This window comes from Taudactylus pleione, unplaced genomic scaffold, assembly GCF_031769625.1.
Source record: "Taudactylus pleione unplaced genomic scaffold, aTauple2 ptg001303l, whole genome shotgun sequence".
Classification (NCBI taxonomy): Eukaryota; Metazoa; Chordata; class Amphibia; order Anura; family Myobatrachidae; genus Taudactylus; species Taudactylus pleione.
Genome location: NW_028285703.1, coordinates 1,301,054 through 1,429,040, shown reverse-complemented (window position 1 = coordinate 1,429,040; position 127,987 = coordinate 1,301,054). Strand labels below are relative to the sequence as shown.

Sequence of the window (127,987 nt, the reverse complement as noted above, 5' to 3'; positions counted from 1 at the left end):
GGTGCTTGAAAATGGGGAGTGGAGATCCGAACGCAGGCGTGCTTAAAGGTCAAAACGGGCGTTTTATGGGTGTGTATATTTAAAACAGCAGCGTCATTGACCACGTCACTGGGTTATTTTAGAGCCAGAACTGCTCGCAAATTTGTGGTAGCAAACACCAACCACAAGAATAGCGAGCAGTTCATACGCTGGTCGATGTACTCGATTAATCTAATAAATAGCGGACATGACGTAGGATGCGAGCGGCCAGGGGGCGTTTTTAACAAATAAACGAGCGTATGTTTTGCTCGCTCGTTCAGACTTAGAGGTGTGAACAGACTACAATGTGCGTACGGATCATTTGAATAGCCACCCCTTGTTTTTAAACGAACGACCGCAAATAGCGAACGGCTCTGAATGAGGGCCAAAGACAGACGTCTTGACGAAATTCCCACAGTCCCAATACAAGCAGAGTACATCTGCTGTGTCAGCTACTTGGCATAAAAATAGTTGAGGGAGGACATTGTTGGATGAGGAGAGTTCTCCACTGCCTCCATTTATGTTAGGCCGAGCCGGCGGTCTCCAGGACCTGCCACAGCTACGTCAGGGGGTCTAACTTCCATTATGCATTACTGCGCATGTACGGCCTCTCTGTGTGTCTTTCTCCTCAGCATCCATGTTAGGAAGCGTCCTGAGACTTACCCCAGTGTTTTAGCCATACAGGCTCCTATTAGTGTCCCAGACACCCTGTACCACCACCACTTACTTAGTGCAACACAGGGCTACACACCACTAGGGTGTATGCTCTGTTTTCCCGGAACAGCCAGGTTGGCAAAGTAGGGGGCGTGGAGTGGCAATGGCATAGGTGGGTGGTGCGATGGTACAATCGTGTCATCGCGCCCCTGCCCTCACTATATAATGCCACACTTACCAGCATTCTAAAGCTGGGGGGCGGAACTAAAATTATGCAAATCGCGTCATTGGCCACTCGGACTGCCCACTTCACTCGGGGAGTGGCATTACTGGGCGGTCAGCTCTGGGCGGCTGGGATCGTCACCCAAGATTCAGGAGCCTCCCTGCCATTCCGGGAGAGTAGGCAAGCCTGGCATTCAAGTATACAAATTAAATCTGAAAGTCTGTAGTTAAATCACATCTTGTTTGTTTCATTTCAAGGCCATTGTGGTGGTGAATAGAGGACAAAATATGAAAATTCTGTCAATGTCCCAATATTTATGCACCTGACTGTATATATACCAAATGGACAGCACTCCTAAAACTCCAGCCAATATCGCCCGGCGCCGTCCTAGGTATATATACTTTCAAAGAGTAAGTGTGTTGTGTTCATTTGTAAAAGATTGTAAAAGTTTTCTGCAAAGTATGTCTAGTATAAGAAATATACTGTGTTTCCATGCAATTTAAAGACAAAACAAAAACAATGGCCCTCATTCAGAGCCACTCGCTAGCGGCAGTACGCTCGTTCCGAGCGATGTTCGCACATCTGCGCATGCGTACGGATTGTTATACGCATGCGCGAACCAGTCAGTGCGGCCGAAATTCATGTGCTCGCAATATAGCGAATGCCTGCTATTTTGAGTGACAGAATGAGGCGTATGTGGGTGGTAACAGGGGAAGGTGCTTGAAAATGGGGAGTGGAGATCCGAACGCAGGCGTGCTTAAAGGTCAAAACGGGCGTTTTATGGGTGTGCATAATTAATACAGCAGCGTCATTGACCACGTCACTGGGTTATTTTATAGCCAGAACTGCTCGCAAGATTGTGGTAGCAAAAACCAACCACAAGAATAGCGAGCAGTTCATACGCTGGTCGATGTACTCGATTAATCTAATAAATAGCGGACATGACGTATGGTGCGAGCGGCCAGGGGGCGTTTTTAACAAATAAACGAGCGTATGTTTTGCTCGCTCGTTCAGACTTAGAGGTGTGAACAGACTGCAATTTGCGAACGGATCATTTGAATAGCCACCCCTTGTTTTTGAACGAACGACCGCAAATAGCGAACGGCTCTGAATCAGGCCCAATGTTCAGCTACAAAGTGGTTCTCCAGAAAACCATTTTAAAGTTGCGAAAATAGAATATGCGCTCATTAATGCGGCTGTTGAATACTTTTTATCTCCCAATGTTGCAGTGCTCAGCAATACACTGAAAACTGTGCTGAGTTGGAGATTTGCACCACAAATGCAGAATGTGGCCAAAAGAAGAAGCATTTAGCATAGGATGCAGAGCAGGACAGGTCGTGCATGTGATTGGTTACGCCAGAAGATGTGACCTGACAGTGGTAGCAATAAAAGATCAGTTCCAGTACACAATTAATCTCTATATATACTGTATAAAATAAAGTTCCCGGATTAGGGGTCTGTCTGTTTGTTTGGGCTAATCTCTTGAACCACTGGATGGATTTTGATGGGGGTTTTCACTATTCTATACAGCATAGGTAGAGGAAGGGATAGGTGTGTCAACCATTCATCTGTGACCAAAGGGAGCTGAGCAGTCACAATATTAGTGAAGAAAGTCAGAGAAAAAAATCTTGAACTAAGCTGCTGTATTGGAGCTGGCCGTGGTGCTGAAACAGCAAGAGAGCATCTGAAACTGAGCCTTTCAGAGATTGCAATGTGCCCTGTTGCTTAGCAGCATCCTATAGAGGGGTGAGGGAGTCTGGGACTGAGCAGGGTCACGTCTGAGGCAGATAGAGAGTGAGAGACAGCCTCCAACAAACCCATAAAGATGCCCTGATGCAAACAGAAAAGCCAGGAAGGAGCCAGGAGAGGCATTGCTATCAGGAATTTAATAAAAACAACCATCAAAACAGCATCAAATGATTTCCATTCACTGGTGGCAAACATCGGGCAGATGGACTCCGGTCACCACTCCTACACTGTGACAAGCTCCCTCTCCAGTGTGATGTTCCCACTTAGCCACATGCCATCAGTGAACAGGAGGCACCACCCATGGAAGTCAGCGCTGTTCTCGGACAGGGGCACCACAGCCAGAAAGCCCAGGAAATATAAGGTACTTTGTGCAAAGAGGACATTGCTCATCGCCATGTTCGGCAGCTTGTGAGGGGTGCGCATGGAGGCTGCGAAAGTATGTACAGGTGCTCCAGCCCCGGGGAAATGCTGCCGGTCTTGTGAAATGTGTAATATTCTCTGGTAGTTAAAAACCTAATGAGATGTGGAAGTGAGAGAGAACATTGCACCTTGTGAGCTACAGTCACATGGTCATAAAATGCAATAGCTAAAATGTAATGCAGACATCAGCACTTTTGCAGGGGAGAATTTGTGCTTATACTGTACAATGTGTTTACACACTGGTTATAGAATCCCTATAACGTTACACATACCCTAAAATGCATGACAAGCAACCTGAATAAATGTCTAGAGATTCAAGTGTAGAATTCCCTATTACTATGTCACATCACTCCCTCTTTCCACTGGTGTTTCTGGACCTGATTCAGCGATGGACACTAATGCGATCGCAGCTGCGATTTCGCACACACTGCAGCTCCAAAAATATGCTAATAGTTTCAAAGCTTACCTTGGCATAGCGACGCCCAATACTGCCTTCTCATCTGCGCCCTACGTCATCGACCAGTGTAAATATTGGTAACATCGCAAAGGCTAATTTCTGCACGCCCATGTAACGGCATTTAAACAGTAAGACACGATCACAGCCCAATCACAATTCACATCAATTCCTTATTCCACTGAATACCTCATTTTGGACTAGTACCTCATTTTGGACTAGTCCTTCATTTCATTGTTGACCCCAGTGTTGAGTTGAGCCAGGACCGGCAGTCGCACAGTGGCACCACCCGTAGAGGGCGCACCCCTCCCCAACATCCCGATTTCAGCGGGACAGCACTGTCCTGCTGTTCCACCCGTGGGCTGAAGTGGCCCGCGGGTGGTCAAATCAGGAGGTTGGGGAACCCCACCGCCGCAGTTGAGCAGTGGTGCTGGACCCCCGGAGACTCTGAATGGATGCTGCGCGCATGCACGCGACATCCATTCCGTGACAGGAGAGGGGCTGGGGGAAGCCCAGCTAGTGAGGCTCCCCCCAGCCTGAAGTTATTTGGAGCTGGGCACGCCTCCTAGTAACGTCACTTAGGGGCGTGGCCTGTAGCAATTAGGCCACACCCCCATTTTCGGGGCAGGGCGCAGTGAAGACGGGTGGCACAGGGTGCTCCAACCCCTTGAGCCGGCCCTGAGTTGAGCCCAGTTCATAACAGACCCTCATTGCACTGGTGATCCCGTATCAGACTCCAGTGATCCCGTCTGTAACTGTACAGAGTCGCAGTTGCAATTAAGACGCCTAGTCTCAGAAATGTCTTGAAAATTACGTTCCTGGGCGGTGACGGGGAGGTGGCTAATTGGATGCACAGAGATGGTCTGTCTTATGGGTGTGTTATGGGACTGTTGTAGGCGTGTCGCTGTAGTGGTTACAAACTCAGACACACAATCGCTCACATTGGACGCCATACTTTGACGGAAAATCTTCACCGAGCATGTGGCTGTAGCAAGTTTCCATGGTGCGACTGATGGTGGTGTCTAAAGATGCCTCAAGCGGTATGTGAGTGTCTAGAGAAACTGAAAGTGCGCAGTTCAACAGGAAAGGGCTCATAGCGGCATTGCACGTGCAACCGGCAAGTATCTTGACAGAGCCTGACATCACCTGCCATATCATTGTGTTCAGTCAGCCTGGTGAGTGCTCCAGCCTGGAGTTTCCCTGATCCTGGTGGATTTCCTAGTTTTGTCTCTTTCCTTTTGGACTTCTTAAATTGCAATCTGTCTCATGACTTCTGGCAATCTTCGGATATTCTGCATTTTATTTTTGTGAGATTCTATTTCCTCCTGCATTTCGCAGCAAGTTCTGTCATTTGCATCTATGCTTTGCGCTCTCACCCCTACATTGTGTTTAGCTCATGGTATTTTGTTTCTGGCATTTGGACATACTTTCTGATATGTTTAACAGACATCTTAAATCACATTTTTGTTTAATCAGACCATACACCACAGTTGGCACCAGTTCCTCATTTTGCCAGTGACCCAAGTCCCTCTTCCTGCTGGTGACCCGTTTGCACCAGTCACTCATTCTACTATTGACACCCACAGTTCGAAGCAGTCCCTCAATCCGCTGGTGACCCCAGTTGGCAGCAGTCCCTCATTCCACTGGTGACCCCAGTTGGCACCAGTCCCTCATATCGCTAGTGACCCCAGTTTCTCATTCCGCTGGTGATCCCAGTTGGCACTAGTCCCTTGTTCCACTTTTGACCCCAGTTGGCACCAGTGCTTTATTCCATTGGAAACCCCAGTTTGCACCAGTCCCTCATTCTGCTGATGACCCAGTTGACACCAGTCCCTCATTCTGCTGGTGATGCTGTCGGCACCAGTCCCTTATTCTGCTGGTGATGCAGTTGGCCCCAGTCCCTTATTCTGCTGGTGACGCAGTTAGCACCAGTCCCTCATTCTGCTGGTGACGCAGTTAGCACCAGTCCCTCATTCTGCTTGTGATGCCGCTGGCACCAGTCCCTTATTTCGCTGGTGAAACCATCATGCAATAATGAATTAGATCATCATTACATTAGTAGCCACAGCATACACCATTCCCACATTTCACTACTAGTAACCCCAACTCTTCCCATCCCCTCTCTGTAATAGTGATCAAGGCCAGAATGCGTTAAAAACTCAGAAAACTGCAGTTTTCTGAGGTTTGTCCACAATCCCCGCATCTATGCATCAAGCCCCGGAAAGCAAAACTTCCCTGAGCTTGTACCCCTTCTCCTCACTGCATTCCTAGTGAACCCCAATAGTCCTCACACCGCAAAAGACAGCTTTTACAGGAAGATATGATTTTAATTTAAGCACAATTGTGCGTGCATACGGCATTCCTGAATGTCACTATGCATTTGATCTGTGGCGAGATTTATGACATGCTTTATGCATTCCACCCCAGGTCCTTAATTGATGGGCGATCATGTTCTATACATCAATCCTTTATTGCCCTATTGACCCCACAGCCGCCCGTCAACTTAATCTAGGGGTGGACAATAAACGCCCCCCCCCCAGCTGTTGCAGAACTACACATCCCAGCATGCCTTGCCAGTTTTACTACTTGGCCATGCTAAATCTGTTGCAAAGCATGCTGGGAATTGTAGTTCAACAACAGCTGTGGGGCGCTTATTGCCCACCCTTGCGGGCACGGTAGAATATAGTAATTGATGACGTCAAGGTACATCTATGGAAGGGTATCTATCCACTACCCTAATTTCACACTGGTAATCAGAGCGGACACACAGGGGTTTATGTGGCTGATAATAACCCAGCTGCTTCTTACAGTAATCTGGCCGCCCGTCACTTGCACACACACAGCACACTCACACACTGCACACACACACACAGCACAACACACACACAGCACAACACACACTGAACACAGCACAACACACACACACAGCACAACACACACTGAACACACACACAGCACAACACACACTACACACAGCACAACACACACTGCACACACACACACAGCACACACTGAACACACACACAGCACAACACACACTGAACACACACACAGCACAACACACACTGAACACACACACACAGCACAACACACACTGCACACACTGAACACACACACACAGCACAACACACACTACACACACACACACTGAACACACACAGCACAACACACACTGAACACAGCACAACACACACACACTGAACACACACACAGCACAACACACTGAACACAGCACAACACACACTGAACACACACACAGCACAACACACACTACACACACACAGCACAACACACACTACACACACACTGCACACAGCACAACACACACTACACACACACACAGCACAACACACACTGAACACACACACAACACACACTACACACACACAGCACAACACACACTACACACACACAGCACAACACACACAGCACAACACACACTGAACACACACACAGCACAACACACACTGAACACACACACAGCACAACACACACTACACACACACAGCACAACACACACTACACACACACACACTGAACACACACACACACTGCACACAGCACAACACACACTACACACACACACACTGAACACACACACAGCACAACACACACTACACACACACAGCACAACACACACTACACACACACTGCACACAGCACAACACACACTACACACACACACACTGAACACACACTGAACACACACACAGCACAACACACACTACACACACACAGCACAACACACACTACACACACTGAACACACACACACACTGCACACAGCACAACACACACTACACACACACACACTGAACACACACTGAACACACACACAGCACAACACACACTACACACACACAGCACAACACACACTACACACACACTGCACACAGCACAACACACACACACACTGAACACACACAGCACAACACACACTGAACACACACACAGCACAACACACACTACACACACACTACACACACACACACTGAACACACACACACACTGCACACAGCACAACACACACTACACACACACACACTGAACACACACTGAACACACACACAGCACAACACACACTACACACACACAGCACAACACACACTACACACACACTGCACACAGCACAACACACACTACACACACACACACTGAACACACACTGAACACACACACAGCACAACACACACTACACACACACAGCACAACACACACTACACACACACACACTGAACACACACACACACTGCACACAGCACAACACACACTACACACACACACACTGAACACACACTGAACACACACACAGCACAACACACACTACACACACACAGCACAACACACACTACACACACACTGCACACAGCACAACACACACTACACACACACACACTGAACACACACTGAACACACACACAGCACAACACACACTACACACACACAGCACAACACACACTACACACACACACACTGAACACACACACACACTGCACACAGCACAACACACACTACACACACACACACTGAACACACACTGAACACACACAGCACAACACACACTACACACACACAGCACAACACACACTACACACACACTGCACACAGCACAACACACACTACACACACACACACTGAACACACACAGCACAACACACACTACACACACTGAACACAGCAAATAGCGCTGATGAGTCACAGTCACGGGACACTAGCGGCACATGACTACCAAGGATGGTCCGGTCTGTGATTGGCTATCCCTGCCGCCAGCCATACACAGTCCCGCCTCCTACTCTAGTAGCGGTGATTGGCGCCCTGAGCCGCCAGTCACTGGGTAGGCCCGTCCCCTCCGCTGTGTGTGTATAGAAATAGAATAGATCTCAGAGACAGACAGGGCAGCTCATCCGCAGCCGCAGCCGCAGCCGCAGCCGCAGCAGCGATCTGAGGCCGGACTTCCTGCGCTGCTTATCAGTGTGGTCACATCCCAGAGACCGCAGACCGCAGAGTGCCTACTGCTCAGGTATGTGACCAATGCAGGGGGGATCCTAGTGACAGCTCAGAGATACATGTCTACCATTATCTATCTGCTGATCCGTCATCTGTCACTCTCTCATGTTGCTGTGTGTATATATATATATATATGATCAGATGGTCTGTCACTCATGTTGCTGTGTATATATGATAATATATAGGAGATCAGATGGTCTGTCACTCTAGTGATCAGTGCCTGACAGTCTGTATATAGCTCTGCTAGGTTAGGTGGTAGTGTACTGTATGTATATAGTTCTGCCAGGTTAGGTGGTAATGTCTGTATATAGCTCTGCCAGGTTAGGTGGTAATGTCTGTATATAGCTCTGCCAGGTTAGGTGGTAATGTCTGTATATAGCTCTGCCAGGTTAGGTGGTAATGTCTGTATATAGCTCTGCCATGTTAGAGTTAGTGTCTGTATATAGCTCTGCCAGGTTTGGTGTTAGTGTCTGGATATAGCTCTGCCAGGTTTGGTGTTAGTGTATGTATATAGCTCTGCCAGGTTTGGTGTTAGTGTATGTATATAGCTCTGCTAGGTTAGGTGGTAGTGTATGTATATAGCTCTGCTAGGTTAGGTGGTAATGTATGTATATAGCTCTGCCAGGTTAGGTGGTAGTGTACTGTATGTATATAGCTCTGCCATGTTAGGTGGTAGTGTATGTATATAGCACTGCTAGGTTAGGTGGTAGTGTATGTATATAGCTCTGCTAGGTTAGGTGGTAGTGTACTGTATGTATATAGCTCTGCTAGGTTAGGTGGTAGTGTACTGTATGTATATAGTTCTGCCAGGTTAGGTGGTAATGTCTGTATATAGCTCTGCTAGGTTAGGTGGTAATGTCTGTATATAGCTCTGCCATGTTAGAGTTAGTGTCTGTATATAGCTCTGCCAGGTTTGGTGTTAGTGTCTGGATATAGCTCTGCCAGGTTTGGTGTTAGTGTATGGATATAGCTCTGCCAGGTTTGGTGTTAGTGTATGGATATAGCTCTGCCAGGTTTGGTGTTAGTGTACTGTATGTATATAGCTCTGCCAGGTTTGGTGTTAGTGTACTGTATGTATATAGCTCTGCCAGGTTTGGTGTTAGTGTATGTAAATAGCTCTGCCAGGTTTGGTGTTAGTGTCTGGATATAGCTCTGCCAGGTTTGGTGTTAGTGTACTGTATGTTTCTACTTCAGGGTCCATAGGGTATCCACAGGATACCTTGGGGTATAGGTGTGACGTCAGTCGCAGGGCACCAAAGAGTTAAGCTTTCAGCCTCCCAGGATGCACTAGGTCCCCCTCCTATACCCCGCCCCCGGGCCAAGGCACCTCAGTTTAGTTTGGTGCCCGGCCGGAGTCGGGTGCACCTGTTGGAGTGGGGGCTAGAAGAGCCCCTGAAGCTTTTTCTTCATGCAGCTGTGGCTGCACATCTGGATGAACAGCATGGACAGTCAGTCCTGACGTCCATGCTGTCTTCCCTACACCCCGCCGGTACCAGAACGCCGGTACTGATCCGGGGATGCTGGTGGGCGTCTGGGGTCACAGCTAGCGGTGACCCCAGATGTTCCGGACCATGGCCGGATTCAAGGGGGACAGAGGTAAGCAGCGGGGTTCCGAGGTGGGTCCCCGCTGATCACATGGTCCTAAGTCCCCAGGCAGGGGGCTCCCTGGGGACTGGCTGCAGCGTGGAGCCAGGCGACCAACCTGCGCTTCCACTACCCCCTGGGACAGCGGACCGCAGCAGAGCGGTAGCGCTGCGGCGTCCCAGGGGTTAAATGCATGCCAGGGGAGCGCGCCTTCCCTGTCTCACAGCCGGCGCCTCCCCCGCTGCACACAGCCCTCTCTGCATGCTGCCGACTGGTCCTGTGGCAGCGCTCCTCCCCCAGGCCAGCCTCCTCTCTGCTCCTCGGCGGCCATCTTCTCCAGAACGCATGGTGACGCTGCTGGAAGCGCTGGACGGAAGCATCGTGGTCTGGGTCCCCCCGCATACCTCTCCTCCGCTGTGGCTCAGGTCTGTGTATGCAGCGCTGTGTCCTACCAGGCCCTGTGTCTGTGTAGTTGAGTGATCAGCGCTGTTAGTGCAGGAATTGTTATTTCTCTGCATTGTATGTGACTGTGCTAGCGCTGCTGCCTGTAACTTTTCTTCTCTAAACTGTCAGCTTTATTACTGTCCCTGTTCTTTCTGCTAAAGCCCTTGCGGTGCGGTGCTGCAGGGTGGTCTCTCGCCTATTTAATACTTAATTGGTGAGAGAGGTCACATACGTGGTGCCATCATGTCTGAAAGTGATTTTCCCCTCCGGCTACAGTGTACCACGTGCAAAGTACCGTTAGCGGAGGGGGAGGGTAGCGCGGAGGGCCTTTGCCGGCAGTGTTTGTCCATGGCGCGGCCTATTACGGTTACAGCACCGGTACAGGAGCCGCCCTGGGCTTGTTTCGCTCAGGCGTTAACAGCTTTAGTGGGCCAGTTAGCTCCGCAGCCCGCGTTTACTCCGATGGGTTTGTCCCAGCAGTCTGTGGTGTCGTCACCCATGCAGGGGTTCCCACGACAATTGGTGGTACCCCACAGTCTCCCTATTTCCCCGCTCCCGGGTTCTCAGGAGCCAGCGTGGGTTAACTCCCTGACGAGTTCTGTACAGCACTTGTCGGATGTGTTGCAAGGGGAGTCTGTGATGCGGCCTCATAAAAGGCCGGTGGCGTCTCTGTCCGCTCCTTATGAGGATGACGAAGGGACGTCTGATGATGGGGAGATTCTGGATCCTTACGATCAGGAACCTTTCCATACTAAGGACGCTGATGCTAAGTCCAAAGTATATATTCCTGGACTTATTCGGGCGGTCCGCACAGCCTTGGTGATTGAGGACGAAGTTCCCCCAGCGGCTAAATCTAAGTATGCCTTTTTCAAAGATGTGAAGGGCGATGCCACAGTCTTTCCTCTTTCGGGTCAGTTGGTGGACCATTTAGAGGAGGCGTGGAAACAACCTGGCAAAAGATACCAGCCGCAGAGACGCCTGGCGGTGGCTTATCCGTTCGCGGATAATTATTTTGCTAAGTGTGAATCCCCTCCACAGGTGGATTCTCACGTGACCCGTCTTGTCCGTAGTGCCACATTGCCGATGCCATCCATGTCCTCCCTTAAGGATGCTACGGACCGCAAGGTAGAAATCTGCCTGAAGTCTGCTTATTCCCTTGCAGGGGGGGCAGCACGGCCGGCTATGGCCATTTGCTGGGTTGCCAGAGCGATGGAGCGCTGGGCGGATTCATTAGAGGCTTCTTTTGAATCCGACTGTCCGGCCGAACAGGCGGAGTTGATTGGCAATCTCCGTGATTCGGCCACCTACATCAACGAGGCGGCTCTAGACATTAGTACTCTGGTGTCTAGAATTTCTTCAGCAGCGGTAGCTGCTCGTCGCACCTTGTGGCTGCGATCCTGGAAGGCGGACGCAGATCCAAGAAAGGTCTGGAAGCGTTGCCGTTTACCGGAGAAGTTCTCTTCGGTCCGGATCTGGATAAGATTGTGGCCACGCTGGCGGCAGCCAAATCTGCTTGTCTCCCGTCGGCCGCTGCTCCTTCTGGTTCTGGACCATCGTCCTTTCGGTCATCTAGGGCCCAGGGCAGGCCCAAACCACAGTCGTTTCCTCGACAGGCTGGCCCTAAGAAATCGGTCAAGCCCCGGAAACAGGCATGGAGTACCAGACGTCCGGCCCCCAAGCCAGATGACAAGCCTGCGGCCTGACGGTCCGGGTCTCCCCTTGAGGCCGCCTGCTGCAGTTCTCCCGGTGTTGGTCGTTCACTACGACAGACACTTGGGTTCTGGAGGTGGTCTCTCACGGGTACGCCCTCTCCTTCCGGCACAGACCCCCGGCTCGATTCTTCACCACGGGTCTACCATCAGACCGGAACAAGGCTACGGAGCTGCGGAAGGTATTGCACACTATGCTCCAGGCTGGAGTTATAGTGCCTGTTCCATTCTCCCAGAGGGGCCAGGGTTTCTATTCAAATCTTTTTTTGGTACAGAAACCCAATGGGTCATATCGTCCGATTCTCAACCTCAAAGCACTCAACAAGTCTTTGCGGGTCCCGAAGTTTCGGATGGAGACCCTACGGTCCATCATTCTGGCGCTGGAACCTGGGGACTACATGGTGTCATTGAACTTACAGGACGCTATGGCGGTCATGGCGGCTTCTCTGCGGCTGCAAGGAGTCCGCATGTTGCCGTACTTGGACGACCTGTTATTGGTGGCAGGATCTCCAGAGCTCCTGTTACACCACTTGGACCTGACCATTGCACTGCTGCAATGGCACGGCTGGCTAATCAACTGGCAGAAGTCCACTCTAATCCCGTCTCGGAGGATTCTGCATCTTGGAGCCTTATTGGACTCGGGACAGCAAAGGATCTTCGTGACGGAGGACAAGATCTCTGCTTTACAGTCAAGGGTGCGCAGTTGTCTGCACAGCCGCCGGGTGTCCTTACACTCGGCGATGAGGTTACTGGGCTCCATGGTGTCGGTGTTCGACATGGTGGAATACGCCCAGTTTCACTCCAGACCTCTGCAGCACCTGATCCTGTCCAAGTGGAACGGGCTGCCTCAGTCTCTGAAGTTCCAGACGATTGTGCTCACCCCGGAGGTACGCCTGTCCCTTGCGTGGTGGTTAAAGACGACCCACCTCAACAAGGGACGTCTGTTCTGGGTTCCAAATTGGGTCCTGTTGACAACGGACGCCAGTCTTCGGGGCTGGGGAGCAGTTTCGGGTCCACACTTGTTCCAGGGCAGGTGGACACCGACAGAAGCGGAGCTTCCAATAAATATCTTGGAACTCCGTGCGGTCTTCAATGCTCTCCTGCAGGCACAGCGGTTTCTCCAGGGTCACCCGGTGCAGGTCCAGTCGGACAATGCTACCACCGTGGCCTACATAAACAGCGAAGGAGGAACTCGCAGTCGGGCGGCTCTCGTAGAGGTCTCTCGGATCCTGGTTTGGGCGGAGCGCAATCTTCCGGCCATATCAGCGGTCTTCATCCCGGGAGTGCTAAATTGGGAGGCAGACTTTCTAAGTCGCCAGGACGTTTATCCAGGGGAATGGTCCCTGCACCCGGACGTTTTTCAACTACTGGTGGACAGGTGGGGTCTTCCAGAAATCGACCTCATGGCGTCCCGGCACAACAACAAGTTGCCGGTGTACGGGTCTCGCACAAGAGACGAAGGGGCGTCTCTGGTGGATGCTCTGTCCGTCCGGTGGACGTTCAGGTTCGCATACCTGTTCCCTCCGGTCTCCCTTCTTCCACGGGTAATCCGGAAATTCAAACAGGAAGGAGGGACGCTCCTGTTGATAGCTCCCGCGTGGCCCAGACGGCACTGGTTCTCAGACCTTCAGGGTCTGTCCGTGGACAGTCCTCTGCGGTTGCCGATACGACCGGACCTTCTGTCTCAGGGTCCTTGTCTTCACCCGGACCTGACTCGGCTGTCTTTGGCGGCGTGGCTGTTGAGACGGCCATGCTGAGGTCCTGGGGGTTTTCCAGCTCTGTGGTGCGTACCATGTTACGAGCTCGGAAACCGTCTTCCGCGAGGATATACCATCGCGTGTGGCATATGTTCTTCCAGTGGTGTCGACCGAGAGGTTATGCACCGCGGGAGTTTCGTCTGTCTCGGATTCTCGCCTTCCTGCAAGCGGGACTAGATCATGGGCTTCGCCTTGCTTCTTTGAAGGTACAGGTTTCGGCCCTATCTGTCTGGTTTCACCGTAGGATTGCTACAATCCCGGATGTGCGCACCTTTATGCAAGGTGTTCTCCGTATTCAGCCGCCCTTTGTTCCACCTGTGGCGCCTTGGGATTTGGCTGTGGTCCTGAGGGCTCTCCAAGGACCGCCGTTTGAACCACTGGGCTCAGTGGATATTAAATGGCTAACAGCTAAGACTGTTTTCCTTCTGGCCGTTGCTTCAGCCAGACGTGTTTCTGAGTTAGGGGCTCTTTCTTGTAGACCCCCTTTCTTGGTTTTTCATGGGAACAGGGCAGTGCTCCGCACTCGGCCCAAGTTTCTTCCCAAAGTTGTTTCCCAGTTTCATGTTAACGAGGAAATAGTTGTTCCGGCCTTTAACTCACCGGGTCTTTCCGTGGGTGAGGCCTCTTTGGATGTTGTGCGGGCCTTAAGGACTTATGTTGACCGCACTTCTTTGTTTAGGAAGTCGGACGCTTTGTTGTCCTCTATGGCTTCTGTAAAAAGGGTTGGCCTGCTTCAAAGCAAACTTTGGCAGCCTGGATCCGTATGGCTATTTCTGAAGCTTATCTTCATGAAGGCCTACCGGTCCCTCCTTCTCTGAAGGCTCATTCCACTAGGTCTGTGGGTCCTTCGTGGGCAGCTCGACGTGGTGCCTCGGCAGTTCAGATCTGCAAGGCTGCTACGTGGTCTTCTGTCCATACCTTCGTGAGGTATTACTGGTTTGACACCTTCGCCTCTCAGGATGCTTCCTTCGGGCGGCGGATTCTCCTTTCTGCACAGGAGCGTCCCCACCCTTAAAGGATACTGCTTTGGGACATCCCCAAGGTATCCTGTGGATACCCTATGGACCCTGAAGTAGAAAATATGAGATATGGTAAGAACTTACCCTTGTTATCTCTATTTCTACGAAGTCCATAGGGTTCCACAGGACTCCCGCCCTGTCGCACCTGTGCTGCAGATGGGCTTTGCTCTGGTCACCGGTTTTCCGTCTCCCTCTGGTGAGAATGTGATTCTTGTATGTGTCCAGATCTTTGTTCTCTCTCTTCCTTCTCCTCCTCCGGCCTATGGCTTGGTAACTAACTGAGGTGCCTTGGCCCGGGGGCGGGGTATAGGAGGGGGACCTAGTGCATCCTGGGAGGCTGAAAGCTTAACTCTTTGGTGCCCTGCGACTGACGTCACACCTATACCCCAAGGTATCCTGTGGAACCCTATGGACTTCGTAGAAATAGAGATAACAAGGGTAAGTTCTTACCATATCTCATATTATATAGCTCTGCCAGGTTTGGTGTTAGTGTATGTATATAGCTCTGCCAGGTTTGGTGTTAGTATATGTAATGAGAGCTGAGAATCACCCTCCAGAAAAAAGGTAACCTGTACTGTAGGTAACGGGTAGCAGCTCTCAGCAGCTAAACTTTCCACAGCTTGGTAAATTGGACATGTCTGCAGTTCCTATAGAAGGTTATGGGGACTGTGTATGCAAGCAAAAATAGGGGGAGCGCTGCAGATACCTGACTGCACCCCAATGTTAAGTGGACCTGATAGTAAATAATGCAGCAATACCTTGCTATGAAGAGGTTTATCTCTCTTGATTCTGAGCCAATGTTGGACGCAGTGGAACAATTTTTCTTCTTCGCATGCATCCACACGGAGTAGCGGGTGAGGCGCACCAGAGACACAAGGTCTCGGAAATGTGTTGCAGATGTATTGGGTGTTTCTGGGTGGGCACAGGGAGATGGTCCATCTTATGGGCGTTTTATGGGCGTGTCGCTGAAAGTGGCTGCGTACACAGACACCGAACCGGTCACATAGAAGGCCATACTTGTACGGAGAGACTACACCTGCCATAGGGATGGTTGAAGTTTTGATGGTGCATCTAAAGACACACCAGTCGGTATAATAGCATCTATGGATGCTGAAAGTGGGCATCTCACATTCAGAAGCACGAATGCTCACTAGAGAAGGACTTTGTAGCAGCGTTTGCAAAAAGTAGCAGACGTGCGACCTCCAAAAGCTGCAATGACTCAGAATCAGGCCCATTGTCACCTTTAAGAACTTCTCCTAAATTTAACTCCCTACCCCCCCCCCCCCCCCACATGTGATCTGAGGACCAAATCACTGCGACTTCCAGCAGTGGAGGACTTCGTCCATGTGCGGCTCTAGGGATTTTAATAGTTGTGATGGGATGTAGTCGGCATCCCGGCAGTCAGATTACCGGCGCCGGAATCCCATCAGCAGTCGAAATCCAGACTCCAGAATAACCACCTCTGACATCCTGACGGTAAAACTGCATACACACACAACTATTTTGTTACCAACGATTTTATGAACGATTTTCTGTCAGATTATCTGTCAGATTTTTTAAAGTGTAATGAACGATTTTTTTGAACTACAAACGATTTTTGCATATTCCCTTACTGAAAATCGTTCAGTTGGTCATTCTGACTGAACTACAAACGTGAACGCGCATGAACGATAATCATTCATCGTTTTAACTCAGAAAGGGAACGATTTTTTCGTTTAACGATAATCGTTCAAAAAATCGTTGTGTGTATGCACCTTTAGTATTAGGCAGACTAAAGCTGGGCATCCACTATACAATTTTCTGTCAGATATCTGTCCAATCTGGCTGGTTGGAATGAAAACCTGGTAATATATGGGAGTAAATGACAGTCGATCATATGGTTTTAAACACTGAAAAAGGACAAAAAAAAATTAGTTCAAATTGGTTAAATTTGTGCGTTTTAACCAATTTGTCTGAACAACCAGTTTTGGCTACTTTCCAGTGTTTGTGAGGAAATGGACGACTGTCATTTGCTCCCATACATTGGGATCCCGTACCCAACCCGTTGAGACTGCTTTATGTAGTGAAGAATTAATCTGAATCCCAGGTTCACGTTACAGGGATGGGCTGACGGTTATTGGTGCTTATTTTCCCCCCAACAGTTTCCTAGTCACAGGTATAAACGTATATATAAAAATAGTGAGTTAAATGTGGTTGGTCCTGTAATATACAATCTAAGGGTCTGATGCTTTAACACAGCCGCTGCGTCTTTGTATGCAGCGACTGTGCTTAAAATATGCAAAAGCCGCAGGAGGGTAAAAACACGCCTCCTGCCGGCTTCTCTGACCCGCTGCTGCCTCCGAAAACGCAGCATCGTGTCAACTGCGTGACCATCGGACATCTGAGCAACTCACTGAAATAACGCCGCCATGGCCAGTGAAGCTGTGTCTGAGGATGCAGCCACTGGCTTCAGCATGCCCAGAAAACATGGCTGACGCCACCATTTTCTGGAACGCTGCTCGTCGCCGCACCCAACCGCCAGCAGCATGTCAGTCATGCTGGGAATTTTGGTGCACTGTGAGTGACATCACAGAAACAGACCCGCACATGCTCAGTGCGGCTCCTGCCCATGTGCAGATCTACAAACATTGGAGATGTATGTAAGTATCCAGATTCCGTACATCTCTGAATTGGGCTCTAAGCATAGATGGAGTAAAATATACATAGCCCATTAAGAGGGGTATTCAATATGAAACGTTAACTTCACTGTCGAAGTTAACGTTTCATATCGGAGTTTTTTTCTGCGTTAAGGCATGGTGCGCGCTCCCGCTTATCCCCGTATTCAAAATAAAATTAACGAAAACTGGAAACTCCGAAGTTGGATTTGCGTAAAGTTACGAATTTTTCCTTAAAATAATTGTAAGACCCCCCTAAAGTTGTAAAAACATGGGGGAACACTATGGGTACCCCCGTTTTAGCCTTTAATTGAAAGTCGGGGATTTAAATAGCCGCAGCAGGTGTTTTTTTCCCAACATTGAAGAAGTGATGCAGAAGAGCACTTAGGTTATTTTTTTCGTTTTTTTAAGTGGTCCCATCAAATTTGGGGTACATGAAAATGGATACTAGCATATTTTTAAGTCCCTAAAGTAAGTTTTTAAAAATTCTGCATTTGTGCACCTGCCGCTATAATTCTATTCTAGAATACACCCGCCGCTATAAATCTATTCTATAATACACCTGCCGCATACTTGCAGAATAGCCCTGAACCTATTTCCCTATTGTTATACAATTTTTGCCATTTTTTTTTTTTTTCACCCCAATTTTTAAATTCATTTTTTGGGGTGTCCCTAATTTTTTTTTATTTTTTTTTTTTACTTTTTTTGACACAGTTCTTTTTTAAATGACATTCCCAGGGGTGCAGGCTATTTTTTTTAAGCCTGCACCCTTAAACCCCAATTCTGCACTTTTTTTCGACACCTATTCAATGGTGAAAAGTTATCCCCGTTTTTTATCAAAGACTTTTCAAAACTGCGATAAGTCTTTGAAATTGAATACGGTGTAAAAGTAAAACCTGCGATAGTTACGTCATACCTCCGATATTAACGCAAAAACGATGTTATCGCACCCATATTGAATACCCCTGTTAGCGATCTATTTATCAAGCAGTGAATAGCATGAAGAAGTGAACCCATAGCAACCAATCAGATTTGAAGTAGCATTTATCAAGTACAGTTTATAAAATAATAGGTAGGAGCTGATTGGTTGCTATGGGCAACTTCTCCACGCTTTTCACTGCTTGATAAATAGACCCCTATGTTGCAGCACCTGTGGCCTGGCTTGTCCCACCTCACCTATAACCACATCCGTCATACAGGATCTCCGTGGCACACCGTGCGACCCAGCGCTTCCTCTTCATAGCAAGGGGTAGATCTACTATGCTTCGGTTTTTCAATGCCACCGATGATCGGGGAGGGCAAGTTGACCTTACAACAGCGTTTCCACACCACTGCCGGAACCACCGCTCGCGCCCCTCACATCCTGGAATATCACTTTTTTTTTTACTTAATGCCCTATGAGGCTGCAAACAAAAATCTGCGGGCCCGGAGGTACCATGCCGCACTTACTCGCAGCCGCGAAGTTGACTCCATACTATTCATATAATTGAAGTTGCCAAAAAAAAAAAGTGTTATTGCAGATTTTATTATAAACACCTATTTATGGGAGGGCCTGATTCAGAGATGGACGCAAACCCGATATTTTCGCGGTTAAGCGAATATCTGTGGTCTGCGCATGAGTCGGGCTGTGCATGTGCCAAGTTACATTACCTTCGGGGGTTGCAGCGAGGATTTGGCCACAGTGTGATTGATAGGGAGGGTTTGGTGGAGGTAATGGGAGAGAGGCGGCTCAAACGCAGATTTGTCCAGACCGTTTTGGGGGGAGGTTCGTAGACTGCGATCCCGGGCACAGTCACAGCGGCTCCGGCGTCTCAGTTTCGGTGACCATTCTCAGTAAGTTTAGTGTTTCTCAGAACTTCAATAGTCGACTGATGTAAGACCTATGGTGCGTCTTTGTACGCAGATGATTGGATTGGCGAAGCAGCCGCCGGGTGTCTCAATACAAATCCAGGCTGAGACATTTGCATATTTTCACATTTTGCTACTTTGGAAAGGTGGATTAATGCCAAAGCAAAAATATGTGGAATTATGCAAATGTCTCAGCCCCTGGGATTTTTATTGAGGTGCCCAATAGCGCAAATCCAAGCGACTGCGTGCCAAGACTCAGCTTGGTCGCAGATCAGTCAATTATCGGATATTCTGGTGGCTTCTGCACATTTTAGTAAAGGGACCTGGCATATGTCGGGTCACCTCAGTGTCTGCCTGCTGCTCAGCCCCATCCCCTCTATCCACTGCTCTGTCTGCCTGCTGCTCAGCCCCTCCCCCTCTATCCACTGCTCTGTCTGCCTGCTGCTCAGCCCCTCCCCCTCTATCCACTGCTCTGTCTGCCTGCTGCTCAGCCCCTCCCCCTCTATCCACTGCTCTGTCTGCCTGCTGCTCAGCCCCACCCCCTCTATCCACTGTTCTGCCTGCTGCTCAGCCCCTCCCCCTCTATCCACTGCTCTGTCTGCCTGCTGCTCAGCCCCACCCCCTCTATCCACTGTTCTGTCTGCCTGCTGCTCAGCCCCACCCCCTCTATCCACTGTTCTGTCTGCCTGCTGCTCAGCCCCACCCCCTCTATCCACTGTTCTGTCTGCCTGCTGCTCAGCCCCACCCCCTCTATCCACTGTTCTGTCTGCCTGCTGCTCAGCCCCTCCCCCTCTATCCACTGCTGTCTCACTGCTGCTCAGCCCCTCCCCCTCTATCCACTGCTCTGTCTGCTGCTCAGCCCCTCCCCCTCTATCCACTGCTCTGTCTGCTGCTCAGCCCCTCCCCCTCTATCCACTGCTCTGTCTGCCTGCTGCTCAGCCCCTCCCCCTCTATCCACTGCTCTGTCTGCCTGCTGCTCAGCCCCTCCCCCTCTATCCACTGCTCTGTCTGCCTGCTGCTCAGCCCCACCCCCTCTATCCACTGCTGTCTCACTGCTGATTAGCCCCGCCCCCTCTATCCACTCCTCCTACCTTGCTCTGTCTGCAGCTTTGTCACGCCCCCTGTCTGACTGCTGCTGTCCCTGTCCCGCCCCCTCACTGCCTCCTTCTTTGTCCATCACGCCCCCATTCTTACCGTGGGCCTGGTCCTCTTCCTCTCCTGCCAGGGTCTATCCTGCCTCACTGCATGTTGGAGATGACAATTATATAGAGAAAATAAGATATATATATATATATATTACACTAACTATACTTTTTTTTTTAATATTTCAAAATTGATCCTGACCTGATTAATTCTTTCTGCCATGTGACATATCCTAAGCTCTTGTTGCAGCAATGGCTGCATCTGGTTAGGCCAGTATTATCATTATGCTAATAATCAGGAAGACTGTCCCTGGCATGGGATGATTACAGTCATTTCCTTGCAGTGATGCACTTGATGGGTGTGGTGAATATGTTTAGCAGTGGATGTTAACCGACAGTCTGATTCTCCCATCCAGTCCTGGGACGCTGTCTTCAGTCAGATGTAGTCTGCTTCTCTGGACTCCCCCAGCTCCATAAATACTGCAATGCTGTCAGTGGTTTCCACCAGCTATAAGTATCTATTTAGGGGCAAATACTTCAATTTGGATTTTTGGGTAAAACATGTTGGATGATGTTTGGGATTATTTTCCTAGCAATTTATCACCAACTAAATTTAGGTTAGGGTTAGTGTGCGGGGGGGGGGGGGGGGGGGATTCTAACTGTCGGGATGCCATTGACAGTATTCCGAGTCCCGGGATCCTGTATCCAACCCATACAACAAACATATAATTCTACCTCTAGTGACACTAGTCCAGTTGCTGTGAAACTACAAATCCCAGCATGCCCAAATGATCAGCTGGTAAAGCGTGTTGGGACTTGTAGCTGAGAGCCTCAGGTTCAGGCCTGAACTAGTGTAACACTAACCTTAACCTGTTATTTCAGGAACTTGACGTTGTCTGGATGACTTGTGTTGCATTTGATTTTCTGAACACGTAAGGATAGTGGGTCTAATTCAGACTCTCTCGCAAGCGGCCACTCGCTCGGAACGAGCAATGTTTTTCAATCTGCGCATGCGTACGCTTCTAATTGCGTGTGTGCGAACTGGTGCGATCGATGGGGAAACTCTCGCTCGCCAAGCATAGACAGCCCAGCTGAATGAGTGACAGGTCAAGCCGTGTGTGGGTGGTAACAGGGGCAGTCCACTGGAAACGGGAGTATGGAGGTGCGAACGCAGGCGTGCCTGAAAAATTCAACGCCGTTTCAGAGGCCTGCATAATTAACAGGCAGCGTCATAGGACACGTCACTTGCTTGAAATCTACACTGAAGTGCTTGCGGCAGGGTATAGTCAACCGCAAGCGCTGCAAATGCTTCGGATGGTGCTCGACGTACCAATGGTTTCTTGCTCTTCCGGGAGATGACGTGCGCAAGTGGGCGTCTTAAGACAGGCTGGTGGGCATCTACAAACAAAAAGTGATAGCTCGCCAATACACAGATGGGCGTGCTTATGACTTGCCCTGCAAGCGGCTGCCTTGACGTTACTTAGCTGAATTTCCATACGCTGGGAGCGAGCGATCGCATCTAGAGAGCGGGTCAGAGTCAGGCCCCGTGTCTAAAGTAATCTCACCTGATTAAAGATATAAGTAGTTATGACTGCCACTAATCTAGAGGCTAGTATCGTAGTCCAGTGATACTGTACATAACATAAATGAAAGCACTCAAATTGGAAATGTAACAGCCTGCTCGATTCGGGCATCGGCGAGATTCAGGCGGGTCTGCTCGTTGTTTTGAAGCGGCAATTATTTAAAAGGCAAAACCAAACTGTGTTTTTACTTATAAACGATTGCCACTGGCATCCCGCCAATGTCTTCATCGCACAGTCTGTTACGTTTCCCCTAAAATGCCTAATCTTGGCATTGTGAAAATGTGACATTGAAAAACACCGCACAAACCTAGCGGCAGTGAGAATATATACCAGCTGTTGGCCGTGGTTTCACCCACAGTAAAATAGTTTCTGCCAACACCTTTCCCCCCCACCCCTTACCGGCCGAGGCATGGTGCCACACCTATCTCTGGCATTGATGATATCCATAAATGTTGTTTTTCTTATAGTTCAGCTTTAACGTGACTGTTCTAGAAATAACCTGCTCTTTATTTCCTCTCAAAGTTTTCACTACACAATGATGCAGATCTCATTGAAATCGGTTCTGAAGTCATTTTTGCGCCAACTTGGGACAAACAGACACAACATGAGAGAGAGAGATATATTTGGGGATAGAGAGAGATATATATTATATACACAAACCCAAATGAACAGGGAACCTGCTGCAAAATCATTGAATCCTGTGACAAAAAAATTGAACCAACTTCCTGTTCATGTAATAAAAACAACCTTTGTCTGAAATGGAAAAAATGGTGATTGTGCAATGTTGTTACAGCTTCTGTGAAGTGATGATTAAATAGAGGTTGTTTCCTTATGTGTGCGACGCACAGCCTGACCTGCTGTAGATAATAATCCCTGACATCACCACTAATATGTACATTTGTCAGGCACAGTTTTTGCTACAAAGGGGTTTGCCCAATATAAGGGGCATATTTACGCTGGCATCTCCTCCTAGAGTTACTAAGCCGCACTTTTCATAGCTGCTGCATCTTTGGCAGATTCAGCCACTGCATTGAAAAGGGTGATAATAATATAAAACAAGGCTGGTTGTGTATTTAATATTATTGTCTCTTTAAATCCAGCGGCGGAAGTTACGGTAGCTCTCAAAAGCACTGCTTAGTAAATTTACCTCTTAGACCTGTATACAATTAGAGGCGAAACGTCGGATGAGTTTCGCCTTCCCGACTTTCCGTCTCCTTCCCCTGTTTCAGAGGCGAAAACATTTTGTGCGTGTCCCTAAACACGTGAAAACGGAAAGCGGCGAATGCGGAACAGGCGGAAAGTACTGTCAGTAGTGAGGAAATCAGTCTGTACCCCCCCAAAAATGCACTAACATAGGGAATGAATGTAGATGTGTACTAATAGCCCTAATAACATAGGGAATCACTATAGATTTGTACTAATAGCCCTAATAACATAGGGAATGAATGTAGATGTGTACTAATAGCCCTAATAACATAGGGAATGAATGTAGATGTGTACTAGTAGCCCTAATAAAAGTGTTTGGGGTACTTAAGTAGTTTAAATTGCTTCATATTAGCGTCTGCAAAAGTGGTGAAGAATGGCAAAAATCAGTATTATTTGGTGAATATAAGTAGTCCTGTCAAATTTGGGGTACTTGAAAATGGGTGCCAGCATATTTTAATGTTTCTAAAGTAAACTTTTAAAACATGTCCAAAACGCACCTGCTACATGCACCCTCAATCCCAAAAACACCTGACCCATCCTTGCAGACCCCCAAGAAGTCTATTTCGCTTAGGCGAATCCCGTCTGGAATTGAATTTGGAGGTAAGTTCCGAACAGGCGAAAAGCGTCAATAGGCGAAACGTTTTCGCCAATTATGGATTTTCGCCTCTAATTGAATACGGCCCACAGTCTGTGTCCTTTGCTGCTAAATTACTAAGTAACAGGTCAGCTTTTGTGTATGGTCGTCTGTCCAGTCTCGCATGGAAGAAGAGTTCTCATTTTCTAGGTTTTCAAGTCCATTCTGTGCCCATCGAACAGGAAAGCGCACACAGCTGATAAAGAAGGCAGTATAAGGAAGATTTCATATAGTGCTCCAATATAACATCAGTAGATACAGCCAAAAATACCTGAAATTCTGTTATTCTGTTGAAACTTGTCCATCAAGTTTTATATATACAACTATATTAGATGTAGACAACATATAGGGAACAACAGTAGAGTTTATATTACACAGCGGTGTTTATATATTTTTATACGTACTGCAGTTTTTCGGAGGAAACTTTTTTTTTTATTTTTTTTTTATTTGATGAATATTTTTCTGGTTTTATTACTTTCTTGTGGCATGTGCTTATTGTTTGGTGTGTCCACTGCTGGCATTTAGAACATTGTTACCTCACTGCTATGTCACTCTTGAGAGCAGCAGCGTTCAAAGTTCCCTTCTGACCCCCACCTTAAAGGACAAGCCCTCATCTTCCTACCTGCCCCACTCTGCCCTATTTGTCATGCGGGTGGGGCAGAAATGCTGCTTTTGGGTGAGGAGATACTGTATGTGCGAGGCAAATAGATTTGTTACAGTCAGCAGAGGTCAGACTGGCACGGTCATTAAAACTCATGGTTGCAATTTATTCTTTATTACTTTTTTTTTTTTATGAGATTTTAACAGCCAATTTCAGGCATATTTATTCAAGTATCAATAGTTACAGATGTACGTGATAATAGTAATAGCATAAAGTAATAGTATGACGAGTTTAGATAGCCGAAACAGGTTTTGAGTGAAATTCTATTTAAATTGCCTTCTACAGAAAGCAGAAAATTATCCTACATTATTCCCTGCAGGTTCCTGTAAATTCCAGCAAGATGTTGTTTCCCGTTGCTGCTCTGCTCGGACTCGCAGCGCTGTCCGTGGCGATGCCTATTGAAGAGCCAGAAGAAGCAGGCAAACACTGGGTAGTCCTTGTGGCAGGGTCCAATGGCTGGTACAACTACAGACATCAGGTAACAGTTTGTGAGTTTAGTAAATGATCTGGGTTATATTTAGTGTTTACAGTTATCGATGTTTATTTTTGTGGATTTAAGAAAAAAACTCTGTACATGTAAAAAAAAAAAAAAAAAACAGTGTTAATGAGTAATTACACAATACAAACTTATAATCTTTTTATTTGAAACCGGGAAGAGTGGATTGTTTCAGGGTGTTGCTAGGGTGGGTAGTACTGGGAAAGTGCGGATGCCAGGCACAGGGTCCCGGATGAAGGCTTTCAAAGAGAGAGTGTGTTGATTATTGGGGGGAGATTATACCTAAGGGAAAGGGGAGAGCATTTCCGGATACCGAATCCAAGGGATTGGGAACACCAACACTCACACCATTTTTGATAGTTCCTTATATTTGTGTTAGTGCATATTTCAGTGTAAGTACACCAAAGATCCCTACTTTCTTTTCAGGGGCAAATGCAGGATTTTTATGGGGGGAGTTTCTTTGAAGGTCAATCAGGAGGGGGCGGGGCCAAATCACATGATTCTAATGGCATTGCATCATATTGGCGCCGCCTCCTTCCCATTGGCTCGCGAATCAATTTTGCTACAAGGTTACAGGCATTAATAACATGGTGCCCACTCTGGCGTCTGTCAGGAAGGATTTCAGGGTGCTCAGAAACCCCCCCCTGCATGTGCTACTGCTGATTTGTTTTTTAACCATTATTATCTGATATATAGTACTTTTTTCAGTCCCCTCCCTCCCCACTCCCAAGTCGTTGCCTTGATAACACCTAATTTTTCAATAAAGTGACTCATGTTATTGGCACTTCCTGTAGGCTGCATCTTGCACAGGTATTTCCGCTGCCATGTTGGGTGCATGAGAGGAAGGGCTGTGCTCAGTCTCTGCCCTTACCAGTGGCTCCACAGGTGGGGCTGCAGCACAGTCCCTCATTCAAATAGGAGAATCGCACCAACTGTTATGCCAAACGCTACCAAACATTGCCGGCCGGGACTCGCTGGCAGTTGTTGTGGACCCACCACTGGAGTCGCCACTGGCCCCCTACAGAAGGTAATAAGTTGTGGGGACAGTGGCCCTGATTCAGACCCACTCACAAGCGGCTGTCCGCTCGCAAGTGGGTCGATGGTCTGCACTGCGCATGCGCACGACGGAGGGATCTCCGTCGTGCGCATGCGCGAGACGCGACGAGCGAAGGACTTTCCTTCGCTCGTAGTGTCTGATCAAAGGGGGCGTGCTGTCGATGTTGATTGACAGCACGCCCCCTTTGGTAGGCGTGCCGGGGGCGTGCCTGCCAGACGGAGGCGTTCCCAAAGGAACGCCTACCGTCAGAAGCCGGCCCCACTGACATCACTAGTGATGTCAGTGGGAGTGATTTTGGCTCTGATAGAGCCAAAATCACTCCTGGCCTTGCGGTTGAGAAACCCAACCGCAGGCTTCTGCTCGCAGTGGCGATGGTCAAGACCATCGCGACCATCATCCTGCACGCTCGTATATGCTGTGGGTGGTGACCCACAGCTATACGAGCGTCCAGGAGGACGCTCCATATTTATGGAGGTGGGCCCTGATTCAGAGCGAGCGCTCTGGTCAGAGCGTCCGACTCTGAATCAGGGCCAGTGTCTGCTTTATGTAGCTTTGTTTTATATGCTGACTTTTGTGCTGTAATGGGTAATGTACCCCCAACATTGTACAGGTCAGAGAGACTTTGAGTCTTATGATTACAGAATTGCTTATTCAATAATTAAAGAGGTGAGTGGATGAAGGTGTTATGTAACCATTTTCGGAAAAATTACCTTTTTTTTTTTTTTTTTTTAATGGATGAAGGTGTTCTACCCTAACATAGTAACAATGGGCCTGATTCAGACCCGCTCGCAAGCAGGTCAATGGCCGGGCACTGCGCACGCATGCGCAAGCCCCGTAGCGAGTAGCATGCGGCTGTCGACGTTGATCGACAGCTCGCCCCGTTTTGTAGGCAGGGTGGCTGGTCAAACTGAGGCGTTCCTGAAGTGTCTGCTCTATTAGCTGGGGCTTGCGGGAACGAGACCCTACCACAAGTGTCTTGTCGCAAGCCCGATGGTCGCGACCATCACCTGGCCTCTCCCACAGCTTAGCGAGCGGCCAGGAGGCCGGTTAAAAAAAAAAAAAGCGGCCGCCCTGATTCAGAGCAAGTTGTCGCTTTTTGCGAGCGCCTCTAAATCAGGCCCATTGTTTGTAGTCTATTTACTGATACACTTTGGTGCTATGTCCAATTCTTAAGTCCGTTCTTAGGCCCTCATTCAGAGCCACTCGCTAGCGGCAATACGCTCGTTCCGAGCGATGTTCGCACATCTGCACATGCGTACGGATCGTTATACGCATGCGCGAACCAGTCAGTGCGGCCGAAATTCATGTGCTCGCAAAATAGCGAATGCCTGCTATTTTGAGTGACAGAATGAGGCGTATGTGGGTGGTAACAGGGGAAGGTGCTTGAAAATGGGGAGTGGAGATCAGAACGCAGGCGTGCTTAAAGGTCAAAACGGGCGTTTTATGGGTGTGCATAATTAATACAGCAGCGTCATTGACCAAGTCACTGGGTTCTTTTATAGCCAGAACTGCTCGCAAGATTGTGGTAGCAAAAACCAACCACAAGAATAGCGAGCAGTTCATACGCTGGTCGATGTACTCGATTAATCTAATAAATAGCGGACATGACGTATGGTGCGAGCGGCCAGGGGGCGTTTTTAACAAATAAACGAGCGTATGTTTTGCTCGCTCGTTCAGACTTAGAGGTGTGAACAGACTGCAATTTGCGAACGGATCATTTGAATAGCCACCCCTTGTTTTTGAACGAACGACCGCAAATAGCGAACGGCTCTGAATCAGGCCCTTAGTCTAATAATTTATCTTTAACTCTAAATATCTGTTTCTTCTAAACATAATATAACACTTTCATCCACTCGCCGCTTTAATTACTACTGTCTGTGGTGTCATCATTTGCCCTCATTGCTCTTCTGACTGCGCTCATGCTACACTTCAATTAAATAGAGAAAAAGAAACCGAGAACTGTGAGTTTCTGTAGCATTTTTTTTCTTCCTTCGTATTTTTACTTAAAGGGTTTTCCGGTAGTGGATAACCCCTTGTTACCCTGACCGCCCCCCCTGCTGGTAACCTCCAGTGTAATCTATACATGTAAGGAAAATGACCGTATTGCACTCTGGGCCTGATTCAGCAAGCAACGCAAGTGAGAGAACGGACGGTGCGAGCCGATGTTTGCGATCTGCGTATGCATCGAACTGCGCGTGTGCGAAAAGGTTGCTAAGTACGGTAAGGGCTCTCTCAAAGTACGCAGGGAGCCCGCAGAGACCTTCAATGTTGATTGGCAGGAAGTGCCGTTTGTGGGTGGTGAGGGGTGGTCGCCCGAACGCAGGCGTGCCTGTACGTTCGCACGACGTTACAGGGGCGTGCATGAAGTAATGTCAGTGGTGCCACACGCAGCCGGGTACCTCTCTGCGTGCAGGAATCTGTCATGTCCTGTGGCAGGGTCAGGTCTACCCTTAGCTTACACACAACTTCGATGGCACTCTATGTTCCTGATGTTTACGCTGTCAATTACGGCATAGGTGGGCGGTTTTATTTTTTGCTGGGTGTCTGCTTCTTGTGCTGCTGTCTCCGTGCGTGTGCATTGATTAGCATATCCTCGCAGCGGCTGGGTGTGTGCGTCTGCTATTGTGCGTTCCTTGCTGAATCAGGCCCTCTGTCCATAACCATGCAGTACATCTGTCTATGGGCAAGATGTCCCAAGCATCGCATTTTGAAGGCGATACATCCCGCACTTACCGCATGCAAAGTGGCGTTTATTAACGCTGTATGCATGTACAATTGCGATTACAACCGCAAAGGATTTCAAGCACTGATCTGTCCTTTGCGGTGTGAGGACTCCGGGGTTATGACCCGGGAGTCCTTCTGCACATGCGTAGCCGTCTGCCAGTGTATGCGCGATCCCTGGGTGGGATCCTATTGGATCCCTCTTGGGGAATTATCCAAAAAGAAGCCACAGGGCCTTGGTGCGCACTGGCCGACCATCGACCCACTCGTGAGCGCATAGCGCTCACAAGCGGGTCGATGGTCGGCCAGTGCGCATGTGCGAGACCCGGAGAGAGTGAGAACTTCACTCGCTCCGGGGCTCGCTACAAAACGGGGCGGCTGTCTATGTTGATCTACTGCTTGCCCCGTTTTGTAGACGGGTAGGGGGGGGTGGCTGGACAAACGGAGGCGTTCCCGAAGGAACGCCTGCCGTTTGTTGGCGGTCCTACTGACATCATTCGTGATGTCAGTAGTGAACTTCCTGCTCTATTAGAGCAGGAAGTTCACTCAGGCTTGCGGGAACCGAGACCCTACCACAAGGGTCTCGTCGCAAGCCCGATGGTCGTGATAATCGCGACCATCGCCAGGCCGCTCGCAAAAGCTGTGGGTGGTCACCCACAGCTATGCCAGTGGCCTGGAGGCGGATTTAAAAAAAAAAAAAATCCACCCTGATTCAGAGCGAGCTCTCGCAAATAGCGAGCGCCTCTGAATCAGGCCCATAGTCCATTAGGCAGCGTGTTGCCTTTCGAGTACAAGCTCCAGAAAGTTTTGCTTTCTGGAGTTTGATACATAAGGTGAATGCAATCAAACTTTAGAATGTGGCATTTTAGTGTTAGTACATGGACAGACATTGTTGGTGCCATGAGCTGCAGTGCCAATCGGCTAGTTACTTCAGGTAATGGAGTCGGGTCTCGGAAGGGTCGTGGTTTGATTTAAGATGGTGTTGTCAATAAAAGGACACCCACTTTTGACTAAATTGACAAAATAGACACTTCAGAAACTGTGTTCCCAGTTCCCAAGGGGAGAGTTTCTCGGAGAGATTGACCCTTTATTTGACGTATGGAGGAGTTTTGCAGAAAGTGGGAACCTCCTTTTAATTTGACCTTCTTTTTGTTTCAATTTCAATAATGAATTGGGTCACAATCTTGTATATCCTGATTTTATCCACAAATCTTGTATTCCCTTGTATTATCTCTAAAGGTGCCCACACACATAGCGACATTTTAAACGATTTGGCCGATTTCGACGAATCGTGACGACAAATCGGGTAAAAAAAGTACAAATCGTGAGTTTATACTCACGAGCACGATGCCGACATCGCATCTTCTGATCTGCCGTGCTGTTGGGCAGATTAGCCAATCTGGGATACAATGCATTGGCTGCAAGATAGATCTTTAGTCAGATTGGACATTTTTAACTCCAAATCGTGATCACGACGGCAAGGGAGCTCCCGTGAAAGTTCATGAGGAAATTGGCCATAAAATCGTATCGTGAGGACATGGGTATGTGTGTGGGCACCTTTACATTCCCTGGTATTATGCAAACTCTGCTTTCATAATACGTACACTGACAAGGGAACATTAAAGCTCCCTATAGCTAGTTACATTTCTGCTCTTTTTTTCTTACCCTGCCCATTTGCAGAGGATGCTTTTGTTGTAGCCCACCCATTTATTGATGATTATCTGGTGTTTAAATGTGGAACTAATACCACAGTACACAAGGAGCATGAGTTATCTAGTGTCCTGTCATTTCCAGTATCCCTACTGATTTAGCAACCCCTCTCTGTGGGAGCCGGTCAGACCTTATTTATTCCACTTCTGCTCAGGCTGAAAACTCCTTGAAATATCTTCTTCTGTTGAGTGGTGCTTCAGTGGTTTGCTGCCGGACTACATGACTCAGGATGCCCTGATAGCCATAGTATTTATTTTTAAGGTTCAGGTGAAGTTTAGGAAACTTTGCTATTATGTGTAACAAACATTTCATGTGGCTGTTTTCCTGCAAAAAGAAACTTGTCTTCTTACGTCGGCTCTGGAGAATGCGATTAGAATGCGTCGGCTTATCAGGAATATGCAGTACTCCTTCAGCTGCCGGTTCACGTTTAAAAAGATAATATTATACCAGTCAAAATAACAGAGATCATTAAGGAGAAATTTCCAACTTGTGGTGTCAATTTTATTAAACATTGCTCTGCATTAAACATAGGGCCTGATTCAGAGGTGCTCGCTCTGAATCAGGGCGGGCGCTTTTTTGTTGTTGTTGTTGCGGCCTCCTGGCCGCTCGCATAGCTGTGGGTGACCACCCACAGCTATTGCGAGCGGCCAGGATGATGGTCGCGATGGTCAAGACCATCAGGATTGCGACGAGACCCTTGTGGTAGGGTCTCGTTCCCGCAAGCCCCAATGAGCTTTCGGCTCTAATAGAGTTGGAAGCTCACCCACTGACATCACTGGTGATGTCAGTGGGGCCGCCCACAAACGGCGGGCATTCGCTTGGGAACGCCTCCGTTTGTGAAGCCACCCCCCGGCCACGCCTACAAAATGGGGCGAGCTGTCGATCAATATCGACAGCCGCCCCTTTTGTAGTGAGTCCCGGAGCGAGTGCTTTTTGCGCTCGCTCCCGGGCTCGCGTGCGCACTGGGCCACCATCGACCCGCTTGCGAGCGGGTCTGACTCAGACCCAGAGATCATTCCATATATTACATTACACATAAAGCTGGGCGGTACTTATCAACGGTTTTGTCATCTGGCCAGCCTACACTCAACATCAGAATCTTCTCACTATTATTGCTATGCTTTTTACAGAAGCCTTACCTGCAGAGTGTCTAAAGAGTGTTCAGCACAATAACACACCTTGATGAATTGCTCCAGGTATACACACTTGATGGCTCTTAATGCTGAGGGCCACTCGGCCTGGTAACCTGCTTGTCACACTGTTCAAATAACCTTCTCCTTGACATTTAAATGGTAATCGCTTTGCAGATCAGATAAAACACTTCACGCATTCTCAAAGAACCCGAATGACTCACTTGTCTGGACTAATATAGAACCACTGACCATTTTTTCATGCAGAAGTGTTATATTTGGAGAAATGTTCCCAGGAACAGAGAAAAGGAATGTGGTTTGATTATTAATTCCACATTCTATTGACGCATATAACAGTATGATTGCTTTTCACTGAGTACTATGATTGTCTTGTCTAGTTAATTAAATAACACTCCCTATCTCCCCAATGATATTTCCTATTTAAAGAATAACTAGACATTTGTAAGTAAACATTGATCATTATTTATTAAATTATTACTTTTCTGTTTTATTGTACCACATATTTTGCATTGAGAATGCAGCCTATCCATTCACTAGGAACCAGTGACATCACTGAGAATGCAGCCTGCCCATTCACTAGGAACCAGTGACATCACTGAGAATGCAGCCTGCCCATTCACTAGGAACCAGTGACATCACTGAGAATGCAGCCTGCCCATTCACTAGGAACCAGTGACATCACTGAGAATGCAGCCTGCCCATGCACTAGGAACCAGTGACATCAATCAGAATGCAGCCTGTCCATTCACTAGGAACCATTGACATCACTGAGAATGCAGCCTGCCCATTCACTAGGAACCAGTGACATCACTGAGAATGCAGCCTGCCCATTCACTAGGAACCAGTGACATCACTGAGAATGCAGCCTGCCCATGCACTAGGAACCAGTGACATCAATCAGAATGCAGCCTGTCCATTCACTAGGAACCATTGACATCACTGAGAATGCAGCCTGTCCATTCACTAGGAACCAGTGACATCACTGAGAATGCAGCCTATCCATTCACTAGGAACCAGTGACATCACTGAGAATGCAGCCTGCCCATGCACTAGGAACCAGTGACATCAATCAGAATGCAGCCTGGCCATTCACTAGGAACCATTGACATCACTGAGAATGCAGCCTGTCCATTCACTAGGAACCAGTGACATCACTGAGAATGCAGCCTATCCATTCACTAGGAGCCAGTGACATCACTGAGAATGCAGCCTATCCATTCACTAGGAACCAGTGACATCACTGAGAATGCAGCCTATCCATTCACTAGGAGCCAGTGACATCACTGAGAATGCAGCCTATCCATTCACTAGGAACCAGTGACATCACTGAGAATGCAGCCTATCCAGTCACTAGGAGCCAGTGACATCACTGAGAATGTAGCCTATCCATTCACTAGGAGCCAGTGACATCACTGAGAATGCAGCCTATCCAGTCACTAGGAGCCAGTGACATCACTGAGAATGCAGCCTATCCAGTCACTAGGAGCCAGTTATGTCAGTTGGAACTAGTGACATAGGGGCAGATGTATGAAGCTCTGGAAAGTGATAAAGTGGAGAGTGATAAGCGACCAACCAATCAGTTCTTAACTATCATGTTACAGGCTCTGTTTGAAAAATGACAGGAGCTGAGTGGCTGATTATTTATCACTCTCCACTTATCACTTTCAAGAGCTTAATACATCTGCCCCATAATGAGAATGCATATGCAGTAGACTGGACTCTCTTTTGGAGCTATAGGGGTACAGACTCCAATCACCAATTAGGACTATATGAATGCAATGAAAAGAATGGCTTAAGCTGGATGCACACTGACAGATACATTGGCCGAACAATTGATCGGCCAATGTATCTGCTGCCCGTCGGGCAGTGTGTACCTGCGATATGTCGGTAAACGTCGGCGTTCACCGACATATCGCATTTGCTGTGCTGCACAGCCAATGGACAGATATGTCTGCAGACCACCCGTACACACACAGCGGCAGCCATGAGGGGGGGGGCAGGACACGCCCCCCGCCCGCCGGGACACGCATCCTGGTCGCTGGGACCCTATCTGTATAGTGTGCATCCACCTTTAGATGCCTCTTTTGTCGTCAAAACCGCCCTTACAGAAAAAACAAACAGATTAACAGTCTCCTCACACAATGGACCCAGGGACATAAATTACCTAAACTATAAGCACAGATGAATGGTGCATAAATAATTTATTATAGAACAATATAGACAAATATAATACCTTTTATCAAGGACATCACAAACTTGAAAAGTGAAAAATATTTTACCCCTGTAAAAAGGGGTAAATGTCAATAATATATATATCATATATATTAGTTTTAAAGAAGTTGTTCATACCCATATGGAGTGGGCTGGGAACCCTTGACCACCGGGCCCTCCAGAAATCTTTTAAGTGGATGGAGGAGTGGGTCCCCAATGCTTGTACCTTTTTTGGTATGCTGCTCCAATGGTGTCAATCACTCACTGCCAACTTGCTCCGCGTGCTGTTAGGCCAGTCGACCCAACGGCACGCTAAATTAAATAGATGCGGGAACTACTTCCCGGCGCTATTAACAGCGCACTGAATTGAATCACCCACCCCCCCTCCCCAAGAACCAGTGACATCACTGAGATGAGCATCCTTTAATTGTAAACCATTGTTAGCACTTAGGGGTAAATTTACTAAAGTGAGAGTTTTTAGAAGTGAGTTTTAGAAGAGATGTTGCCCATAGCAACCAATCAGATTCTACTTAACATTTAACTAGCACCTTCTAGAATATAATAGCTAGAATCTGATTGGTAGTTATGGGCAACATCTCTTCTAAAACTCACTTCTAAAAACTCTCACTATAGTAAATTTACCCCTTAGAGTCGATGTCAGATTTTTTTATTCTGTGTTTTGATCGGAATGAAAATAATATTTCATTTTGTTTACCAGGCTGACCTGTGCCATGCTTACCAAATAGTCAAGAAAAATGGCATCCCCGATGAGCAGATTGTTATGATGATGTATGACGACATTGCCAACAATTCAGAGTGAGTATAATATCATCTTAGGTGCGACACAACTATAGTTTATCATACTCCAGTGATTTGTCTAAATCAGAGGTTTGGAGCAGGTTTAAATCAGTGTTTCTTTGAAGGCAAATCCCACATTGGTTTTCCATTTACTTTGCCACTTTAAATGCTGTATTAGAAATCGCATAAAATCTGTGATTTCGACAAATCGCTGTTCGTTACATGTCCCCATCTGTCGCCAATAAAGTCCACATACAGTATGAATATGCATCATTCACCAATATGTATTCATGTATATAGCGCCACCAGTATACGCAGCACCATGGAAGACTGCCGCAAGAGGAGATGTGCTTAATGTATAGTCATTTGTCCAACAGAACAGTGGTCACCATCCAAAGGGTGGGTAGGAAAACCTAGGCACTTTCGGGTAAATTATAAGTGCAATTTCAAAAACAAGTTATCATTCACCAGGGCCAATTTGCTTTGGGTGACCTATAGCTGGGATTTGGAAGGTGTGGTGGAACTAGCCCGACAAAACCTCGGCGTGAGAGCACTCCGGAGGCAAGGAGCAGTGAGTGCGAAAAGCTTCAGGCCGGATACAGTTGGGGGTGTTGGTAGTTGCAGAGAGGAGGCTCTTCTGGGAGCAGAGACGTTCCCAAGGTTTATATGTAGGAAAGAGCAGGAGTATGTAAGACTTTTTATGCAGAGAACATTGGACGTCATCCTAAAATTGACAGGGAGCCGATAGAGCGCAAGGCAACTGCATACACCGAGCATAAAGCACAGAAGGTCAGTATTTTGCATGGCTTGTTGGGTGGCAGGATGGGGGAAGCAGGCAGAACCTGGAAGCAGATTACAGTAGTCAGTGCAAATAACCTGGTTCATATACAGTATTAGAGTTGTAATAGTTGATTGATTGAGAAAGAAAATTGCAATGATTTGGTCTAATTTTTTAACTGTTGGAATGTGGGATGTAAAGGACAGTGATGACTCAAGTATGACACAGAAGACAATGAGCCACAGTGGACTCGCTCATTATTGTAACTTCAGGATTAGGCTTATTGGGAAAGAGCAAAACCCCCTTCCTTTGGTCTTTGACTGGGGCTGTGAGAACCGGAAGAGACCCCGGAACTAAAGCAGTCCCAGGGGGACCACCTATGGGCAAGGACCATCTTAAGAAAATAGTTGGTAATGCAGCTTTAAGCTTCAGATGCCAGAGAGCCGTCTGCTTGGTGATTGTTGTTGGACCTCTAGGTGTCATTTTTGCTACTGTTACATAGAACTGTGCATCATCAGCATAGATCATAGCTAAATCCAAGGGGATTGATGATGAAACCAAGAGACCGAGTATAAGGGGAATAGATCAGAGGTCTCAGCACTGACCACCAACAGCTAGATCCATGACTGTTGACATTGACTTTTCAGCGACAATACAGGAGCGATTAGAGAAATATGATAAGAACGAGAACCTTAGTGGTACCACCGACTTCACAGGAGTGGAGAACCTGAGAGAGAGAGAGGTGCGCTGTGCTGAAAGATCCATGAGTGATAGAGGACATTTCTGCCTCACAGTGCTTGGGCTTTGGGTTTAATTCCGGCCAGTGCATTATTTCTGTAGACTTTTACTTTCTCCCTGTTTGGATTTCCTCAAGGTGTTCTGGTTTCCCTCCATAGTCCAAAACATACTTGTAGGCTCATTGGCTGCTGACAAAATGGACGCCAGTGTGTTTGTGTGGTGGTAATTTAAACTGAGAGCTACAATGGGACAGGGACTGATGTGAGTGTCTCCATATACTCTTCCAATCACTGCGTAATATGGCGGCGCTATACAAATAATAACTATGTTTTAAAGGTTCAAAAAAATGATATTGACAAATACTTATCTGTTGTTGTGTCCACTTAATGCAGGGGTCTGGAACCGATTTTCCGCCGTGGGCCATTTTGATATATATAACATTATTCGCGGGCCCTGTGCAGGCCACGACCCCTCTGTGTGATCACACGGGGCGGGGCTGCAATCGCCGGTGATTACAGTAATGCCTGGAGCAACCTGAGGATGCTCCAGGAGCTGTAAGGGCAGCGGTGTGACCATCTGAAGCGTCCTAAGGATGCTCCAGGCAGCACCGCTGCATAGACTCTGGCTGCAGGCTGCCATTCTAGGCACCCTGCTAGCCAGATGAGGCAAACAGAAAAAAGCTCAGAGGGCCAGACCAAATGATTCCAGGGGCCTTATATGGCCCCTGGGCCTGAGGTTCCCCATCCCTGACTTAATGTAGGATTATTTTATATGGATAATATACTGAAACTTACATTATTTTCTGATAACATATCAGCAAAAATGATAGATAACTTATTTCATTATAGAATGTATATGTTATCTATCATTTTTGCTGATATGTTATCAGAAAATAATGTAAGTTTCAGTATATTATCCATATAAAATAATTCTACATTAAATTTAAACAGGAGTGTAAGCTGCCATGTTACATTCTATAATGAAATAAGTTATCTAACATGGCAGCTTGCACTCCTGTTTAAATTTAATGTAGGATTATTTTATATGGATAATATACAGAAACTTATAATTTCTACTTCAGGGTCCATAGGGTATCCACAGGATACCTTGGGGGTATAGGTGTGACGTCAGTCGCAGGGCACCAAAGAGTTAAGCTTTCAGCCTCCCAGGATGCACTAGGTCCCCCTCCTATACCCCGCCCCCGGGCCAAGGCACCTCAGTTTAGTTTGGTGCCCGGCCGGAGTCGGGTGCACCTGTTGGAGTGGGGGCTAGAAGAGCCCCTGAAGCTTTTTCTTCATGCAGCTGTGGCTGCACATCTGGATGAACAGCATGGACAGTCAGTCCTGACGTCCATGCTGTCTTCCCTACACCCCGCCGGTACCAGAACGCCGGTACTGATCCGGGGATGCTGGTGGGCGTCTGGGGTCACAGCTAGCGGTGACCCCAGATGCTCCGGACCATGGCCGGATTCAAGGGGGACAGAGGTAAGCAGCGGGGTCCCGCGGTGGGTCCCCGCTGATCACATGGTCCTAAGTCCCCAGGCAGGGGGCTCCCTGGGGACTGGCTGCAGCGTGGAGCCAGGCGACCAACCTGCGCTTCCACTACCCCCTGGGACAGCGGACCGCAGCAGAGCGGTAGCGCTGCGGCGTCCCAGGGGTTAAATGCATGCCAGGGGAGCGCGCCTTCCCTGTCTCACAGCCGGCGCCTCCCCCGCTGCACACAGCCCTCTCTGCACTGTGCTGACTGGTCCTGTGTCAGCGCTCCTCCCCCAGGCCAGCTTCTCTCTGCTCCTCGGCGGCCATCTTCTCTGCAACGCATGGTGAACGCTGCTGGAAGTCTGGAAGGAAGCATCGTGGTCTGGGTCCCCCCGCATACCTCTCCTCCGCTGTGGCTCAGGTCTGTGTATGCAGCGCTGTGTCCTACCAGGCCCTGTGTCTGTGTAGTTGAGTGATCAGCGCTGTTAGTGCAGGAATTGTTATTTCTCTGCATTGTATGTGACTGTGCTAGCGCTGCCTGTAACTTTTCTTCTCTAAACTGTCAGCTTTATTACTGTCCCTGTTCTTTCTGCTAAAGCCCTTGCGGTGCGGTGCTGCAGGGTGGTCTCTCGCCTATTTAATACTTAATTGGTGAGAGAGGTCACATACGTGGTGCCATCATGTCTGAAAGTGATTTTCCCCTCCGGCTACAGTGTACCACGTGCAAAGTACCGTTAGCGGAGGGGGAGGGTAGCGCGGAGGGCCTTTGCCGGCAGTGTTTGTCCATGGCGCGGCCTATTACGGTTACAGCACCGGTACAGGAGCCGCCCTGGGCTTGTTTCGCTCAGGCGTTAACAGCTTTAGTGGGCCAGTTAGCTCCGCAGCCCGCGTTTACTCCGATGGGTTTGTCCCAGCAGTCTGTGGTGTCGTCACCCATGCAGGGGTTCCCACGACAATTGGTGGTACCCCACAGTCTCCCTATTTCCCCGCTCCCGGGTTCTCAGGAGCCAGCGTGGGTTAACTCCCTGACGAGTTCTGTACAGCACTTGTCGGATGTGTTGCAAGGGGAGTCTGTGATGCGGCCTCATAAAAGGCCGGTGGCGTCTCTGTCCGCTCCTTATGAGGATGACGAAGGGACGTCTGATGATGGGGAGATTCTGGATCCTTACGATCAGGAACCTCTCCATACTAAGGACGCTGATGCTAAGTCCAAAGTATATATTCCTGGACTTATTCGGGCGGTCCGCACAGCCTTGGGGATTGAGGACGAAGTTCCCCCAGCGGCTAAATCTAAGTATGCCTTTTTCAAAGATGTGAAGGGCGATGCCACAGTCTTTCCTCTTTCGGGTCAGTTGGTGGACCATTTAGAGGAGGCGTGGAAACAACCTGGCAAAAGATACCAGCCGCAGAGACGCCTGGCGGTGGCTTATCCGTTCGCGGATAATTATTTTGCTAAGTGTGAATCCCCTCCACAGGTGGATTCTCACGTGACCCGTCTTGTCCGTAGTGCCACATTGCCGATGCCATCCATGTCCTCCCTTAAGGATGCTACGGACCGCAAGGTAGAAATCTGCCTGAAGTCCGCTTATTCCCTTGCAGGGGGGGCAGCACGGCCGGCTATGGCCATTTGCTGGGTTGCCAGAGCGATGGAGCGCTGGGCGGATTCATTAGAGGCTTCTTTTGAATCCGACTGTCCGGCCAAACAGGCGGAGTTGATTGGCAATCTCCGTGATTCGGCCACCTACATCAACGAGGCGGCTCTAGACATTAGTACTCTGGTGTCTAGAATTTCTTCAGCAGCGGTAGCTGCTCGTCGCACCTTGTGGCTGCGATCCTGGAAGGCGGACGCAGATCCAAGAAAGGTCTGGAAGCGTTGCCGTTTACCGGAGAAGTTCTCTTCGGTCCGGATCTGGATAAGATTGTGGCCACGCTGGCGGCAGCCAAATCTGCTTGTCTCCCATCGGCCGCTGCTCCTTCTGGTTCTGGACCATCGTCCTTTCGGTCATCTAGGGCCCAGGGCAGGCCCAAACCACAGTCGTTTCCTCGACAGGCTGGCCCTAAGAAATCGGTCAAGCCCCGGAAACAGGCATGGAGTACCAGACGTCCGGCCCCCAAGCCAGATGACAAGCCTGCGGCCTGACGGTCCGGGTCTCCCCTTGGGGGATCCCAGGGTGGGAGGCCGCCTGCTGCAGTTCTCCCGGTGTTGGTCGTTCACTACGACAGACACTTGGGTTCTGGAGGTGGTCTCTCACGGGTACGCCCTCTCCTTCCGGCACAGACCCCCGGCTCGATTCTTCACCACGGGTCTACCATCAGACCGGAACAAGGCTACGGAGCTGCGGAAGGTATTGCACACTATGCTCCAGGCTGGAGTTATAGTGCCTGTTCCATTCTCCCAGAGGGGCCAGGGTTTCTATTCAAATCTATTTTTGGTACAGAAACCCAATGGGTCATATCGTCCGATTCTCAACCTCAAAGCACTCAACAAGTCTTTGCGGCTCCCGAAGTTTCGGATGGAGACCCTACGGTCCATCATTCTGGCGCTGGAACCTGGGGACTACAGGGTGTCATTGGACATACAGGACGCTATGGCGGTCATGGCGGCTTCTCTGCGGCTGCAAGGAGTCCGCATGTTGCCGTACTTGGACGACCTGTTATTGGTGGCAGGATCTCCAGAGCTCCTGTTACACCACTTGGACCTGACCATTGCACTGCTGCAACGGCACGGCTGGCTAATCAACTGGCAGAAGTCCACTCTAATCCCGTCTCGGAGGATTCTGCATCTTGGAGCCTTATTGGACTCGGGACAGCAAAGGATCTTCGTGACGGAGGACAAGATCTCTGCTTTACAGTCAAGGGTGCGCAGTTGTCTGCACAGCCGCCGGGTGTCCTTACACTCGGCGATGAGGTTACTGGGCTCCATGGTGTCGGTGTTCGACATGGTGGAATACGCCCAGTTTCACTCCAGACCTCTGCAGCACCTGATCCTGTCCAAGTGGAACGGGCTGCCTCAGTCTCTGAAGTTCCAGACGATTGTGCTCACCCCGGAGGTTCGCCTGTCCCTTGCGTGGTGGTTAAAGACGACCCACCTCAACAAGGGACGTCCGTTCTGGGTTCCAAATTGGGTCCTGTTGACAACGGACGCCAGTCTTCGGGGCTGGGGAGCAGTTTCGGGTCCACACTTGTTCCAGGGCAGGTGGACGCCGACAGAAGCGGAGCTTCCAATAAATATCTTGGAACTCCGTGCGGTCTTCAATGCTCTCCTGCAGGCACAGCGGTTTCTCCAGGGTCACCCGGTGCAGGTCCAGTCGGACAATGCTACCACCGTGGCCTACATAAACAGGCAAGGAGGAACTCGCAGTCGGGCAGCTCTCGTAGAGGTCTCTCGGATCCTGGTTTGGACGGAGCGCAATCTTCCGGCCATATCAGCGGTCTTCATCCCGGGAGTGCTAAATTGGGAGGCGGACTTTCTAAGTCGCCAGGACGTTCATCCAGGGGAATGGTCCCTGCACCCGGACGTTTTTCAACTACTGGTGGACAGGTGGGGTCTTCCAGAAATCGACCTCATGGCGTCCCGGCACAACAACAAGTTGCCGGTGTACGGGTCTCGCACAAGAGACGAAGGGGCGTCTCTGGTGGATGCTCTGTCCGTCCGGTGGACGTTCAGATTCGCATACCTGTTCCCTCCGGTCTCCCTTCTTCCACGGGTAATCCGGAAATTCAAACAGGAAGGAGGGACGCTCCTGTTGATAGCTCCCGCGTGGCCCAGACGGCACTGGTTCTCAGACCTTCAGGGTCTGTCCGTGGACAGTCCTCTGCGGTTGCCGCTACGACCGGACCTTCTGTCTCAGGGTCCTTGTCTTCACCCGGACCTGACTCGGCTGTCTTTGGCGGCGTGGCTGTTGAGACGGCCATGCTGAGGTCCTGGGGGTTTTCCAGCTCTGTGGTGCGTACCATGTAACGAGCTCGGAAACCGTCTTCCGCGAGGATATACCATCGCGTGTGGCATACGTTCTTCCAGTGGTGTCGACCGAGAGGTTATGCACCGCGGGAGTTTCGTCTGTCTCGGATTCTCGCCTTCCTGCAAGCGGGACTAGATCATGGGCTTCGCCTTGCTTCTTTGAAGGTACAGGTTTCGGCCCTATCTGTCTGGTTTCACCGTAGGATTGCTACAATCCCGGATGTGCGCACCTTTATGCAAGGTGTTCTCCGTATTCAGCCGCCCTTTGTTCCACCTGTGGCGCCTTGGGATTTGGCTGTGGTCCTGAGGGCTCTCCAAGGACCGCCGTTTGAACCACTGGGCTCAGTGGATATTAAATGGCTAACAGCTAAGACTGTTTTCCTTCTGGCCGTTGCTTCAGCCAGACGTGTTTCTGAGTTAGGGGCTCTTTCTTGTAGACCCCCTTTCTTGGTTTTTCATGGGAACAGGGCAGTGCTCCGCACTCGGCCCGAGTTTCTTCCCAAAGTTGTTTCCCAGTTTCATGTTAATGAGGAAATAGTTGTTCCGGCCTTTAACTCACCGGGTCTTTCCGTGGGTGAGGCCTCTTTGGATGTTGTGCGGGCCTTAAGGACTTATGTTGACCGCACTTCTTTGTTTAGGAAGTCGGACGCTTTGTTGTCCTCTATGGCTTCTGTAAAAAGGGTTGGCCTGCTTCAAAGCAAACTTTGGCAGCCTGGATCCGTATGGCTATTTCTGAAGCTTATCTTCATGAAGGCCTACCGGTCCCTCCTTCTCTGAAGGCTCATTCCACTAGGTCTGTGGGTCCTTCGTGGGCAGCTCGACGTGGTGCCTCGGCAGTTCAGATCTGCAAGGCTGCTACGTGGTCTTCTGTCCATACCTTCGTGAGGTATTACAGGTTTGACACCTTCGCCTCTCAGGATGCTTCCTTCGGGCGGCGGATTCTCCTTTCTGCACAGGAGCGTCCCCACCCTTAAAGGATACTGCTTTGGGACATCCCCAAGGTATCCTGTGGATACCCTATGGACCCTGAAGTAGAAAATATGAGATATGGTAAGAACTTACCCTTGTTATCTCTATTTCTACGAAGTCCATAGGGTTCCACAGGACTCCCGCCCTGTCGCACCTGTGCTGCAGATGGGCTTTGCTCTGGTCACCGGTTTTCCGTCTCCCTCTGGTGAGAATGTGATTCTTGTATGTGTCCAGATCTTTGTTCTCTCTCTTCCTTCTCCTCCTCCGGCCTATGGCTTGGTAACTAACTGAGGTGCCTTGGCCCGGGGGCGGGGTATAGGAGGGGGACCTAGTGCATCCTGGGAGGCTGAAAGCTTAACTCTTTGGTGCCCTGCGACTGACGTCACACCTATACCCCCAAGGTATCCTGTGGAACCCTATGGACTTCGTAGAAATAGAGATAACAAGGGTAAGTTCTTACCATATCTCATATTATTTTCTGATAAGTTATCTATCATTTTTGCTGATATGTTATTTCATTATAGAATGTAACATAGCAGCTTACACTCCTGCTTAAATTAAACGATGTCAAGAAATTATGTTCTCCATACAGACTAATGGAGCGTACACACGGTCAGATTTGTCAGACTTGTCAGATGAACGACTGAACGATTAAACGATTTGAACGATTAAACGATTTGAACGATTAAACGATTTGAACGATTTGAACGATTTGAACGATTGAACGATTTTTGACTGCATTAAAATGAATGGAATCGTCCAAGTCTGACTGCAAACCCATCAGATGTCAGATATCGTTATCTGACAAACGGGAACGCGCATCGTTGATCGTCCATCGTTCAGGCATGTCAGATATGAACGATTTTCCTTCAGAAATGAACGACTGAACGATTTTTAAATCGTTATCGTCCATATCTGAAGAAAAAATCTGATCGTGTGTATGCACCATTAGGGATAAATTTACTAGAGGTCGATTTTAATTGAGTTTGGTCGATTCTAAATTGATCTAAATCGATGTTATGTTTCTGGGGCTAAATCTCATTTATTAATATAAAAAGAGGATCTGTTCGTAAATGTGAGATTTAGCCCCTAAAAGACCATATCGATTTAGACCGATTTAAAATCGGATTAAAATCGACCTTTAGTAATTTAACCGCTAACTCTGTTTCCTGTAGCAGAAGACCTATACAGAAATAATGCATAGTGTTAGTGCATGGTTCCCTTTAAATGCTGGCCTGGAATGAGCAGCATTTTTTAAATAAAACATAGATGGTAAACAGCTATCTTAGGTGTCTCTTGGCCACGCAGGGAACTTGTGTGATCAGACGTGTGCTTTGTGTGATCAGACATGTGCTTTCATGTACTAAACTATACTAAACTATAGAAATAAGATGAGGCTTATGTCACTTTATCCATTTTCACCAGTATTCAGAAATATTCCTTAGATCATTTTGACCTTCTAGCATTCAGGTGAATCTGATCCATTTTATTATAATGTCTCTTTGTAAACCGACTTTCCACATGACTTCACTTGTAAATAATTTGCAAATTGTCTGCATTTTTATGTTTTCAGCAATCCAACCAAAGGAATAATTATTAACAGACCCAATGGGACAGATGTTTATGACGGAGTACTGAAGGATTATACAGGGGAGGTAGGATTCAAATTAACATTTTCTAGGGAAACGGCCTTTATTGCGAAAAAAGAGAGCGGCCTTTATGGCGCCCTCTAGTGGACAGGGTTCTGCATAAAAAAAATAGATTCTTCCTTTAACTTGCAACAAACCTGTCCCCTGCTCCTGATTAGTGTTTTTTTATTCAGCTCTTCATAGAAGGGAGAACGGGCAGTGTAGCATTTGGCGTCCTCCTGTCCTGCTCGCTGCAGTGTTGTGGAAAGGGGGCGCTGAAATGTGAGCACAATTTTCCATTAGTCACACTCACCCGGATATCTGGAAATTATTAGGGATGCCAGCGTTTGCCCAGGGCAGAGAGGTGGGGGTATGGTGAGTGAATGCACTGCAGTGAGTCCCATTTGAGTTGTAGAGCAACGTAGGCCATGTGAGCTTTCCAAGATGGCGGCTGTCATGGTACAAATGGTGGCATCTTCGGATGTCTTGCACATAGAGTAATAGGCAGCAAATTAAAGCTCACTGTAGGCATTTCTGAGATCCAGATGCAGACTGCCACATCAGCGATCTTGCATATAGTGTATGGACCTCATCTTCCACCACTCAATCCTTGAGTAGTGGAAGGAGATATTACGGCATGGGCACAGTACACACCTGCCCTGGAACCTGCAACTAGACAATATGCCAGGATTTGAACTCCTGAAAACGCCCTTCGCGCCCCCCCCCCCCCCCCATTTAAACTCTGCATTTCTAAGGAGTCAGTGGTGGGTCCTCCTTCGGCAAAGAAGAGGGCGAATGACCCAGATGGGGCAGATGATGAAATACTCCACAACATTAGAATCCTTGCTGGAAGACACTTGCTGTATCATTGTGGGGCACAGCGTCTCATAACAGTGGGGGCACCTGGGAGAGCGCATAGTACAAGGGGCATGATTCAGGTGTGGGCACAAATGCCATCGCAGCTGCAAACTCTAACGGATCGCAATTGCTATAATATGCTAATGACTCCCAGTGCTTTGGGAGGCCCACTGAAAGCCTCCGCCACTCACGCACAAAACTGGAAACCTCAAATGCAGATCAGGCGGCCATCGGCCTTCTGAGTAAGTCTAAGGTGCCGCAGACACAACGGACCCTTAGACGTGGGTTTATTTATATTGTATATAAATAAAAGTGTAATGCCGTACATGTCCTCTAACACACACTCATCAGAGGTTCCCAAACTCGATCCTCAAGGCACCCTAACATTCCAGGTTTTAAGGCTATCCATGCTTGACCATAGGTGACTTAATTAGTCCCTCAGTCAATTTAGTTTAACCACCAGTGCTCATCCATAGATATCTCTAAAACCCGTACTGTTGGGTTGCTTTGAGGACCGTGTTCAGGGGTATGCAGTCGAAACCGGCGGACCTAATCCCGACAGCCGGCTTCCTGACTGTCATTTCCCAGCAAGTGTCTAAAGACAGGCGTCGATATGCCGACACCTGTCATTAGACCACCCTCGCCCGGCATCCCGATCGAAGGGACGCCGGGCACTGAGTGCGGATAGCCGCGCGGGGGGGAGGGTTAGATTTAGGGTTCCCGGGGGGGGGGGGGGGGGGGGACTTGGGGTAAGGCACCCCCCCCTGGGAGGTTAGGTTTAGGCTAGGGGAAGGGGGGATTAGGGTTAGGCACTGGGGGGAAGGTTAGGGTTAGGCACCCCTAAGGGAGGGTTAGGGGAGGGAATTGGGTAAGTCAATACTTACCTTAGGGACGATTGGAATTTTCACTTATGTTGGGCAGCCGCTGTCGGGATTCCAATCATACCGATTTCGTGTTCGGGAACCTCTGCACTACATAAATATGCTTGAATTAATTGTTAATTGGGGCAATTAATGTGACTTATTTTTGGGTAATGGTGTTCTTGTTTCTTTGGGTTCTAGGATGTTACACCTGCTAACTTTTTGGCTGTTCTGAAAGGCGACGCGGAAGCTGTGAAGGGTAAAGGATCCGGGAAAGTTATTCAGAGGTTTGTCATTTTTGTCTTCACTTGTCTTGTCTTGTAAGCGCATCCTAGGAGATTTGGCGTGAACATAACAGGGTCCGTGTGTGTAATAGTGCCAGGTACAATAAACAAATATTGAAAATACAAATCCAGTGAAGTCGCTGTTTGAAATGTATAACATTGGGTATATTAATACCGCAGCAGTGATTTGTTGTAAAATCATATTAATTTTGTCCTTTAAAATACAAAAACCCTCTGTTACTTTAACTCCTGCGATGAAATCATCGATAAATCTGCAATTTTATAAACGCCGACCCTACCGCATTCCCCACTTCATCCCAACTGCTGAATGATATAAAGATTTGGATGAAAAGCATGTAATGAAGTGAGAAAGAGAAAGCCATGCAGTTTGTAAAATGTACAGGTGTGCCTTTCTCCCCAGTATCACTGTACCATTTACAGCTTTCTGTTCCTTGATTCCTTGTACTGCATGCTTTTCATCCATGTGTTTATATCAAGTAGAGTTGGTTTATGGATAGAATTCCATTCAGCTCAGGGAGAACTGAGCAAGAAAAAGCAACTTGATGTGTAAACGTTACAGGAGGGTAAAACAGAACCCTTCCCTTTAGCACTCTGAAATAGCGTCACAGGAACCTATGTAAATAATAAGAGAGGAGCATTTTGTAGCCCTCTATTCCCATCCGCGCTCCACCAGAGCATTTTGCAGCTTTAGTAATACAGTAGTGGAGCGGGAAAGACAGAAGTCCTAATATGCTGCAAAATACTAGCATTTAGTAGCCCTGTGTTGCATTAGTCTAAAGCTGGACACACACATTATAAATCCAGTCTTTCAGTCTGATCATTTCTATAACTCACAGGTTCTCAAACTCTGTCCTCAGGACCCCAAACAGTGCATGTTTTCCAGTTCTCCACACAGAATCACAAGTGAGATATTAGCTCCACCTGTGAATCTTTTAAAACGTGTCTGTGAGTAATGAATACACCTGTGTACCTGCTGGGTGACCTGGAAAACATTTACTGTGTGGGGTCCTCAGGACCGAGTTAGAGAACCACTGCTATAACTAATCAACATTTGTGCGGGTAACCATGGTAAAGAAACCTAGGTGGCCAGATTGTTCTATAATGTGTTTAAATAGATATAAAACCTTCCTCTGACAGGAACAGACTGATGGGTGCGTTCTGCAATCATACAATTACAGTATAATGGTCCTACATGGTACATGTGCTGAGAATTCCTTTCTGATCAGACTCGGAATGTGTAGGAAGCAATCCCTCCATTTGTTGATCTGATTGACAAAGATCAGATTTGAAACCATTGGATTGTAGCAAGTGTATCTCGGTTGTACGTTGATGTGACTGTACAGATTGGCCAGATACATGTGGAATCTATTTACTAAGCAGTGTTAGGAGACAGAGTAAAAAGTGATAAGGTGCCAGCCAATCAGCTCCCAACTGTCATTTTTCAAACACAGCCTGTGAGATGACAGTTAGGAGCTGATTGGCTGGCACCTTATCACTTTTCACTCTGTCTCCTAACACTGCTTAGTAAATAGACCCCCAAGACAGGATGGATCGAGTACTGCTGCATTGGGAACTGCAACTGCGGCACCTAATCCTGCTCCTGCTGCAAGTAATGCACAGGGCCCCCCACCCTGCTGCTACAGGAACATACCTATGGACAAGCAAATGTCAGTCACTGGCATGTAACATTCAATGAACATGAAAAACTTGTTCTTTATTAAGGGGGAGATGTACTAAGCTTTGGTAAGAGAGAAAGTGGAGAGGGATAAAGGGCCTGATTCAGAGCCGGACGCAATTAGCGCTCGCTCGTCCAGAAAATAGGGGTGGCTATTCAAATGAACCGTTTTCTCTTTGCGGTCTGTTCACGCCTCTAGGTCTGAACAAGCGAACAAAACTTGCGGTCGTTTTTTGGAAAAATACGCCCCCTGGCCGCTCGCATCCTACGTCATGTCCGCTATTTATTAGATTAATCGAGTACATCGACCAGCGTATGAACTGCTCGCTATTCTTGTGGTTGGTTTTTGCTACCACAATCTTGCGAGCAGTTATGGCTATAAAATAACCCAGTGACGTGGTCAATGACGCTGCTGTATTAATTATGCACACCCATAAAACGCCCGTTTTGACCTTTAAGCACACCTGCGTTCTGATCTCCACTCCCCGTTTTCAAGCACCTTCCCGTTACCACCCACAAACGCCTCATTCTGTCACTCAAAATAGCAGGCATTCGCTATTTTGCGAGCACATGAATTTTTACTGCACTGACTGGTTCGTGCATGCGTATAATGATCCGTACGCATGCGCAGTTGGGCAAACATCGCTCGGAGCGAATGAGAGGCCGCTTACGAGCGGCTCTGAATCAGGCCCAAAGTACCAATTTGCTTCTGTCATTTTTCAAACACAGCCTGTAAAGTGACAGTTAGGAGCTAATCGGTTGGTACTTACTCTCCCTCCAAGGCTTTGTATATCTCCCCCAAAACATTTTTGATTGATGCATTTCTGATGAATCGTATGACAAAGTACAGAGAATATTAATGAAACTTAGTGGGGCCCTTGTATCGCGAACATGACTTTCAGGTGTGCTGTTGCATTTAAAGTTAGATTTATGAGGTAAATAACGACTTGTGCGTTACTCTTTCCCCTTACAGTGGGCCTAATGACCATGTCTTTGTATACTTCACTGATCACGGAGCTCCGGGTATCCTGGCCTTCCCCAGTGATGATGTAAGTGCCTCTTTGAGCCCCCACCTCTTTATTGTTACACCATCCCAACAGATTGCTTAACCGGGGGCCGGCAATCCGGTGTGCCTTCCGAAGCCTGGTGTATGCCCTGCTACCACTCTCCTCACGTGCAGCAGCTATCTGGGGACTGCCCACGTGTCTCCTGACATGACCTGATTTAGCGGTGCACGGAAGCGCAACGGCGTGATGCTAAGTTGTGTCATACTCTGCCTGTGTGTGACTTCTTCTGTATGTTGCACAGATTTTGCCTTTGCTATGGCTTGGAAATTTGGATCAGGGGTGTTAATGTGCAATATAGTGAGCGTACTCAGGCACAAGTATAGCACGGCCCTTTCAGCTGTGTCTTACTTTGAGTCACATGGATGTTGAATTCCGTTAGTTATGAGTAGAGATGTGCGGTTCGGTTCTCCAGAATTCCGAATCCACCTGAATTTCGTGAATCCGGGTAAATCCGAGTCGTGGTTCTAATCTCCTGAGGAGATCCCGGTCGCGGTTCTAATCTTTTTTTTGCTGTTCGGAATTCGGATTTTAAATCCGAATTTCGGGTTTTGGATTGCATAAATTACATGATTTTAGCTGTTTTTAAAACTTTTTATTTAAAAAAATCCAAAACCAAAACACTTGAGGGTGGTTTGCAAAACCAAATCCAGATCCAAAACCTTGAAGGAGATACAGATCCAAAACCAAAACACGGGGGTCGGCGCACATCCCTAGTTATGAGACACAAATAATCCACATCGATAAACCGGCGCCACTATGGAGTACATGATGATTGCTGCATCTTTGCTCTGGATACATCTATAGGCTTGATTTAAGGTAACCTGTATCTTAAGATATGTGCAATTCAAAATACGGACGTTGAAACGCAAGCGTGTAAGCACCTAATTGCTCCTACGCACACTTCGCCTCTAATGTACAGATGTTTTTCAGTCAGTCTACACTAGGGATAAGCAGGCTCGGATAGGTTTGAATTTGCATGCCGAGTTCGGATTTTTCCCTCCAAAAATCGGGTCTCTAGAGAGAGGCAAAATGTCATCTTTCATGGACAAACATCATCATTCCTAGATAAAAGTCCATGAAAGATGATGTTTGTCCATGAAAGATGACGTTTTGCCTCTTTCTGAGACCTGATTTTTGGAGGGAAAAGTCCGAACTCGGCATGCAAATTCAAACCTATCCGAGCCTGCACATCCCTAGTCTACACATTGTACACTGACAACTGAGCTTATGCTGTAAGTAATCTTCTGGGATGGGGTTTCACTTGCTCTTCCCGAATTTGTAATTTCAGGTGAAGTTATGAGTGAGGGGACTACTGTATATGTATCGGGTTCCTTAAAGCAATAACGCTGTGTACAGTGCATTACAATTGCAGGGTAGTAGGATCCAGATTCAATTTGCCTAATCTGAATTATTTGTCCAAGTCCTAAACCAACTAAATTCTCTTAGGATTCCAAACCTACTCTTGGATTCACACATGTATTCACGTGTACATGTCAGACTTCCTACACAATGGCAGAACTAAAGACTTGTCCAAAAAAAGCCATTTGGAAGTGGATAATTTCTGTACCACTCCCATAATTTCTACGGTGTTTTAAAGGACTCCTTGGTCTGCAATACTTGGGGTTTATTTGCATAGTCAATAACAAATGATATTCTTGTTCTCACTCGTTACTAATCTTAAATGGTGTTCCAACCAATCGGCTCCTAACTGCAGTGGCGTCACTAGGGCAGGGCGAGCGGGGTTCGTGCCCTGGGCACCGTTGGACCGGCGGCGGGGGGGGCGCCGCCGGCCACGGTACCGGCCCGCCCGCCCTAGATAGCCAGTGTAGCGCCGACCGCAATGAGTGCGGTCAGCGCTACACATTTGCTCAGGACCGGCGCTAGGCTTCCAGCGCCGGTCCTGTGCTGCACGCCTGAGCCCGTTCCCTCCCCCTGAGCACTTGCCCAATAGCGCTAAGAGGCGGGCTCAGGCTGTGCATAACACATGCATCGCCGCCAGCGCTGGCGGCGATGCGTGTGTTAAACAGCAGCCAATGAGAGTCAGATAGACTCTCATTGACTGCTGCAGCACCCACTGCAAGAGCCGGACTTCCGTCCGGCTCCTGCAGTGGGTAATGGGACTGACGTCATTTCCATAGTCATTCCCATAATGCTGAGCGCGCCAGCCCGGGCGGACTGGCGGGCGGGAGCGGTATCGCGCGGACAGGAGCAGGAGCAGCGTGGAATCAGGTAAGTATATTTTTATATATATTTATTTATTTTTAAACCTACCTGCACAACGGGGGAGGGGTTGGCTACTACTGGGGGGACCTCTACTGGGGGAGGTGTGGCTACTACTGGGGGTGCCATTGGGAGGACCTCTACTGGGGGGGGGGCTACTCTACTGGGGACTACTACTTGGGGGGGGGGGACTACCACTGGGGGCATTCTAAAAGGGGCCTATTACTAGAGGCACAGCACTCGGGGGACCACTACTGGGGGCAATAATAGGAAGGGTCACTACATGGACCACTGGATAGGGGTGGGTCACTACTGGGAGCCTGCATCAGGGGGACCACTACTGGGGGCACTGCATGGGAGCGGGGGACACTACTGCTGGGGGCACTATATAAGGGGCTTACTGCTAGGGGCACTGCGGGGACCACTACAGAGGGCACTAGATAGGGTGGATCACTACAGGGTGCCTGCATAAGGGGACCACTACTGGGAAACTGCATGGGGGGGACTACTGCTGGGGGCACTATATAAAAGGGCACTGCATAGGAGGGGGACTACTACTGGGGGCACCATATAAAGGGCACTGCATAAGGGGATACCGCTACTGGGCGCACTGCATTGTGGGGACTGCTACTGGGGGCACTGCATAAGGGGGAACACTACGTGGGGCACTGCATTTGGGGGGCCCACTACTGGGGGTACTGAGTAAGGGGAACTAATTGGGGGCTGTATAAGAGGGACCACTACTGGGGATACTGTATAAGGGGCACTACTATGGGCCTGCATAAGAGGGACCACAACTGCATACTGGGGGTACTGTGTAAGGGGTACTACTGGGGTTAAGGTGCATATGGATAGGAATGTTCAGTTTGAAAATAAAGGGGTGTGTCATGTTGACACGCCCCATTTTTAAGTGACCACGCCCATTTTTTTTGCCGCACGCGCCACATGGGGGGGGGGGGGGGGGGGGGGGCTGGGCTCCAAATACCCTAGTTACACCACTGCCTAACTGTCATGTGTTTGAAAATGACAGGAGCAGATTGGTTCTAGCACCATTTAAGATTAGTAACGAGTGAGAACAAGAATATCACCCCTAGTGTGAAAAGGTGAATTCCTCCCCCACAAAATGTACTTGGGAGTACAACACTTTCCTGAAATAATTCATTTTAAGTGTACGAGAAGAAGACACAATTATTTACAGTCCTCTAGTGTAAGAACCCTCTTCTCCTACAATTCATTTGAACCAATCATTCCAAGTTTCAGCCCGTCAGTATAATTCCGGACATGTGTTCTCTTACAGCTGAGCGTGAAAGACCTGAATGAGACCATTCAATACATGTATGACAACAAGAAGTACAAAAAGGTAAGATCGACTCTGTCACAGCGTCTTGGTCTATAATGCAGCGGTAACCGTTAAATATAGATGTATCCGCATACACCTATCCTGTTTGCGCAATTACGACGCGATTCCCGTGCTGTGTACTTTTTCCTCAATTTAGCGTCTTACTTTGTTTATAGTTTACAATGTACTTAGGACTCGCAGTAGGATTGCTATGAAGTCGTAGATTAGGCACAACGGTGCATGGTTCAGGTCACATCTATTGTAACTGTCTTTCGCATTTTTATCCTAGTTTGTGTACTTTTTTCATCAATTTTGTTACTTTTTCCTCTACTGTGCTATTTTATTTTATTTTTGTTTCAATTTTATGTCGTAAGTCGCGTACACACTAGACGATGTGTCTACGGGGCGATGTAGTCTGCGGGGGTGCCGGCATCTGTAAGTGCATCCAAACTTTCCAATGCTGGCATGGCAAACGACTGCGGGGGGGGCATGCTGCATTCGACAGCATGGCATTGTTAACGATATCCCCAGATTGAGCTGCATGTACAGCCAACTGGGAATATCGTTATCGTCCCGCAGGAGAGCGCATCGTTCGTCGATGAGTGCATACACACTGGACGATATATCGGTGAACAATATCGTTATCGTTCATGGCTATCGTCCAGTGTGCACGTGGCATTAGTTTGTTTACAGTGTACTAGGTACATAGGGTTAGTGTTTTGGCGCAGCTAAGTTGCAAAGCCCTGGGCGTGATAAACGGGGCTATTTGCCGTGATTTGAGGATATGCAGGTGTATGTGGACACATCTGTAACTGCATATGTACTCTGATTTATCTCATGATTTCTAGTTGTTTGCAATAAGTTTATTCATGTATTGGACTTTGTGGCGGAGATAGCACTGACAAATGTTTTTGTTATTCTCCTACAGATGGTTCTGTATATTGAGGCCTGTGAGTCTGGTTCCATGATGAACCATCTGCCCAACAACATTAACGGTCAGTGCTGAGGTGACTTGTGTCTGCTCTTTATCCATTCAGTAAGCAGGAAGTGGCGTTGTGAATAGCATTGTGTGCTCGGCCTTTGTGAGGTGATCCATACTGCCTTTGTTCTTTCACTTCCCCATGTAAACACGCTCACAAAACCACACGTCTGTACTCTTTATAATGTGTTTATCACCTGCTTCTACAATAATAGACAGATTACGGAACTGAAACGGGTGTAGGCTCCTCGTGACTGTTTAATACTAAGAGGGTACTGCTCTGACAAGGCCCGTGGCCAGCTGTGTTTCATCGTCACACGATTGACCAGTTCATGATTCAGCTGGGACCCCGATACTCTTTTATACTACATCGTGTTACAGACTCAGGCCCTGATTCAGAGCCGGTCGCTCTGAATCAGGGCCGGTGTCACCCGCAGCTATGCAAGCGGCCAGGAGGCCGTTAAAAAAAGAAAAAAAAAAAAAGCCCGGCCCTGATTCAGAGCGAGCGCTCTGTCAGAGCGACCGGCTCTGATTCAGGGCCTGAATCAGGTCCTCTGTTCTGCAATCTCTCAGTAAAAAGTTCTGACGTTTTAAATCTGTTGAATGGAGGCGAACAATGGTAATCTAGGAACCGGGGACAACACTGAGGCATTCAGCACAGCGGAGGCAGCCATTTTCTGTTCTGTAAACTGTTTTCATAGCAATTTAGCCTATCCTTTTATTAGGAACCCATGACCTTACTGAACAAAGTGGAGGCTGACAATTTGTGGGTTAAATTCATGTTTTGTTCACTATATATCAGTGCTGTCTCAATACTTTCACAGTCCAAGTGCATTAATGTGTATTTTTTTAAATTGTGCAAAAATTGGACGTTGCTTATACAGGATAAACATTTCATTCCGCGCATTGGGCAGCGCAATGAGGAACCTGAGTTTTTCCACATGTCCTGGTAGGGCTTTCAGTACATGCTAATCCACAATAAAATACATGAATAATTAAAGTGATATGCACATTAATTATGTTTTTATCCACTCATAATTATAAACCCAGAATTCAGAGCTACGTAATTCCCATTGATTGCTGACCGTGTGAAAGGGCTCATAGTTTTATACATTTGTATACATTAGACATTTTGCTGCTAAACTGTACATATGAGCCCGTCTCCAGCGATACTCTAATGGTGGAACTTGGAGCACAAAAAATCCCATCATGATTCCTGACTTTGATTATGAAATACATGTTGTTTTATTTTATTTTTTTTAAATAAAGCACTTCAATAAATATTAGAATATAAAACCAAGGGAATAAATTAGATGGTAAGAATTGCATCTGATGTGCGGAAAATGAGTAATTTTTTTGACAGGAACGTTTCCGGAATACGAAATTTCTGTGTAAATCTTTAAAACATTAAGGCCCTCATTCAGACCCACTCGCGAGCGGCTGTCCGCTCGCAAGTGGGTCGATGGTCCCCACTGCGCATGCGCACGACGGAGGGAGCACCGTCGTGCGCATGCGCGAGACCCGACGAGCGAAGGACTTTCCTTCGCTCGGAGTGTCTCATCAAAGGGGGCGTACTGTCGATGGTGACTGACAGCATGCCCCCTTTGGTGGGCGTGCCTGCCAGACGGAGGCGTTCCCAAGGGAACGCCTACCGTCTGAAGCCGGCACCACTGACATCACTAGTGATGTCAGTTGGAGTGATTTTGGCTCTCATAGAGCCAAAATCACTCCTGGCCTAGCGGTTGAAAAACTCAACCGCAGGCTCCGACTCGCAGTTTCGATGGTCGCGATGGTCAAGACCATCACGACCATCTTGTTGCACGCTCGTATATGCTGTGGGTGGTGACCCACAGCTATACGAGCGTCCAGGAGGACGCTCCATATTAATGGAGGTGGGCCCTGATTCAGAGCGAGCACTCTGGTCAGAGCGTCCGGCTCTGAATCAGGGCCTAAATTTTCACTTGAAATTAGGGAGTTTGCCATACGGTACATTAGGCATTGAGTACTTCAGTGAAGTGCACTAATTATCACTTTGGATTTGCAATAGTGCTCCTCTTATCTGCCCAGCATACAGCAAGCTCTCAGCGGGGCGAAAGTAAATGTCACATTGAAGTGCATACAGAGTAAAGGCAAATATTTTAGATGACTATGGGGCTGATTCATTACGGATCGCAACTGCAAAAGCCGGTGGTGCGTACTGCGCATGCCTATGTACTGCAGTGCGTGAGTTAGGATTGCGATCACTTATGCAGACACAAAGCCATCGCAGACCGAGGGAAGGGACGTCAGTGTTTGGGGGTGATGATGAGGGAGTGGTCGGAGAAACGCAGGCGTGCCTGTCCATTTGAACGCCGTGGCAAGGGCGTGCATAAATTAGCCACTGCGACAGCATACGCAGCTTGTGTACTCACTGCGTGCAACGAGGTTAGCAATTTCTGAGTAAGGTAATTGTGTGAGAGGGGCCGATGTTACTCGATGTTCCCGATGTATACGCAGGACTGCAAGGTATTATGGATGTGAGATAGAGGTAGTAGGCGTCTCTATGCTGGCTGTGCGACGGCTTTGTGATTGCATTCATTAGCAAATTTTTGCAGCAGACCTGCGTGCGTATTCGCAGCCACGATCGCAATAGCAATCTGTGATGAATCAGGCCCTATATTTCTAATTGCATGTTTTTGCAACATGTCAAGTCACTAAGAACCAGTGATACCACAGAGGTGGCAGGGTGGAGGTAGCAATCTTATGTTTTGAAACTGAGGTACATTTTGTATTCTGGATCTTTGGTACATGTATAGCAATCTTGTACTTTAAATCTGAGGTTCATATTGTGTTCTGGATCTTGGGTACATGTAGTCAGTCATTTTGAGTTCTAAATGTCAGGTACAGGGTGGAAACCATTTTGTGTTTTGAATCTATTGTACAGAGGAGACAGCCATTTTGTGTTCTGAGTTTGAGTTATAGTGAAGGCAACCATTTTGTGGGCTGACATTTTTTTATTCCACTTAGAGAAATCTTAGCCAGTCTGTGGTATTTTATTGTCTCTCAATCCAAAAGTGGCTCTGGTTAATGTGCATAATACACATTTATGTATTTCCAGTCTATGCAACCACAGCCGCCAACCCTCACGAGTCCTCCTATGCCTGTTACTATGATGCAGAGAGAGACACTTACTTAGGAGATCTGTACAGTGTCAGCTGGATGGAGGACTCTGATATGGTGAGTTCTGGTGCACAATTTTTAGTGTCCCAATCACAAAATTCATCTTGCCGTGATTGTACGCGTTTCACACTTCGTGGCATGGGACTTTTTTTTTACGCCCTACATGAAGAGGGATTGTTACACAATGCAAATATTCTCATTCATCTTTCTAGGAGGACTTGACGAAGGAGACATTACACAAACAATTCATACTAGTCAAGAAACACACAAATTCGAGTCATGTGATGCAGTATGGAAACCGGGTGAGTTAACAAAACCATTTTTTTCATTACAGACCAGTTTTGTTTGCAAACATTTTCCTAGGTATGATATTCATAATTTTATCAGAGAACTGGCAGGGCATGCTGAGAATTGTAGTTCCTCAACAGACGGAGACATTGGTGGCTTAAACTCAGTTTCTAAATAATCCTTATTTCAATAAAAAAAATGTTGTTTCATCACGTGGACTTTGACAAAACAAAATCTAATAAAAGTAGCCTTTGTACCACAAAATACTATGATGTATTGTCTGCATTTCTACGCTATTGATTAATGTACTGGCAGTAAATAATTAAGAATCTAGAAATCTACCAGGCCCATCTTGTCTGCAGAGCTGGCAATCTACAGGAATGCTGAAATGTTAACCTTCATTGATTTTTGCCTCCCCAGACCATTTCACAGATGAAGGTGAGACAGTTCCAAGGCAGTGGTAAAAAAGTGGCCCCTCCCTTGTACTTGGAGCCCGTGAAGCAGCTGGACCTGACTCCAAGCCCAGATGTTCCTTTGGCCATCCTGAAGAGAAGATTCATGACTACTAATGACCTAGAGGCAAGAGATATTTTGAAAAGGATAGAGTCGCTCCAAGAGGTGAGGTCAACTGGCCACTGAAGGAGTCGTTAATTAAAGTGGTGCATGAGAAAAAGTTGTTGTAAATGGTAGATTCTAATTCTTTTTTTTTTCCCAGTAGAAGTAGACATTAAAAGCAAAGATTGTGTTCATAATGCATCATAGAAGCAGGGCATACAACAAAATAAATATTGCTGTAATTAAAATCCTAAGGGCTCTCTCTCACTGGCCTTTAAACGTTGCATTTTGAGTGCAAAACATGCAGCCACATATGATAATAAAGTCCATTAAAAAAATAAATAAATAAATAATTATATATATATATATATATATATATATATATATATATATATATATATATATAATTTTTTTTTATTATTATTATTTTTTTATATATATATATATATATATATATATATATATATATATGTACACACAAAAAAATGTTGGGAGCACTCACCAGGGCTTCTGCTTAGTAGTAAATTTATTCACATTACAGGCACAAAAAAAGTCTGGTGAGTGCTCTCAACATTTTTTTGTTATTATTGCGCTGGTCCTTAAATATCTTTTTCGGTGAGTTCTGGGATCTGCACCCCAGGTGGTGTATCTATTGACGTGCGTGTGCTGTCCTCCTTTTGGAATATGTATATATATATATAATATAGCGATGGTAAGTAGCCTATGTAAATAATTGACAAGACAAACAATAGCGTGACCGCGACCTCTGGTGTCCTAAGCCTGTAAAATTATGAAAATCAGGCAGAAAATATATTCCATAAAATATCACTGTAAAAGTAGGCTAGGAATAGGTAGAATAATAAAACGGCACTAAAATCGGACAGGTAGTCAAATAAAACGGCACTTTAAGAAAGAGGGAATTTTTTTTAAAAAAAAGATAAATATAAAAAGTAAAAGATGGGAGTAAGATGCTTATCTATCAGGAGAGGTGCAGTCTGGGAAGGCCCAATGCGTTTCGTCAGAGACTTTCTCAAGGGTGTGCTATACATAAAACCTATAAAAACATCCCCCCCCCCCTTCCACGATCGTATCATGTGAACGAATGAGTTTAGCTATTGCATCAATGCGTTGAGTGACCAGTCTTCCTTAAAAAAAAAAAAAATGGAAGGAGCAATCTTTTCCAAATATATTTTCAAAGTGAAAAACAAAAAGAGAGAACATACAGAATACAAGAAACGTGGGAGAATATTCACCATCACCTAGCAGGAAATAACCCCATCTGGTCTGTTGTATCTATGCTGGCAATGTGAACGAGACAATTGCTCTTATTATTGTGCTGGTAAAAGAGAGTAAAATGGATTTTAAAGAGAATAACCTCCTAGGAGTGTTGTGCTTTGGCTTGCAATTACAATTTCAATTTATAGTCACAGTGGTTAATCCTAAAAACGAAAATAATAATATGTGAAGTTTCACAAAGCGCACCTCATCTCATATAAGAGTGCCGCTAAGAAAAACTATTCATATAAAGTGGACCACCATATATACAGAACAATTTTAACAGTGAAATTCCCAAGTGCCAACAAGGTGAACTATTCATAAACACAAAGTGAGAGTGAATAATACGTATTTCAGATGGAAAAGCAACTTATCTTCAATTGAAAGTCTTCGGTCATATTTCATGCATAAAAAACAAAGAGAAACAAAAACATGGGGCCTGATTCAGAGCCGGTCGCTATTTGCACTCGCTCGTCCAGAAAATAGGGGTGGCTATTCAAATGAACCGTTTGCGGTCTGTTCACGCCACTAGGTCTGAACGAGCGAACAAAACTTGCGGTTGTTTTTTGGGAAACTACGCCCCCTGGCCGCTCGCATCCTACGTCATGTCCGCTATTTATTAGATTAATCGAGTACATCGACCAGTGTATGAACTGCTCGCTATTCTTGTGGTTGGTTTTTGCTACCACAATTTTGCGAGCAGTTCTGACTATAAAATAACCCAGTGACGTGGTCAATGACGCTGCTGTATTAATTATGCACACCCATAAAACGCCCGTTTTGACCTTTAAGCACGCCTGCGTTCTGATCTCCACTCCCCGTTTTCAAGCACCTTCCCCTGTTACCACCCACATACGCCTCATCCTGTCACTCAAATTAGCAGGCATTTGCTATTTTGCGAGCACGTGAATTTCGGCCGCACTGACTGGTTCGCGCATGCGTATAACGATCCGTACGCATGCGCAGTTGGGCAAACATCGCTCGGAGCGAACGAGCTGCCGCTTACGAGTGGCTCTGAATCAGGCCCATTGTGTGTACCGTCTTAACACTGCATTGATCAATCATAACTGTGCAAACTAGGAGTTACATGGAACACACACGCACACACGGCAGGACAGGTGGTCCTGTGTGTATGTTGTCTGTCAGCTCTTGTTGGCATACATGGGCTCCATGTTTATTTCTTTACTCCTTACAGGCCAAAGCTGTGATTAAAGATTCAGTTAAGAAGATTGTTTCCACGGTGACGGAATCGGACGAGATGACAGAAGAGATCTTCAGCGACCGAGTCATTATCAACGATCTATCCTGTTACCTCCCAGCTGTCGAGTACTTCAAGACCAAGTGCTTCAACTGGCACAACCCTCGGGCAAGTCGCTGTAGCCCGCAATGCATACAAATAGCGCTGCGTCCCACTCACCACAGTTCTACATGGCATACATGTATTTGTGACTCTTTAGTCATGCCACATCGGGCATTACATTGCTTGTTTGTTCTGATCTTTTTGTTGTGTGCCTTGAGCTTTCTGTTGAGCAATTCCAAGGTTGGCATAATTAGAAATGCACAAATTCACATCATTGCACCAACTACTTCCCCTTTTTAGTTGCAGCGCATATTGGATTTCACTGAATGTATTGCTTGTTTCACCTTCATAAAGGTATTAAAAGTCTTTATGAATGTGGAGACAACGGTGCTGCCTTTAAATGGATTGCCCACTTGGACCAACCCTCCTTAATGCCCTCAGGGACACGCCAGTTAATAGAGCTCTACAGATATGTTATGAATGGCTGCGCTCATATTCCCCGCAGTATATGCAAAACAAGTGCGTTAACCTGCGCTTCAAAAACTCTATTTGATAGGGTACACGAGTATTCACACAGTGATTTCCTGCTTTAAGTGACATATTTATTGTATTTATTTTATGGACTTTTGTTTTTGCTTACGTTGGACCTGACGATTTATTAGTGACTGTTCTGTGAGGATGTGTTGGGGGAACCCATTCCCTGTTTCCCGATGCATAACCTCTGTCATTGAATGTTTCCCAGGTTGTTCTCTCCACTCCCTACAGTCCACATATATTACTAGTGACCATAATGAAATCACGTTTCTGTTCTTTTACACAATGTAGGTCACAAAAGTGCAACTTAAAGATTCTCTGAAGTACCCGCATTGGCAGAATGAATTACTGTGGAGAAGCGTTAAACCAGACACATAGGGGTTAATCCAGTTAGGTGCGAATTGCGAGTAGAGAGTTTGTTTCTTGAAACTCAGACTTCGCACTAATGCGCACTCCCGAGAACTCTCTCCAATCCAATTAAAAATGCCTATTCGCGGTACTCGCAGCAGGGGGTGCAAATTGACTGCCAAATGAGATTTGAGAGAAGTACATAAAGTGGGGAGACCCCCCCCCCAAAAAAAAATTGATAATTTTGTTAGCAGGACCGTATAGAAGGCAGTTTGTGGGCATTAGGAAGGTACTGCAGGTTTTTAAATGGTGTTAAATGGCTGATGTGTACTTTTAAAAAAAAAATGGCAAAAAAAATATAAAAAGCAATCTGTTTTCCTCTAATCTCAAACTAATTAAACGAAAAATGCAAAAGACCCCAGGAAAAAAATAAGTGATTTTTGGAGAACTTTGAGGACACCTTCAAAAAATAAATAAAAAAAATATCAATTAAAAATATTGTAATTAGATTTGGGGTGTCTAAACTAACGAAAAAGTTGAGTTTGGGGTAATTTGAGGGCTTTTTTATTCTCCCCCCCCCCCCCCCCCAAAAAAAAGACATGTAATTATTGAACTAATTACGCTAATTGGAAGCTTCCATATCTCTAATTAGTCATTAGGGGGGGGGTGTCCAAGGGGTTTAGCAAAGTGTCCTGACATTTTAACCTTAAAATAAGGATTTTGCTTTTCATCTCTCACCCTCAGGGAGGTGCGAATGGAAAAATGCAAATTCAGTCTGACTGGTTCAGTGCGAGTTGCTAATTGGATTGCAAAATTAATTAACTGTGCGAATTCAAAGAGAAAATAGCTACTCCCAACCTTGCAATTCTTACCTAATTGTATTGACCCCATAGTATTCTATGAAAGTGCAGGACAAGTGGCAAATAAATAATCCAACTAGTACTTTGAAGCTTGAGGCCACTGCGTTGCCACTTAATAGTAATTGATGGCACAATCAGATTGATTGCGTTGAAAGCGGCACATCTGTGAAGACATCATCTGTTAGCGAACTAATGATATCATTGTCATTGCAGTATGAATATGCCATGAGGGAGCTGTACACGCTGGTGAATCTATGTGAGTCGGGTTACACACTTGAAAGGTAAACGTCTGAGACTTTACATCATATCTTGTGTACATGCAACACGTTAGTGATCAGATATGTCGCCGACTGTAGCCGGGTTGGGTGTGGGTTGTCGGCAGTCAGGATCTCGGCGGTCGGGATCCCGACAGGATTAACATATAGACACTTGTTGGTTGATTTGCTACCCCTCCCCCTTTCCCTACCCTAACCTTTACCCTCTCTCCCTGGTGCCTAACCCTAACATCCCCCACTAGTGCCTGAACCTAAGGCACCTTAAACCTAACCCTCCTCCTTTAGTGTCGAACCCTAATCCCGCACGCTAGCCCTCCCCCTAACTCCCTATACTTACTTTTGGGATGCCGACGGTCGGTTTCGATCCCGACTGCTGTCTGGATTCCGGCGCCAGTATTTAGACCGTCTGCATCCCGTTCAGCCGGGATGCTCACTACAGCCCACTTCAGCCATTCAACCTGGATCAAAATTCTGCAAGCTGCAGCCATGTTTGATCCAGCTTTTGAAACTTCCGTGTTGGTGCTGTCCTAGTTGTGAACCACTGAGCCCTAATTAGAGATTTATTCACTGGGCCTCTCGCCACAGGACGCTCCGGGAACAAGGGACGATCCATACCACGTCTTAGTATTTCCATACAGGTGGTTCATCGCTTGATGTTCATGTTAAATCCAATAAAACCCCTTTCAGACAGTCGTGTCAACTCGGGTTCTCTTTCTGTGTGAAAGGGTCTACACGGGTCCAAATTGCCGGGACTTCCACCCTGGTCACTACCAGGGTTATTCCTGGATCGAACCTGGGTAGCCTGAATAACCCGGGTCACGCTACCAACCCGCTAATTGGTGGATCTGTATGACTCTGGAGTGCTGGGAGATGACTTCAGCCGGTAAGCCTAAATATATTTGGCGTCAAGGCCAAAGTAAAGGAGTCTATAAAACCTTCTCGCAGCTGGAAAACAGAAGCCGTCTTAGTCTCCTTATGCAGAGTGGTCTAGTCTAGCCAATCCGTATGGAAAGCAAAAAATAGTTTAGCCCGGAATAAAGAAACAGATGGGTGATGTGCATGGGTCCACATCTGCAGTATACATTTACGAGCCACCGCTGATATAACCAATAATACATTTTTACTATCTCCCCCGATAGCGGAAGATAATTTACTAGACACCTGGATGCAAATCTGTTGACCGATGACCAAAATCTACGTATAAGGGGGCAATCCCACATACAATGTATATAAAGGTTGCATCAGAAGCCCCACACTGAGCACAAACACTAGTATCTGACAATCCCATTAGGAACCCGCGGTGGGGGGAAAAATACCCATTTTGATATTATAGAACATTTCTGTATAGATACTAGATGAGAGCACTGACTGAGAATAGAGGACTATGGTGATAATGGGAAAATACAGTACACCAGGTAGATAACCCTGTAGATATATTAGAATCGTCTAAGGGAATCTGAAGAATTTTATGATGGAGAGAAATTGCTTTTTTTATGTCTTGCAATTCTATATATAATTTATATAAATATTCTGTATAAACATGCGATGATTATGAAAGATTCTGTGAGCTTTTACATAAGCACGGACCCTTGTTCACTCATCCTTTCCCTTTTACAGAATCCTGCGGGCTATGGATAATGTCTGCCAAGGTTTGAACTGACACTGCTAGCAAAACTGACTATTCCTGCAGAGGGCGGTAGAGAGGGAGTTGCTGATGATTAATGCTCCCTCAGTTTTACCCACCTGCAGCTGCTGCCCCCACTTTAATTTTGCCTTCAGCATGGTCGCTCTTCAATTTGAGGCGATCATCCATTTCCAAAGACTGTCGGATTTCGCTCTGCGAAGGCTGGTCACGTTAAATACTGGAACATCAAGATGAGTTATGTAATTGTCGGGGATGACAAACCACCAAAGCAAGGAGTGCGCTTATATACGTAGCAAAGGGTCAAACACTACCCAAAAAATAATACAACTACTGTGACTGAATTCCCCGACATGATGTGATTGGTTGCCTAGAGAGTGATTGTTATACTTGACTAAATAGCTTTGATTATGACACTAGGGGTTTGAATCTGAGTCGCATGCAAAACTGAGACGCCCAATGAAATCCACACTCCCTGGTTCCAAATTCATTCTGCGTCTCCGTGCGGTAACCATCGGGACACATTCGCAGCACTTAAAACATTGGCCAACTGCGTGCATATCTTCACTGCATGCGCTAAGAGGATGACTGAATCAGCCCGTAGATGTAATGAACATCTGGGACAGTTTAATCAAACTCCCCTAGTCGTCTTTTAATGAGAATAACTTTTCCCAGAAATTAAGACTTCTTGTAATGTCAACTGTTAGTTTGACATTTGCAAGGTTGTTGTTTTCTGTTATGACAATTTGTAAAATTGTGAACTTTTAAGGGTTGATTACCACTTAATAGAAGGACGTGAACCACTTATTCTTCAAATGCGGATAACTATTTCTAAGTTGCCCCCCTGCATATAGTGGAGTTAGCCATTTTGTAGGCACAACCAATATTTATCATCTCATATGAGTATAGACTTATAGGCCAGAGTTTCATTGATTCATTTATTGGTTGGCTAACAAAATGGCTGCCATCACTTCTCAGGCAAGGTTTCTCTTTAATATTTCTTCTGCTTTATGGTTGAAGTATTTTACTTATGATTACTGTTTTAATTTTTTACCTTGATGGAAGCAAAATCCAAGCACCTTTTTTTTATCAAGTTGATTTTAAAATAAACTACTTAGGATTCTATAGCCTGAATGCTGCTTGATGTAAGTAATTTATTACACAATACATTAATGCTGCCAAGAGGCTTAAACGCTATATTTCAGCCATAAGGCATACACAAAATATGATTAGCACACCAGGGGCCTGATTCAGACCCGTTTGCAAGTGGCCCGATGTTTAGGCACTGCGCTGCGTCCGGCGTACGCGAGCCCCGCCAAACGACTGAAGTTCAGTCGCTACGGGGCTCGCAACAAGACGGGGCGGCTGTGGATGGTGAGTGACAGCTCGGCCCATTTTGTTTTTGGACAAAAGCAGGCGTTTCCTTAGGAACGCCTGACGTTTGTAGGGAGGTCTTCCCGACATCACTACTGATGTCAGTAGTGGACTTCCTGCTCTATTAGAGCAGGTAGTCCACGCAGCCTTGTGGCAGCCTAGACTCTACCGTAGGGTCTCGTCGCAAGGTCGATGGTCGCGATTATCGCGATGGTCTCCTGGCCGCTCGCACGAGCTGTGGGTGGTCTTCCACAGCCTTGCGAGCGGCCGGAGAACAAAAAAACAAACGCCCACAATCCCAGCGTGCGGGCAGCGGCAACGAGCGGGTCTGAATCAGGCCACATGTTCGTATCGGCTGGAAAATAAGATTTAAAAAAAAAAGGGATGGAGTTTTTACTTCAATTTACAAAACCTACTACTCTGTGTTTACCTTATTAAAATACTGATCATTCACAATATCTTTGACATTTGCTGGATTATGGGGTTTTAATTAAACATTTTATGTTGTATAAAAGATTTTCGCACTGTTTTATTGTGTACGGATGGCGTTGAGGCTGCTTTTATGAAGATTAAAGTTTAGCATTGTAGAAAATACTGTTTTACAAAGTTCAGATACATCTATTTCCTCTCAGACAAAAGTTTTGAGGAAAATGTACCGTTTGTAATGTTTAGTTTTACCCCTTACCCTACACACATACACTAGCTGCAGCCATAAAGTAGGTTGATCCAATAAGTATCAATGAAAAGCTGTCCATCAATTCACTAGGAACTAGTGACACCACTGAGGCGTGAGGCACTTTGGACCTGATTCAGAAAAAGGGGTTGGCTATTCAAATGAACCGTTCGCTCTTTGCGGTCTGTTGCCGCCTCTATGTCTGAACGAGCGAACAAAACATGCGGTTGTTTTTTGATAAAAACGCCCCCTGGCCGCTCGCATCATACGTCATGTCCGCTATTTATTAGATTAATCGAGTACATCGACCAGCGTATGAACTGCTCGCTATTCTTGTGGTTGGTTTTTCCTACCACAAATTTGCGAGCAGTTCTGACTATAAAATAACCAAGTGATGTGGTCAATGACGCTGCTGTATTAATTATGCACACCCATAAAACGCCCGTTTTGACCTTTAAGCACGCCTGCGTTCTGATCTCCACTCCCCGTTTTCAAGCACCTTCCCCTGTTACCACCCACATACACCTCCTCCTGTCACTCATATTAGCAGGCATTCGCTATTTAGCGAACAAACGATTTTCGGCCGCACTGACTGGTTCGCGCATGCGTATTTGCGTATTACGATCCGTACGCATGTGCAGTTGGGCAAACATCGCTCGGAACGAACGAGCGGCCGCTTACGAGCGGCTCTGAATCAGGCCCTTTGTGTTTTGTGCCTTAGTGATGCTGCTCGTTCCCTGATAACTTCCTCCGCACCCCAGGCGCTCTGTAACGACTGCCACCTGCTCAGTCCTGCGTCTCCCACCAATGCCAGTCCTTCCCATGCCTAGTCCCGCTGACCCATTAATTCTGCCCTATACTGATGGCACATTTCTCATCCTCAGACCCCCAGCTTCTGCTTGCCTAATGCTGGGCGCACACTGGCGTTAAATTGAATGGCTCATATATCGTGGCCGCGTTGGGTGTGTACCAGCTATATGTCTGTTTACGACCTCGTTCACGACATATATCACGTCAGCTGTGCAGCACAGCCGATGGCCAATATATCTGCATATATAAGCACATCGTACTGTGTTTATGAGCAGGCACCCACCTGTACACTCACTGCAGAGGCTGTCTGTGACTGACATCACAAATGGGCAGGCACATGTAAATGCCCGCCCAGTCAAGGCGGCACATCGGGCAGACGATTGGTAAGTGTGTATGCACTTGCCAATCGTCAGATTGGTTGGCCAAACAACTGACCCGTCATTTTAGTGTGTACCGGGTTTAAGGTAATTACATGAGATACCATGGTGTTATTACCGAAGCCTAATCTGCCCGACACACTGGCTGTCACATCTCTCTGCTGACTGTTAACATGTTAAAAAAAGGAAAGAAACTGTTGAGAGAGGTGGAGCTATCCTGGATCCCTATGGAATGAGGAAGGGGAGAAGTTTCAGCGCATAGAAGCCTAAATTGTCATTAATTTAAAGCAAGGGCACATACTTTTCTGACCATTTGTCGCCTGGTAAGTCAGGTTGTATGTCTCTGCCTTCCACTATTCCCTCACACACATGGCATTAATTACTACTGCAGCTATTGCTTAGCCATCTTCATTGCTAGCAGTTTTAAGAGTCTGTGTGAGTAACATGCGCAGGGTCCTGCCGGAATGGACTAAGGCACTCTATCACCATAATGTAAAAGAGAGAAACCGCTGGCAGCCGATTTCAAAGCTATGTCCCGAATATGTGAGGCATGGATTCTACGGAGGATGCTCAAAACCTATTGCACAAGGGTTTATGTAGGCTGCATTCTTAGTGATGTCACTGGCTCCTAGTGAATGGATAGGCTGCATTCTTAGTGATGTCACTGGCTCCTAGTGAATGGATAGGCTGCATTCTTAGTGATGTCACTGGCTCCTAGTGAATGGATAGGCTGCATTCTTAGTGATGTCACTGGCTCCTAGTGAATGGATAGGCTGCATTCTCAGTGATATCACCTGTCCTAGTGAATGGAAAGACTGCATTCTAAGTGATATCACCTGTCCTAGTGAATGTATAGGCTGCATTCTAAGTGATATCACCTGTCCTAGTGAATGGATAGGCTGCATGCTTAGTGATGTCACTTGTCCTAGTGAATGGAAAGACTGCATTCTAAGTGATATCACCTGTCCTAGTGAATGTATAGGCTGCATTCTAAGTGATATCACCTGTCCTAGTGAATGGATAGGCTGCATGCTTAGTGATGTCACTGGCTCCTAGTGAATGGATAGGCTGCATTCTAAGTGATATCACCTGTCCTAGTGAATGTATAGGCTGCATTCTAAGTGATATCACCTGTCCTAGTGAATGTATAGGCTGCATTCTAAGTGATATCACCTGTCCTAGTGAATGGATAGGCTGCATGCTTAGTGATGTCACTGGTTCCTAGTGAATGGATAGGCTGCATTCTCAGTGATATCACTGGTTGCTAGTGAATGGACAGGCTGCATTCTAAGTGATATCACTTGTCCTAGTGAATGGATAGGCTGCATTCTCAGTGATGTCACTTGTCCTAGTGAATGGAAAGACTGCATTCTAAGTGATATCACCTGTCCTAGTGAATGTATAGGCTGCATTCTAAGTGATATCACCTGTCCTAGTGAATGTATAGGCTGCATTCTAAGTGATATCACCTGTCCTAGTGAATGGAAAGACTGCATTCTAAGTGATATCACCTGTCCTAGTGAATGTATAGGCTGCATTCTAAGTGATATCACCTGTCCTAGTGAATGGATAGGCTGCATGCTTAGTGATGTCACTGGTTCCTAGTGACTGGATAGGCTGCATTCTAAGTGATATCACTTGTCCTAGTGTATGGATAGGCTGCATTCTCAGTGATATCACTTGTCCTAGTGAATGGATAGGTTTTTATGTCTTTTTAGAATACTTATTATGTCATCATGTTGGAATGTAATGACAGGTGGTGAGAACTCTGTCCCCCTTCCACCAGTGACAAAGTTTGGATGGAGAACGAAAACTTAGGAAAAAGACAAATATGTCTAACTGGGCGCACTCTTATAACAGTATATACAAAGAGAAATAGAAAAATAGGAATTAATTAAAACTTAACTTTTAATGTCTCTTAGATGGTTCATGGCAGCACACACTGCCCAGTTGTTGGTGATTTGGGGTGACAGGGCGTATCCACAGTGTGGGGAGTAGGGTCAACCCTTTCAGGGGGCTCCTTGACATGCGGTCCTGACTTCTGCATGCTTCCCTGCTGGACCTATGGTCGACAGACTTCTGAACTGGGATGCCCTGTTGGAGGTGATCAGGGGTGCTCCCACTTTGCGGCGTCCCGCACTGGTGAGGAGAATGGGAGCTGACCTACCGGTAGGTGCCCAGGTCCGTTGGTGTGGGATCAGTTCTTCTCAAAGTCCAGTGCAGGTGAAACCTGTGCTGCGTGCGGTGGTGTGATGAGCAGGTGTCTGGGGCTCACCAATGCGTTTCGGCACAGGTGCCTTCTTCACACCTCCTTGAAGAAGGCACCTGTGCCGAAATGCGTTGGAGAGCCCCAGACACCTACCCATCTTGAACCCACCTGCATCTACATCCGCCCCAATACGGGCACTTGAACGGCAGCAGCGGCGCTTAACCGGACGCTGGTCCCCACTCACACCAGCCCCAGTCTCTGCCAAATGCCAGCGCTGCACGCGCTCATCACACCACCGCACGCAGCACAGGTTTCACCTGCACTACATCCACGGACGTGAGCCACTGAAACAGGGCACGTCCCCCACCGCGGCATCATACTGGACTTTTGAGAAGAACTGATCCCACACCAACGGACCTGGACACCTACCGGTAGGTCAGCACCCATTCTCCTCACCAGTGCGGGACGCCGCAAAGTGGGAGCACCCCTGATCACCTCCAACAGGGCATCCCAGTTCAGAAGTCTGTCGACCAGAGATCCAGCAGGGAAGCATGCAGAAGTCAGGACCGCATGTCAAGGAGCCCCCTGAAAGTGTTGACCCTACTCCCCACACTGTGGATACGCCCTGTCACCCCAAATCACCAACAACTGGGCAGTGTGTGCTGCCATGAACCATCTAAGAGACATTTATCCTCCAGGAGCACTGTGCCTCCTACTAAGCAAATACCAACCCCTATGTGCACACACAGATACAAATAAACGTATTTGTTTCTTCCACCTCCCATCCAGCCTCCAGTATTTCTGTTCTACAACAACACATCCACCACAACACACAGCCATCTGCTCCCCCCAACCTCCCCCCGTTTTTTTCCCTCCTCCCTCTCCCCACCAATACACACACACAACCAAGGAGCTCACGTACCCTCCAATTTGACCATATCTATCCAATAGTAGGATCAGGTACCCCTACTGTACGGTGCAGCATCATCCACACCTGGACCCCCCCTCCCTCCCTTTTATTGTCCTCACACCTTCCCCCCTCCATCATCCAACCCCCTATATCCCACAACACCACCACCACCCCGAAGCGCATCCCAAACCCAGTATTACCGACTATGTCATTTGATTGACAGAATGTTCCGTTTATGGGTGGTAACGGGGTGGAGATGAGAAAACGCAGGCGTGGCAAGCCGTTTTTTGGGTGTACATGTATTATCTTGTGCGAACGTCCAATTTGGACGCTATTTTAGATATGTCACTGTGTGATCCAGTTTCCATTATGACTGCTCGTTCAGCTTGTGGTAGGGTATTGGATCTCGCAAAGCTCCCTTAGCGAATCGATGTTTTGCTATTCTCCTTTACAAGGCACAAGACCAATCACCTAATAATTGGATCACTTGCGAGAAGGTGATTTTCAATGGCCGTGATTTATTAGCTAAATTTGGAACGCATGTTGTGTTCCTATTTGTTTGTGTTTTGTAATCACAGCAATCACAAAATAAATGTTTAAATAAAGGTAAAAATGCTTGATTTTTTTGCTATATTCCGTACGCATGTTGTTGTCAGATTTATTTTATTTTTAAAAAGCCCAACACATTTTTTTTGTCTGTAAAATTTTTTGTTACATTTTGGTTACAATACAGAAAGACAATCCGCTACTAATTGTTTTGCGTGTGTTATTGTTTACCTACCTGTTACCTTATGTTTTTTGGATTTAAACATTTTTTTAAGTATATGACCTTTGTTATGTATTTAAGTATGTTTGTTCCAGTCCCTTTTAGCCATTTGCTAATGAATTTGACACACATTTTTTTTTTAAGGGATTTTTTTTTTTGCATCCCTAAAATAAATTAATGTAAAAAAAAAAACAATTCACAAGAAAGAAGAGGGAGGTTTGGTGTAGCAAAAATATGGGGCAAATACAGAGATGGAATTTGGGAAAATTAGCCAGTGCTGTCAACGCCTTCTCCCCCGCTTGGCTTGATGTTGGCGGGAGCATGACTTTGTCTGGTTGTACGGCGTGCCTGGGCAGAGGTAGCTGGTGTTTCCTCTGGCCTAGGCATAGGGCTAGGCACATTTGGAGGGATGGCCGATGTTGCGCCAGAGGTGGAGGGCCCTGATGTTCCAGCAGGAAGGGAGGCCGGCTCCAACATGTGCAGGCGGATGAGCTGCTCCAGGGCATTAGCTATTCTGACATTGGCCGCAGCGTTTGTCTCCAGGGCGTCCGCCACCCGTAGCAGATTGGCGTCCATCCTCATCAGAATCTCGGTGTTTTTATCAGTTTTATCATTGAGATCTGTGAGATGGGCCACTGCCTGCGAGGGTGAAGGCCCTGGACTGTCCGCCACAGGGTCCCCAGCCGGAAATACTGCTTCTTCCCCTGTGGAGCCAGCAGATCTACTGTGGCCAAACCTCAGTTCTGGAGCAGACTCGTCCTCTTCTGTGCCTGTGTGAAAAAGAGAGATCATAAAAATATTAGTACATTTGTCTTTGTATTTAAACAAGTTGTTCAAACATTTATAACTAAATTACCTGCAGCAACATGTGGAGCCGCAAAGTCTGGCATGTTGGACACCAAAGCCTCCATCTCCTTTCTTGTGAATTGTGGCTGCCTTTTTCGTTTGGCCCTGGCCTAGGTACTAGGCCCTGCAGCCTCCTCATTGTCAGTCTCAACACCTTACAAAAAAAAATATATATATATATATATATATATATATATATATATATGTGTGTGTATATATATATATATATATATATATTTTTTTTTTTTATTTGTGTGGTAACTTTAAATTTGGAGCTACTTACTGTGCTGTCCTGGATTTTGGCTTTGCTGCTGTTCAGTGGACATGATTAAACCCTTGAATTCAGCAGACCCATTGTGGCCTCTCGTGATGTTTTTATAGATGCGTGTGCATTATACGGGCGCATCTATTGTGCGTCATTGATTTGAGCAGGAAAGTTAGGTCTATTTAAGGCTTTTTTGTGACCTTGTTTTGGGGTGGGTTGATTGAAGTGGTTGGAGGTTGTGATAGGTGCGGAGTAGTGGTTTGTGAAGTAGTTGTTTGGATTTGGTGCGAGTTGTCGATTTTTATTTATTTTTTTTTCGCATTTTTGCGTTTTTTTCCTAAGCCTTTTTTTTTTTTGTGTTGAGGTAAGTTTGGTGGGTCGCTTTTTGGCTCGATTTAAACTTGTTTGTTTTTAAAAAATTTTAATGTTAATATTTTTTTTTTTAGTTTTTTTTTTTCTCTCCTTTCGTCTTGTATACTGCGTTTATATTTTGGGGATCGTCTTTGTGCGGTAAGTGTTTCTTGACATACATTAGACCCTGTTTATTTTAAAAATGTATCATGTTTTTTTAAGGGGTCACACTATGCATTTTTTTTTTTTTGGGCCAAATGATTATTTGGCAATCAAAAATGCGAAATGTATTGCGTATATTTTGTACATCTCCTGTCTGTGGCGTTAGCATACCATTTAGCGGTATTTTGTATCCTCTATTGTGTATATTTTGCACATCTCCTGTCTGTGGCATTAGCATACCATTTAGCGGTATATTGTATCCTCTATTGCGTATATTTTGCACATCTCCTGTCTGTGGCGTTAGCATACCATTTAGCGGTATTTTGTATCCTCTATTGTGTATATTTTGCACATCTCCTGTCTGTGGCATTAGCATACCATTTAGCGGTATTTTGTATCCTCTATTGCGTATATTTTGCACATCTCCTGTCTGTGGCGTTAGCGTACATTGGAATTTTTGAATAAAAACATACAATAACAACATCATCTGTAGTGCATGCATTCTTTATATTTTTGCCTTAGCCTTTCTTTAGTTTGTGTTAATTTTAACATTCTTTTTATGGTAAATCTAATTTGTAGGTTTACTTCAAGATGTCACTGCCTAACCCTGTAAGATTCTTCTTAATGTGTAAAAAAGATAAGTATATTTTCTCATTTTTAAATGTTGTAAAAATAACTACATTGTCTAACATTTCAGATTGATGTTGGGTGAATTATAGTGGCGATGGTCCACGACCCCGACCAACCTAAACATCCTCCTAGGCGTAGGTATCGTAGGCGTGCAAGGCTCCAGATATTTAGAACACGTGTCACCCTTTTTGGAATGCCTGATGATGTGGTTTTACGGCGTTATCGCCTACCACCCCAAATCATCCTAGACACTCTTTCATTAATAGAGAGTGATCTTGAAAGGCAAATTAACAATCCAACAGCAATACCACCACTTACGCAGTTAATGTCGGTGTTACATTTTTGTGCCTCAGGATCCTTCCAGACCAGAGTTGGGAACGTTGCTGGCTTTTCCCAATCCTCCTTTTCAAGGATCGTGAGGGCGGTAATGGATACACTCTTTAAGCACCTCCATCATTTTATTAATATGCCATTGGATATGGGTTCCCTTAATGTGGTGAAGCAGAAATTTTTCGAAATTGCAGGCTTACCACACATCATAGGGATTGTGGACGGCACTCACATACCACTTTAGCCTCCAGTAGCGCTGGAGGCAATATTTAGGAACCGCAAACATTTCCCTGAATGCCAAAATTCAAGTGCACGATTCATTTGTCATCCGGCAATCAGGGCTTTGTCACAAATTAAACAATCTACAAGCTGGTGATGCGTGGCTTCTGGGTAAGTGGTACCCTAATTTTTAAAGCAAACACTGCTGACTTAGAAATGGTTCCTACACCAGGGCCACAAAGTCAATATAATTCCGCACTTACTGCCACCAGGCAGGTGGTGGAGCGTTGTATTGGCCTTTTAAAAGGCCGATTTTGATGCCTCCACCTCTCTGGTGGCGACCTCATGCATTTGTCGGCTATGGTTTCCAAAATTGTGGTCCTGTGTGGGATTTTTCACAGCATCACCATAAGGCGTGGTGTCCCAATGCAGCCAGAGGATGCCTTGCCTGAGGATGGCCCCCCCAAGGTTGGTCGGAGGAGAATGTCAGGGGGCCATACGTGATGAGGTTGTTACACGATTTTTCAGGTATTTGAATCTCCTTTGTTTTACATTTGTTGACATTGTGAAGAATGAAAATTATGTGTGTTTACTATCCTATGTTTCGAATTTTAACCTTTTTTTTTTTTTGCAAAATCCAAACCACAACCTTCTTACTTCCTGAAATTGATCGCCTGTGACATTAATGACTCACAAATGACCTTTACACCTGGACAAATGTGTTTCTTACCTAATTTTGGACAACATGTTGGCATGCACCATCTTCAACCAGTTCTTGGTTTTTTTGTTCAAATATTTGTGTGTATTTGTTTTTTATTGTGAGATATTGTGTAATAAACAAATTTTATATTTATTCATTTTTTTTTACATGAAAAACCAGCAAATGGACAGTACCTTTTAACTTAAAAAAAAAAAAAAACACACTTGGAAATTAACTTTTATTTTTTATAAATTTTTAAAACAAAATAACAATTAACAACATGTTTGCATAGTTTGCCCTACCTTTTTTCCTCTTTATTTTCCTATTTTGGGAGTTGCATGGATAATTTTGAATAAATTAAATAATTACATAAGGGTATTTTAGCAAAACATTATGGAGTTAATGTCAATTGTCCCAATTAGTTGAATGTCAAAATATGTCTTTAAAGTCTTGAAAACCACTCTGTTTTTTAAAGTAAAATTTTTAAAGAATACTTACTCCAAAAATTTAGTCTGCCACATTGTTTGGATTTTCATATGCAAATTCCATAAACCCAAATGTTTTAAAAAAATAAGAAACACATTGATTGACCTTGTGAGCTAATGTTTGAGTCAACAAATGAGATTTGTTTAAATAAACAGCTTTTATTAACAAAATAAAATAACATAAAAAATTAATTGCGCAAAAAAACAATTAAATGGTCCATTGAGACCAGCAGCTGGACCAAATGGCCCCTCATCGCCTTTATATGGCCCAAAATCGCCTGATCCCACCTCCTTGGGTCTATTGAAAGACAAATATGCGTTTTAATTAAATGTGAATTTTTAAAATAAAACAAAAAAGAAAAACAGTATGATTTACACTTAAAAAAAGTTTACATACCATGGTAATTTTTGTGCTAAAATATAGTGGTAACATGAATTTGCCTAAATTACCAATTGGCACAAAAAAAAACTTAACAAAACATGAACATGAGAATAGTGGTTGAACAATCACTTTGGGATCTTAAATAATCCTTTCCCAATTTGTATAATGATTTTAGTGTAGAAATTTACAAAAAGCACAATGAAACTTGTATTTGGCCCTGGCATATGTGGTTATTGTAAAGTTTATTTTGTTATGAAATATGAATAAATTTGGCCAAAATTTAGGAAAACAAACTCCAAAAAACTTTAAAAAAAAAAAAAACGATTTAAAAAAAAAAAAATAAAGATTAAATTTTGGCCCAAATTTTTCAAAAATTAGCACCCAATAAAAAAAAAAAAACTTTAACCCAAAATAAAAAAAAAAACAATGGACTGCCCTTAGATTGTAAACAGGGATACCACAGTGTATGCATATAGGGCACATTTTAACACAATAATTGCAAACATGAAAGACCGAAATACCTGAAGGTTCAGGGCCAGGTTGGCCCAGATCCTCTTCCTCCGAAGAAGTGGGCCAGTGGATGGGTGAAGAAGGTGGGGAAATGTCCGGGGGGGATAAAGGGGAGGGGTTGGAATCAGGTGTGGGTGCATCAGGGGAGGGTGTGGGAATGTGGATGGGTAGGACAGGGGAGGGAGGGGTTATTTGGATTTGGGGAGCAGGAGAGGGAGGGGAAATAGGGATGTTCAGGTCAGGGGAGGGTGGAGAAATTTGGGAGGAGTGGGCAGGGGAGGAGATGGTGGGAGTTGGGGAGAGGGGTCGGGCAGGCCTCCGTCTCCGTCCATGGATCCGCTCCTGACCTAAATGATGTATAGTTTGTAATATTAGCAAATATGTATATCAAAAAACATTTAAAATGTAAAACATTAACCCAAAAGAAATTATTAATTAAAAAAAAACAACATTAACAAGGTCTCATTTAGCCCGAAAAAAACGCATACTGCACACATGCACACGCATTAATGCAAATTTACATTAGCAAAGACAAAAAGTAACAACAATTTGTCATAGATATATAAACATTCAAATATCCACTTACGCCGACGGATCCTCATCCGAAGATGCGCAAGCAGGTGTGGGGACTGGCGGCGTAAATCCAACCACCGGCGCTCTAATTGGCCGATGGTCCTCCGAAATCCCAAGGCCCGCAGCCTGCACCGCACCTCCGCGTACGCCCGGCGCTTGCGTTGGTTGGTGACGGGGGGTGGCATGTAAGTAATTCGGCGATCCAGCACTTCAGTGAGCACCAGCAGCTCACGCTGTGTAAAAGCACTGGCTCTCATGATGGCAATGTTTTTTTTTGTTACACAAATCAGTTTTATTACAGGGACCCCAAAATTTTGATTGGCTAATGTACTTTCATACATAACATGAAGAATTCTATTGGTTAATGTGTGAGTCATGTGAACAACCCCTAAAAATATATTGTGACTTATGATTGGCTTGCTGCATTTGGATGAGTTAGCAACAAGCCGGAAGTAAAACAATTTCTAAATTATAAACCAAAATAAAAGCTATTAAAAAAATCAAACAAACAGCCTTTGGATTGAAAAAAAACAAGTTTGCCGTTAAAAGCGGACGGATTCTATGGACCACAATGAACACGAAACAAACAATAAAGTTTATTGACATTCCAAAAAGAAACAAGATTGAAAACTTTCGACCAACAATTAAGTAAATTAAGGTAATGATTGGCACCAATCGATTCACGGATGTTTGACGAAGGAGAAACAAGGCAATCGACAAATGACAGGCCTACTTCCGGTCGTACTTGTGCGAGCGAACACTTCACCCAAAAACGAGCAGAGCGCTCGCTATTTCGGACGCTTGTTAGCTAGAGGAGGGGTTGTGGAAATATGGGGCGGAAGACTCGCTACGAGCGACCACACGTGCGAGCACTTGGTTTGACATTTGGACGGTCGTACCTACTGCGGGAGAACGGCTGATTGCGTCCGGCTCTGAATCAGGCCCTCGGTACAGTAGGATTGCTCAGGGTGACACAGCAGAATCTCTTTCCAGTCAGTGAAACACACTGAGTAGTGAGTCACAATTTGCCGAGTCTGACAGATCAGCAATTCTCCCCCATGTGATGGTATTTGTGTGGTGGGAGCATGTGAGTAACTTCTGTAAATATTTCACAACTTTCCCAGCAGGAACTCTAATGAACTTGTCACTGAATAATACTTTTCACTTATTAACAAATCAAGTGGCTGTTTTAAAATCCAAATGAATCTACCAACTGGATACCTGATGGACAGGACTTTACTTGTTTCAAGACCAATATAATGAAATATGATATTTACTAAGAACACGATGCCATACAGGTTTTGCTATACATACAGTAACAGGTGGAAAGTTCAATAAAGATTCTACCATTTGTAATGATAATATTGGTCACTATTCGGGTGGGGGTGCCGGGGTATGTGCCCCGCCCTCACCACGCACTCACATAACCCCGCTGTCTATACAGAAATCTGACCAGTGGCTGCTGGCACCATGATTCTGCAGATTTATCCGGAAATATGACACCAGCCCCATATTTCCGAAGAAATCACTGGAAATATAGGGCATGGGCAGACGATAGCAAGGCCCCTGGCACAGCTGTCATCTGCGCAGGCGCCAAATTAGTGCCCCTCCTGTCATTTCTAGTTCCACCTCTGTCACCACTGTATTGTATGCTGTATAAGATATTCCATCGTGAAGTGGGGGGCGGAGCCACAATAACTCAAATCACGGGAGTTGCGTCATCTACCGTCTGTGCCACTCACTTCGCTGGGGAACTTGGCGGCCGCAGATGGGTGGACCCAGCTTCTGGGAGACTTGTACATCTTTCCAGGCGGCCGGGAGCACCAAGCGACTTTCGGGAGCCTCTTGGCTGTTCCAGAAGGGTGGAAATTCCTATGTTTCTTTGGGAAGTCTTGTATTTTTCTTTGTATTTGGAAAAAGGGAAGTGTCATATTATTATTATTGGACTGGGGGCATGGTCTGTGGTGGATAAGCTGATGTAATCAAATATGTCCTGGTTTATAACTAGGCGATTTGTGTAACATTTCCAAGTTAATGGTCACAGCATGCTTACCTCTGAACATGGACCTTATACCTTAACCTTCTTTGCGCGCGATCCATCACCTCAGGATACTCGTCTCTGAGCTCAGCTGGATGGCACTGTTGCACTCAGAGCTAATGTACCAGGTTTCATAATAAAATCTATCCAATGTGCTTTTTTAACCCATTTTTTTAGAACACTCATTATATAAGTGGGCCTGATTCAGCACGGATTGCAACTGCGATGGCAATAGCGATTACGCACGCAATCTCACTGCAAAGATATGCTAATCCTCTGTGATCACTATGCCATCGCAGCACAACATAAGGACACCCACCTTACCTTACACATATCCGTAATACTTAGCAAGACTGCGAAACCATCGGTAACATCGAGTACCATCGCAGCCTCACTTGCACAAGCTCTGACCTTACTCAGGAATGGCTAACCTCATCACACGCAGTGAAAGCCCAAGCTGCGTGGGACATCGCAGCGGCTAATTAATGCGTGCCCTTGCAACGGCGTTCAAACGCACTGGTACGCATGCGTTTCGCCGCCTCCCGACACCACCCCCAGTCAATCACCCTGCGATGGGTCTGCGTAGTCACTACGATCACAGTCCCAATCACAGTGGCTGGTTTGCGCACTGCGATGCATGCGCAGAAGCAAAAATCATCCAATTGCGTGCGTAATCGCATTTGCTATCCTTGCTGAATCAGGTCCTATGTACTAAGCCTTGGAGAGAGAGAGATTGTAGATGGAGATAAAGAGGTCTATTTACTAAGCCTTTGACGAAGATAATGTGAACGGAAGTAAAGTACATACCAACCAGCTCCTCTCATTTTTCAAACAAAGTCTGTGACCTGGCACTTAGGAGCTGATTGGCTGGTACTTTGTACTTAAGCTGGGTACACACTAGATGATTTTTTGAGCAATTTTTCCCGATTCCAACAGATCGGATCGACAAATCCTCAAAATCATCTAGTGTGCTGTGTACCCACTTTGTCGTACGGTGCGCGCTCCCGTGGGCTTGTCAGCTGCATCACCAGCTCAGTCCTACCTGCAGGCCAACCTGACAATATGGCTGACGACCCCATGCAGCGGGTTGTGACAGGGGCCGACATGTCGGTCCGTCATGCGGGGGGCAGGATCGCCTGTCGAATCGCTGGGTACACAAGTTGTTTAGTGTGTACCCAGTTTAAGCCTTGGAGAGAGATAAATTGGATGGAGATAAAGTACCAACCAATCAGCTCCTAACTCACTTTACAGGCTAGGTTTGAAAAATGACAGGAGCTGACTGGTTGGTACTTTATCTCCGTTCACTTTATCTCCATCCAAGGCTTAGTACATAGACCACTGTTGTGTTTGAAAAGGGGCAGGTAGGAGCTGGTTGATTGGTACTTTATCTCAGTCCATTTTATCTTACTCCATGGCATCTGCTAATGTTAGTATCAGCCCTTCCTCTGGCTTACAGCTGCTCACCTGAATGGGCAAGGGCTGTGATGCTCACTTTGTACACCTGCAGTCGCAACAGTCAGAAGCACCATCGGCACAGGCCCCATGCTAGGTGCGCAATCTCCGTCTGACTATGGCCTCCAATGTGCATGGTTAAGCGTCTGAGCCTGACGGCACTACAGCGACAGGCCCGCCAGACTGTGATAACATGCCCATAAGTATGTATATCTCCCTGCAACTGCATAGCCACCTCCCAGTCACCGCCCGATACATTCCAGAGGCCGCGCAGCTTCATTGGTCCCGTGCGCTCACACCGTGGGACTCGTGTGCTGTGCAACTTTTTAGGGATTTAGACGCATGCACACTTGCAAAAAAAAGTCACCAACTATGTGAGCTTCGGCATTGCGCCTCGACTCTTGCGATCTACAAAAGGTGCTTAGTATAGTTCTACAAATATGGGATGTCAGCCACCATTGTGTGATCACACTGTGGGCCTGATTCATGCGCGAGACCCGGCTAGCGACGGGTGCTCCGTCACTCTGGGTCTCGCACCAAAGGGGACGAGCCGTCGATGGTGATTGACAGCTCGCCCCGTTTAGTAGGCGGGCGCGGGAGTTGGTTGGCCAAACGGAGGCATTCCCAAAAGAATGCCTGCCGTTTGGGGGCGGCCCCACTGACATCACCAGTGATGTCAGTGGGAGAGCTTCCAGATCTATTAGAGCCAGAAGCTCTCTGGGGCTTGCGGCCATGAGACCCTAACACAAGGGTCTCGTCGCAAGCCCGATGGTCGCGATGGTCTTGACCATCGTGACCATCAACCTGGCCGCTCGCAATAGCTGTGGGTGGTCACCCACAGCTATGCGAACGGCCAGGAGACCGAACAAAAAAAAATAAACGCCCTGATTAAGAGACGGATGCTCTGAACGAGCGCTCGCTCTGAATCAGGCCCTGAGATCCTGACAGAAAAGAAAACAAGGACTCCCCCTAGTGCAATACATCAGCATAAACAGTAGTTTCATAATAAATATAAACAGTATAGTGCCGTAATAAATATAAAGTGTGCCAGGTGGGCACGTGATCACGGAGCATGCGATCACATAGCACAGAATGCCAGCGGTCGGAATCCCGATGGTTAAAATACCAACGCTTGCAGGTAAGTAATTTAACCCTCACCCTACCCCTAACTCATCTGTCCCGCAGCCTAATCCTAACACTACACCTAGGTTTAAATTTTACTAAAGGTCGATTTGCAGCACGATTTGAGGAGTGATTTAGCACTTCTCAGATCGACTCAAATCGCATGCAGTGAAAAACGTTTTTTCACTGCATTTACTATGAGTCGATTTGTTTTACGATTTGCAAAACAAATTCGATTTGAGTTGGTTTTGAAGACTGATTTGCTGTTCGATTTGGCAAGTTCATGTCCAAATCGAACAGCAAATCACCCTTCAAAACGAACTGCTTCATGCTTTCACTTTCAGCATGAGCAGTTCGTTGTCACACAGATACATGCAGACATCAGTGAGATGCCTGCATGTATCTGGCTATAAAAAGTGTTGTAAAGAGTTAAAAAAAAAAAAAAAAAAAAAGTGAGGTCACCCCCCAAAACACAACCAGCCCCGGACTTTGCTAACCCAGTTCTGGTTGACTAAGTACAGGGGAAAAATTACGTAGGGCCTCCCTGTACTTAGTACAACCAGCACTGGGCTATGGGAAGCAGGGCTGGTTCTGGATTTACAGGGACAATTTGCATAGGGTCTCCCTGTAAGATCCAGAACCAGCCCTGGACCCTTTCTAACGAGGGACTGATGCCACAGCCAGGGCAGGGCCGCAACTAGGGGGGTGCTAGAGGTGCACGTGCACCGGGTGCCAGATTGCAGGGGGTGAAAAAAGCTGACTCAAGGTGGCTTGGGGGCTGTAGACTCAGAAAACGGCCATCCAAAAATGGCCGCCACCAAAGAGGAGACAAATGCTAGAGGTCCTTACTGGCCAGGGGGGTTTATGCTCATTGCCAGGGGGTTTATGCCAGCCGTCCGCATGGACGAGCAAGGACAAACTTCAGGTACAGGAAGGGAGGGGGCGCAAAATTGCTGCCTTGCACAGGGTGACAGGTATCCTAGTTTCGGCCCTGGCCAGGGGAGCCCTATCACCAGGCCCCCCAGCCGCAGCATCAGCCCTGACCATTAGTCAGCCCAGGCCTGGGGAGTTGGAGACCCCTTCAAAAAAAGGGGTCTCCCTCCCCAGGGCACCCCTAGCCTGGGGCTATCCCCGCCACCCCTGGGCGGTGGGTGGCGGGTTGATTGTGTAGGTGTGGTGTAAAAAGAGATATAAATAAACATTGTCTTTCCAGTAGAACTGCAGGTCCCAGCAAGCCACCCCTACATGCTGATACTTGGAGAACCACAAGTACCAACATGTGGGGCATTAAGGGGACTGGGACTTGTAGTTCACCTGTAAAGAAAGGTTGCAAGAAACACACACACCTTACAAAGTATAACTTTAATACATACATACACACACTCACACAATACTCACCTATATTACCTCCAGTGGTCCCCTGAATGGGCTGTTATTAGATCCTCAATCATTTTACTTCTACCTTTGGGCCCCTTTGTGGCTACTGCGCCTTTTCAAGTTGTGTATGTGCAGTGCAGTAACGCCTGCACCGAGGTGCCTGGGGAAGCTCACTAGTACTAGCAGTTCTCGGGAGGGGTGAGTTTCTGGGTGTTCTGCATAGGTTCTGCTATCAGGCTATAGAGTCCCTTATACCACGTAAGAGTCCCTAACTTTATATGTCCATTCATCCGATAAATAAGATATTATTATTATCTCATATATAATGTGCTAAATTCCTACATTGTGCTGTACACTTATAGGATCATGACAAACAAATGACATACAGTGACATGAAACAAAAGATAAAGCTGGCCCTGCCCCATTGAGCTTACAGTCTTAGACGTTTGGGAAACACCTGATAAATAAAGAAGATAATTAGTATTATTGCCACTTATTTTTAACAATGACAATTGTAGCAGATGGAGGTAACAGTGTGTTATTAGAGGCCAGCAGCTTTATCCTTGGAGAATGTCCTATCTGTGCAGCTACCGATGGGGTCACACAAACAGGTACTGATGCTATATAAATATGGCAGGTAGAGCACAAAACTGATCTAAGAACTAGGGGTGTGCACCGGCCACTTTTCGTGTTTTGGTTTTGGATCTGGGTCTTTCTTCGTGTTTTGGATCTGGATTGGTTTTGCCAAAACCACCCTTCCGTGTTTTGGGTTCTGGGTTTTGTGTTTTGGATCTGTTTTTTTTAAAAAAAAAGCATAAAAACAGCTAAAATCACAGAATTTGTAGGTTTTTCTGCTCCTATGCTATTATTAACCTCAATAACCTTAATTTCCACTCATTTCCAGTCTATTCTGAACACCTCACACCTCACAATAGTGTTTTTATGTCCAAAAGGTTGCACTGAGGTAGCTGGATGACTATGCTAAGCGACACGAGTGGGCGGCACAAACACGTGACCCATCTAGGCGTGATACTGCAGTGGCAGACAGGATGGCAGTTTGAAAAACTAGGCCCCAAACTGTACATAATGCAAAGAAAAAAAAGAGGTGCAAGATGGAATTGTCCTTGGGCCCTCCCACCCACCCTTATGTTGTATAAACAGGACATGCACACTTTAACAAACCAATCATTTCAGCGCCAGGGTCTGCCACACAACTGTGGCTGAAATGATTGGTTCGTTTGGGCCCCCACAAAACAAGCTGGCAATTAATCTGTCCCTGCACAAACTGGCTCTATGGGGGAAAGATATCATCCTCATCCTCCTCATCCACCGATTCCTCACCCTCTTCAGTGTGTACATCCTCATCCTCACAAAGTATTAACTCGTCCCCACTTGAATCCACCACCAAAGGTCCCTCTGTACGTTCTGGAGGCTGGTCTCCCTGGAAGAGCTGATAATTCATTTTGATGAACATCATCTTCTCCACATTCTGTGGAAGCAACCTCCTACGCCTTTCGCTGACAAGGTTCCCGGCTGCACTAAACACTCTTTCGGAGTACACACTGGAGGGGGGGCAACTCAGGTAAAATAGAGCCAGTTTGTACAGGGGCCTCCAAATTGCCTCTTTTTCCTGCCAGTACAGGTATGGACTGTCTGACATGCCTACTTGGATGCTGTCACTGATGTAATCCTCCACCATTCTGTCAATGGTGACAGTATCATATGCAGTAACAGTAGACATGTCAGAAATTGTTGCCAGGTCCTTCAGTCCGGACCAGATGTCCAAACTTGGTCCTGCCTGCCCTGCATCACTGCCAGCGGGTTGCTTAGGACACCTAAGTTTTTTCCTGGCAGCCCCAGTTGCGGGAGAAAATGAAGAAGGAGCTGTTGACGTGTCACGTTCCGCTTCAGCTGACAGTGTGTTCACCAGCAGGTCTTTGCACCTCTGCAGGCTTGTGTCGGCCGGAAAGAGAGACACCACATAGGCTTTAAACCTAGGATCAAGCACGGTGGTCAAAATGTAGTGGTCTGATTTCAACAGATTGACCACCCTGGAATCCTGGCAAAGCGAATGAAGGGCTTCATCCACAAGTCCCACATGCCGAGCGGAATCGCTCCGTCTTAGCTCCTCCTTCACTTTCTCCAGCTGCTTCTGCAAAAGCCTGATGAGGGGAATGACCTGACTCAAGCTGGCAGTGTCTGAACTGACTTCACGTATGGCAAGTTCAAAGGGCTGGAGAACCTTGCACAACATGGAAATCATTCTCCACTGCGCTTGAGTCAGGTGCATACCCCCTCCTTTGCCTATGTCATAGGTGGATGTATAGGCTTGTATGGCCTTTTGCTGCTCCTCCATCCTCTGAAGCATATAGAGGGTTGAGTTCCACCGCGTCACAACCTCTTGCTTCAGGTGATGGCGGGGCAGGTTCAAGAGTGTTTGCTGGTGCTCCAGTCTTCGGCACGCAGTCGCTGAATGGCGAAAGTGGGCAGAAATTTTTTGGGCCACCCAAAGCGTCTCCTGCACGCCCCTGTCACTTTTCAGAAAATTCTGCACCACCAAGTTTATTGTGTGAGCAAAACATGGGACGTGCTGGAATTTGCCCAGATGTAATGCCCGCACAATATTGGTGGCATTGTCAGATATCACAAATCCCCAGGAGAGTCTAAGTGGGGTAAGCCACTGGGTGATGATTTCCCTCAGTTTCTCTAAGAGGTTGTCGGCGGTGTGCCTCTTACTGAAACCGGTGATACACAGCGTAGCCTGCCTTGGAACGAGCTGGCGTTTCTGAGATGCTGCTACTGGTGACGCTGCTGCTGTTGCTGCGCAAGGTGATACATCTACCCAGTGGGCTGTCACAGTCATATAGTCCTTAGTCTGCCCTGTTCCACTTGTCCACATGTCCGTGGTTAAGTGGACATTGTGTACAACGGCATTTTTCAGGACACTGAGGACACTTTTTCTGACGTTTCTGTACAGTCTCGGTATCGCCTGCCTAGTGAAGTGGAATCTAGATGGGATTTGGAACCGGGGACACACTACCTCCATCAATTGTCTAAATCCCTCTGCACTAATGGCGGATACCGGACGCACGTCTAACACCAACATAGCAGTCAAGGCCTCAGTTATACGTTTTGCTTCAGGATGACTGCTGTCGTACTTCATCCTCCTCGCTAAGGACTGTTGGAGGGTCAATTGTTTAGTAAAAGTAGTGGTGTTCCTACTTCCTCTCTGGGATGATGAACGACTCCCAGCAGCAGCAACAGCAGCAGCGGCAGCAGTAGGCGTAGCAATGCAGGATCCTCCGGAGGAATCCCGGATAGGAGAGTCAGTCATGCCAGTGACATGGCCTGCAGGACTTCTTCCGATCCTGACTAAGGAGGAAATTGACGAGGAGGGAGTTGACGGTGTGGTTTGCAGGCGCTTGGATACAACAGGACAACGGGATTTAGGTGTCCCTGGACTGCTTACGGTCTTAGCCAAAGTTTCTGAACTTGACAGTAACTTTTTATGAACGTGCTGCAGGTGCCGTATAAGGGAGGATGTTCCTAGGTGGTTGACGTCCCTACCCCTACTTATTTCACCTTTACATATGGTACATATGGCAAGACAGTTGTTGTCCGGATTTGGATAGAAATATTGCCAGACCAAAGAGGTGGAATGTTTGGTCTTCTGCCCAGGCATGACCGTGATGGGCTTTTTCATCCCATGGACAACAACTGTCTCCCCCGGAGCCTGATTTAAACAAACCACATCACCATCAGAATCCTCCTCGCCAACTTCCTCCTCAGCGCCAGCTACACCAGTATCCTCATCCTGTTGTACTTGAACAGTGACATCTTCAATTTGCATATCAGCAAGTGGACTGTGAGTGCTCCTTTCAGCACTTGCAGGGGGCGTGCAAATGGTGGAAAGAGCCACCTCTTCCCGTCCAGTGCTGGGAAGGTCAGGCATCGCAACCACCACCACACTTGGACTCTCCTTGGGGATTTGTGATATCTTCTTAGAAATCACAGTTCTTCGCTGTGCTTTTGCCAGCTTAACTCTTTTGATTTTTTTAGTGGGAGGAGGGCTTCCATCGTCATGTGAAGCTGAACCACTAGTCATGAACATACTAGGGATCGACCTTAGCCGTTCCTTGCCACTCCGTGTCGTAAATGGCATATTGGCAAGTTTACGTTTCTCTTCAGCTGATTTAAATGTTTTTTTCAAGGTCATTTTCCTGAACTTTGTCATTTGGGATTGTATGTGCCCTCTATTATGACATTGGGCATCGGCCTTGGCAGACGACGTTGATGGCATGTTATCGTCTATGTCATGACTAGTGGCAGCAGCTTCAGCACTAGGAGGAAGTGGTTCTTGATCTTTCTCTATTTTATTTTTATCGGAGAAAGTTTGGTCCTCCATTTATGTTATATCGATTTGATATATACGTGCGGCTAAACACAGAAAATATTTTTTTATTTTTGCTGGAGAGTAGTGCACTTTGTGGGTTACACCAGCCTTTAAGAAATGAGCCAGCCGGCTCTTTACTTATGGGACACAGGCGCACGCTTGGCGCTGCTCCTTTGTTGATGCACGTGCGGCTACTGCGCACACAATTCACAAACACAGAAAATATTTTTTTTTTTGGTTTGGACTGGAGTGTACTTTAGGGGTTACAGCACCCTTTAATGGTCAAGCCAGCCGGCCCTTTACTTATGACACAGGCGTACGCTTGGCACTACTTTGTTGATGCACGTGCGGCTACTGCGCACACAATTCACAAACACAAAAAATAATTTTTTTTTTGGTTTGGACTGGAGTGTACTTTAGGGGTTACAGCACCCTTTAACGGTCAAGCCAGCCGGCCCTTTACTTATGACACAGGCGCACGCTTGGCACTACTTTGTTGATGCACGTGCGGCTACTGCGCACACAATTCACAAACACAGAAAATATTTTTTTTTTGGTTTGGACTGGAATGTACTTTGGGGGTTACAGCACCCTTTAACGGTCAAGCCAGCCGGCCCTTTACTTATGACACAGGCGCACGCTTGGCACTACTTTGTTGATGCACGTGCGGCTACTGCGCACACAATTCACAAACACAGAAAATAATTTTTTTTTTTGGTTTGGACTGGAGTGTACTTTGGGGGTTACAGCACCCTTTAACGGTCAAGCCAGCCGGCCCTTTACTTATGACACAGGCGCACGCTTGGCACTACTTTGTTGATGCACGTGCGGCTACTGCGCACACAATTCACAAACACACAAAAAATATTATTTTTTTAGCACTTGGGGGGAGCACCCCTGATGGACAGAGCACCCCCTGGACAACACTACAGCACCCCTTTAGGACTGGGACACTGCACAGGACTTTGGAGTGGACACAGCCTCTATGGAGAACTGACTGCACAACACAGTCCAGCCAGCCCCTATGGACTTTGAAGTAGTGGACACAGCCCCTATTAACAACAGCAGCACAGCACAACACAGCCAGCCCCTATGGACTTTGAAGTAGTGGACAACAGCAGCACAGCACAGCACAACACTACTCTGCACTACACTACACTACACTACACAGCCCAGCCAGCCCTAACTCCCACCCTCCCTCTTCACTGTCCACAGCCGAGTGAGAAAATGGCGCCGACGCGGGTACCTTATATAGGATCCAAAACCCGCGAGACCCGGAAGGCGGGATGATGACGTTTTGCCTCGATTTCAGATCCGAGTCAGGCGGGAAAAGTCGAGCCTAACTCGGATCTGACTCGGATCGGGGGGGCTCGGGGGGTTCGGATTTCTGAAATCCGAACCCGCTCACCCCTACTAAGAACCAGCATTCAGGGTGGTATTAATTTGTGTGGGGGCCCCAGGGCAGCTAACTTGGGGGGGAGGCCCTCTGAAAAAATTGTCAAAATCATATACTGTGGATGTTATTAAAAAGTTTAATGTGTCTATATTATAAGTTCCAGCACCACAAATCTGTTGAACACACTGTAGTGCCCCCAGTTCACATTATGTCACAGTACCCCTGTGTTATAGGGCCCCTGCCTTGGGTGACTGCTCTGGCTATCCTGTTAATCCAGCACTACATGCATTGTAATGTCACATTCCAGACTTTTTGGTGCCCTGTGCCAGAAAGAGCATTGGTGTCCCCCTCATTTTTCAAAGGGACATAATGCACCCAAAAAAGGGCCATAGCTTCATGGGAAAGGGCCGGGGAAGAGATAGGAGAGGCCAGGAGATGCTGGGGATGAAATAAGAGGAAGCTACAAGCAAGAATGATAATAAACAGAAATTTGACAGGCTTAAACAGTGCCCCCTGACCTGTGGTGCCCTGTGCGATGGCACCGGCCGCACTACCCTAGCTACGGCCCTGATAATGGATGCCCAGCTACTGGCAGCCACTTTGTGGTGACATTCTGTCTCACATTGCTACTCACTGAGTAATTCCTGCTTATTTTAGTTAGGCAACTTTGGAAAATGACTATTGACCTTGGATTAACATCTTCCAGTAAGGTCCGGATAAACATCTTTGGATAAGGGCCCTCATTCAGAGCCATATGCTCTGAGCAGAGCTCACGCTCTGAATGAGGGCCGTCCTCCATAACTATGGAGCGTCCTCCTGGACGCTCGAATAGCTGTGGGTCACCACCCACAGCCTATACGAGCGTGCAGTTTGATGGCCGCGATGGTCGTGACCATCGTGACCATCGAAACTGCGAGCCGGAGCCTGCGGTTGAGGTTTTCAACCGCAAGGCCCGGAGTGATTTTGGCTCTATCAGAGCGAAAATCACTCCCACTGACATCACTAGTGATGTCAGTGGGCCGGCTTCTGACGGTAGGCGTTCCCTTAGGAACGCCCCCGTCAGGGAGGCACGCCCCCGGCACGCCCACCAAAGGGGGCGTGCTGTCAATCAACATCGACAGCACGCCCCCTTTGATCAGACACAACGAGCGAAGGACTTTCCTTCGCTCGTCGCGTCTGGCGCATGCGCACGACGGAGCTCCCTCCATCGTGCGCATGCTCAGTGCAGAATATTGACCCACTTGCGAGCGGACAGCCGCTTGCGAGTGGGTCTGAATCAGGCCCAAGGACCTGAATGACATCTTCCGGTAAGTACCTGATTGTTTTCTTCCGGTAAGGACCTGATTAACATATCCAATAAGGATGTAAAAAAGACTGAATAACATCTTCTGGTAAGGAGCAGATAACACTATCACACTTAAGGGGAGATGTATTAACAGTGACATCGCCGTTGCGGTACATCCCCCCCGACTTCGCGTACACACCGCGGTTCATTACCGCGGTATGTACCAAGGATTTCGCAAAGGACAGCTCTCTCGATGAGAGCTGTCCTTTGCGATGCTGCCGGGCAGAGAGACTTCCGGGTTGAACACCCAGAAGTCCTTCTGCACATGCGCAGAAGGCCGCGGGCCGCGGGGGCTCATGGGAGGGATCCGATCGGATCCCTCCCAGCCCCGAGCGTCGCGCTAAGAAGCCCATAGGCTTCTATTGGGTAACGCCACCTGAAGGTGGCGTTACCTAGCGACGCGAAGCAGCAGAATGCAGCGCATTCTGCTGCTTAATACATACGGGGAATGCGGTAAAACCCCCGAAAACTGCATTTTCGGGGGTTTTACCGCATTTTGCCGTTAATACATCTCCCCCTTACCCCTTTAGATACCTCCTTCCCTGGTATCTGCAGTATTTGATTTTTACACTATGGAAATGATTCATCTGGTGTGATGCTGCATGAGGAAGGAGAGAAAAATAAAAAATTACCAGCCATGCTGCCCCCCGGTTGGTGATGCTCAATGACATCAAACTCCTCTATTCTCCAGTGATAAAGAGGTGTTTGCCTGAGATCATTGCCACTATGCCATTGGAAAACCTTGTGCGTATGATTAACATAATCAATGATGTCCTCACAAGGAGATGGAGAAGTTGGCCATTATTGAGACGGAAAAGAAAAAGAAGATGGTGTCCTCGCAAATGGGCAGCTGGCCATTACTAATAAGCACATGATCTTGGATTTTCTGTACCATGCCTTAGAGATCAGGATGGCTATAAGTGGCTTATTTAAAAGAATCATCCCTGTTGTTACACAGGCAATGATAAAAGCAGAGCAGGGTAACACTGAATGCATTTGGCTAACAGCCAGCCAAGTGCTTTTCAACCTAGCCAGGGACTACATGGAGACCACCATGGTGGAGCTTGTGACTACTATTCAGATACGCGGGTGCTCCCCCCCACTGTCTGCATTTACCACACTGTCTGCTATAATGTCTTACACCACCGTGCCCTTCACTCAGAAGGTGTATTTGTTATCTCTGGTATGTCCACTTATGGAAACTGTAAATCATCCAAGCACCCAGAGAGTTCTTTCTATGTTCATCAATAATGCTGCTGTGGCCTTTGAATGTCCTTCTATGCAAGAGCCCAGTATTAGGCTATTATTCACAAAGGCCTGCGCTATACTCACCAGCTGGACAATACAAAGCGGCACCAGTACTGAGAATAAACGCATCATCATTACCACCATACACCAAGTGAATTCCTTACTGGCCGGCCATCATAACAGCTTTATACCCCATAGAAGTAAGACCAGGCAGCGCAGCGCAGACCAGGAACCCAAGGTAACACCAAAACAACTAATTACATTTGGCCCTGGTGCGATATATAAGACCATTCCATCTGACATGTTGTGTAATGAAAGTGATGACAACTTTGTTGAAAGTATTGTCCAGACCGGAGCCTGGAGAAAAATACTGGGTCTTCTTAGGCCACTAACTAGTTACAAGTGTTACAATTTCTGCGGCTCTTGTGGCATATCCTGAATGTGCCACTGGAGACCTACTTAATGTAGTTGTTAACATATTACCCATAATGGATGACCTTGAGATCAATACTCGCATCAAGGTTATAGAGTGCATTGAACATTTCACAAGAGCCTTACCAAACATGACTATGAAATTCAGGGATGCATTTATAAAGACACTACTGTGGGAGATGAAGAAAGAAGATCCGACCTTGCTTCTCGTCATCCTGAGAGTTTTTGTGACCATGGTTCAAATGCACGAAGAGAAGAATTGGTACAAATATAATAAAATCCTCAGCTACACTGCAAGACACCAGAATAATGCAAACCAAGTCTTCCAACGCCATGCAAAGCAAAATGTTTAGGGAGCTAGTTCAGCGCTGCAGAGTGTTTCCATTTAGTCCCATTACCAGGCTAGTGAAGGAGCATTGCCTCTTATTAATGGTAAATCTGCACAGCACTAACTCAGACATGGTTTCGGCTGTTGTGGTCTGTCTCATCCAGTGCTTTCCTCATCTGGGCTGTGATGAGGCCATCATCCTGGAAGAAGGCAGTGAGTGGAGGGACACTGAGTACATACAGGCCATTTATCGTAACCTGGTTGATAAACACCTCCTGAAGGCAATGCTATGCCAAGCAGTAAAAGCTCTGACCACATTCACAGATCCTGAGGCACTTGCCAGGCATATTAGTGCTCTAAAAGGCTTTATAGCTTATGATGAGCTCACTACAAACAACTGGAAAACCATCAGGAAACATCTACATAGAACCTATATGCCAACTGCAAGAATAACATCACAATCCCTAGGAGAGAAGTGGGAGTGCATGGGGTGAGTAGGAGAAGGTGATTGCCGTGGATATACCAGCAAGGGAAGGTAAGATACAGTGAAAGTTTTGTGCCAGCAAGAATTTTTATCCTTTTGTTAAACTCCTGAATACCTCTGTCTTCTCTATTAAAATTTCTTATAACACTTTGAACTAAGCATTGTTGCTAAGTCAGCCTATGAGTAACTAATAAGTTTGGCTTTAACCAGTTGTCCAAACTGATTACAACACACCCACAAAGCCTCCTACCACAACACAGGGTAGGAAACAAACAGAAGGTGGGAGGGCCGTCTGCAAGCACAGATTCACAGTACATTCTGACCTCAATTTAAAATTGCAACTACTTTCTATAATGGCGGTAATGGGGGGTATCCAGGTGATAATTAGACACGCAGAGAAAGTAGTGTCCTAGGGGTCTCTAGCCCCATGTAGAACAGTAGGACCCTGATGACATAATAAGAAAGTCTATCCCTGTGTCCCTGGTGAGTTGCGGTCTCTGCCTATGCGGGTGATTCGGCGCGGTCCTACTGGTAGGGGTGCTGGTGCCTGGAGGTTGGCGCGAGGTGTGTGGATGTCTGAGGTGTACAAGCCATGTGGTGACAGGTAAGACTGGCAGCACTGCCACGATGGGGATGTTGCCATCTTGGTTTTGGGCATGTTACCTGAATGGGCCAATCATGTTGGATCATCTTGTGTTTACTCTCAGCAGCCTATCATGAACTTTCCCATGGTACTTAAGGGTGTTGAGCACGCCCTGTAGTTGCCAGTGCAACGTATACACAGCGCAAGCTGTGTGAAAGTTCTCTGTGCCCCTTAGGTCGTTGTGATAATTGCAGTTCCAGCAGTGGTTCATTTCCTGCTCTGTCTCCATCACAGGCTGTTCCTGGATACCCACATCTACCCTGCTATACCCTGTTACTCACCCTATGGTTTGTGTACCCTCCAGCTCCCAGCCTCACTAATTGGACTTTGTTTTTTCTGCCTGACACCTGTTTCCAGGACCATTAATTGTACTTTGTTTCCATGCCAGACATTTGTTTTCAGCCTCACTTCACTTAGACTTGTTTCTTTTCTGCCAGTTTATATATTTATTACCACTTCATGAATAATAATACTCCTATTAAACCTGCTGCATTCCAATACTACAAACCCATTCCTGTTTCTTCTCCTGCTACACCCTGGGTTAAAAAAAATAATCCAGACCTGACACCTGGAACAGAAAGCAGATGTGCACTATAGTTTTATTGTCAATTTTAAATGTTTCATAAATGGTAAAAATATGTGAGAAATATCTAATAACAATTTATTCTACTATTGGGTATAGTTCTTGTTAATAGAGTATTGCTTTTATATATAGCACAGTAAACATTTTAGATAACATGATTTATATTCATTATAAATGTTTGGTTTTGAAAATGCTTGGGGTATAGAAAACACCAATGGGCTGCTAGAGGGTAACCAGGTGGGAAATGACTGAGAACCGCTGACCTATAGACTATTATGAGTGTGTGAGTTTCGCATTGTAGAATTCTCATAATGACCTCTTATCTATATGAGTAAATGGGAACAGGGCATAAGGAGAAAGATTTTAACAGACTGAATTTACTTAGAATCCTAAGGTTCCAATGGTAACAGGTCTTCCTCTATATTTTTGGTCACTAGACTGATGATTCTGTGGAAACCAGGTAGAGCACCCATTCAATTGGGTTTTCCCATCACTACCCACATTCCTTACTATATGGTAATTTTTCCTATTCTTACTGTGCTCCAGAAATTCAGAATGTTTATTAGCATCAGTATTAGGCCAACTGCCAGAGCCCAAGGAAGGGGAGTATTAGGTGAAGAGGAAGGGGGGCTCTACAAAGAATTCTGAAGGTAGGTATGGCATGTAGCATAATTGTTCTACATTTAATCTTCACGTAAATGTGTTTGCTGGGTTGTCCGATGCTTCATGTATCATATTAGAATTATCTTTTTTCTCAGTCCTTAATATGCAGACATGTCACACAGCCCCATGCCTACTGTAGTTTGTTATAGGTACAGTGGCTGCCCTCATCTCACTGTTTATTCTTTACATATACTAAGCATTTACCCATGCATAGAACATACAATATATAGTTGTATTAATACATTATTGATACGCAGTGTTGGGGATAGGGTTCTTGGTAAAAACAAAGACTCAGAGTGTACAAAAATGTAAATGTGACCTAATTGCAGAGGTGAGAGGCGAGGATAGTAGGGTTACCACTTTTTATTTTCATATTTCCAAACAGGGGGTGTGACGAGGGGTGTAACCAGGGGGTATGACCAGGGTGTGTGAATGATAATAAAATAAATTAAGATTGAATAAACAAGGAGGAAGAAGATGAGCTGCTCACACACAGGGAGGGATTTGGAAAGATCTCTCTATATCCATTTCCTTCCCCACAAAGTGGCTGCTGTCGCCATTTATAGATGGCCATAACTGTAGACTTCAAGCTCCAAAATTAACTTTTTTAGAAATTTGATGAATTGGAAAACATCTCAGTTCCTTGAAAGGTCACAGGAATGGTGTTATACTGGCAATCCTTATGTTGCGCAGGAGATATCTGCAATAACTGCTGTGTTACACCATTCATTAATGGCACCAATGCGACTTATCATGGGACAACTGGAAGGTGGAGACTGGGAATAGACTGCATGTGTTACTTGGATTACATGATATTAAGCATCCCCAAGTACAAGGCAGGAGGTCAAATACTCACATTGTTAGTCCCAGATTCTGCAGGGGTTATTTATCTATATTTGTGACAAAGGTATAGATTATACTACTGATTAGGCCCCAATTTGCTGCACAATTGGTTGAGAACAATAATATCAACAAACAGCAAGTAGACAACATGAAAAAAAAAAGTGAGTGACACCAACAACTAAGACTATAACACCAACTAATCTTGTTTATGCCATATTGGGACATGAACACAGAAACCTATGGTAATTATTTTGTTTTTTCACACATAACTTAGCCAACAGCAGTGAGAAACACTGAACCAATAACATCAAAAAGTGACCCTATGACAATAATAACATCTGAGTCTATAACATCTGAATCAACAACAGCAGCAACTGACTCAACAACATCTGATTAAAAAACATCAATAATAACATCTGAGTCTATAACAACAAGAATGACTGAGACAACTGCTGAGTCTACATCATCAATAACTGAGTTAACAACATCAACAACAGCAGAGTCTAGAAAATCCAAAACAACTGAACTTACAAAATCAACAATAAGTGAGCCAGTAACATCAACAGTTCAATTTATAACATGAACAACACCAACAACAGTATACAATATATAAAATAGTCAACAATAGCAAAAACTGAATAAACAACATCAACAATATTTGATCCTATAATATCAACAACTGAATAAACATCAACCAGTGATTTTACTACATCAATAACTGAGCTAATATCAGCAATGACTGAGACAACAACTGCTTACACCATCAATAACTAAGTTAACAACATCAACAACAGCAGTCTAGAAAATCCACAACTGGACCAATACATTCTACAACAACTGAATCTACATTTTCAACATCTGAGTCAACACCTTCAACAGAGTTGACATCAACAACACAATTTACATTAGCAATACCTAAGTCTACCATGTCTATGACACCTAAGCCAACAACATCATCAACAAATTAACTTACAAACTTAGCAATAGGTGAGTCTATGGTATTTACAGCCCAATTTACAACATTAGCAACAATTGGGTCTACAATACATACAAGTTAACAGCAGCAACAACTAACCCAAAACAACAATATGTGAACCAATAATATCAACAATAAATGAGTCTATATCAACAACTGTGTCTACTGTACATCTGCAACAATAACTTAGTATATATAAACAACTGTCTACTGTACATCTGCAAATATGACTTAGTCTAATATACCTAAAGTTTCAAATAGAAATTGGGGCACTTTTAGAATTTAAATTTTTGGCTGAGTTTTAAGGCCCGGGGCTTAGGGAAATTTTCATATGGGCTAAAAAGTGGGTGAGTCTTGTGTAAAATCTAAGCATTGGAATCAATGTCTGTCACCATGGGGATTCATATGGGTGAGGTACCTAAAGTTTCAAACAGAAATTAGGGCATTTTTTAAATTTAAATTTTTGGCCAAATTTTAAGGTCTGGGGCTTAGGGAAATGTTTCCATATGATTGAAATTGTGTGTGATTCCTATGTCAAAACTAAGCACCAGAATCAACTTCTGTCACCATGGGGATTCATTTAGGAGAGGTACCTAAAGTTTCAAGCAGAAATTGGGGCACTTTTGGAATTTACATTTTTGGCTGAGATTTAAGGTCCAGAGTTTAGGAAAATTTTCATATTGGCTAAAATGTGGGAGAGTCTTGTTTCAAAACTAAGCACCAGAATCAACTTCTGACACCATGGGGATTCATTTAGTAGAGGTACCTAAATTTTAAAGTAGAAATTGGGGCACTTTTTTTGAATTTTCATTTTTGAAAATTTTCATATGGGCTAAAATATGGGAGAGTCCTATTTCACAACTAAGCACCAGAATTAATTGAATCTCCATGGTGACATAAGTTAAGAGAGTTACCTAAAGTTTCAAGCAGAAATTGTGGCAGTTTGAGAATTTTCATTTTTGGCCAAGTTTTAAGGTCCGGGGGATTAGGAAATTTTTTTTCTGGGCTAAAATGTGGGAGAATCCAGTGTCAAAACTAAGCACCAGAATAAACTTCTGTCACTGCAGGGATTTATTTAGGAGAGGTACCTGTAGTTTCAAACAGAAAATGGGGCACTTTTGGAATTTTAATTTTTGGCCGAGTTTTAAGGTCCGGGGCTTAGGGAAATTTTCATATGGGCTAAAATGTGGGTGAGTCCTGTGTCAAAACTAAGCACCAGAATTAACTTCTATCAACCTGGGATTCTTTTGGGAGAGGCACATAAAGTTTCAAACATAAATTGGGGCACTTTTTGGCTGAATTTTAAGTTCCGGGGCTTGGGAAAATGTTCATAAGGGCTAAAATGTGGGAGAATCCTATTTCTAAACTAAGCACCAGAATTAACTTCTGTCAACCTAAGGATTCTTTAGGGAAAGGTACCTAAAATTTCAAGCAGAAATTGGGGCACTTTTGGACTTTTCATTTTTGGCTTAGTTTTATGGTCCGGGGCTTAGGGAAATTTTCATAAGGGCTAAAATATGGGCATGTCCTGTTTCAAAACTAAGCACCAGAATCAACTTCTGTCACCATGGGGATGCATTTAGGAGAGGTACCTAAAGTTTCAAGCAGAAATTGGGGCACTTGGAATTTTCATTTTTGCCCGAATTTTAAGGTCCAGGGCTTAGGATAATTTTCATATGGGCTAAAATGTGGGAGAGTCTTTTTTCAAAACTAAGCACCAGAATCAACTTCTTGACTGAGTTTTAAGGTCCAGGGATTAGGAAAAATTTTATATGGGCTAAAATGTGTGAGAGTCGTGTGTCAAAACTAAGCACCAGAATCAACTTCTGTCAACCTGGGAAATCTTTTGGGAGAGGTACCTAAAGTTTTAAACAGAAAATGGGGCACTTTTGGAATTTTAATTTTTGGCCGAGTTTTAAGGTCCGGGGCTTAGGGAAATTTTCATATAGACTTAAATGTGGGTGAGTCCTGTGTCAAAACTAAGCACCAGAATTAACTTTCAACCTGGGGATTCTTTTGGAAGAGGTACCAAAAATTTCAAGCCGAAATTGGGGCAATTGTAACATTTTTATTTTTGCTAATTTTTAAGGTCTGGGGCTTAGGGAAATTTTCATATGGGATAAAATATGAACAAGGCCTGTGTCAAAACTAAGCACCAGAATCAATTTATGTCACCATTGGGATTCATTTAGGAGAAGTACCTAAAGTTTCAAACAAAAAATGGGGCAATTTTGGAATTTTAATTTTTGGTCGAGTTTTAAGGTCCGGGGCTTAGGAAAATTATCATACGGGCTAAAATGTGGGTGAGTCCTCTGTCAAAACTAGTAACCAGAATTAACTTCTGTCAACTGGGGGATTCTTTTGGGAGATGTACCAAATGTTTTAATTAGAAATTGGGGCACTTTTGAAATTTTTATATTTGGTTAAGTTTTTAAGTTCCGGGGCTTAAGGAAATTTTCATATGGGCTACAATGTGGATGAGTCCTGTGTCAAAGCTACACACCAGAATCAACTTCTTTCACCATGGGTACCTAAGGTTTCAAACAGTATTTAGGGCACTTTCAAATTTATATTTTTGGCCGAGTTTTAAGATCCAGGGCTTAGGAAAATGTACATACGGGCAATAGTGTGGGTGAGGTACGTAAAGTTTCAAGCAGTATTTGTTGCACTTATGAAATTTCATTTTTGGAAGAGTTTTAAGGTCCGTGGCTTTGAGAAATTTTCATATAGGTGATAGTGTGAGTGAGTCCTTAGTCAAAATAAAGCACCAGAATCAACTTTTTTCACCATGGGGATTTATTTGGGAGAGGTACCTAAACTTTCAAGCATTATTTGGGGCTCTTTTAAAATTTTCATTTTGGCTGAGTTTTAAAGTCCGGGGCTTAGGAAAATTTTCATATGGGCAATAGTGTGGGTGAGTACTGGGTCATAATTAAGCACCAAAATCAACTTCTTTCACCATTGGGATTAATTTGGGATAGGTACCTAAAGTTTCAAGCAGTATTTCGGGCACTTTTGACATTTTCATTTTGGCTGAGTTTTAAAGTCCGGGGCTTAGGAAAATTTTCATATGGGCAATAGTGTGGGTGAGTACTGGGTCATAATTAAGCACCAAAATCAACTTCTTTCACCATTGGGATTAATTTGGGATAGGTACCTAAAGTTTCAAGCAGTATTTCGGGCACTTTTGAAATTTTCGATTTTGGTCGAGTTATAAGGTCTGGGGATTAGAAAAATTTTCATAAGGGCTATAGTATGGGTCCTAGGTCAAAATTAAGCACCAGAATCAACTTCTTTCACCTTGGGGTTTCATTTGGCAGAGGTAGCTAAATTTTCAAGCAGTATTTGGGGCACTTTGAAATTTTATTTTTGGCTGAGTTTTAAGGACCGGGGCTTAGAGACCTTTTCACACAGGTGATATTGTCGGTGAGTCCTTTGTCAAAATTAAGCACCAGAATCAACTTCTTTCACCACGGGGATTCATTTTGGAGAAATACCTAAAGTTTCAAGCAGAAATTGGGGCACTTTTGAAATTATCACTTTTGGCCAAGTTTTGAGGTCCGGGGCTTAAATAAATTTTTATATGGGTGATAGTGTCGGTGAGTCCAGGGTCAATATGAAGCACCAGAATCAACTTCTTTCACCATGGGCATACATTTGGGAGAGGTACCTAAAGTTTCAAGCAGAAATTGGGGCACTTTTGAAATTTTCATCTTTTGCTGAGGTCCGGGGCTTAGAGAAATTTTCATACGGGTGATAGTGTCGGTGAGTCCTGTGTCATAATTAAGCACCAGAATCAACTTCTTTCACCATGGGGATTCATTTGGGAGAAATACCTAAAGTTTCAAGCAGAAATTGGGGCAGTTTTGAAATTTTCATCTTTGGATCAATTTTTATGGTCCAGAGCTTAGAGAAATTCGTATATAGGCGATAGTGTCGGTGAGTCCTGAGTCAAAATTAAGCAGCAGAATCAACTTCTTACACCATGGGGATTCATTTGGGAGAGGTACCTAAAGTTTCAAGCAGAAATTGGGGCACTTTTAAAATTTTCATACGGGCAATAGTGTGGGTGAGTCCTGGGTCATAGTTAAGCAACAGAATCAACGTCTTTCATCATGGGGATTCATTTGGGAGAGGTTTCAAGCAGAAATTGGGGAACTTTTGAAATTTTCATTTTTGTCTGAATTTTAAGGTTCTGGACTTGGAGAAATTTTCATATGGGCAATAGTGTGGTTGAGTCCTGGGTCAAAATTAAGCAGCAGAAGTAACTTCTTTCATTTGGGAGAGGTACCTGAAGTTTGAAGCATTATTTGGGGCACTTTTAAAATTTTCATTTTTGGCCGAGTTTTAAGGTCCAGGGCTTAGGAAAATTTTCAGATGGGCAATAGTGCGGGGGAGTCCTGGATCATAATTAAGCAACAGAATCAACGTCTTTCATCTTGGGGATTCATTTGGGAGAGGTAGCTAAAGTTTCAAGCAGAATTTGGGGAACTCTTCAATTTTAATTTTTGGCCTAGTTTAATGGTCTGGGGCTTGAGGAAATGTTCATATGGGTATTAGTGTGCGTGAGTCCTGGGTCAAAATTAAATGCCAGAATTAACTTCTTACACCATGGGGATTAATTGGGAAAGGTACCTAAAGTTTCAAGCAGTATTTGGGGCACTTTTGAAATTTTCATTTTTGGCCAAGTTTTAAAGTCTGGGGTTTAGAGAAATTTTCACACAGGTGATATTGTCGGTGAGTCCTTTGTCAAAATTAAGCACCAGAATGAACTTCTTTCACCGTGGGGATTCATTTTGGAGATGTGCCTAGAGTTTTAAGCAGAAATTGGGGCACTTTTGAAATTTTCACTTTTGGCCAAGTTTTGAGGTCTGGGGCTTAGAGAAATTTTCATATGGGTGATAGTGTCGGTGAGTCCAGGGTCAATATGAAGCACCAGAATCAACTTCTTTCACCATGGGCATACATTTGGGAGAGGTACCTAAAGTTTCAAGCAGAAATTGGGGCACTTTTGAAATTTTCATCTTTTGCTGAGGTCCAAGGCTTGGAGAAATTTTCATACAGGTGATAGTGTCGGTAACTCCTGGGTCAAAATTAAGCACCAGAATCAACTTCTTACACCATGGGGATTAATTTGGGAGAGGTACCTAAAGTTTCAAGCAGAATTTGTGGAACTCTTCAAGTTATCATTTTTGGCCTAGTTTAATGGTCTGGGGCTTTAGGAAATGTTCATATGGACATTAGTGTCAGTGAGTCCTGGGTCAAAATTAAGCACCAGAAACAACTTCTTTCACCATGGGGATTCATTTAGGAGAGGTAACTAAAGTTTTAAGCAGAAATTGGGGCACTTTTGAAATTATTTTTGGATGAGTTTTATATTCGGGTCTTAGAGAAATTTTCATATGGGCAATAGTGTCAGTGAGTCCTGGGTCAAAATTAAGCACCAGAATCAACTTCTTTCATCATGGGGATACATTTGGGAGAGGTACCTTAAGTTTCAAGCAGTATTTGGGGCACTTTTGAAATTTTCATTTTTGGCCAAGTTTTAAAGTCTGGGGTTTAGAGAAATTTTCACGCAGGCAATATTGTCAGTGAGTCCTTTGTCAAAATTAAGCACCAGAATCAACTTCTTTCACCATGGGGATTCATTTTGGAGAGGTACCTAAAGTTTCAAGCAGAAATTAGGGCACTTTTGAAATTATTTTTGGATGAGTTTTATATTCGGGTCTTAGAGAAATTTTCATATGGGCAATAGTGTCAGTGAGTCCTGGGTCAAAATTAAGCACCAGAATCAACTTCTTTCATCATGGGGATACATTTGGGAGAGGTACCTTAAGTTTCAAGCAGTATTTGGGGCACTTTTGAAATTTTAATTTTTGGCCAAGTTTTAAAGTCTGGGGTTTAGAGAAATTTTCACACAGGCAATATTGTCAGTGAGTCCTTTGTCAAAATTAAGCACCAGAATCAACTTCTTTCACCATGGGGATTCATTTTGGAGAGGTACCTAAAGTTTCAAGCAGAAATTAGGGCACTTTTGACATGATCATTTTTGGCCGAGTTTCGAGGTTCGGGGCTTAGAGAAATTTTCATATGGGTGATAGTGTCAGTAAGTCCTGGGTCAATATTAACCACCAGAATCAACTTCTTTCACCATGGGGATTCATTTGGGAGAGGTTTCAAGCAGAAATTGGGGCACACTTGAAATTTTCATTTTTGGCTGAAGTTTAAGGTTCTGGACTTTGAGAAATTTTCTTATGGGTGATAGTGTCAGTGAGTCCTGGATCAAAATTAAACACCAGAATCAACTTCTTTCACCATGGGCATACATTTGGGAGAGGTACCTAAAGTTTCAAGCAGAAATTGGGGCACTTTTGAAATTTTCATCTTTTGCTGAGGTCCAAGGCTTGGAGAAATTTTCATACAGGTGATAGTGTCGGTAACTCCTGGGTCAAAATTAAGCACCAGAATCAACTTCTTACACCATGGGGATTAATTTGGGAGAGGTACCTAAAGTTTCAAGCAGAATTTGTGGAACTCTTCAAGTTATCATTTTTGGCCTAGTTTAATGGTCTGGGGCTTTAGGAAATGTTCATATGGACATTAGTGTCAGTGAGTCCTGGGTCAAAATTAAGCACCAGAAACAACTTCTTTCACCATGGGGATTCATTTAGGAGAGGTAACTAAAGTTTTAAGCAGAAATTGGGGCACTTTTGAAATTATTTTTGGATGAGTTTTATATTCGGGTCTTAGAGAAATTTTCATATGGGCAATAGTGTCAGTGAGTCCTGGGTCAAAATTAAGCACCAGAATCAACTTCTTTCATCATGGGGATACATTTGGGAGAGGTACCTTAAGTTTCAAGCAGTATTTGGGGCACTTTTGAAATTTTCATTTTTGGCCAAGTTTTAAAGTCTGGGGTTTAGAGAAATTTTCACGCAGGCAATATTGTCAGTGAGTCCTTTGTCAAAATTAAGCACCAGAATCAACTTCTTTCACCATGGGGATTCATTTTGGAGAGGTACCTAAAGTTTCAAGCAGAAATTAGGGCACTTTTGAAATTATTTTTGGATGAGTTTTATATTCGGGTCTTAGAGAAATTTTCATATGGGCAATAGTGTCAGTGAGTCCTGGGTCAAAATTAAGCACCAGAATCAACTTCTTTCATCATGGGGATACATTTGGGAGAGGTACCTTAAGTTTCAAGCAGTATTTGGGGCACTTTTGAAATTTTAATTTTTGGCCAAGTTTTAAAGTCTGGGGTTTAGAGAAATTTTCACACAGGCAATATTGTCAGTGAGTCCTTTGTCAAAATTAAGCACCAGAATCAACTTCTTTCACCATGGGGATTCATTTTGGAGAGGTACCTAAAGTTTCAAGCAGAAATTAGGGCACTTTTGACATGATCATTTTTGGCCGAGTTTCGAGGTTCGGGGCTTAGAGAAATTTTCATATGGGTGATAGTGTCAGTAAGTCCTGGGTCAATATTAACCACCAGAATCAACTTCTTTCACCATGGGGATTCATTTGGGAGAGGTTTCAAGCAGAAATTGGGGCACACTTGAAATTTTCATTTTTGGCTGAAGTTTAAGGTTCTGGACTTTGAGAAATTTTCTTATGGGTGATAGTGTCAGTGAGTCCTGGATCAAAATTAAACACCAGAATCAACTTCTTTCACCATGGGCATACATTTGGGAGAGGTACCTAAAGTTTCAAGCAGAAATTGGGGCACTTTTGAAATTTTCATCTTTTGCTGAGGTCCAAGGCTTGGAGAAATTTTCATACAGGTGATAGTGTCGGTAACTCCTGGGTCAAAATTAAGCACCAGAATCAACTTCTTACACCATGGGGATTAATTTGGGAGAGGTACCTAAAGTTTCAAGCAGAATTTGTGGAACTCTTCAAGTTATCATTTTTGGCCTAGTTTAATGGTCTGGGGCTTTAGGAAATGTTCATATGGACATTAGTGTCAGTGAGTCCTGGGTCAAAATTAAGCACCAGAAACAACTTCTTTCACCATGGGGATTCATTTAGGAGAGGTAACTAAAGTTTTAAGCAGAAATTGGGGCACTTTTGAAATTATTTTTGGATGAGTTTTATATTCGGGTCTTAGAGAAATTTTCATATGGGCAATAGTGTCAGTGAGTCCTGGGTCAAAATTAAGCACCAGAATCAACTTCTTTCATCATGGGGATACATTTGGGAGAGGTACCTTAAGTTTCAAGCAGTATTTGGGGCACTTTTGAAATTTTCATTTTTGGCCAAGTTTTAAAGTCTGGGGTTTAGAGAAATTTTCACGCAGGCAATATTGTCAGTGAGTCCTTTGTCAAAATTAAGCACCAGAATCAACTTCTTTCACCATGGGGATTCATTTTGGAGAGGTACCTAAAGTTTCAAGCAGAAATTAGGGCACTTTTGAAATTATTTTTGGATGAGTTTTATATTCGGGTCTTAGAGAAATTTTCATATGGGCAATAGTGTCAGTGAGTCCTGGGTCAAAATTAAGCACCAGAATCAACTTCTTTCATCATGGGGATACATTTGGGAGAGGTACCTTAAGTTTCAAGCAGTATTTGGGGCACTTTTGACATGATCATTTTTGGCCGAGTTTCGAGGTTCGGGGCTTAGAGAAATTTTCATATGGGTGATAGTGTCAGTAAGTCCTGGGTCAATATTAACCACCAGAATCAACTTCTTTCACCATGGGGATTCATTTGGGAGAGGTTTCAAGCAGAAATTGGGGCACACTTGAAATTTTCATTTTTGGCTGAAGTTTAAGGTTCTGGACTTTGAGAAATTTTCTTATGGGTGATAGTGTCAGTGAGTCCTGGATCAAAATTAAACACCAGAATCAACTTTTTCACCATAGGGATTCATTTGGGAGAGGTAGATAAAGTTTTAAGCAGAAATTGGGGCACTTTTGACATTTTCATTTTTGTCCGAGTTTTGAGGTCCGGGCTTAGAGAAATTTTCATACAGGTGATAGTGTTGGCGAGTCCTGGGTCATAATTAGCACCAGAATCAACTTCTTTCACCATGCAGATTCATTTGGGATAATTACCTTGAGTTTCAAGCAGAAATTGGGGCACTTTTGAAAATTTTATTTTTGGCTTAGTTTTTAAAGTCCGGGGTTTATATACATTTTCATACTGGCAAAAGTGATTTATTTGGGTGAGGTACCTAAAGTTTCAAGTATTATATGGGGCACTTTTAAAATTTTCATTGTTGGCCGAGATTTAAAGTCTGGGGCTTAGGAAAATTTTCATATGAGCAATAGTGTGGGTGAGTCCTGGGTCATAATTAAGCAACAGAATCAATGTCTTTCATCATGGGGATTCATTTGGGAGTGGTAGCTAAAGTTTCAAGCAGAATTTGGGGAAGTCTTCAAATTTAGATTTTTGGCTGAATTTAATGGTCTGTGGCTTGAGGAAATGTTCATATGGGCATTAGTGTAAGTGAGTCCTGGGTCAAAATTAAGCACCAAAATCAACTTCTTTCACCATGGGGATTCATTTTGGAGATGTGCCTAGAGTTTCAAGCAGAAATTGGGACACTTTTGAATTTTTCACTTTTGCCCAAGTTTTGAGGTCCAGGGCTTAGAGAACTTTTCATATGGGTGATGGTGTCGGTGAGTCCAGGGTCAATATGAAGCACCAGAATCAACTTCTTTCACTGTCGGGATACATTTGGGAGAGGTACCTAAAGTTTCAAGCAGAAATTGGGTCACTTTTGAAATTTTCATCTTTTGCTGAGGTCCGAGGCTTGGAGAAATTTTCATAGAGGTGATAGTGTCAGTGAGTCCTGGGTCAAAATTAAGCACCAGAATCAACTTCTTTCACCATGGGGATTAATTTGGGATAGGTATCTAAAGTTTCAAGCAGAAATTGGGGCACTTTTGACATTTTCATTGTTGGCTCAATTTTTAAGGTCCGGAGCTTAGAGCAATTCTTAAACGGGCAATAGTGTCGGTGTGTCCTAGGTCTGAATTAAGCACCAGAATCAACTTCTTACACCATGGAGATTCATTTGGGAGAAGTATCTAAAGTTTCAAGCAGAAATTGGGGCACTTTGAAATTGAAATTTTTGGTTGAGTTTTGACATCTGGTGCTTAGAGAAATTTTCATGTGGGTGATAGTGTCGGTAAGTCCTGCATCAAAATTAAGCACCAGAATCAACTTCTTTCACCATGGGGATTCATTTGGGAGAAGTAACTAAAGACTCAGGCAGAAATAAGAGCACTTTTGAAATTTTCATTTTTGGCTCAGTTTTTAAAGGGCGGGCGGCTTAGAGAAATTGGGCGATAGTGTTAGTGAGTCCTGGGTCATAACTAAGCACCACAATCAACTTCTTTCATCATGGGGATTAATTTTTACAGAGGTACCTAAAGTTTCAAGCAGAAATTGGGGCACTTTTGACATTTTGATTTTTGGCCGAGTTTTGAGGTCCAGGGCTTAGAGAAATTTTGATACAGGTGATAGTATTGGTGAGTCCTGGGTCAAAATTAATCACCAGAATCAACTTCTGTCACTGCAGCAAATCATTTTGGAGGTGTACCGAAAGTTTTAAGCAGAATTTGGGGCTTTTTGAAAAAAATAGTTTTTGGCTTATTTTTAAGGGCCGGGGCTTACGGAATATTTCATATGGGTACATTTATTTTTGGAGAGTTCTGTGTCAAAATTAAGCACCAAAATCAACTTCTGTCACTGCAGCCAATCTTTTTTAAATTGTACCGCAAGTTTTAAGCAGAAAAAGGGGCATTTGGAAAATTTTTATTATTGGCCGATTTTTAAGGTTCGGGGGTTATGGAATTTTTCATATGCGTAAATATGTAGGAGAGTTCTGTGTCAAAATTAAGCTTCAGAATCAACTTCTGTCACTGCAGCAAATCATTTTGGTGGTGAACTGAAAGTTTTAAGCAGAATTTGGGACACTTTGAAAAATTGAATTTTTTGGTCGATATTTAAGCTTCGGGGTTTACAGAATTTTTCATATGGGTAAACATATTTTTGGAGAGTTTGGTGTCAAAATTAAGCACCAGAATCAACTTCTGTTACCGCAGCAACTCATTTTGGAGGTGTACCGAAAGTTTTAAGCAGAATTTGGGGCTTTTAAAAAAAATAATGTTTGGCTGATTTTTAAGGTCCGTGGTGTACGGAACTTTTCATACAGGTAAATATATTTTTGGAGAGCTCTGTGTCAAATTTATGCACCAGAATCTACTTCTATCACCGCAGCAAATCATTTTGGAGGTGTACCGAAAGTTTTAAGCAGAATTTGGGGCTTTTTAAATAAAAAAAATTTGGGGCTGATTTTTTAGGAATGGGGCTTTCGGAATTTTCATATGGGTAAATATATTTTTGTTGATTTCTGTGTCAAAATTAAGCACTAAAAGCAACTTCTGTCACCGCAGCAAATCATTTTGGAGGTGTACGAAAGTCTTAAGCAGAATTTGAGGCTTTTTGAAAAAAAAATGTTTGGGCTGATTTTTTAGGACCGGGGCTTATGGAATTTTTCATACAAATATATTTTTGGAGAGCTCTGTGTTCAAAATTAAGCTTCAGAATCAACTTCTGTCACCGCAGCAAATCATTTTGGAGGTGAACCGAAAGTTTTAAGCAGAATTTGGTGCACTTTGAAAACTTAGGCCCTCATTCAGAGCCACTCGCTAGCGGCAGTACGCTCTTTCCGAGCGATGTTCGCACATCTGCGCATGCGTACAGTTTTTAGTACGCATGCGCGAACCAGTCAGTGCGGCCGAAAATCGTTGGTACGCAATATAGCGAGGGCCTGCTATTTTGAGTGACAGAATGAGGCGTATGTGGGTGGTAACAGGGGAAGGTGCTTGAAAACGGGGAGTGGAGATCCGAACGCAGGCGTGCTTAAAGGTCAAAATGGGCGTTTTAAGGGAGTGCATAATTAATACAGCAGCGTCATTGACCACGTCACTTGGTTTTTTTTAACTCAGAACTGCTCGCAAAATAGCGGTTGAAAACACCAACCACAAGAATAGCGAGCAGTTCATACGCTGTACGATGTACTCGATTAATCTAATAAATAGCGGACATGACGTATGGTGCGTGCGGCCAGGGGGCGTTTTTATCAAATAAACGAGCGTATGTTTTGCTCGCTCGTTCAGACTTAGAGGTGGGAACAGACTGCAATTTGCGAACGGATCATTTGAATAGCCACCCCTTGTTTTTGAACGAACGACCACAAATAGCGAACGGCTCTGAATCAGGCCCTTAATTTTTTAGCAGATATTTAAGGTCCGGGGCTTACGGAATTTTTCATATGGGTAAATATATTTTTGGAGAGTTCTGTGTCAAAATTAAGCACCAAAATCAACTTCTGTTACCACAGCAAATCATTTTGGAGGTGTACCGAAAGTTAAGCAGGATTTGGGGCTTTTTGAAAAAAATTGTTTTGGCTGATTTTTAAGGTCCGGGGCTTACGGAATTTTTCATATGGGTAAATATGTTGGAGAGTTCTTTTTCAAAATTAAGCACCAGAATCAACTTCTGTCACCGCAAAAATCATTTGGGAGAGGAGTGTCCTAGGAGGAGGTAGTGAGCTGCTGAGCCGTGCTGACGTGGCAACAGCGAGAGGGCTTCCCCAGGCAGGGTTCTTCCTCCTGGGGAAGAAATCGCTGCTGATCCTGCTGTTTTTGGTGCTGTTTGTGGTGCTGAAGATTTGCTGTGGTGCGGCTGTCTTTTCAGCACCATGACCAGGAGAGGCAGACATCGGGCTTGTGATGGAGGATCGAGCAGGGGTTCTGTATTACAGCCATTGCCAGAGGCTCCAGTGATCATGGGAGGCCTGCCAGCACCTGTCCCGCCTGACCTGCTTGATGGAGGATTGGGTGCCCTGCAGCGCGAGTCTGGGGATCCACCCGCTAGTTTGCGGAGGCCGCATGTGTGCGCGGCTGGAGCTCCAGACACCCCTGTCCCTTTGGCGTGCTTGCCCGGGAGACGGAGTGCGGGGGATATGCTGATGGAGTTGACGGACCCGGCGGACCTGGCGGCAGGCAGAGCTGGTGTCCTGGACCCCCCTGGACTTTCGGTTCAGAGAGCGGGGGGTCCGGTGGAGGCAGGAGCGTGTCCAGCGGTGGTAGAAGTCCCGGCAACTGTGGATAGTGGGGCAGAGATGGTGTGCAAGTCTCCAAACCGCTGGTGGCGGGATCCTCGAGTGGTGCAAATCGGGGGGTGATGGCGGTCTCTGCTAGCGGTGCAGCGAAGATGGTAGCAGCAGCAGTGGATCCTGTCTCCAAACTACCGGTGGTGGGACCCCCAAGTGATGCAACTTGGGGGGATATGGCAGCCCCCACTGGCAGTGAAGTGAAGGATATGGAGGTGACGGCTGGTGGTGACCTGGTTGATGCTGATTTGGTGACCCCTAGCCCAGCTGTGCTCCCCAAACTGTCAGTGGCAGGACCCCTGAGTGAGGCAACTCAGGGGGATATGGCGGCCCCCACTGGCAGTGAAGCGGGGGGCGCTGCAAAAGGGGAGTGGTCGGAGGAAGAAGATCTGGAGTCCGGTGCTGACGTGGAGGATGTATATGCAGCTTTTTCTATGGATCAGCTGCAAAAAGAGATAAAGAAACTGGACAGCAAGCTGAGTGATAAGAGGAGGAAAAGGAATCTGATGGAAACTCGGGAGAGACAATCCCTTAAGGAAGAAATTGCAGAGTTAGCAGTTTCCCTGGATAATGCTAAAGATCGGCTAGAGTTCCTAAAAAAAAATGAAGAAAAAGCTGATAAGATCATAATCCACTTCCATGAGTGATGTGGAAGGAGTTAAGTTGGAGCAGGTGGATGCCGCATCATCTATGGCTGTGGAAATGACAGGGCTGCAGGAAAATCCAAACCCAAAGGGTAAGCGATGATGCAAAGGGGACTGGGGGGATCGGGGATGGGGGTGCCCAAGCTGCTCTGGTTCCCGCTGGCGGAGCTGGTATACCTGAAAGGGTGGATGAGGGTAAAGGAAACATGGCAGTGGCTGTTTCGGGGTGTTCTGATGCCACTGACTCTGAACTGGTGCAGGTGATGGAGATGGTGGAGGCTGGCATGGAGGGTAGAACAAATAAGGAACTGGTACCTGAGGAAGTGTCAGGTGTGTTAAGTCCTGTTGTTGGTGCTGTCCCTGTGGGTGTGTCAGCACAAGGGATGCCAGTCCTGGATAAATTATCCCTTTCAGCTGTGCAAAGGGACATTGTTGAAACTATATATGGAGACAGGTTGCTGGTCCCAGAGAGGGCAAGGGTGGCAGCTGCGGCGATTGAAAAGGACTTAGCCCAGAGGAAGGACAGACAGGCTAAATCAGTCCCAGGTACCCTGTCTTATGCAAGTGCGGTATCTGGGAGGAAAGCACCATCGGCTGCTCCTGTGCCTGGGAGTGTGGGTAAAAGGAGAAACTTAATTCAATTTAAATGGATTCCCCTGGAGAAGCCCCAGGAAGAGAGGCTTTTCGAAAAATGATTTTTAGCCTGGGTTTCTGTGCATCAGATCTGGACGCCTGCATTCACTCAGTGCAGACTCTGGAGTATGATGTGAGCTTTCTGTTGTACCAGGGTCTGCAAACTTTCTGGGTGAAGTTGCAGGCGTGCATAGATAAGGATCCTTTTAACAAATATGTTGTCAATTTGGTCACTAAGCATGACCGGGTAAAAGCTACTATCCTGGTTAGGAATGAGTCATTGCCCCCAGAGGATATAGTATTTTGGCTAAAGAGATTTTGTGACATAGAGTCAGGGGCAATGAAGGTGGGTTATGTGTTGGGGTGTGGGGTGGGGTGTGGGAGGTGGGAATTCAGTTGAGGATGTCGGAGAAGGGGTTTGTACATGTGCCCTCTGCTGCCTATATAGGTAGGGATAGAGTACAGTGTTTTTATCCTGGGCAGCAGAGGACACGTTTTAAGTGTGATCACCGTCATGTTAATTTAGAACGCAATGTGGTGAAGTGTTCTTTGTGTGGGGGTGTGGGTCACTGGTCAAGGGATTGTCACACTGTCAGGTGCAATTTGTGTGGGGTGGAGTGACACCCTTATAGCAGATGTCCAAAGGCTAGTCACAATGTGGTGTGAGAACAGGTGGTGGGTAGTGGTGAGGTGGTGAGTGAGGTGGTGAATGAGGTAGTAGTGGAGGGTATAGAGCAGGATATGGTGGTCAGTGTTGGAGGTGGGGAGGAGGTGATGGAGGAGACTTTTCAGGAAGCTAGATGGGGAGGGCAGGAGAGGAGGGTGGAAAATGCTGAAACACAAATTGTTCTATCAAATAAGTTGGATGTTTTTTCCTCTGATGAGGAGGAAATTATAAGGAATGATGAGGGTCTTTTTCTGGTGCCTAGAAAGAGCAGGAAAAAGGCAAAAAGGTCCCTGAAAGAAAGTGAGAAACGCAGGGACGAGAAGAAAAGAAGGGAATCAGTCCCGGAGGTAGGGGAGGAGGTGGTTAATGGAAATAAGGTGAGGAGGGAGGCTTTGGTTCCAGAGGAAAGGAGAGTGGTGGTAAGAAGGGAGGAGGAGGTGGTTGCAATGGAGGAGACAGTGGTGATCAAGCCTGAGGCAATTGAGGAGACTGATGTGGAGTCATCCTAGGGCTCATTTGTTTGGCTAAGTGGTACTGGCAGTGGGGCACACTGTTGTTGCTTTATTTTTGCAAGAGACTAGGATTGGTAAATTGGATATCCTCCACAAGGCGAAGCAGGAGTGGAGGAGGGGTCCTTCTTACTGGTGTCTTGTAGCCGAGCCATACGGTGGGGTGGCAGTCCTTTTTTCTGATATGGTAACTGTGCACAAGGTTATTGAATTACAAGCAGGTAGATGTATGATTTTGGATGTCAACATAAAGGGGACAAGATGTGAGATTAATTAATGTGTATGGGCCACAGACACCGGGTGATAGGGAAAGTCTCTTTATGGAGATAAACCTTTTCTTTTTACAGCCCAGCAGGTCATCTTTGGTGGTGATTTTAACACCGTTGTTAGGCCAAAAGACAGGGGAGGCTCAAAGAGACCCCTGGGCTATGATTCCAATTTTTTAGTTAGCATGGTTAGACAGGCTGGTTTGGTGGATGTGCATATTCGTCACTCCCCGGACCTCACGGGTTTCACCTCCTTTAATGGTAGTCAAATGTCTAGGATAGATAGGTTTTTTGTTAAGGAGACTTCCAAGACTTCATCCCTTGGGGTGAGGTTGGTGGAATTTTCCGATCACGGTTTGCTCTCAGTAACTTTGAATGTTTCAGAAACCCCTCAGAGGGGGCAGGGCCTGTGGCATTTGAACTCAGAACTCCTGAAATAAGAGAGAGTTAGGCTGGTTGGAGTAGGTCTGAGTGGTGGGAGGTGATTAAAAAGAGAATCTGCAAATTTTTCCGTTGTCTTGTAGCTAGGAAAAACTTGATAAAGCAAAATATCTACCATAATCTGAGAAGGAAATTGGATTTCCTGATCTCTGAGGGAGATGATGGGGAAATCTCCCGAGTGAAGGTGCAGATGAAGGAGTTTCAATATAACTGGCTGGCATCCTTGGTTCTGGAGAGGGATTATGGTATGTACCACCCGCCTGATCCTTACCAGAGCTGTAGAAGGTCGGTCGATGACAAAAAGGTCAGAGGACTGGTGGATGGTCAGGGTGTCCTCCGTACTGAGGAGGAGGGCATTCTGGATGTCATTGTGTCCTACTATTCTGATCTTTTGTCTGAGCAGCCACTTATCAGAGAAAGGATGGAGGAATTTCTGAGGGGAACCCCTGGTCTGAGTTCTCAGGGTGCCTCTCTTGACTCCTTGGCAAGTGACATAACCGCAGAGGAAGTTAGGAAAGCGATAGTGGGTTTAAACCCCAAGAAATCACCAAGACCGGATGGTTTAACATCTGAGTTTTATAAGACCTTTGCTGACCACCTGATTCCCCGCCTAATGGAAGTTTTTAATGAGAGCCTGGATGAGGGAGTCCTCCCTCCTTCCATGAGGTTATCTGCGCTTATTTTACTGTCCAAGGGAAAGGACTCATCTCGTATTGAGAACTGGTGCCCCATAGCCCTTCTCAATACAGACAGGAAGATTTTAGCAAAGATACTGTTTAACAGGCTTTTAGAATTTTCTGAGCTGTTGCTTTCTCCTTCTCAGCACTGTATGGTGAAGGGTCGTAGCACCTTTAGTGCTGTCCTTGGTGTCCGGGAGGCCATTGAGCAGTGCAGGGCTGAGAAGTGGGGAAAGTACTTACTGGCATTGGATCAGTCTAAGGCTTTTCACCGAGTGAATCATAAGTACCTTTGGGCTTTGCTGAAATGGTATTGTCTTCCAGTGAGGGTGGTTAATTGGTTGCAGATGATCTATCGTATGGCAGAAAGCTTTCCACAGTTGGGTGGGTCCTACCTTTGGTGTAGGCTCGGGGGTTCGTCAGGGGTGTCCCCTGAGTCCCCTCCTGTATGTCTTTGCAATCAATCCCTTTATCAGAAGGGTAGAGTGTGGGACTGTGGGGGGGTGCAGCTGAATCCGGAGTTTGCATTGAGGGTAGTGGTTTACACAGATGATTTCACGGTGGTTCTGTTTTCCCAGGCGGAGGCCCGTGGCATAGAACACCTCATTTGCGAGTACTCGGAAGCTTCGTGCTCTAGAGTAAACTGAGAAAAGTGTGATGTTTTCTGGATGGGGGAGGAGGGGGAGTGTTTTTCCCTTCCGGACAGCTTCCCTCAGGTCAATGATCAAATTAAAATTTTAGGCATCAAATTTGATCATGGAGATTATGCCTCCCTAAATTGGGATAGGAAGCTGGAAGATGCTACCAGGAAGGTAGAAAGCTGGAAAAGGTGGAGGTTATCATTGAGGGAAAGGGTTGACTTGTGCAAAGCTTACCTGATTCCAGTCTTTTTGTTTGTCAGCTACGTGTGCTTTTTGCCACAATCTATGTGGTCCAGATTGAATTCCTTGTTCTTCCTCTTGTTGTGGAAGAATAGGATCAATATAGTGAAAAGGGGCATCACCTCCAGATCAAGGAAAGATGGGGGTTTAAATATGGTGAACCCAGTGATCTTCTTTGTTACTGCTTTTCTAAAGCTTAACATTGGGAGCACATTTTTAGATGCTCCTGCTCGGTGGGTAGAGGGATTCAGACCATGGGTGTTCCCTTTCCTCAGGATTTGGATAGATGGAGGCCAAGTGAGAAGTTTCCGGATTCGTCATCCAGAGCTTGAAGGTGATAAAGCGATATGGCGTGGGTGAAGTAAAAAACTTTTCTAGGAGGGAGTTGGAGAGAAGAATTTTGCACACCCACTTTCATATTCCGCTGTCACTGAGGGACTGCCCGGGCAATGTTGCTTCAGCCGGATTGGCTTTGTTAAATTCACAAAGGTTACTGCCCAAGTTCAAAGATATTGCCTGGCTCACTTTTCATGGGAGGCTTTATGTTGGAGGGAATCTCAGGTGGCGAAGTGCCAGTGAACGTGGTTGTCCATGGGAGGAATGTCCAGGGGTGGAGGAGACGATGGACCACTTCCTGCTTGAGTGTCCTTTCAATGTAAAGGTTTATGAGGAGGTTTCAAGGGTCCTTGGTATACCATGCCTTTCGGGTCTTAGTTACCCTGAGTGGGCTTATGGGGTAGTCAGAAGATACGGTGGCTTTAATTTAACCACAATTTTTTTAGTCAGCTTAGCGGTTAGGTATCATACGTGGAATGCACGGTGTCAGGTATCCATTCGAAGGAAGGTCCTTCCCTGTGATGTGGTGGTGGATATGATTCTGCAAGAGGTGAGAAAGATGATGGATCTGGACAAGGGGAGACGATGCTGTCAGGTGGTCACAGTGGTGGGGCCATTTGAAACCCCCTTGAGTGGGTGGTTGATAGTCTCTCCTTGTCTGGCTGGGTTTCTTTCTGTCTTTGCATGCCCTGTAGTTGTTTTATGTTGTTTTATATTTTTTTTTCAGAAGGTTTTGCATACATCTACCTGTGGTGTGTAAGGGTGGTGGGTAAGTTTTGAAATTTAGATAGTTATTTACAGTTGGTTTGCTGTGTTATAAAGTAGTTGAGTTTAAGGTAGGGGTTAGCATTGCAAAATCCTTGCTTACTTTTATTTGGTGTTGGATAGTTAGTATTAGGATAGGTTCAGTTTGTTTTTTTGTCATAATATGAAGTAATATTGTGTATTCCTATGTTTATTTTGTTATTGTATATATATATATATATATATATATATATTCTTATTTATTTATTAATTATTTATTTATCCATATCTATATTTCTTGTATATATGTATATATCTTTTTGTTGCAAGTTAAATAAAAAGAAGCATATTCTGTCACCACAGCAAATCATTTTGGAGGTGTACCGAAAGTTTTAAGCAGAATTTGGGGCTTTTTGAAAATTTTAATTTTGGGCTAATTTTTAAGGTCCAGAGCTTACGAAGTTTTTCATATGGGTAAATATGTTGGAGAGTTCTGTGTCAAAATGAAGCACCAGAATCAACTTCTGTCACGCAGCAAATCATTTTGAAGGTGTACCAAAAGTTTTAAGCAGAATTTGGGGCTTTTTGAACAAAAAATATTTTTGGCCGATTTTTAAGGTTATAGAATTTTTCATATGGGTAAATATATTGGAGAGTTCTGTGTCAAAATTAAGCACCAGAATCAACTTCTGTCACCGCAGCAAATCATTTTGGAGGTGTACCGAAAGTTTTAAGCAGAGTTTGGGGCTTTATGAAAAACATTTTTTTGGGCTGATTTTTAAGGTCCGGGGCTTTCGGAATTTTTCATACAGGTAAATATATTTTTGAAGAGTTCTGTGTTCAAAATTAAACACCAAAATCAACTTCTGTCACCGCAGCAAATCTTTTTTAAGGTGTACCGAAAGTTTTAAAGCAGAATTTGGGGCATTTAGAAAAAAAAAAATTTTGGCCGATTTTTAAGGTCCGGTGCTTATGGAATTTTTCATATGGGTAAATATATTTTTGGAGAGTTCTGTGTCAAAATAAAGCACCAAAATCAATTTCTGTCACCGCAGCAAATCATTTGGGAGAGGAATGTCCTAGGAGGAAGTGGTGAGCTGCTGAGCTGTGCTGACATGGCAACAGGGAGAGGGCTTCCCCAGCAGGGTGCTTCCTCCTGGGGAAGAAATCACTGCTGACCCTGCTGTTTTTGGTGCTGTTTGTGATGCTGAAGATTTGCTGTGGTGCTGCTGTCTTTTCAGCACCATGAACAGGAGAGGCAGACCCCGGGCTTCTGCTGAAGGATCGAGCAGGGGTTCTGTATTACAGTTGCTGCCGGAGGCTCCAGTGATCATGGGAGTGCCTGTCCCGCTTGACGGAGGATTGGGTGCCCTGCAGCGCGAGGCCGGGGATCCACCCGCTATTTCGCGGAGGCCGCATGTGTGCGCGGCTGGAGCTCCGGATCCCCCTGTCCCTTTGGCGTGCTTTCCCGGGTGACGGAGTGCAGGGGATATGATGACGGACCCAGCGGCAGGCGGAGGAGGTGTCCTGGACACCCCTGAATTTTCAGTTCAGAGAGCGGGGGATCCAGAGGATTGTAGCAGTGTAAAAACCCCCCAAAAGAAATGACTTATGATTTAATAGAAAGTGAGATTAGTTGGTGCACACCTGGAACCATGAATGTAAGGCTAACGTCAAAATTAAAACTTAACTTTTATTTGGTGGTTTATAAATTGCATGAAAAATAGATTAAAATCAATAAAGTAATGAAAAAGATTAAAAATAAAGTGATATAAAAATCATAACCTCTGTGTCTCTTATTTGTATTTTTAATAATTATTGTTTGTGTTTGTATGTCAGTACGTTTATTCTGATTTAAAAGGGAAAAACCCCATTGGATTATATTTCCTTCAGAATATTAATAATAATTATTATTATTATTATTATTATTATTATTATTATTATTATTGTGCTACATATAGCAACAATATAGACTCCATCCAATAATGTGGCAATTGTCTCAAAATTTGTTATATTGTTTGTGAAATCTCAGCTGTCTCAGTCAACACTGTTGCAATCTTCTCTTTTTATTGAGATATATACTGATTCTTCAAGCAAATTTCTTTACTAATCTTCTAGTATTGTGGAGATATATCATTGCTCATATAGCTAAAATATCATGTATAGCCTCCTGTTCTGAATGGATGGCTTCCATAAGTCACAGTGTGTGGATTTCCAGCTGCTGTTAATTCCTGCACATGTCAGAATCCCTAGTTAGCATGACAGTTTCTCCTGCCTCTATTGTGTCTAACAGCTTTGTCAGGCTTTCGGCATGGTTCACATTCGGGACTCCTGCTGATATAGTGTGTCCCTCCGCAATTCCTCTCTGCTGTTATTGCAGTGAGAGTTACCTTGCGGTCAGCTAGCCAATGCTCACGTGGGGCTGACAAACACCTGCAGTCTCAATTCAATTAGCACTACACACTCTGCCAATACATTGCATTCACTCTGTGTTATTTTGCACAAATATTGACATATTTAAACGGACACATTTTTTTTAAATTTTCACATAAGGAGACACAGTAAGTGCAACTGCCTATGCACATTTCACCAGATGTCCGGCTTCATCAGGGCAAACAGAGCCACACATGTTACTGGGTTTAAATACCCTATTCCCTAGTTACCATTGTCAAGGGGTGTGTCTGAGATTTAATTGACTCTAGAAGGTTTCTTAGGAGAATTAATTTCTTTTGCATTTTTAATTTCAGTGTACGTGATTTTTTTGCAAATTCACATTATATATATTGGGAAATAATATTCCCTATTGTGTCTAGAATAAAAGGAAATCTATAAATATGTTAAAATTAGTACTCCAGAAGATATACTGTTTAGCCCTAAGGCAAAAAAAAAAATGAATGGGAAAATCATGTTCTCTAGTATAAAATAAATGTAGAATATATGAAAAATATATATATGTTAATTATTAGGAGTTATAAACTGTTTCATATGACAACATATGACAACAAAAGTGAATAAATTGTAACATATAGGAAAGATAATACTTGGAAAATTTCCCACTATTAATGTTTTACTAATATTTAAAACTAATATGGAGAATTGATAAAGTAATATAATGGTGCAGAAATAGAAAAGAAATACATATTCAATAGAGTCCTAACAATGTGTATTATAGGGTGAAAACCTATTTATATTAATAATAATTTCTTACATAAAATATTTAAAAATATTTAAAATATTAATAAAATATTAATAATATTAATATTAAACATAATAAGTGAACAAATTATAATATATAAAATTAAAATCGTGCATAAAGAACATTAATGTGAAAAAGAGAATATTAATGTGGTCAAAATCAAAAAATTAATTTGTATGTTTAATTACTGTGTGAGAAAAACTGCATATTAAATGGATGTATGCATGTAAACGTGCACACATATGTATGTATATACATGCATACACATATACATACATGCTCACCTATGTTACATGTCCTCACCCTATTATGGTGAATAATAATCCTCTGTATCTGGTGCAAAATAATATAATATAATAATATTATGCAAACATTTGTATAGATTAATTTAGTGTACATATTCATAATATTATATTATTTTGCACTTTATGCAATTTATAAACCGCCAAATAAAAGTTAAGTTTTAATTTTGACGTTAGCCTTACATTCATGGTTCCTGGTGTGCACCAACTAATCTCACTTTCTATTAAATCATAAGAGTCTTTTCTTTTGTTTTTTTTTGCCCCCTTTTTTTCATTATAGGTATACGTTAGTATACCATGAGAAAGGTAGCACCCAAGTATCTCATATGAAGAAACATACTTCCAATGGATTGTATCCAAGGATGTAAATTGATAAATATTATTAACATATAGAGGGGATAAAAAGATACAAGGGAACCTGGTTTTGTTTTTCATGTAAATACAAATGAATAAATACATGAACATAATGTAAATTCTGTGCAGAACTATTCCCATTGTTTTCCGATTGTAGCAGTGTGCCAGTCTCCAAACCTCTGGCAGCGGGACCCCCGAGTGATGCAACTCGGGGGGCGATGGTGGCCCCCGCTAGTGGTGCGGCGGACATGGGAGCTGTGACTGCGGATTTTGCCTCCAAACTGCCAGTGGAGGGACCCCCGAGTCAGGCAACTCAGGGGGGTATGGAGACCCTCACTGGCAGTGAAGCGGAGGATATGGAGATGGCAGATGGCGGAGGTCTGGTGATCGGTGCTTGAGGTGCGGATATGGTGACCCCTAGCCCAGCGGTGCTGCCCAAACTGTCAGTGGTGGGACCCCTGAGTGAGGCAACTCAGGGGGAGATGGCAGCCCCCATGGCAGTGAAGCGGGGGGTGCTGCAAAAGGGGAGAAGACAGAGGAGGACCTGGATCTAGTGTCTGTGGGTGAAGAGGATGACGTGTATGCGGCTTTGAGCATGGATCAGCTTCAAAAAGAAATTAGGAAGCTGAGCAATAAGCTGAATGAAATAAAGAGAAAAAGAAATGTTAGCACTACCTGGGACAGATGGTCCTTTAAGGAGGAAATTGCAGCTTTATCATTTTCATTGGGCAATGCTAAGGACCGCTTGGAATATTTAAAGAAAATAAAAAAAAGATGATCAAATCGGAGTCTACCGCTATGAGTGACATAGAGGTGGTTAAGCCGGAGCAGGAGGAGGTTCCGTCTTCAGCTGCTGTGGAGGTTCAGCCGTCTGGGGATGCTGGGGGAACCAGTTTCTAAGGTAAGTGATGATGCAAAGGAGACTGGGGGGATTGGGTGTGAGGGTGCCCAAATTGTTGCCCTAGTCCCCCTGGTCCCTATAGGTGGAGCAACAGTACCTGTGGGGGAACTGGCAGCTACTATCCCTGATTGCACTGAGGCCACGGATTCTGAGCTGATTCAGGCAGCAGTATTGGTAGAAGCTGGCATGGAGGGGGAATCCCATCATGATAATTCTCCTGAGGAAGTGCCAGGAGTATCATCTGTATCAGTCAGTCATCCAATATCGGCACAGGGAATCCCGGTGCTGAATAAAGAGTCTCTTTCAGCTGAACAAAGAAAGGTGATTGAAACTATATATGGGGATAAAATGCTAGTCCCTGAAAGGGCTAGTGTGGCAACCGCTGCAATAGAAAAGGAGATGGTCTCGAGAAGTGAGAGGCAGGCTAAATCAGCTCTGGGTGTTCTGTCTTATGCCAGTGTGGTTACTAGACAAAAAACAAATAGTGTATCGTATGCTGCACCTATGCCTGGATGTGTTGGCAACCTTGTTCAATTTAAATGGAATGATTCTGGGGAGGCTCCAAAAAAGGAGGATTTCCTCAGAATGGTGTTTAGCCTGGGGTTTTGTGCATCTGATCTGCACGCCTGCATTCACCCAGTGCGGACCCTGGAGTATGACTTGAGCTTTTTGTCGTACCAGGGTCTGCAGGTTTTCTGGGTGAAGTGGCAGGCGTGCAGATGCAAGGATTCTTTTGATAAATTCCTTGTGTACCTTGTGACTCAGCAGGACCAGGTCAAGGCCACTATTTTGGTGAGAAATGAAACACTACCCCCTGAGGACATTGCTTATTGGTTAAAAAGGTATTGTGATGTAGAGTCAGGGGTGACAAAAGCTGGTCACATGTTGGGTATGTGGGAGGAGTGTGGGAGGTAGGGATTAAGTTAAGATTCACTGAGAAAGGGTGTGTGAATGTGCCCTCAGCTGCCTATATAGGTAGAGACAGAGTGCAATGTTTTTATCCTGGGCAGCTGAGGACATGTTTTAAGTGTGGGGATCACCGTCACGTTAGTTCTGAGTGCAATCTGGTGAAATGTTCGTCGTGTGGAGGTGTGGGTCACTGCTCTAGGGATTGTCACACTGTCAGGTGCAATTTGTGTGGGGTGGAGGGGCACCCTTATAGTAGATGTCCGAAGGCTAGGCACAATGGGGTGTTAGGACAGGTGGTGGGTAGTAGTTAGGTGGTGAACGAGGTAGTGGTGGAACAGGATAAGGAGGTCAGTGTTGAAGGTGGGGTGGAGGTGATGGAGGAGACTTTCCAGGAGGTTAGAGGGGGAGGTAAAGGGAGGAAAGACGTAAATGCTGAGACGCAAATTGTGCTAGCAAATAAATTTGATGTCTTTTCCTCTGATGAGGAAGAAATTATAAAGAAGGATGGGGAGCTTTTTCTGGTTCCAAAGAAAAGCAGAAGAAAGGCAAAAAGGTCCCTAAAAGAAAGCGAGAAGCGCCGGGACGAAAAGAAAAGAAGGGAATCAGTCCCAGAGGTGGGGGAGGAGATGATTAATGGAAATAGAGGGAGGAGGGAGGCTTTGGTCCCAGAAGAAAGAAGGGTGGAGGAAAGAAGGGAGGAGGTGGCTGCAATGGAAGTGACAATGGTGGTCCAGCCTGAGGTAATTGAGGAGACTGAATGTGGATTCATCCCAGGGCTCAGTGCCAGGTCATAAAGTTTGTGGCCAAGGTCCCTGACCCTGGGATCCCTGAGGACGGTGGTGTACCCTCTGGGGGTTTAAGGGAGGGGGGGGTGCCATAAGCAGCGGTGTGGCTAGCTCGCAGTGGGCTGGTGTGCAGTGTTGATGTTTGTTTGGTGGTGGTTGTGTAAAAGTAAGCAAGGTCTTGTATTTTCCATAACCTAGAAACATGGATCCTCTCCCTATACAATGTGCCACGAATAATTTGGCTTCCGTGCTTTCCGAATGTGCTTGTATGATGGCCTTTGATTTTTTTTAACACAGTTGACGTTGATGTTTTGTTTTTGCAGGAGACCAGAATAGGTAAGTTGGACATCCTCCACAAGGTGAAGCAGGAGTGGAGGAGGGGTCCTTCTTACTGGTGTCTTGCGGCCGAGCCATACGGTGGGGTGGCAGTCCTTTTTACTGATATGGTAACTGTGCACAAGGTTATTGAATTGCAAGCAGGTAGATGTATAATTTTGGATGTCAACATAAAGGGACAAGATGTGAGATTAATTAATGTGTATGGGCCACAGACACCGGATGATAGAAAATGTCTCTTTATGGAGATAAAACATTTTCTTTTTACAGCCCAGCAGGTTATCTTTGGTGGTGATTTTGACACCATTGTTAGGCCAACGGACAGGGGAGGCTCAAGGAGACTCCTGGGCTATGACTCCAATTTTTTAGTTAGTATGGTTAGACAAGCTGGTTTGGTGGATGTGCATATTCGTCACTCCCCGGACCTCATGAGTTTCGCTTATTTTGGTGGTAGCCATTGGTCTAGGATAGATAGGTTTTTTGTTAAGGAGACTTCCAGGACTTCATCCTTAGGGGTGAGGTTGGTGGAATTTTCCGATCACGGTTTTCTTTCAGTAGCTTTGCCTCAGAAACCCCTCAGAAAGGGCAGGGGCCTTTGGTGTCTGAACTCAGAACTTCTGGAAGAAGAGAGTTAGGCAGTCTTTCAGGGTCTTCTTTCAATCTCAGGAGACACTTCTGGAGGCTGGCTGGAGTAGGTCTGAGTGGTGGGAGGTGAGTAATAAGAGAATCTGGGGTCTCATAGCTAGGAAAAATTTTATAAAGCAAAATACCTACATTAATCTGAGAAGGAAATTGGATTTCTTGATCTCTGAGGAGGGAGATGATGGGGAAATCTCCCGAGTGAAGGCTGACATGAAAGAGTTCCAATATAACCGACTGGCATCCTTGGTTTTGGAGAGGGATTATGGTATGTACCACTCGCCTGATCCCTACCAGAGCTATAGGAGGTCAGTCGACGCCAAACATGTCAGAGGACTGGTGGATGGACAGGGTGTCCTTCGTACTGACAAGGAGGACATTCTGGATGTTATTGTATCCTACTATTCTGATCTTCTGTCTGAGCAGCCACTCATCAGGGAGAGGATGGAGGAATTTCTGAGGGGAACCCCTGGTCTGAATTCTCAAGGTGCCTCTCTTGACTCTTTGTCTAGTGATATAACGGCGAGGAAGTTAGGAAAGCAATAATGGGGTTAAACCCCAAAAAGTCACCAGGACCGGATGGTTTAACATCTGAGTTTTATAAGATCTTTGCTGACCTCCTGATTCCCCAACTAGTGGAAGTGTTTAATGAGAGCCTGGATGAGGGAATCCTCCCTCCTTCCATGAGGTTATCTGTGCTTATTTTACTGGCCAAAGGAAAGGATTCGTCTCGTATTTAGAATTGGCGCCCCATAGCCCTTCTTAATACAGACAGGAAGATTTTGGCAAAGGTACTGTTTAATAGGCTTTCAGAATTTTCTGAGCTGTTGCTTTCTCCTTCTCAGCACTGTATGGTGAAGGGTCGTAGCATTTTTAGTACTGTGTTTGGCGTCCGGGAGGCCATTGAGCGGTGCAGGGCTGAGAAGTGGATCAGTCTAAGGCATTTGACCGAGTGAATCATGTGTACCTCGGGGCTCTACTGAGATGGTATGGTCTTCCAGAGAGGGTGGTTAATTTATTTACAGACAATCTATCGTATGGCAGAAAGCTTTCCACTGGTAAACGGTTGGGTGGGTCCTACCTTTGGTGTAGGCTCGGGGGTTCGTCAGGGGTGCCCCCTGAGCCCCCTCCTGTATGTCTTTGCAATTGATCCCTTTATCAGGAGGGTGGAGTGCGGGACTGTAGGGGGAGTGCAGCTGAGTCCGGAGTTTGCATTGAAGGTGGTGGCTTATGCAGATAATGTCACGGTGGTTCTATCCTCACAGGCAGAGGCCCGTGGCATAGAACACCTCATTTGCGAGTACTCTGAGGCTTCGTGCTCCAGAGTAAACCGAGAAAAGTGTGATGTTTTCTGGATGGGGGAGGAGGGGGAGTGTTTTCCCCTTCTGGACAGCTTCCCTCAGGTCAACGATCAGATTAAAATTCTTGGTATCAAATTCGATCATGGAGATTATGCCTCCCTAAATTGGGATAGGAAGCTGGAAGATGCTACCAGTAAGGTAGAAAGCTGGAAAAGGTGGAGGTTATCATTGAGGGAAAGGGTTGACTTGTGCAAAGCTTACCTGATTCCAGTCTTTTTGTTTGTCAGCTACGTGTGCTTTTTGGCACAATCTATGTGGTCCAGATTGAATTCCTTGTTCTTCCTCTTGTTGTGGAAGAATAGGATCAATATAGTGAAGAGGGGCATCACCTACAGACCAAGGAAAGATGGGGGTTTAAATATGATGAACCCAGTGATCTTCTTTGTTACAGCTTTTATAAAGCTTAACATTGGGAGCATGTTTTTAGATGCTCCTCCTCGGTGGGTAAAGGGATTCAGACCATGGGTGTTCCCTTTCCTCGGGTTTTGGATAGATGGAGGCCAAGTGAGAAGTTTCCATATTCGTCATGGTTACCTCCCGATCTACGTCATCCAGAGCTTGAAGGTTATAAAGCGATATGGCATGGGAGTGGGTGAGGTCAAAAACTTTTCTAGGAGGGAGTTGGAGAGAAGAATTTTGCACACCCACTTTCATATTCCGCTGTCACTGAGGGACTGCCCGGATAATGTTGCTTCGGCCGGATTGGCTTTGTTAAATTCACAAAGGTTACTGCCCAAGTTCAAAGATATTTCCTGGCTCACTTTTCATGGGAGGCTTTATGTTGGAGGGAATCTCAGGTGGCGAAGTGCCAGTGCATGTGGTTGTCCATGGGAGGAATGTCCAGGGGTGGAGGAGACGATGGACCACTTCCTGCTTGAGTGTCCTTTCAATGTAAAGGTTTATGAGGAAGTTTCAAGGGCAATTGGTATTCCGTGCCTTTCAGGTCTTAGTTACCCTGAGTGGGCTTATGGGGTAGTCAGAAGATACGGTGGCTTTAATTTAACCACAATTTTTTTAGTCAGCTTAGCAGTTAGATATCACTCGTTGAATGCATGGTGTCAGGTATCCATTCGAAGGAAGGTCCTCCCCTGTGATGTGGTGGTGGGTATGATTCTGCAAGAGGTGAGAAAGATGATGGATCTGGACAAGGGGAGATGATGCTGTCAGGTGGTCGCAGTGGTTGGGCCGTTTGAAACCCCCTTGAGTGGGTGGTTGATAGTCTCTCCTTGTCTGGCTGGGATTCTTTTCTGTCTTTGCACTCCCTGTAGTCTTTTTATGATTTTTTGTGTTTTTTTTAGAATGTTTTACATACATCTACCTGAAGGTGGTGTGTAGTGGTGGTGGGTAGGATTTGATAAGTTAGATAGTTATTTATAGTTGGTTTGCTGTGTTATAAAGTAGTTGAGTTTAAGGTAGGGGTTAGCATTGCAAAATCCTTGCTTACTTTTATTTGGTGTTGGATAGTTAGTATTAGGATAGGTTGAGTTTGGTTTTGGGTCATAATATGAGGTAATATTGTGTATACCTATGTTTATTTTGTTATTGTGTATATATATATATATATATATATATTTTTTATCTTATTTATTTATTATTTATTTATCCATATCTATGCATTCTTGTATATATGTATGTATCTTTTTGTTGCAAGTTAAATAAAAAGAAGCATATTCTGTCACCACAGCAAATCTTTTTTAAGGTGTACCGAAAGTTTTAAGCAGAAAATGGGGCACTTTAAAAGTGTTTATTTTTGGCCGATTTGTAAGGTCCGGGGCTTATGGAATTTTTCATATGGGTAAATATGTTGGAGAGTTCTGTGTCAAAATTAAGCACCAGAATCAACTTCTGTCACCACAGCAAATCATTTTGGAGGTGCACCAAAAGTTTTAAGCAGAATTTGGGGCTTTTTTAAAAAATATTTTTTGCCCGATTTTTAAGGTCCGGGGCTTACGGAATTTTTCATATGCTTAAATATATTTTTGGAGAGTTCTGTGTCAAAATTAAGCACCAAAATCAACTTCTGTCACTGCAGCAAATTTTATTTAAGGTGTACCGAGAGTTTTAAGCAGAATTTGGGGCACTTTGAAAATTTTTGTTTTGGCCAATTTTTTAGGTCTGGGGCTTATGGAATTTTTCATATGGGTAAATATGTTCGAGAGTTCTGTGTCAAAATAAAGCTTCAGAATCATCTTCTGTCACTGTAGTAACTTATTTTGGCGGTAAACCGAAAGTTTTAAGCAGAATTTGGGCTTTTTGAAAATTTTGGTTTTTGGCCGATATTTAAGATCCGAGGCTTATAGAATTTTTCATATGGGTAAATATATTTTTGAAGAGTTCTGTGTCAAAATTAAGCACCAAAATCAACTTTTGTTACTGCAGCAAATCTTTTTTAAGGTGTACCGATAGTTTTAAGGAGAATTTGGGGCTTTTTGAAAAAAAAAATTGTGGCCGATTTTTAAGGTCCAGGGCTTATGGAGATTTTCATATTGGTAAATATATTTTTGGAGAGTTCTGTGTCAAAATTAAGCACCAATATCAACTTCTGTCACCACAGCAAATCATTTTGGATGTTTACCAATAGTTTTAAGCAGAATTTTGGACTTTTTTGAAACAAAAAATTTTTGCATGATTTTTAAGGTCCGGGGCTTATGGAATTTTTCATATGGGTAAATATGTTCGAGAGTTCTGTGTGAAGCACCAGAATCAACTTCTGTCACCACAGCAAATCATTTTGGATATGTGATAAAAGTTTTAAGTAGAAATTGGGACTTTTTGAAAAAAAATAAATTTTTGCCCACTTTATAAGGTTCGGGGCTTATGGAATTTTTGGGACTTTTAGAAGAAAAAATTTTGGGCTGATTTTTAAGGTCCAGGGCTTATGGAAATTTTCATATGGGTAAATATATTTTTGGAGAGTTCTGTGTCAAAACTAAGCACAAGAATAAACTTCTGTCACCACAGCAAATCATTCTTGATGTATACCAAAAGTTTTAAATAGATTTTGGACTTTTAGAAAGAAAACAGTTTTGGATGATTTTCAAGGTCCGGGGCTTATAGAATTTTTCATATGGGTAAATATGTTCAAGAGTTCTGTGTGAAAATTAAGCACCAGAATCAACTTTTGTCACTGCAGCAAATCAGTTTGGATGTTTACCAAAAGTTTTAAGCAGAATTTGGGACTTTTTGAAAAAAAAATTTTGCCCGAATTTTAAGGTTCGGGGCTTATGGAATTTTTCAAATGGGTATATTTTTTTTGGTGAGTTCTGTGTGAATATTAAGCACCAGAATCAACTTCTGTCACCACAGCAAATCATTTTGGATGTGTACCAAAAGTTTTAAGCAGAATTTGGGAGTCTTTGAAAATAAAAATTTTGCCCGATTTTTAAGGTCCGGGGCTTACGGAATTTTTCATATGGGTAAATATATTTTTGGAGAGTTCTGTGTCACAATTAAGCACCTGAATCAAATTCTGTCACCGCAGCAAATCAATTTGGATGTTTACCAAAAGTTTTAAGCAGAATTTGTGACTTTTAAAAAAAAAAAATTTTTGGCTGATTTTTAAGGTCCGGGGCTTATGGAATTTTTTATATGGTTTCATAAGTACGAGAGTACTGTGTGAAAATTAAGCACCAGAATCAACTTCTGTCACCACAGCAAATCATTTTGGATGTGTACCAAAAGTTTTAGCAGAATTTGGGACTTTTTGAAAAAAAAATTTTGCCCGAATTTTAAGGTTCGGGGCTTATGGAATTTTTCAAATGGGAAAATATATTTTTGGAGCATTCTGTGTCAAAATTAAGCACCAGAATCAACTTCTGTCACCGCATCAAATATTTTTTTTTCATGTTTACCAAAAGTTTTAAGCTGAATTTGTGACTTTTGTGAAAAAAAATTTTTGCACGATTTTTAAGGTCCGGGGCTTATGGAATTTTTCAAATGGGTATATTTTTTTTGGTGAGTTCTGTGTGAATATTAAGCACCAGAATCAACTTCTGTCACCACAGCAAATCATTTTGGATGTGTACCAAAAGTTTTAAGCAGAATTTGGGAGTCTTTGAAAATAAAAATTTTGCCCGATTTTTAAGGTCCGGGGCTTACGGTATTTTTCATATGGGTAAATATATTTTTGGAGAGTTCTGTGTCACAATTAAGCACCAGAATCAAATTCTGTCACCGCAGCAAATCAATTTGGATGTTTACCAAAAGTTTTAAGCAGAATTTGTGACTTTTTGAAAAAAAAATTTTTGGCTGATTTTTAAGGTCCGGGGCTGATGGAATTTTTTATATGGGTACATAAGTACGAGAGTACTGTGTGAAAATTAAGCACCAGAATCAACTTCTGTCACCACAGCAAATCATTATGGATGTGTATCAAAAGTTGTA

General features: G+C 45.2%; 1 protein-coding gene across 1 annotated transcript; it reads left to right on the top strand.

Moving 5' to 3' along the window:
• The first annotated feature begins 8,357 nt into the window (after nt 1-8,357).
• On the top strand, nt 8,358-65,885 carry LGMN (legumain). Its single transcript, XM_088462991.1, has 14 exons — nt 8,358-8,537; nt 25,085-25,243; nt 34,830-34,927; nt 44,404-44,485; nt 46,378-46,463; nt 49,130-49,205; nt 52,741-52,803; nt 53,711-53,777; nt 56,859-56,977; nt 57,133-57,222; nt 57,629-57,826; nt 60,234-60,404; nt 62,294-62,361; nt 63,973-65,885. Exons 2-14 carry the CDS (start codon nt 25,106-25,108, stop codon nt 64,013-64,015), a joined length of 1,299 nt encoding a protein of 432 aa, XP_088319117.1. The 5' UTR covers nt 8,358-8,537; nt 25,085-25,105; the 3' UTR covers nt 64,016-65,885.
• The last annotated feature ends 62,102 nt before the right edge of the window (nt 65,886-127,987 follow it).

Bases quoted from the DNA above. Each gene is read 5' to 3' on its own strand.
- LGMN (XM_088462991.1), top strand. From the start codon at position 25,106: ATGTTGTTTCCCGTTGCTGCTCTGCTCGGACTCGCAGCGCTGTCCGTG. The intron at 25,244-34,829 runs GTAACAGTTTGT...TTTGTTTACCAG, and splicing joins GGTACAACTACAGACATCAG to GCTGACCTGTGCCATGCTTA. The intron at 53,778-56,858 runs GTCAGTGCTGAG...ATGTATTTCCAG, and splicing joins TCTGCCCAACAACATTAACG to TCTATGCAACCACAGCCGCC.